This window comes from Triturus cristatus, chromosome 11 (genome assembly GCF_964204655.1).
Source record: "Triturus cristatus chromosome 11, aTriCri1.1, whole genome shotgun sequence".
Lineage (NCBI taxonomy): Eukaryota > Metazoa > Chordata > Amphibia > Caudata > Salamandridae > Triturus > Triturus cristatus.
In genome coordinates, this window is record NC_140594.1 from 55953830 (window position 1) to 56098008 (window position 144179).

Consider the following 144179-nt stretch of genomic DNA (forward strand, 5'->3'; position numbering starts at 1 on the left):
ACTCTAAAAAGAGTTACGGTGTTCAGTGCTTAGTGGAGCTACGTTGCTCAGCTACAAGCTGACTCGGCCTCCAGTGAGTGTGTTTACATTTAGGGAGCGCTGTGAGCTTCAGTATGATTTCTGAAGTCACTTAGAAAGATGCTGTACTTGTACATTTAATATAGATTCACAGATGCATTTTTCTAGGCGCTATAGAGGGAGTAAAGATACATCATTGAGTTCACCTGCGTAGCTCTTACAGTTATGATATTACGCGTTCAGCGCAGTTGCACAGTTTACCACAGCTGTTAAGCTATACATTCGTGATAGATCACTGTTGGGATATTGCATCGCACGGCTCATAATTATCACCCTAAAGTTGGAGTAATTATTAATAACAAGCAGAAGATTAAACCGTGAATATAGCGCGCAAAGAGTCGTTTCTCAGCGCGTATAAGACAGACACATTAGTCTCTTAAGTGAAGGCCAATCTCTTCCGCCTACAGTTTGCGCCCCCGCAGTGTGAGTCAAAGTGGGGCTCACGGTCACCTCAAGGAATTGGGAGCAGTAAGTGACTCCATTTCCCGGCGCAGACCCGAAATGTCCCCATCATCCGTTAACGATGAAAGGCGGAGTCAGCCCCTCGAAGGAGTCGGGCTCGTGAGCTGCACGTCCCCGTGGGGTCGAGGCTTCTGTCCGGTGTGGTGTTCTCTCCCCAGTCCCCCCACCCACACACACACAAGTCATTGTGCTCACCGTGTGTCCGACCGACACTAATAAAACCACGACATTTTTCTATACCAATTGTCTTTCCTATTTCTCTCACTCTTAAAAGATGGAAAATAAAATAAGGTGAAGACACCTGAGGAGACGAGAGATTAGAGACGCAGCGTCCTGCGCGTGCCCGCGCTACGCGTTATATCTCCAGAGCAAACCTCAATTTACACGACTCAAACATGTAGTTTCCATATTTACAAAAGGCGCCCCCCCCCACAAACACACACTCTCACAAGGCCCCCCCACACACACTCACTCACAAGGGTGCCAACCCCACGCACACACACTCTCACAAGGGCCCCCCCACACACACACACACAAGGAGGCAAAGTCCGTCCAGGTCATATCTCGGGAGCGGCACCGATGTGAGCTGCAGGGACCTCGGGGCCAGTTATTGACAGAGATGGGGGGGAGGGCGGGGGCGGGGAGCGGCGAATAATACAGTAATTATAATACTAATCGTACTAATAATAATAAACCTGTTAGGTATTCCTAGTACTGCGACTCTAGTTTGTTTACATTAGCTCTCTCTCTTCTTTTGCTGGGTTTATTGTGCGCCTCGCGCAGACGCCGAACTCTCGCAGCGCTCACAGGGAGGTGGAAACACTTCACCGGTCGGCGGGATGAATGTATCTGGTTTCTTCGCGCGGTATCCACGGTATATTTAACACCACTGCGTGTATCTTAATGAACACAAGCGCTTGTGCTGCACGGAGCGCGTGCGAGGAGTAAACAAGCACAAGTCATCAAGAATGTACCAGGTGCGCGCGCGGGCAGCACATAACGTGTCATTTCTACTTTTCAGCACAAACTGAAAACAAATACGTGTGTTAATCGTAACAGGATACTCACCGGAAGTGGCGTCCGCCAAATCGTCTTCTTCCAGACGCGGGACAATGTAAAGTTATTTGTATTCACTATACACATGTGAACTGAGAGCCGTTAGGACCATGGCTGTCCAAGATAGCTCGGTGGGTTGATATGCTGCTCTTTCCCCTCCCCCAACTCTTTTAGGTCTGATTGTCTTAGGGTAGAATCCTCTCGGGGGTCGGCTTGTGCTTTTTTCCTTCTCATGTCGATAACATAAGTACCAGGATAGATTACTACCTGTTATTCCAGCGCCTAGAAACACGTGTGTCAGAAGCCCTTTTTACACGGAGACGTCACAGTAACTCATTACGTTTGCGCCCTAAAGATGTCAGCCGGTAGCTGTGATTAGTGCATTTGCACAGCGCCTTGCCACCATTGTGTGCTCCCCAAAGCGCTTTGCAAGGCTTGAACCACAACCTTTTAGAAGCTCTCTTAAAAGAACATAGAAAATGTGTCGTTTCTCCCATACATGACACATGAAACGAGCTTTGAATAAAATGGCATTACGCATAACGACGTACAACAGGCAACTTAGCGCGCGCAAGAACTTTGAAAAGAATTAACAGGTTGGATTAATTCTAGAACTTTATATGCAGTTATTTTGAATTGCTTTGCACGATTTCTCAGTGCTTTGCTATTTTATATTTCATGCCATTTCCCACAAACTCTGTCCTGTTTTCTGAAAATTGACCCTCCTGTCTGGATTTATTACAATGTGTACATTGTAAACCCGGGCTTGTTTACAGGACTGTAAAAAATGGAGCCACATTTCACGGATTTCCTGCTCTGGTTCTGGGCTTTTTAGTCAAAAAATAAATAAAGTCACAGGAAAGAAAAACAAGGAAATAGAGGTAGGTGTTGAGTCGCGAAAAAGCCATAAATTAAGTGCGGTTTAGATGCACAGTGATTAGCCGACGATTAGTCTTTTTCCGGCACAGAGGTGTCTGAGATAAGAGGTGAAACTGCCCGCCAAGTGTGGAGCTGGGATTCCAGCTCTTTCGCCGACTCTGAATTCTGGGAATGGTTGAAAAACGGTGGAAGTCGGGGAGACAGAGCGAGAACCCGCGCAAAACACTCTTTCCTTTGATACAGAGACTGAAAGGGGCATTGAGAGGGCGCGATGCACGGGAGAAAGGGGTGATTCGAGAGGCATCGAATGAGACACTAGTGTGCTCGATGCTTTAAAAAAGGCCCCGGATCACCACACATCACATACATCTACTAAATCAATCACACACACACCTCACAAACGCACAGTCACGTCCACACAAAAACACAGTGCCAGAAACAAAAGATACACTCAGAGATAAGACACGTGCGCAAGCGTGCACAGGGACACACATGGCGACAGACACGTGTGCATAGAGACAGACATGTTGACAGATGCAAGTGAGTACACAGACAGACAGGGCGACAGACTCAAGAGTGCACACCGACAGACCCAAACGTGGCCAAAGACAGACGAAAACATGCACGGCGCAGACACCGCGACAGTCGCAAAAGTGCGCAAAATACAGACATCTCCACTGATTCAGAAGCGCAGATGAGCGTAAAGAGCAGCACACAGACAAGCTCACACTCAGGCAGATAGGCAGACATGGGAAGGATGACAAACAGCAGAACAGTCAGAGTCACAGAGACAAGCAAAGGGGCACACATCTGCACGTGCGGACACGCAGACACAGGTATGTATGAACAGAGGGCCCAGACGAAAGCCGATCTTTATGACTTTCAGTATTCACAAAGGGCATTTTACGAATAGTAAAGTTAGACCTTTGTCTCAGTTAAACTTAAGTTTTGGTCTTAAGTTTAATAGAGGCCAAAAAGTTAAAATTAAGACCAAAACGTAAGTTTAACTGAGACAAAACTCTAACTTTACTACTGGTCAATGCCCTTTGTGAATACCGAAAGTCGTAAAGCTAGACTTTCGTCTCCGTTTACCATTGTGAATCGGGCCCAGAGAGCGTTAGATACACACAGTGTTCGATACGCACCTACATGCACACGGACATAGGTGCGAACACACGTGCAGTGGCAAGCATGCACGCGGCTGCAGACCGCCACGAGGAATCAGGGACACGAAGAGGGAAACACAACGGTAATGCACAGAACGTGAGACACACAAACAAGCATACACAAATTGATTCCTATTTGTATACAACCTGGCAGACATTCAGGCGCGGCGGTGCACACGCACGGCCTTGGATGAACAGTGTGAAGGGGGTGCACAGGTCAACATGCAGACACAAACAGGAAACAGACAGGGGACTGCCCAAAACCACCACAAAAGAGCGGCAGGGATGTGCCTAGTAGGACACAAACGCACGTACCAATGAGCACACAAACACAGCACACAGGCATGCGTGTACTTCATGCACGGCCCTGTGGTTTTAGGCAGCGCCGATGCTACCTTACGAACACCGTGAAAAAAGTCCACCGACGAGCAGACATCTCAGGTACACACAACCAAAGACACACAGAGGAAGGGTACACTCAGACATGCACAGAGAAGAGGGGTATACACACAGACATACATAGAGAGGAAGGTTACACACAATCAGACACAGACAGGAAGGGTACACACAGACATACACAGTGAGGAGGGGTATACACACAGACATACATAGAGAGGAAGGGTGCACACAAAATCTGACAGAGAGGAAGGGTATACACACAGACATGCACAGAAAGAAAGGGTATAAATACACATACAGAGGTAGGGTATACATACAGAAAGAGGAAGGTGTATATACACACAATCAGACACAGAGAGGAAGGGTATACACACAGACATACACAGAAAGGGGGGGTATGCACACATACATACACAGAGAGGAAGGGTACACACAAAATCTGACACAGAGAGGAAGGGTATTCACACAGACATACACAGAGGAAGCGTATACAAACACAGAGGAATAATATACACAGAGACTCACACACAGAGGAAGGGTACCCTCACAGACACACACACAGAGGAATGGTATACACACATAAGTACACAGAGGAAGGGTATACACACACAATCAAGGAACAGAGAGGAAGGGTATACACAGACATACACAGAGAAGAAGGGTACACACACAACAGAGAGAGGAAGGGTATACACACACCATCAAGGAACAGAGAGGAAGGGTATACACAGACATACACAGAGAAGAAGGGTACACACACAACAGAGAGAGGAAGGGTATACACACAATCAGACACAGAGAGGGTATACACACAGACATCCACAGAGAGGAAAGATATACACCCAGACATACAAAAAGAGGAAGGTTATACACACACATACACAAAGCTGAAGGGTATACACACATACACATAGACAGAGCAGAAGGGTATAGATACACAAACACAAGGGTATGCACACAGAAATAAAGGGTATACACACACAATCAGACACAGACAGCAAGGGTACACACAGACACACACAGAGAGGACAGGTATACACACAGACATACACAGAGAGGAAGGGTATACAGACAGACATACACAGAGAGGAAGAGTACACAAACAGACATACACAGTAAGGACTGGTATACACACTTAGAGAGGAAGAGTACACACACTATCAGACACAGAGAGGAAGGGCATACAAACACCATCAGACACAGAGAAGAAGGGTACACACAGACACACACACAGAGAAAGGGTATACATACACCGAGAGGAAGGGTATACACACAGACATACACAGAGAGCAAGGGTACACACAGACACACACACAGAGGACAGGTATACACACAGACATACACAGAGAGGAAGGTTATACAGACAGACATACACAGACAGGAAGAGTACACAAACAGACATACACAGAAAGGACAGATATACACACATAGAGAGGAAGGGTAGACAAACACCATCAGACACAGAGAGGAAGGGTACACAAAGACACACACATAGAGAGGGAGGGTACATGCACACGCATACACAGAGAGGAAGGGTATACACACACAGTCAGACACAGAGAGGAAGGGTACACACACAATCAGACACAGAGAGGAAGGTTATACACACAGACATGCAGAGAAAGGAAAGGTATATACACAGGCATACACAAAGAGGAAGGGTATACACACAAGCATACACAGAGTGGAAGGATATACAAACACATACACAGAGCAGGTGGGTGTGCATGCACATTCACAGAGAGGAAGGGTATACAAACACAATCAGACACACAGAGGAAGGGTATACACAGACATATACAGAGAGGAAGGGTCTACACACAGAGAGGAAGGGTATACACACAGACATACACAGAGAGGAAGGATATACATACACAATCAGACACAGAAAGGAAGGGTACACACAGACATACACACAGAGAAAGGGTATACACACACAATCAGACACACAGAGGAAGGGTCTACACAGACATATACAGATAGGAAGGGTATACACACAGAGAGGAAGGGTATTCACACAGACATACACAGAGAGGAAGGATATACATACACAATCAGACACAGAAAGGAAGGGTACACACAGACATACACAGAGAGAAAGGGTATACACACACAATCAGACACAGAATGGAACGATATACTCACAGCCATACACAGAGAGGATGGGTATACACACATACAAAGAGCATAAGGGTATATAAACATACACAGAGAAGAAGGGTATACACACACAGATACACAGAGATGAAGGGTATACACACAGACAAACACAGAGAGAAAGGGTATACACACACACACACACTGAGGTACAGTATAAACACAGACATACTTAGAGAGGAAGGATATACACACAATCAGATGCAGAGGTGAAGGGTATACACACAGACATACACAGAGAGGAAGTGTATTCACAGGCATACAAAGAAAGGAAGGGTACACACACAGACATACTTTGAGAGGAAGGGTATGCACACAAACAGACACAGAGAGACAGGGTATGCACAGACATACACAGATGGGGGTTTTGAAAAAGACTTATCTCATAATCGCCGATCGTCAGCTGCCGCCTCTCTTCCTCTGACGCAAGCAGGAACAGGAAGTACCCAGAATCCCCTTACCAATCACAGTGCTGCTGAGGCAGCGTTGTGATTAGTCTTAGCGCTGTGGTTGGGAGCTCAGATGGGGACTGGGCATGTTCTCCACCGAGGCTGTAATTAAACCTGGGTGCGGGACATGCAGAGGGCGCATGACAGTTTGGCCGGCCCGAGACGGCTGGGCTAACCGTCATGTGCACTTAAGGTGTTGCCACCACTTCTGCTCCTTGTCCCAGGTATGCCCAGCCCCGCCCTTCACCAACCTGGCTGGTTCCAAGGAGAACATGAGGATAATGTAATGTTTTTAGCATTGTGTTATTATCATTTTCTTTTCTTTTCTTACTTAGCGGGCGGGGCTCGTCCACGGAGGAGCGCCCCTGGTACATGGAGAGGAAGGGTACACACACAATTAGACACAGAGAGGAAGGGTATACACACAGACACATACAGAGAGGGAGGTATACACAGAGACATACACAGACAGAAAGGGTTTACACACAGACACACACACAGAGGAAGGGTATACACACATACAGAGATGAATCATTTACACACACACACAGAGGAAGGTTATACACACACAATCAGTAAAAAGAGAAGAAGGGTATACACACAGACATACACAGAGAGGGAGGGTAGAACCACAGACATACACAGAGAGGAAGGGTATACATGCACACAGAGGAAGGGTATACACACAGACATACACAGAGAGTGAGGGTACACACACACACATAAACAGAGAGGAAGGTTATACATACACCAAGAGGAAGGGCATACACACAGACATACACAGAGATTAAGGGTAGAAACACAGACATACACAGAGAGGAAGGGTACACACACACACACACATACACAGAGAGGAAGGGTATACATACACACAGAGGAAGAGTATACACACAGACATACACAGAGAGTGAGGGCACACACACACATACACAGAGAGGAAGGGTATACATACACCGAGAGGAAGGGTATACACACAGACATACACTGAGTTAAAGCATTTACACAGACACACAGAGGTAGGGTATACACACAGACATGCACAGAGAGGAAGGGTACACACACAGTAATACACAGAGAAGAAGGGTACACACACAGTCATACACAGAGAGGAAGGGTACAAACAGACAAACACAGAGAGGAAGGGTACACACACAATCAGACACAGAGTGGAAGGGTATACATACCAACATACACAAAGTGGAAGGGTATACACGCAAACGTATGTGCAGTGGAGGGTATATATACACACATACAGAGAGTGGAAGGGTATACACACAAGCGTATGCACAGTGGGAGGGAATACACACCAACATGCTCACAGTGGAAGGGTATGCACGCAAACATACACACAGTGGAAGGGTATACATACAAACATGCACATGTTGGAAGGGTATACACACAAACATACACAGTGGAAGGGTATATACACAAACATGCACATGTTGGAATGGTATACACACAGGGGAAGCGTATACACAGAAACATACACACAGTGGAAGGGTATATGCACAAACATGCACACAATGGAAGGGTATACACGCAGACAAACGTCTTTGAAGTGGAGCAGCCCAGCCTTGCTTCCCCCTGTCATTGCTCCCTGCAGCTAGACTTTACCCCATAACTACAGACCTACATGTCTTGCAATAAAAAGCGAGCACCTTTTATTTTGAAGCGTTTGACCTGCTTTTTTTCACCCTGCCTGCCTGCCTGCACCAGAGGACTCTACAGCCCAGGTGGAACCGCGGCCGGAGCCACGTCATAATCGCGCCAGCCGGCGCATAAAAGCTGCCTCCAACTCCCGCTGTGTGGGACGTGCGTGGGCGTGCGTGGGCAAAGCCCGGGTCAAGGGTGGACCCGTCGGTGCCCGTCCACATCAGGACGCAGCAGGGCTGGGCCACCGTCATGACGGGGGTCTTTCGTGTTTAGCTATGTCGGGGGTAGTAATAACGCAGAAAGATCTACCTCTATCGTCCCGCCTCTGCTGTTATCTCCCCGGTCATCCCCATTGTTGCAAGAACACATTGAGACGCAGTCTGTTGATAGTGGCCTCGCAGAGAATGTTGTAAGAGATACTGTAGGGGATACTGATTCTGGTTTACTGTCAGGGCAGGGGTCCGGGGCCATTGCACTGATTACACCGACTGCAAGTATTGTAACTATCTCAAGTCCGGGGGGTAGGTTATCACGCGCTCAAAAAGGGCATCTAAACTTAATAGCTCCACAAAGCCACCAGATAGTGACCCGGCTCCAGTAAAGCGAGCCAGGGGTGGGGGGTCTTCCAACCCTAAACAAAAACAGAAACAAACGCCCAGACCAGCGTCCAAAGTAATTAGGGCCCCTGAAACAGCAGGCACTGTAGACAATCAAACGACCCAAAACGGTGAAGATAACAATGCAGCGCGCACAAAGGAATTCGTTTTATGTATTTAAATGTGTACTTACCTCCGTTCATCCATATTCCGGTGTTTACATTTCCCCACCCTGCCCCTCCCCCGCCCCGCCTCACCGCCCCACGGAACTCCCTCCACGGACCGTTACTGCTGGCTAGTTTATATTAGGAAATTCCAAGTCATCTGTTTACAGGAAACATGGGAAGTAGAGAGTAGCACTTTCCACCTTGAGGGTTACAAAACCTATTTTGTACCAGCGTGCAAGGCAGTGTCAGGGAGAGCAAGGGGAGGATTGATTATATATGTCGATCTCAGGTTACATGGCAGATGGTCTGATTTAGGTTGGAACTCAGACTTCATGTTGGGGCTTAAGTTTTATAACAAGGGCCACAAGTTAATTTTTATTAATTTTTATAATGCGATCTTACCGGGCCAGCGTACTGCAAGAGTGGATTAGCTGGAGAGTAGGCCCGCTCGCATACAGGAGCGAGGGGCGTCGAAGCCTCATTTGGTTTTAGTTGGCGATTTCAACTGCCTTCTGTGTCCAAATCTGAAAATTGATAGGGGGATTGGTCATCGTGTACTCTGGAAGAGGGCCTGCATATGGAACATACAAAGGAGGGAAGGGTGCTATGCAAGTTACTGAACACACATGCCCTTACACATACCATGGATCTGGCCGAAGTTGGGAAGGATAAAATGGTGCACCCCACATTCAAAGGCAGAGGAAGTATTTATTTTATTGATTTCATCTCTGTTTCCAAAACACTTAAAAAATGGGTCACAGGTTTTAAAATATGTCTGAGTATCTTCAGTGACCATAATCCCCTAGTCATGTCCCTCGTGGAGTTAAATCTCTGTAAGAACCCACCTAGAGAGGGGGGGTGGCATGTGCCACAAACCAAGGCAGGAGGTTGAGATGGTCACAGGGTAATGGCGAAGCTTTTTAAAGAGCTTTAGTGAAAGATGGTGAACAGCTCATCGTGGACTGTTTAGACCCGAATGTGGAGAGGGCTGAACTAGTCAGGGCATTCGAGGGTGTTGCCCAATTAATTGATGGCCTGCTAAGGACCACAGCACACAAAGCTAGATCGAATGACCCAAGGTGGTTTGATCAACAGTGCTCCCGTGCCCTGAGAGAGCTGAAAGTTTCTCTAAAATCCTCCCCAAGAGACAAGAGCAGGGTGACCCTTTGCAGGATAAATTATAAATTGGCAGTAAAAGGCCATAAATCCAAATTACAAACGCAGGCTTGGGAGGACCGAAGGGAATGAATAGAGCTAAAGGACACAACGGCCTTTTGGAAAGTTATAAACGATTCCTGCTTCCAAGAGGTAAACAAACCCGGGGTAGCCAATAACATCCTGCCGGAGTTATGGCATAAGCACTTTTCTGGGCTCTATAATCACTGCTTGGCTGAGGCCCAGTCGGAGGATGATGTGGGGTGAGCAGACCATGAACCCGATAATTTTCTCTCTGGGCGAGATCAAGGCAGGGATTGAAGGCCTGACTCGACACAAGGCCCCGGGCCCCGACGAGTTCCCACCTGATCTGTTTTTGAGCAAGGTAGATCTTTGGGCACCAATCCTGACCAGAGTCCTCAACGCAGCAGTAGACATAGGTATGCCCCCATCCTGGTCCACAGCCACGGTTGTTCCTATTTTTGAAAAAGGCATCAAGGATAGCCCACATTGTTACGTCCCATTTCCTTAATTGACGTGTCAGCAAAAGTTTTAGGGCGGGTCATCCTCAGCCGGTTAATGGACTGGGCTGAGAATCAGCCCATCGTAACTGACACCCAATATGGCTTTAGGCCAGTAAAGTCAACCACCGATCAATGTCTTAACTTATATTTATTGGTAGCCAAGTACAGTATTGCTAGCCAAGAAACCGTGTACCTGGCATTCATGCACCTGACGGCGGCTTTTGACTGAGTTAACCGCAGGAAATTATGGGCAATCATGGGTGGCCTTGGCGTGGACCCCGGACTTATTGACATTTTAAAAGCTTTGCATCAGAACACTACAGCCACAGTTAGATACAACCAGGAGGGAAGTACCACCGACCCTTTCCCATGCTTAAGGGGGGTCAGACAGGGTTGTATCCTGGCCCCTTTTTTGTTTACTTTGTACATAAATAGTTTGGATCAGGCACTTTAAAGGTTGACACACCGAGGATTGGTTTAAGAGGAATCCCTGTCCTGCTCTATGTGGATGACGCGGTTCTCTTTGCTCGTACTCTCAAAGGGCTTCAGGGTCTGATTGACAGCTTTGTTTCCTTCATGGAGAACTTAGATCTGTCCCCCAATCTATCTAAGTCGTACATCATGGAAGTGGGCAGAAAAACAAGCAAAAAGTATGATTACCTGATTGGTTCTCACCGCTTGGGAAAGGTGCACTCTTTCTCATACCTGGGGATTTTATTTGATGGACGTCTACATTTTAAAGATCTTTTAGAGGAGAAATGCCGTACGTTAGCTGTTTGCTCTGGGTCGATCATGAATTTTGCACAAAGGCTAGGCCGTTGGTCACCGGAGCAAATTTTTAGATTATACAGCTCTATTTGTTGTGCCAAAGTTCTTTATGGAAGCGAGGTATGGGGATTTATTGATGCGCAACATTTACAAATAGAGGAAAATAAGTATCTTCGGCGCTTACTTAAAGTGCCTCAGATCACACCTTCCCACATTATCCACGCGTCAGTTACATCAGGGATAGGCTGGAAGTCAAACCCATAGTCTGATGGGCCTAAATCTGGACAAATACGGAGGTCACATTTAGCAGACAGATCATAGTAGACTGCCCCGCCCGCGACCGGGGGTTGAACATTCCATGGCTCAAGTATGTGAAGGAGACTCTAGAAGGTATAGGATGCGCAGATCTTTTTATAAAATATCTATGCAGCATAAGGCCCTGGTGAAGGACCGGTTCCTCAAGCATGTCATAAGACTCAGGGAAGATAGGGAGCTGATTAAGTCGACAGTGAGAGAATATCTTCTGACCAAAACACGCGTGGGTATTGAGCCTTACTTATCTTATTCTTATAATGCCCATGACAGATTTTTAGTGGCACGATTAAGGCTTAATCTTTTGCACCACATATTAGCTGACCCGGCAGGATTGACCTCGTCTATAGAGTTGAAGGGTCCGTGTGGCTGCGACCTTCGGTCTCCACAAGACACCCTTCCCTTTGTTTTATTATGTCCTTTTTATTCACAACCTAGGAGTTTCTTTTTAAAAAGTATTTTAAAGAATGCTAGATTTAAACATGCAAGGGTGGCCCTGTTATTTTTAAAATTGTCCACAGACGCATTAACCCTGTTCTGCACTGTAAATTTTTTAAGGGCAGCCGTGAGGCTTAGAACAACAAGGGGCATTAGGTGAACATATGTGGCCCCTGATGTTAGTCCTTTAATGGCCCTAAGAATGAATTTGATGAGGGGAGGGGTTCTTAATCGCGGATTAACTGAATATGTACTATTTTAAGTTGTCGAACCGTCTTGTTTTTATATCATGATGTATTTTATCTGTACTTTTATGGTATTTTTTCAAACCGAATAAAGTATTATGATTTTTTTTGTTCTTTTTTTGTTTTGGAGGCATCCCTTGTATTTTCAATGCCCTATTAGCGCAATGCATGCATAACGCTGCAGAGGCCAGGGTAATGTTAGGATGTAGCAGCGGGTTGCACAACCCGAACTGACCACCACCACCACCTCCAGCCCCCCCCCCTCCTTCTCCTCAACCCTTCCCGTCCAAGCACCACCCCGAAGCCCAGCCTTAAGCCCTTGGTAAAAATGTCGCGAGGGTGAGCTGCCCACAGTGCCAGCCTCTGCTCAAAGGGAGGGGCAGCCAGCTCGTTATATGTCTGCCCTCAGGTGCCCCCGCCCTTCCCGGCTGGTCTCGGGACTCACTGGTCCCCTGGACAGAGCGCCCTGTGCCCGGCACATCCCGTGCCGGCTCCCACCCGAAGTGTCCCGGTGGGCGAGGGGTGGAGGTGGCCTCGAGGAGTCCGGGGACCGCAGAAGAGGCCATGTGAAACGCTGAGATGTGGGAGAGGCGGGGCTCCTCACCAGTCACAGAAACACACACATACACATTTGTGTTTTTGCACCCTTTATTCTCAGGCCCCTCTTGGAAGTTCGCTTTTCGTTGTAAATTTGTATGATTTCCTGTACATTCCTCACCCCTGTGTGCTGTGTTGGACTTTGCGTTTGTGTACCCTTCATTTTTAGTCTGTGTAATGTTATATTCTGTACCACTTTTCTCTTGTAAGGTAACTAGCTCTATTGTACAGCGCTCTGACACCTTTGGGTAATGTCCGCGCTTTATAAAAATGCACTAACCAAGGGGCCTATCAACAACAACCGGCGATAATTATCGCTCAGCGCTCTTAGCGTGAGGATAATTATCGCCGGCTAGCGTGAATTTTTATCGCTGAGATAGCGTGCTATTTGCAACGCTTATCTCAATAGCGATAAAAATCTACACGCTAACAGGCTAACGTGAGATTATCGGTGGAAACCCAGCGATAATCACACGTTACCTTGTTGATAGGGACAGGCAAACTTAGCCATGATATCCTCCTTCCATAGGATATCATGGCTAAGTCTGAAAATTAGCAGACGTAAAAAAGCAGCGTTAACCGCGGTTAGCGCTGCTTTTTTTATCTCTAACAGGGTTAGCGGCATTCTTGATAATAGGAGAAATGTCGCTTAGCGACATTTCTCCTATTATTTTACTCTGGAACGCCCCCTTTGCATCTCATTAGAGATGCAAGGGGAAGCGTAGAGTAAAAGGGTGCTAACATGCAAATTTGCGTGTTAGCACCCTGTTGTTGATAGGGCGCTAGTTTTATCTCTGCTTTTTTGGCTTTTAAAGCCAAAAAAGTAGAGATAAAGCCCTTGTTGATATGCCCCTAAATAAATAAATTTAAAAAAAAACATACACACGCTCTGGGACATGACTTTGAACAACCTGGGGCCAGCAGGGGGAGCCCCTCCCCCACTTCCAGGAGCTGCCCTCAACGCCTGCTCCGTGTCTTTTATCGCCGGGCTTTTAACCCGGCATCACCCTGGGTTAGAAACAGTGTCAGAGGGTACGTGACGCGCACACATGCATCATGGTATCATGGTGGCCTGGTAGCGGGACCTCTCATCCGCTCTGCCCACGAGCCCCCTCCCTTTCCCCCTTACATGTGCCCCGGGCTGCTGAGGCTTGGGGTGGTCTCGAGGAGATGGACGCCCCCGTCTCATCTCCAGTTCAGCCCGAGCAAGAAAGAACATGCCAGAATCATAGCGCCTAGACACCACGAAGGAAGTTATAGGGCTTTATTAGAAAAATGAGGCTTCAGGCACACATCTTAATAAATCCTTCCACACCCTGGCCTTCGCAGAAAGGCCAGCCATTTGTTGCGTCTGACAGAGATTGGCAACTTGTGTGTGGGGTGTGTTTACTTCCCTGCACATGTGTGAGAATATGTATAAATCCATGTAAGCTTCTGTGTATGTGTTTGTAAGCATGAAGCTGTGGCAATTCATGTATGCACAATGTGCTCATACATATGTGTACGTCTGAGGATTTATCCATGTCTATACTGTGTTTACACATATGTGTGTGTGCGTTTATGCACGTATAGATTTGGGTGCCTGACTGAACGTATTTTACCTGCAGATGTTGAGCTCTGACGACCAAAGGGCCTCACTCTGTGTTTTATAAAACTTCCAGATGAATAGATATATGAATTGGTGTAAGTATGTGTAAAGGTATGACGCATACGTATGTATGTATCTGTTGGGATGGGAATATCCCCTGCATGGCTCTGGCAAGCAGTGGCCCCTGTTGACCTCCTGGAAAGTCACCCTACAGTGCACTGCTTTCAGTTTTCGATTTTCCTTCTGTGGCACAGGTTTCTTATATAATTCAGGGTTCCAGGATTTCTCAGCACCCCAGGGTAATTAAAGAAGGCCCTGTGCACCTGTTTTTTTTGTTGCTGATTCTGACTTCCTACCAGGCTGTGAATGGGGGCCTGCAGCAAACTCTGGGGGTGGGTGATAAATTACGCTGCGCCGGCCGAGTTGGCGGAGTTTTGGTCACTCAATCGAAGAGTTCCGGGCAAATTCCACCAATCACCATTTGGCGCAGTTTCCTCCCACACGTGGCTCATCAATGGTAAGTTGGCGAGCGAGATTTGGCGTCCCCTAGCGTGATTTTCGGTCACTAGGAGGTCACCCAGCGAGATTTCCCCAACGCTTTCTGACCGTTCACGGTCAGAAGCTGCCGCCCCAGAAGAAAATCTACTCGAGTCGAGAGGCAGCAAAATCAACTCGAAAAGCAGAGCCCTCTGGGGGGCCATGGGGTGCCGTTCGCGCTGATTTTTCAGCACAGAACGAGCTCCCTGTGCTAAAAGTCAGCGGGAGCAGCACAGCGTGCCTAATTCCACCAGTTGCCGGAACTCCACGGAATCTCGTCAAGTTTGCTTGTAACGCCGCAGAATTCCGCGAAGTGAAACTTCTCGCGTTCCGCCCAATCCTAGCAAGAACCACTGTGGAAGTGCTGTCTTGAGGGAAAGAGAGCCCTGCCTGCCAGGTAGACTGACCTGCTGGACTGTACCATGCAGGAGCTAGCTCCCAGAAGAGGAGTCCAAGAGCCCAGGTGCTTTCAAGGCCCAGTGGGAGCATCTTGAGGTCTGCCTGTCTCGAGAGCAATCAGTCATCCACTGATGAACAGGGAGCAGATCCACCATTGGTTTATTATCTGCCATCTTCACGGCCTGGGGGCTCATGGGAAGGGTCGGCCCTACAGCCACCTTTGGTGAGCCCCTTGACCCTACGACCACCAGTGTTCCCCGATAACCTCAATGAGACCTTGGGGTGCGCCTACGCTTCATCACCTGCTGTAGAGATTGTCAAAGGAGTAGCTCGGGGAGTCTCTGCTGAGCTGGGTGCTTCAAACCCTTGGGGTCTAAAACCCGTAGGGCAACTACACAGTTATCTGCCTCTAATTCTCCGACCCATCACTACTTTTGCCCAATCCCCCCCCCAGTTGTGAGTCAGGGGCTGAGAGCACCCCCAAGCAGTAAAGTCTACCGCAGTCAGCCATTTCGATGATACGTGACTTTACGTATACACGCGCCGGCAGAAGAAAATGATATCCACGATCAGCGGCTGCTGAGATATCGTGTACATAACATAAAGTCTTTTTATTCTGGTGTATGGGCATCAGGTCCCCCAAACATTGCCCCTGATCATGGAGGGTATAGCAAAGACCCAAATGCCAGAGGGCAGAACCCAACAAAAAGGCGGTTTCACGCCTTAGAGTACATTTTTGTAACACCTTCAGAATTCTGGGGCTACATTAATGCTGGACTAAAAACTGAGCCCCAAGTGTAACCTTTTAGCACGCAACCCTCAGGGGCGCTAAGCGGAGCAGTGCCAGGCTCACTCAGGTGATGGGGGTAAGAGACCGAGACACTTTCATTCTACACAAAACTAGGGGTGGAAGGGACTCGCAGAGTTTCACTCCACGGGATTCTGCGTGGTTGCATAAAAATTCCTCGAGATTCCGCTGAGTTCCGCATGCGAGGGTAATTTGACACATTATGCTACGTGTGCTGAGCATCTCGCGTCGCGCCAGAAGACACTGCCTCTTTCTGCCACTCGAGTAGGTTTTTTACTCGACCGTCCGCGATCACCCACATTGAGAAATCTCACCGGGAGGCGTTCTACCACCAGAAAACCACGCTAAGGGATGCAAACTCCCACTTGCACTTACCAAATTCACATTGGTGAGCCGCGCACAAGAAAAAACTCTGCTACATGGTGGTTGGCAGGGTTTTGCAGGAACTTCATGTTCCAAGTGGAACATGGAGTAGGCAAAACTGAACCAATTCCGCCAGCGGAGTGGAATTTTTCACCCACCCCTACACAAAACAATGCAAAGGTTACAAGGAAGGAATAACCAAATCTATAAAAGTGGGTTCACAATGTTCTGTCCCCTTCTTACAGAATTTAACAAGTGTTTTTACTTTGTGCTATCCTTTGCCTGAGCTTTTTACATAATACACAGACCCGCTGGGCTATACAACACGCTGAAGCAAGAGTTGGGTACAAGCTACGCTCGTGGGCTAAAAAAGCTTCACAAATTCTGAAAACGTCTCTGCCGCCTTCCTTGCCCTTCCTGTGCACATAGTCCAGTCTTCAGAGCGGTCTTTGTAGTGGACCACCATAGATCCAGGCTGTGGCAGGGAGTCAGCCGTCATGGTGCCACCCTGGAAGTAGGTGACGGAGTGGCACCCCTCCAAACCGTTCCTACCTGGTCATATCCCACAGGGTCTGAGAAGATCTTCTGGCATCTTTGGACAGGAAATACAGTTCCCCACCCAAATGGACAACACGTCTCACCCTGGTCACACAAGCAAAGGTCCTCAGTGGAGGTGGGCTACAGGGGGACCAGGAGGTAGCCCAGACGGGGACTAGACTTGGTGATCTGTGCGCGTACACTGGAATCCCCAGAGCCACTGCAGTGATCTCCAGACTAGGCCATACTTTGGAAAATACCAAATGTATTCAGGGTCTTTTTATGTCACAACACTTGACCAACCCTTATCTAAGAAACTCCCAAATGCAGCTGGCTTTCTCCATGCCTGGGCTGCCCAGAGAGTTGAGATACAGAGTGGGGAACAAAAGTCCTCCAACAAAGCGAGGTTTACAAGTGCAATGTCGCGGAAGCCTTGCTTTTATTTATATTCAATTTCCAGGGTCTTGTTTAGAAAAGTCTTTCCTAAAATCCCACCGATCATGTCCAGGCAGCAGAGAGGACCGGATAATGCTTAGGTCCTGCTGGGGCAATAGGGGTTCACACGGAGGTTCATGGACAGGGTGGGCTCATCACATAGATCCTTGTAGATCTGATTCTACCCCTGAGCCACACACGGTATTGATTATAGATGGTTCCTTCCCCTTCCACCCAGTGGCATAGTCACAACACAGGGTAGCTGTCAGAAAGCACTAACTTTGTGGTCAGCATCCAACTGGAGCAAAAGATAGTTCCATCCCTCCCCAAACCCACTGCCCACCGTCCATTGGATGATACGTCGGTTAGAAGTAGACGCGGGGAAAGGAAATGAGATAAGAGATAATCAAAGACAAAGGACAGAGTCATTGTGCTTGGTCCTACAACTGAAACTGCCTTTCACTGGAGGAGCGTTGAAATCCAAAGATAAGAGGCCTTCAGTATTTGTGTCGATCCCGCTGTAGCGCTTCACGTCCACTCTTCCGTACGGTCCACCTTTAGTACTCTCCACAGATCTCTAAGGTTTGGTGAAACCCTGCGCCGGGACACTCTTTCGAGTAGCCGTGTGCTCTATAAATCTACTTTAACATAACATAACATATGCTCTTCGCACTCCATTCGGATATCATCGGTGTTATACGAACACACTCGGCCTCCTGAGTTGTGTTGAATGCGGCGGGCTCATGAACTGCAACATACATAATGCACAGTAGCATTATAGAGTTCATCTTCACTTTCTCAACCTATGTCCCTCCTGTCAGCCCATAGGAGCATTGAATCAAAAGATTAAAAGGCTATGAATATCTGTGACACAACGAGGAACCTTCCTGCCACTCACGTGGAGCTAACAAGCTGCAGAAGGTGAGAGTTCATTGCCCACAACAGAGGGAGGGGGAAACCCGGGGGGAGGATACTTTGGGGGTTATGGGAATCGGGGTCTTTGGGGGTGGGGACTCAACAATACCTGGCCATAAGTGCGCGTTCATGGTCCAGAACAGAGAACCCCTGAGCAGTACCTGTAAAGAAGGTCTCAGTTAGGCCTGGGCACAATTTAAATTCAGCAGGCATGATTGAACACATTTGGGGAATTTTGTGTTCTGCTTGTTACGCAGATATTCCAAAAATGACGCCACACTGCATATGTACATGCAGTCTCTTGCAAAAATGTATTGCGAGCTCTTGGGAATAACACAGTTGGACAGAATGAAAGTAGATGTTGCTCAGGCAACTTGGGTTTTTCGGACTATAATTTTACTATGAAATACATCCCTGAATCAAAAATTAGCACGAGAATGCATTTCACTAGGAGAGGAGTGGTGCAGCGGCCAGAGTGGCTGACTCCGGGCACGGGGCTTATGGTTCGATCCCTGGCATCGGCAGCAGCTCAGCTCAGCACCATGGGACTCTGGGCAATAGCTCACAAGGAGAGGAGTGGTGGAGCGGCCAGCGTGACTGACGCCGGGTGCGGGGCTTATGGTTCGATCCCCGGCATCGGCAGCAGCTCAGCTCAGCACCATGGGACTCTGGGCAATAGCTCACAAGCAGAGGAGTGGTGCAGCGGCCAGAGTGGCTGACTCCGGAGCACTTATGGTTCGATCCCCGGCATCGGCAGCAGCTCAGCTCAGCACCATGGGACTCTGGGCAATAGCTCACAAGGAGAGGAGTGGTGCAGCGGCCAGAGTGGCTGACTCCGGAGCACTTATGGTTCGATCCCCGGCATCGGCAGCAGCTCAGCTCAGCACCATGGGACTCTGGGCAATAGCTCACAAGCAGAGGAGTGGTGCAGCGGCCAGAGTGGCTGACTCCAGAAGCGGGGCTTATGGTTCGATCCCGGCATCGGCAGCAGCTCAGCTCAGCACCATGGGACTCTGGGCAATAGCTCACAAGCAGAGGAGTGGTGCAGCGGCCAGAGTGGCTGACTCCGGAGCACTTATGGTTCGATCCCCGGCATCGGCAGCAGCTCAGCTCAGCACCATGGGACTCTGGGCAATAGCTCACAAGGAGAGGAGTGGTGCAGCGGCTGAAGTGGCTGACTCCGGAGCGCTTATGGTTCGATCCCCGGCATCGGCAGCTGCTCAGCTCAGCACCATGGGACTCTGGGCAATAGCTCACAAGCAGAGGAGTGGTGCAGCGGCCAGAGTGGCTGACTCCAGAGCACTTATGGTTCGATCCCCGGCATCGGCAGCAGCTCAGCTCAGCACCATGGGACTCTGGGCAATAGCTCACAAGCAGAGGAGTGGTGCAGCGGCCAGAGTGGCTGACTCCGGAGCGCTTATGGTCCGATCCCCGGCATCTGCAGCAGCTCAGCACCATGGGACTCTGGGCAATAGCTCACAAGGAGAGGAGTGGTGCAGCGGCTGAAGTGGCTGACTCCGGAGCGCTTATGGTTCGATCCCCGGCATCGGCAGCTGCTCAGCTCAGCACCATGGGACTCTGGGCAATAGCTCACAAGGAGAGGAGTGGTGCAGCGGCCAGAGTGGCTGACTCCGGAGCACTTATGCTTCGATCCCCGGCATCAGCAGCAGCTCAGCTCAGCACCATGGGACTCTGGGCAATAGCTCACAAGGAGAGGAGTGGTGCAGCGGCTGAAGTGGCTGACTCCGGAGCGCTTATGGTTCGATCCCCGGCATCGGCAGCTGCTCAGCTCAGCACCATGGGACTCTGGGCAATAGCTCACAAGGAGAGGAGTGGTGCAGCGGCCAGAGTGGCTGACTCCGGAGCACTTATGTTTCGATCCCCGGCATCGGCAGCTGCTCAGCTCAGCACCATGGGACTCTGGGCAATAGCTCACTAGGAGAGGAGTGGTGCAGCGGCCAGAGTGGCTGAGTCCAGAGCGCTTATGGTTCGATCCCCGGCATCGGCAGCTGCTCAGCTCAGCACCATGGGACTCTGGGCAATAGCTCACAAGCAGAGGAGTGGTGCAGCGGCCAGAGTGGCTGACTCCAGAGCGCTTATGGTTCGATCCCCGGCATCGGCAGCAGCTCAGCTCAGCACCATGGGACTCTGGGCAATAGCTCACAAGCAGAGGAGTGGTGCAGCGGCCAGAGTGGCTGACTCCGGGCATGGGGCTTATGGTTTGATCCCCGGCATCGGCAGCAGCTCAGCTCAGCACCATGGGACTCTGGGAAATAGCTCACAAGGAGAGGAGTGGTGCAGCGGCCAGAGTGGCTGACTCCGAGCGGCAGCGGCCAGAGTGGCTGACTCCGGGCACGGGGCATATGGTTCGATCCCCGGCACCGGCGGTAACTCAGCTCAGCACCATGGGACTCTGGGCAATAGCTCACAAGGAGAGGAGTGGTGCAGCGGCCAGAGTGGCTGACTCCGGAGCACTTATGCTTCGATCCCCGGCATCAGCAGCAGCTCAGCTCAGCACCATGGGACTCTGGGCAATAGCTCACAAGGAGAGGAGTGGTGCAGCGGCCAGAGTGGCTGACTCCGGGCACGGGGCTTATGGTTCGATCCCCGGCATCTGCAGCAGCTCAGCTCAGCACCATGGGACTTTGGGCAATAGCTCACAAGGAGAGGAGTGGTGCAGCGGCCAGAGTGGCTGACTCCGAGCGGCAGCGGCCAGAGTGGCTGACTCCGGGCACGGGGCATATGGTTCGATCCCCGGCACCGGCGGTAACTCAGCTCAGCACCATGGGACTCTGGGCAATAGCTCACTAGGAGAGGAGTGGCGCAGCGGCCAGAGTGGCTGACTACGGGCACGGGGTTTATGGTTCGATCCCGGCATCGGCAGCAGCTCAGCTCAGCACCATGGGACTCTGGGCAATAGCTCACTAGGAGAGGAGTGGTGCAGCGGCCAGAGTGGCTGACGCCGGGTGCGGGCTTATGGTTCGATCCCGGCATCGGCAGCAGCTCAGCTCAGCACCATGGGACTCTGGGCAATAGCTCACAAGGAGAGGAGTGGTGCAGCGGCCAGAGTGGCTGACTCCGGAGCGCTTATGGTTCGATCCCCGGCACCGGCGGTAACTCAGCTCAGCACCATGGGACTCTGGGAAATAGCTCACAAGGAGAGGAGTGGTGCAGCGACCAGAGTGGCTGACTCTGAGCGCTTATGGTTCGATCCCCGGCATCTGCAGCAGCTCAGCTCAGCACCATGGGACTCTGGGCAATAGCTCACAAGGTGCAGCGGCCAGAGTGGCTCAACACCATGGGACTCTGGGCAATAGCTCACAAGGTGCAGCGGCCAGAGTGGCTGACTCTGGAGCGCTTATGGTACGATCCCCGGCATCGGCAGCAGCTCAGCACCATGGGACTCTGGGCAAAAGCTCACAAGGAGAGGAATGGTGCAGCGGCCAGAGTGGCTGACTCTGAGCGCTTATGGTTCGATCCCCGGCATCGGCAGCAGCTCAGCACCATGGGACTCTGGGCAAAAGCTCACAAGGAGAGGAGTGGTGCAGCGGCCAGAGTGGCTGACTCCGGAGCGCTTATGGTTCGATCCCAGGCATCGGCAGCTGCTCAGCTCAGCACCATGGGACTCTGGGCAATAGCTCACAAGGAGAGGAGTGGTGCAGCGGCCAGAGTGGCTGACTTCGGAGCGCTTATGGTTCGATCCCCGGCATCGGCAGCAGCTCAGCACCATGGGACTTTGGGCAATAGCTCACCTAATCTCGCCAATGGCCCCCAGCGCCTCGATACCCTTAGGGGTAATAAGTCGCGCTTTACAAAGCTGGAATTAATTTGTGCTAAAATGTAGCTCCAAGTGACATCTTTGCATTTCACACAATCTTCTAGAAATGTTGCGCAATTATGGGAAAGCAAAAGACATAGATTTCACGCATCCCTAGTCTAAATCTTTAATCAAGAAAAGATTCCAAGAAGACTGTTCTACATTCAGTTCAGTCTTTCATCGAACTCCAAAGATAACAGCAGTCTGCTCCTTTCTAAGAACTCCGCAGCGATGTTCTGGAATCCTGTATCTCGACTGCCTCGCAAAGACACCCAAGACCACAGGGAAGTTGTATTCTGTGTCTTCAAAATGGCGACCATTGCTTGCAAACCTCATGAGAGTCCGGCGGCTTCATGGGACATGTAGTATCTTTGACTGAACTCACCTCTCACAGGGCATCCAGCAAGGACATGAATTCTCTTTCTGAGTGGCACTCACATTCACTCGCACCTGCAGCTTTCCTGTTTACAAACACGGAGTACACAAAACCCTCGATCCATCTAAGTAAAGGGCAGCGACGGCCCGTGTAGGGAGTTTTACCGGGGCGGAGACGTGGCGCAGAGGAGGGGCAGGGTGGGGGGTTGCAAAATGCGACATACGGCCGATTTCAGGTAAGTTACGAAAAAAAAATTAAAAACGAAGCGCAACGAAATTCGTTTTCTTAATTACAAAAGGGCAAAGGTCAAATTCAATATTTTTACCTTGTCACGGGCTACATGGTGGAATTACTGTTTACTGCCACTCAGATTCCATTTTACGACCAGTTTACAGAGCGAAGGACTCGCTTATTCTCATAAGGCCTCGTTCATAAGAGTTTAACTTTCTGCGCATTATTTTGTTCATAACTTAATACCATTTATTGCATGAACCCGACAAGCAGATCCAAGGCGAGACATATGCTAGTCTATTACCACTGTTCGGGGGGCATCAAGCCCCAGCTCAGGATTTAGTTCTTGCAAGCCGCGTCCCGCTCTTTCTCCACGCTCATGCATACTAAAACGTAGTCATTTTATGGGTATGATTCCTAAATGGGTTTTTTTCTGCTAGTCATTGTGTATTACTCCTTATTGGTCAAACCTCATACACAGGTACTGACATAATAACAGACATTGGCAAAAGCCAACATGCATTGCCAGTGTGGCCTATTAACTTTTCCAATAACATAACATGTGTATTTGTAAAGCGCACGTTTACCCACAGGCATCTTGGCACTGGATAACAGATGTTTATTGTTACCCAACTAAATAGTACTGAATTTATCAACCTCAGATGGATGAAAGGCTGAGTGGACCCGCCGGGATTTGAACCTGTGACCATGCGGTCAAACAAAGGCCCCTGCAGGGGATGCATGAGTCCACTGAGCCACCAGAAACCAATGCCTGTTGGGGGCTGTGTGCAGCGTGGCCAATAGTAAAGAAAAAAAATGACACAACTCAGTGGCCTCAGTAGCTGCATCATTTCATAGGCCTGTGCGCGCCTGATGATGTTTGCACATATGTGCTATTACACATGCGGACCTACAAAATGACATGGGTGAAAGGGCTTTTTAAGGGCAGAGGGACTGGCAGGAATTGTTGCCTGGTCTTCCCCACTTAAATAAAAATAAATATAAAAAACAAGAGACAGTGGGCATTGGTAGCAATGGAGAAACGGGTGGTAAAAGCAACAGAGGGTGGGGCTGGGAGATGAAAGCAGGGTACGAGGAAGTGCAGATCTGGGCTGGGAGACGAGGTACACAAGAAAGAAAGCAGTATAGAGCGACAGGAACAGAGGGCGTTTAAAAACACACGAGAGGGCGCTTCCAACGTGAGGAAGATAATACATGGAGGATAGGAGCGGATATTTGGCAATGGGGACAAGCACATGGGGAAGAAGGCTGGGTAGAGGATGTGGCGTAATGGCCAGAGCTGCTGACTTTGGAGATAGGGGCCCAGGTTTGAGTCTCGGCATCACCTCAAGATCCTGTGATTCTGGGCAAATCCCGTAAACTCCCTGTGCCTACTAAAAACATGAATGTGTCCTTGTGCAATGTAACTGCTGCTCATGAAGGGTGCTCCAATTCCTGTGGATCGAGTTCGCGCTACATAAACCTGCACACAAAAAAATACATGCACTCTCACGGTGTGCATAAACAAGAAGAAAAAAGTAGTTCCCTAGACGTGAGCAGAGCAGCGGAAGGATAGAAGCCAGCAGAATCCGAGTAAAAGTAAAGAGGATAAGCTCCAGGGGCGGGACAAAATAGGGCAAGGAAATCCATCCATTAAGAAACAAGCAAATGACATTGACAATAAAGCCAACCAGTGGTAAACAATGGACATTCTGTAAGCTAGACGTGGGTGGAATGTTTCATTGTGACTGCGGAACTGGTGGAATTTTGGTCATTCCACATTACTGTTCAACGCAGAGCTCTATAGCGCCACTATGTGTTCCAAATGCTTCTCGCAGCTTTTTCCACACAGCTATGCGATGTGCAACAGGCCTGGAAACCCCAAAGCGAATAAAAGTCAGAGGTCAACCTGCTTTCTGCTCGTGGCCGCATCCACGCGGGGTGAAATGTGCATTTTACTCCAGGTCTTGGCATTAATGCGTGTGGGAGACATACAAACACCTCCCAAAAGTGACCAAGAGTTAACGACAGAATTATTACTTTATGGGAACATAAGGCAGGACTCGGGGCCCTGTTAATCCCCCAAGCGGCAAGTTTTGTTCTGAAAGTGAAGGCCTTCTGAGGGGGGCACGACGAGTCAGGGAGGGCGCTGGGACCGTGACCTGCCTCGACAGTACCTGCCCCGCCCACCCCCTTAAAGAGCCATTCCAGCCATTCAGAGAAGAGCCGATTATCTGCTGTGCTCTTGTATCCTCCTTCCACTTCCGCTTCTGTCGTAGCAAAGCGGAACTACTCGGAAAACCAATCAGAAATCCGTTTGTCCTTCGAGGGAATATTAATGCCTTCTCACTTTACTCAAAGCCTCTCAATGTGTTTTTTACATAGCGCCAAGAAACCTCTGGGAAATTATTAAGACCGCCTCCCACTTTTGTCGGACAAATGCTCACAACTGCCATTATTTACCCAAACCTCTCATGACTTCCGGGTGAAACGCTTCTCCGAAGACCCCACCCCCACCTCCCCCGCCTCAAATTATTTACATCCATCTTCTGTGGCAAAACTGGAGTAGGGAAAAATAAGATGCCCGTAACTTCGTCAAATGTCTGCATGTATGGTTGTGTACATGAGAGACAACACAGCTTTATCGAGCGCTATGTTTACTATGAATATAGCGCTTTACATGCCGACGTGCTCAGTGCAGGTTAAAGCGCTTCATGCGTGCTCTGGTGCGCCGCTACAGTGCGCGTGTTGGTGTGTACTATACACGGTTCACTTCGCACGGCCAGAGCAGACGCCTGTGCTCTGGTGTTGTGCAAAAAACCGTCGTGTTTTTGTGCAATACATGTTATTTGTATAAGTGCCGCAGTGCAGCAGATGCCATCGTTATGTACAGTGCTGTGCAGTGCTTCGTGCCACTGAGAACGTTAAGGTCACTTTTACTGGCGCTGCACCAGTGGCGCGCGCATCTCACGGAGCGCACGACCTGCGCTCGGCGCTGCGGTTCACTAGGACACGCCCCAGATTCAGTCTTTTACACGTCTATCCCTTATCACTAAATCTACGCACCTGTGGCTCGGAAGACGCTGCTAGTGAACGGCCAGCAGTACAGTGCTGCAGGAGCTCTAAAAGTGCAACATGGGTGTGCGCACGAGCTGCGCAACTACCCGGACCAAACTGCTTAGAGGGCAGGTAAAAAGCGCTTCGCGGAGGACGGCGCTGTGCAGAGAGCCCTCGCATCTTGTCCTGTGCACGCCCTCTGTGTCTGGATCTGCGGTGAGTGTGCACAAGTATGAAAGTCACCTGGTTTAACTATGCGTCTCGCACACTGTGTATAAGCATAAAAGGTCACTGTGGTTTAATGGTGCGACTCGCACAATGTGCACAAGTATAAAAAAAATCACCACGGTTTAATGGTGCGATTCGCACAATGTGCACAAATATAGAAAAGTTACCATTGTTTAATTCAGCTACTCGCACAATGAGCACAAGTATGAAAGTCATCTTGGTTTAGTTTTGCGACTCGCACAATCTGCACAAGAATGAAAGTCACCTGTGCACAAGTATGAAAGTCGCCTGGTTTAACTCTGCGACTCCGTGCTGTTTTCAAAACGCTCTCATGTACTTTTAATCATTGATAATGTTTTGTTGCAGGGATTTTAATGCCCTCTCTAACGTACGCCTTCGGATTTTAATGTGTTTATAGGTTTTGGTACCTCGGTTTTTTAACATTCAATCAATTTGCCTACATTTCTACTTTCTTGTAAAATTTGCACTGTTATTTTTAATGTCTGTACTTTTATGCATTCAGAAAAATGCGTATAAAAGTGATGTTGAGTGATTGAACACTGCGACTCGCACAATGTGCACAAGTGCACAAGTATGAAAGTCACCTGTGCACAAGTATGAAAGTCACCTGTGCACAAGTATGAAAGTCTCCTGGTCTAACTCTGTGACTCATGCAGAGCCTGTTTGCTTAAGAGAGTCGTGTGCTCTGTGACAGGCATAACATGTTTGCAAAAAAACACAATAAAAATAATCGAATAATCATAACATTTTCTATAGATCATTGATACGGCACCCTCACAAACTAAGTGACGACTTAACTTACCCATGAGTTATTATCATCCAGCTCAGTGTCGACCGTGCGCTCAGGTGTAGGCGCTTTATGCGCACTCGGCGCTGTGCAGTGCCCTCAGTGCATGAATGAGTTCCCTTGCCGCTGCTCTGCGGGCTGCGCTACCTGCCCCCAACCAACCCTCCCCGGTGGGAAACCGACCGCGGCGCAGCAGCGCTAATAAATCCGTCATCGGCGTTAATTTGATAAAGCCATCCCAGGGTGACTTCCCACAGCCCCCCAACCCTGTAATTAGAAACAGCTCGCGCCGCCCCGGGCTGCAAAAGTGCGTTTTATTCCCTGCATCTGACTGGGGGAAAAGGGCGACAAGTGAGGAAAAAGTCGCGTTTTATGGTCGGGATAAAAGGGATTTTATTTGCATGTTTTCCGCGTTCAACTACATCCCCGTAGACGTCTTATAAAAACAAGGGGTTTTGTTCCCTTCACAGCAGCTGTTTAGAAGGAAGGTTGGCTCGCGGGGGCGGGGTGCAAATGTGGCTATTTGATATAGTTATCAATTTACGGAAATGATAACGTATTTTAAGGTATTTACCTGGGCGTTAGAATGGTGTTTCTGCCGTAGGCAACACTTTGAAAAGGGAAATAAAAAATAACATGAAGTCCAACAGCATTATGGCTTCAGCCAGACAGTATCACGCGTTGTTTGCGTAAAAATGTACCCCAACTGTCTTGAGAGCCTTGGAAAAGTACATTTAAACTCATATTTTTCATAGAATAAATCTATCTCACAAATCCACTGTAAACGTTTCCTGTCTTTTAGCTTTCGAATTCGCTGGTTCGTTCTTTGCCCTCGCGATGTCCAGAAGAAAACCGCCTTTATTTGTTTTTGATAAGAATGCGGGTTACGTCGGTGAAGTCTCGGCGAAGGACGCTCCCACCCCACAGATCTGAATTGTGTGCCTCTGTGGGGCCGCCCCTGCGCACACACTAAAAGTCCAGCTCAGTAACTGCATAAAAAAAAAATAACACGCATGATATAAAACATGGTCATGGCATGATGTCTCTGAGGCGGAGGGGACAAGGTGACATTGTGCCTTTTTTTGCCTGACCGCCTTACTGACTTCGAAGAAACACAACCGCTCAGCTGCAAGTTAAGGGACGAAAACACGCGCAGACACACAGCTCTGGGGTTCAAAGTCAGGTAGATAAAAATCGGGTCAGCCTCCTGACAGGTGACACTATGCAACAACACCCGACAAATGAATTCAGAAACCCAAATTGTCCCTGTGTGCACGTGCGATAGAACACAGAAAACATCTAAGCCGAACATTTCTACCCCGAAATATGTAGAATCGCGCTGTAAAGCTGCAACAACGGTGGCTGGCTCACACAAGCATGCCAATGTACGTACGTGTGCTCCTGCACACTTACATACATGTACACACGCTTCCATATATACATAGGTACATACATGCATGCATACATGTGTGCATGGGTTTACGAGTGTATGTGTGTAGTTATTTACGTGTATATGACCAAATGTGTATAAAGTTATTTATATACGCGTATATGTGTGTGTTTGCATATGTATATATGTATATGTGTATATGTATGTGTGTGTGTGCGTGTGTATATATATTTTTACAAACAGACGCACATACCATAGATATATTCACTCACACAAACAAATAGATCGACAAAATCACACGCACTTACTACCCATAAACACGCACATAGTTTCAGACATATTCACTAACACACACAGAAATCAAAACACATATATAAACAAACAAACGCGCATACTCGCAAACACACGCACTTACATGCATACATACACCCACGTACACAGAGACACCCACAAATAAACATAAACGCATACACACATTCGCAAACACACATACACAACACACACATTTGAAGGGGCACTACAGCTATACAGCGGGGAGGGCCAAATTATGCGGCAGCAAGGAAAGGAAAATTATGCGGCGTGGTTCGGCACATTTTGTGATAGTATTGGATCATTATTTTATCAGTTATACGCGTCACCACTACCCGGACAGATGTTTGACTTCATTAGTACAAGTTTAACACACAAAAACCGTAACATGCAACAGAAAGATGCCCAGGTGATGCACTATGCCAAATCGATAACTAGGCGGGAAACGCCGTCTGCAGACCGCATAATGACAGTCGTCCTGCACCCATGTCTATATCTGAACACGCACTAGTAAACTCACACATACAAACACGCAGGCCCGTTAATGCAGCTACACACATGTATTAAGCAGTATACAAAAAATACAACCAGATTTGATTCGAATCGATAAAATTAGACTAGATTTTCTGTGACTAAGGTACGGAGATTACAAGATTCGCTTTTTGATTACAATTAAAATATCTTGTGCACAGATAGTAAAAGGTTTGAGCATAAATAAAAACAAATCTAAAATAAAACCATAAATTGAAATGAATAGGTATATCCAGGCACTAAAATATTTTAACTGTGAAGCCGGTACCAGGTTTTTTTACCCAAATAATACGATCAACATATATCTGCAAGCCTTGAACCTCTCTTCTTCCTCCAGTCTAAAACGTCTGCTCCTCGCTTGCCCTGTAGTTGCTTCATTGGCTGCACCGAAAGAAAAGAACAAACGAAAATAAAAAAATAGCGCCCAGCAGTTCGTGGATGCATATAGCGCCGCGGCCTCAATGAAAAAATAACCCAGGTCAACATTTCGATTCTACCCGCAGCCCGGCCCACGCCCGGAAAAGGAATCAATCTCAGGCCTCTGAAGATGACCTTAAAATGCTATTTTAAATGTTTGAGAGCTGACAAGAAACCACCAAGATAAAAGGCGCGCACCTTTTATTGTAACGTTTTTGCACAAGTCTATTGAAACTCAGTTCTGGTGAACAGACACCAGGAGCAGACACCAGGAGCAGACACGCAGAGCAGAACCGAGTAGCGAATACGTGGTTCCTGCAGTGCGGCCGGCTGACAATGGAGAAAAACCACAGAGGACAGCGGCTGCCTGCGTTCGAAAGAGTGAGAAACGCGGCACGGGTGGTGGTGTCTGGAATATTACGCGGAAGGCGCTATTCTTTCAGCTCATTACGTGCTCCCAGCATGCAATACGAAGGGAAAAACACAATATTCCGTGCAGCACAGGAGCAGAGTGTGTGAACCGGTGGGCGTGTTTGCACGCGTGTGAGTGACACATTGTGCACGGATCCATGTGTGCGCGTTTGGCTGTGTGCGCTTGAGAGCGTGTATGCCTCGTGTGTGCATGGATCCATGTGGCATATCTATATAAACTTTTACGTGCTTCTTTGTGGCATTGAGTGTGCGTTTTTGTGTGGTCGAATTTTAATTATGTGCAATTGTGTGGGCTGCGTGTGAGTGCCTACTTGTGTGTATGTATGTGTGGGCTTATATCTGTGTTTGCGTGTGTACTTCCATGTCAATATAGAACTGCGTTGTTGTGTGGGTGTGTGCATGTGTGCGTGCTTATATGTGCCCCGGTGTACTTGTGTGTCTGTGCTTTTATGTGCTTGTGTTTCTATGTGCGCATGTGTGTGCGTACATGTGCTCTGGTGTATTTGCGTGTCTGTGCTTATGTGCTTGTGTTTCTATGTGCACATGTGTGTGCGTGCGTACATGTGCCCTTGTCTGTGCTTTTATGTGCTTGTGTTTCTATGTGCGCATGTGTGTGCGTACATGTGCCCTGGTGTATTTGCGTGTCTGTGCTTTTATGTGCTTGTGTTTCTATGTGCGCATGTGTGTATGTACATGTGCCCCGGTGTACTTGTGTGTCTGTGCTTTTAAGTGCTTGTGTTTCTATGTGTGTGCGTGCGTAGATGTGCCCCGGTGTATTTGCGTGTCTGTGCTTTTATGTGCTTGTGTTTCTATGTGCGCATGTGTGTATGTACATGTGCCCTGGTGTACTTGCGTGTCTGTGCTTTTATGTGCTTGTGTTTCTATGTGTGTGCGTGCGTAGATGTGCCCCGGTGTACTTGTGTGTCTGTGCTTTTATGTGCTTGTGTTTCTATGTGCGCATGTGTGTATGTACATGTGCCCCGGTGTACTTGTGTGTCTGTGCTTTTAAGTGCTTGTGTTTCTATGTGTGTGCGTGCGTAGATGTGCCCCGGTGTATTTGCGTGTCTGTGCTTTTATGTGCTTGTGTTTCTATGTGCGCATGTGTGTATGTACATGTGCCCTGGTGTACTTGCGTGTCTGTGCTTTTATGTGCTTGTGTTTCTATGTGTGTGCGTGCGTAGATGTGCCCCGGTGTACTTGTGTGTCTGTGCTTTTATGTGCTTGTGTTTCGATGTGTGCATGTGTGTGTGGTATTTTGCACACGGCTGTACCGATGTGCGGGTGCCTTCAGAAACTGCGGGCAATGAAGCAAATCCTTATGTTTTTTTCGTGCGAAAATCAAACGAAACGCTGGTCCACTTACACGAGACTGGTGAGTTGTGTCAGGACGCCAGTGCGTTTGGCCTGGTTGTGTTGCCACTTCGCCTTGTAAGTGACACGGTAATGATGAATTCGGTTTTGGCCTTATGAGGGAGATGTTGCTGCTGAGCCAGACGATTGTGCATTTGGTCGTGTGCACGACAGGAGCTTAGTGAGTTCACAATTGAAATCACGAGGGACTTAGTCGGGTGACTACACTTCTGGCTTCATAGCAGCTGGGTCCCCGTGAGTTCGCCCTTCTCCTTTGCATATCGCGGCTTCCGTGAGTTTACATTTTTGAGTCGTTGGATTCTGTTTATTTGACCTGCTGTCTTGGAAGTGACACAGCTCTTGTGAATCCACACTTAGACTTCGCCTTGTGAATGGTAGACTCCTATTGAGTTCAGCTTTGGCATTCTAAAAGCTGCGCTCTGGTGATTTCACACTTGACGTCTACTTGAGGTCGATCTAGGCTTGGCAATAGTGGGCTTCTAGTCAGTTCACACTAAACATCTCTGACCAGATCACGCGTGCTAGTGGCAGGCGTCTAACGCGTTCGCTTCAGTAAAAGTGCCGGATCTTCGTGAGTTAACACTTTGACTTCTGAATAACAGGGCCTGTGAGCTCACAACAGGATTCGTGTGTAACAGTGTTAATGCTGGGTTCCTACATGAACCTGTGAACAAAACTTCAGATGTGGACTCACACTTAGTTATGTAACTTGTATGTTTTTAGTAAGTTCACACGTGAGTAGTAGGTATCTGGTGATGTCACACTTTATGAGGGACAGGTCTCTGGTGATTTTATACTTCTAATAGATGGGCACCTCGAGAGTTCAGGCTTGAGTTGTGTAAATGATACTTTTAGCGAGTTTGCACATGGCCCTGTGAGTGGCAGGCTGGGAAGTTCACAGTTGTCCGTGGGCGGCTGCTGGTAAATTTACACGAGATCTTGAGTTCACACGGTTGTGACGCATATCTTAGAAGTTTACACTTTGTCTTGTGAGTGGCACCGGTTTGGTGATTTTTCAGTTTTCCATAACTTATTTACAGTGAGGTCACGCTTCTGAGTGGCAGGCTTCTTGTGATTTCACACTTGTGGACAGCGCGTGACAAGCTTCTGATGATTTCACACTTGTGTACAGTGAGTTCCCACTTAGGAGTGACAGGCTTCTGGTGATTTCACACTTGTGTACAGTGAGTTCACGCTTGAAGTGGTAGGCTTCTTGTAATCACATGTGTGTACAGTAAGTGACAGGCTTCTGGTGGTTTCACACTTCTGTCTAGAGAGTAACAGGCTTCTGGTTATTTCACACTTGTGTACAGTGAGTGACAGGCTTCTGGGGATTTCACACTTGTGTGCAGTGAGTTCACACTTGGGAGTGACAGGCTTCTAGTGACTTCACATGTGTACACAGTGAGTTCACGCTTGAAGTGGCAGGCTTCTTGTAAATTCACGTTTGTGAACAGTGAGTGACAGGCTTCTGGTGATATCACGCTTGTGTACAGTGAGTGACAGGCTTCTGGTGATGTCACACTTGAGTACAGTGAGTACACGCTTGGAGTGGCAGGCTTCTTGTAAATTCACGTTTGTGTACAGTGAGTGACAGGCTTCTGGTGATGTCACACTTGAGTACAGTGAGTACACGCTTGGAGTGGCAGGCTTCTGGTGATTTCACGCTTGTGCACAGTGAGTGACAGGCTTCTGGTGATTTCACACTTGTGTACACTGAGCTCACACTTGAGAGTGACAGGCTGCTTGTGACTTCACACGTGCGCACAGTGAGTGACAGGCTTCTGGTGATTTCACACTTGTGTGCACTGAGCTCACACTTGAGAGTGACAGGCTGCCTGTGACTTCGCGCGTGCGCACAGTGAGTGACTGGCTTCTGGTGATGCCACACTTGTGTGCAGTGAGTTCGCACGAGGACGTGTAGAGGCTCGGCCTGGGTGCAGCAGCTCTTCCAGGCAGGCAGCGCACACTCTGCAAGAGGCGGCAGCTCCCGGGTTTTTACCCCCGCCCCCGGTAGCTGCTCCTCCCCGCAGCCTGACTGTCACATTCCTCCCTGACATCACCCTGGGCCAGCAGCGGCCAGGCAGGGAGAGAGTGCTTTACTGAAGGACTTGGCAGAGAGGAAAACACACAAATAAACAGATAAACAGGGACGGCGGCTGCGGATCACACCGGCCGCCCCCTGCTGAGCCGCTGCTGGGTGTTAGGAAACTTCAGCAGATCACGAGGGGGGTCTGGGGGGGGCACTTACTGCACTGATCTTCAAAGGCGTCTCTAGCCCGTGCTGCAGAACTGTGTGGCCCCTCTACCGGGTCCGCTAGGTGCTGGATGTCGGGGGTACCTAGATGGTGCTGGGGGAGGGGGGCATCTGTGTGAAAAGGGGGTGCTGGAGGAGGTACTCGCCCCTCTTCTATGGAAGAAAGAAGCCCCCGCCCCCCCAGAGTCACTGCTTTCAGCATTGCTTCTCTGATTACAGCCTCCGAGACCGCCGAGGACCCCGCCACTGGCCCCCAGGGGCCCTTCCGCCAGGGACCCGAGGATCCGAGAATGCACTTCAGCTGCTTCACCAGAGACATGGAGGGTAAGTGAAAGAGTGTATCGCCCCCCTCCCCCCCCCCCCGGCCATATTCTGGACATTCATTCCCATTTCCGAGCAGGGACTCTTCTGGTCTTAAGGCTGTTGGGTGGGGGAGGGGTGGGTGGGTGCAATGGGGGGCAAAAACACCCCGAATGTATGGACCTCCTTCGGGTCGCGAAACCCCGCAGATCCCCCCTTCCCCCACCCCGCAGTAAAATTGTACTTTACATTTCTGATGAAAAGGCCCTCTCCCCCCGCCCCACCCAACGTACAAGATAGTACAAATTACCCCGATTATTCTAAAATTCGGAATAACGTAACGTTTGTGTGAAACCGCATCTAATAAGACCGTGTGAAATAAATGTATTAAACAGAATAGTAACGCCTGAAATGTGTTTGAATGAACCCCCGATCCCGCTGTCCCTGCAAAAAAAAATTCACTTTTAAGAGCTCGGGGTGCATGTGGGGTGTGAGGGCTGCAAACCGGAAATTGTCATGTAAATGACCAATTGTGACTACTGCATCAGCGCCCCACACTTTAAATTCATTAAAAAAAATCAACACTTTTTGTAGAAAACCGAACCTTTTCACCCCACTCGTACGTACTTAACAAAATATCTTCTACGACGCATAACTCATTCTACTGTTTCAAATTAATGACTTTTAAACACACGAATTTAACAAAAACGCAAAGAAAGAAGCTCTGAAATAAGGTAGACATGTGTACAAGTGGAGCCAGTAAATGTGGAGTGAGGTCCGGCCAGAGAGGTGCCTGCGAGTGGCTTCAACCGTGACCTTATGTATGACCCACGCACAGGTTTTAAGGGCTTGGGAGCGGTTCAGGGGACGGGGTTCAGCTGTGAAAATAGCACGTCCCGGCCCAGCCTGCCGCGGCCTCCCTCTCCTCCATGGGAAGACTTCTATCTGAGTGTAGAAAACCGAGCCGCGAAAATAGCCCTTTAAATAAATAAATATATATATATATGTATATAAATACATATATATATATTGCAATTTTAACAAGAAACTAGCATTTTAATGGGAATAATCGTGCTGCGGGGCTTTTCAATCTATTCGGATGGCTGAGACATGAAGGGCCTTTAAACGGGAAAATAACGGTGTCAACAAAACCATCTAAAAATCCCTCTCTGGCCAACCAGCGAGGGCGAGAACAGGATAGCAACATTTCACCTCAATCGGCGTAAATACTTGCTGTAGTGAGAGGCAAGCGGCAGACGTTTACTAAGTGACAAAATATAACAGTAAATGCGGAATCACAAAAGTTATATTTATTTAGGCCATGCATTGAAAATAACTGTGGCCAAACAACACGTTGTGCAGAATTACTGCGCCCATAAACCGCATTCATACATTTATTGCTAAATGTCCTTTCAAGGTATTTCCAGAGAACAGTGAAAATTATTCGAGAAAAAAAGTTTACTGGCTGACAAATTGCAGGATAAAAATTACACCGGGGAAAAACGATTAAAAAAAATCACGAGGACTCTTCAAAAGTATTTTATTGTACTGCTCAAAATAAACCCTGTGCATCCTGGTTTTCGTTAATATACATGAAACAATGTTCATGGCATAAATCATATAATATATATATATATATATATATATATATATATATATATATATATATATATATAATAGATAGATAGATATAGATATATATATATATGGCACTGTAAATGCCAGGCTGTCACGCACGCCCTTCCATGGCATGGGGGACACAGGGCAGGCCCAGCCTTCGGTGAGCAGTCAAGGGTTTGCCCCCCATGTCCCTCCCATTGTTCACCAAAAATGCTCCTCCAGGGAAGGCTGCAAATGAGAGTTTTTTCGTTGAACCCCCTTAAGGAGTCAAGAAAGAGGTTCGTGGGTGTGCATGTGTGTGTTTGTGGGGAGAGAGATGGATACAAAGAAATATGGAATCTATCTATCTATCTATCTATCTATCTATCTATCTATCTATCTATCTATCTATCTATCTATCTATCTATCTACCTGCCTGTCTGCCTGTCTGCCTGTCTGCCTGCCTGTCTGTCTTTCTATCTTTTTGTTTGTCTGTCTGTCCGTCCAGGCAGATAGATGCAAATATGGAAGTAAATGTGTCTCTATAGACAGACAGGCGACGCAGGGACAGACGGACGGACCAGGGCCGGTTGAAGGGCTGCACATTGACAGATTTACAGCCTCACTTACAGAATGGAATTAAAGAGCCCCCAGAAGCCTGGGTATTGTTAAGGGCTGGTGTGACGCAGGCTGTACCTGGGGCCACTCCCGACCCCCGGGTACCCCAGACGTGTCCTCTGTGACACACACTTCTGACTGGAGCCGAGAGAGACGTGCACTTGTCCAGCAGAGACACCTGTCACACTTATTGAGTCGACAACAACGAAAGTCTCGTCAGAGACAGCGCGTCTTCCAGGCACACGGAGCAATAGGCGCCCCTGAAAAGGGTGGGGGGGGGGGTCTTATTGTATGGGTCCCACGGTTGTGCCAGTGCAGGGGCCCTCCGTGGTGAATACATGGACACTCTCCGTGCTGACAGTACGGTCCCTCAGCAGAGACAGCACGGGCCCCTCGTTGCTGACAGTACAGTCCCTCAATAGTGACAGTACGGGCCCCTCGGTGCTGACACTGCGGGTCCCTCAGTGTCCACAGTACGGGTCCCTCAGAAGTGGCAGTACGGTCCCTCAGTGGTGAATGTACGGACCCCCTCGGTGCTGACAGTATGGTCATTCATCAGTGACAGCACGGGCCCTTCGGTGCTGACAGCACGGGCCCCTTGGTGCTGGCACTGAGGTGCCTTCAGTGTTCACAGTACGGCCCCTCAGTAGTGACAGCACGGGCCCCTCGTTGCTGACAGTACGGTCCCTCAGCAGTGACAGCACGGGCCCCTCGGTGCTGACAGTACGGTCCCTCAGCAGTGACAGCACGTGGCCCTCGGTGGTGAATGTACGGGGCCCTCGGTGCTGACAGTACGGTCCCTCAGTGGTGAATGTGTGGACCCCATCGGTGCTGACAGTACGGTCCCTCAGCAGTGACAGTACGGTCCCTCAGTGGTGAATGTATGGACCCCATCGGTGCTGACAGTACGGTCCCTCAGCAGTGACAGCACGGGCCCCTCGGTGCTGATGCTGCGGGCCCTTCAGTGTTCACAGCCCGGGCCCCTCGGTGCTGACAGTACGGGCCCTTCAGTGTTCACAGCACGGGCCCCACGGTGCTGACAGTACGGGCCCTTCAGTGTTCACAGCACGGGCCCCACGGTGCTGACAGTACGGGCCCTTCAGTGTTCATAGCACGGGCCCTCGGTGGTGCCTTGTGTCTGCTTCGTGCCCGGGGTGGGGTGTCGCAGTCACAGGAAGCCGCGGGGGTGTCACCGACCTGTGGTTCCTTTTGGTGACAACGAGAGCCTGTCGCTTTAGTCGCAGGTGAGGGTCTTGGGGTGTCGGTCGGGACGGGAGAGGGGGTGCTGGGGCATTTCAATGCTGCAGCGAGAGCCCGCGACCCCACCACATCCTCCCTGTGTCTCTCAGGCCCGAGACCCGCCGGCAGCCGAGAGCGTCTTATCCAAATAGAAGAAACCGGTTCCCCAGGGAGGAAGGAAGGGCTGACAGCAGACGAGAGAGGAGAGGGTAGTGGAGGGCAGAGGGACTCTGCGGAGAGAGAGCATAGGAAGGGGCAGAACTGGAGGGCTGGGAAACTCTGCAGGGGGGTGGCAAGGGCAGAAATGGAGGGCTGAGAGACACTGCAGAGAGAGAGCAGAGGGGAGAGCAGAACTGGAGGGCTGAGGGACTCTGCAGAGAGAGAGAGCAGAGGGGAGAGCAGAACTGGAGGGCTGAGGGACCCTGCAGAGAGAGAGCAGAGGGGAGAGCAGAACTGGAGGGCTGAGGGACTCTGCAGAGAGAGAGCAGAGGGGAGAGCAGAACTGGAGGGCTGAGGGACTCTGCAGAGAGAGAGCAGAGGGGAGAGCAGAACTGGAGGGCTGAGGGACCCTGCAGAGAGTGAGCAGAGGGAAGGGGGCAGCACTGTAGGGCAGAGGGACCCTGCGGAGAGTGAGCAGAGGGAAGGGGGCAGCACTGGAGGGCAGAGGGACCCTGCGGAGAGTGAGCAGAGGGAAGGGGGCAGCACTGGAGGGCAGAGGGACCCTGCGGAGAGTGAGCAGAGGGAAGGGGGCAGCACTGGAGGGCAGAGGGACACTGCGGAGAGTGAGCAGAGAGAAGAGGGCAGCACTGGAGGGCAGAGGGACCCTGCGGAGAGTGAGCAGAGGGAAGGGGGCAGCACTGGAGGGCTGAGAGACACTGCAGAGAGAGAGCAGAGGGGAGAGCAGAACTGGAGGGCTGAGGGACTCTGCAGAGAGAGAGCAGAGGGGAGAGCAGAACTGGAGGGCTGAGGGACTCTGCAGAGAGAGAGCAGAGGGGAGAGCAGAACTGGAGGGCTGAGGGACTCTGCAGAGAGAGAGCAGAGGGGAGAGCAGAACTGGAGGGCTGAGGGACTCTGCAGAGAGAGAGCAGAGGGGAGAGCAGAACTGGAGGGCTGAGGGACTCTGCAGAGAGAGAGCAGAGGGGAGAGCAGAACTGGAGGGCTGAGGGACTCTGCAGAGAGAGAGCAGAGGGGAGAGCAGAACTGGAGGGCTGAGGGACTCTGCAGAGTGAGCAGAAGGAAGGGGGCAGCACTGGAGGGCAGAGAGACCCTGTAGAGAGTGAGCAGGGGGAAGGGGGCAGCACTGTAGGGCAGAGGGACCCTGTAGGGAGTGAGCAGAGGGAAGGGGGCAGCACTGTAGGGCAGAGGGACCCTGCAGAGAGTGAGCAGAGGGAAGGGGGCAGCACTGTAGGGCAGAAGGACCCTGCGGAGAGTGAGCAGAGGGAAGGGGGCAGCACTGGAGGGCAGAGGGACCCTGCGGAGAGTGAGCAGAGGGAAGAGGGCAGCACTGGAGGGCAGAGGGACCCTGCGGAGAGTGAGCAGAGGGAAGGGGGCAGCACTGTAGGGCAGAAGGACCCTGCGGAGAGTGAGCAGAGGGAAGGGGGCAGCACTGGAGGGCAGAGGGACCCTGCGGAGAGTGAGCAGAGGGAAGAGGGCAGCACTGGAGGGCAGAGGGACCCTGCGGAGAGTGAGCAGAGGGAAGGGGGCAGCACTGGAGGGCAGAGGGACACTGCGGAGAGTGAGCAGAGAGAAGAGGGCAGCACTGGAGGGCAGAGGGACCCTGCGGAGAGTGAGCAGAGGGAAGGGGGCAGCACTGGAGGGCAGAGGGACCCTGCGGAGAGTGAGCAGAGGGAAGGGGGCAGCACTGGAGGGCAGAGGGACCCTGTAGAGAGTGAGCAGAGGGAAGGGGCAGCACTGGAGGGCAGAGGGACCCTGCAGAGAGTGAGCAGAGGAAAGGGGGCTGCACTGGAGGGCAGAGGGACCCTGCAGAGGGAAGGGGGCAGCACTGTAGGGCAGAGGGACCCTGCAGAGAGTGAGCAGAGGGAAGGAGGCAGCACTGGAGGGCAGAGGGACCCTGCAGAGAGTGAGCAGAGGGAAGGGGGCAGTACTGGAGGGCAGAGGGACTCTACGCAGATAGCAGTGGATTGAGAGGGCCTGCAGAAAGCGCACAGGGGGGGCTGAAGGACTCTGCAGAGAGGGCATATGGGGGCTGAGTGGACATCAAAGATGGGCCGAGGGACTCTACACAGACAGTAGAGGATTGAGGGGGCTGCAGAGAGTTATTCGGAACTCCGAACACTCCGTGGAGTTGAGTTTTTGCTCTTGCCGCTCGCTAACGTTACTGGTCAGCGCGAGCAAGGAAAATAAATCACAGACTAGACCACCTCCCGGTGAGATTTCTTGATGCCTGCGGCTGATCTCTACCGCTGGCATTGAGAACCCTGCTGCTTACGCTGAGGAAGCTGACGCTCGAGTAAAATATCAACCCGTGGGGCAAAAAGAAGCAGCACCCTCTTATGCTACATGTGGGGGTGTTCGCGCTGATTTTACAGCGAGGGACAAACTACCGGCGCCTCTTGCGGAACACCGCGGCATGGTTTCTCCTGCACCTCGCGGAGTTCTGCGTAGCAGAACACTGCGCCCAGGCCTACTTTACACAGACAACAGTGGATTGAGGGGCCCCGCAGAGAGAGCACAGGAGGGATGAGGCCCCTGCATAGACAGCACGGGAGGGATGAGGCACCTGCATAGACAGCACAGGTGGGATGTGGAAACTTACAGAGACCACACAGTGGATGAGGGGCCTGCAAAGACAGCACAGGTGGGCTGTGGAAACTTGTAGACAGCACAGGAGCGATAACGCACCTGTATAGACAGCACAGGAGGGCTATGGAAACCTATAGAGACAGCACAGGAGGGATGAGGAACCTGCACAGACAGCAGAGGAGGGCTGTGGAAACACGTAGAGACAGCACAGGAGGGATGAGGCCCCTGCATAGACAGCACAGGTGGGCTGTGGAAACTTGCAGAGAGCACACAGTGGATGAGGGGCCTGCAAAGAGAGCACAGGTGGGCTGTGGAAACCTGTAGGCAGCAGAGGAGGGATAACGCACCTGTATAGACAGCACGGGAGGGCTATGGAAACCTATAGAGACAGCACAGGAGGGATGAGGAACCTGCACAGACAGCAGAGGGTGGCTGTGGAAACCTATAGACACAGCACAGGAGGGATGAGGAGCCTATATAGACCGCACAAGAGGGCTGTGGAAGCCTGTAGGGAGCATTGAAGGGTGAGGCGACCTGCAGAGGTCTGAGCAGACATAGAATGAGAGAGCAGAGATGGTCTGATGAGACAGACAGAAACAGAGGAGAGTTTGGGTCCTGCACAAACAGCAGACAAACTGCAGAAGAGGACTTGTGTCCTGCATAAACAGCAGACAGGCTGCGGGGGAGACACTGAGTCCTGCATAAACAGCATACAGGCTGCAGAAGAAAGTTTGGGTCCTGCATAAACAGCAGGCAGACTGTAGAAGAGAGTTTGGGTCCTGCATAAACAGCAGGCAGACTGTAGAAGAGAGTTTGGGTCCTGCATAAACAGCAGGCAGACTGCAGAAGAAAGTTTGGGTCCTGCATAAACAGCAGGCAGACTGTAGAAGAGAGTTTGGGTCCTGCATAAACAGCAGGCAGACTACAGAAGTGAGTTTGGGTCCTGCATAAGCAGCAGGCAGACTGTAGAAGAGAGTTTGGGTCCTGCATAAACAGCAGGCAGACTGTAGAAGAGAGTTTGGGTCCTGCATAAACAGCAGGCAGACTACAGAAGAGAGTTTGGGTCCTGAATAAACAGCAGGCAGACTGCAGAAGAGAGTGTGGGTCCTGCATAAACAGCAGGCAGACTACAGAAGTGAGTTTGGGTCCTGCATAAGCAGCAGGCAGACTGTAGAAGAGAGTTTGGGTCCTGCATAAACAGCAGGCAGACTGCAGAAGAGAGTTTGGGTCCTGAATAAACAGCAGGCACCTGCAGAAGAGAGTGTGGGTCCTGCATAAACAGCAGGCACACTGCAGAAGAGAGTTTGGGTCCTGCATAAACAGCAGGCAGACTGCAGAAGAAAGTTTGGGTCCTGCATAAACAGCAGGCAGACTGCAGAAGAGAGTTTGGGTCCTGCATAAACAGCAGGCAGACTGCAGAAGAAAGTTTGGGTCCTGCATAAACAGCAGGCAGACTGCAGAAGAGAGTTTGGGTCCTGAATAAACAGCAGGCAGACTGCAGAAGAGAGTTTGGGTCCTGCATAAACAGCAGGCAGACTGCAGAAGAGAGATTGGGTCCTGCATAAACAGCAGACGAGCTGCAGAGGAGAGACTGTGTCCTGCATAAACACCAAACAGGCTGCAGAAGAGAGATTGGGTCCTGCAGAAACAGCAGACGAGCCACACAGGACGCTGCACAGACAGCAGAGGAGGGTGCAGACACAGTGACAGGGGATCACAGCACACTCTGTAGAGAAGAACAGGAGACCCTCCACAGGTACCAGAGGGTGCCTGGAGATCCTCCACAGACACCAGGGGATGGCTGGAGACCCTCCACAGGCACCAGAGGGTGCCTGGAGACCCTCCACAGACACCAGGGGATGGCTGGAGACCCTCCACAGACACCAGGGGATGGCTGGAGACCCTCAACAGACACCAGGGTTGGCTGGGGACCCTCCACCGACACCAGTAGATGGCTGGGGACCCTCCACAGGCACCAGAGGGTGCCTGGAGACCCTCCACAGACACCAGGGGATGGCTGGAGACCCTCCACAGACACCAGGGGATGGCTGGAGACCCTCAACAGACATTAGGGTTGGATGGGGACCCTCCACAGACACCAGTAGATGGCTGGGGACCCACCCCAGACACCAGCGGATGGCTGGAGAACCTCCACAGACACCAGGGATGGCTGGCGACCCTCCACAGACACCAGGGAATGGCTGGAGACCCTCAACAGACATTAGGGTTGGATGGGGACCCTCCACAGACACCAGTAGATGGCTGGGGACCCACCCCAGACACCAGGGGATGGCTGGAGAACCTCCACAGACACCAGGGATGGCTGGGGACCCTCCACGGACAGCAGGGAATGGCTGGAGACCCTCCACAGACTCTCCATGGATGGCTGGAGACCCTCCACAGACACCAGGGGATGGCTGGGGACCCTCCTCAGACACCAGGGGATGGCTGGGGACCCTCCACAGACACCAGGGGATGGCTGGAGACCCTGCTCAGACAGGAAGTGGGGGTCTGGGCATGCCTAGACGGCAGAGGGAGCATGGTAACCCTGCCCAAACACCAGGAAGGGCTGTGGGATGCAGAACTGAAGAGGAAGCCTGGAGACCCTGCAGAGGCAGGGTGGGCCTGTGCAGATAACAAACACTGGGGGTGCCATGCAAAGTAAGCAGGGCGCTGGAACCATGCACTGGATGCACAGAGAACAGGGGGTGGCTGTGACCCTGCACGAACAGGAAGGGAGGGTCTGGGCATGTCCAGACGGCAGAGGGAGCAGGGTAACCCTGCCCAGGCACCAGGAAGGGCTGGGGGATGCAGAACTGAAGAGGAAGTCTGGGGACTCTGCAGAGGCAGGGTGGACCTGTGCAGATAAACACTGGGGGTGCCATGCAAAGTAAGCAGGGCGCTTGAACCATGCACTGGATGCACAGAGAAGTGTGGGGGCGGGGGGCGTGACCCTGCATGGACACTGGGAGAGCTTAAAAAACAAGGCAGAAACCAAAGAAAACAACTGAGGTGGGCTCTGGCTGGACACCCTGCACAGAGAGCATAGGAGGGCTGAGCAACCCCTATAGGAGAGCAGGCAGTAGAGAGGACACGTGGATGTTAAACAGCAGGAGAGTCAGGACAGACAGATAGCGCCTTTTCATGACTGTCTACTCTAGGCGCTACCTGCTGAAGCGCTGCAAGAGTGTGCGGAGGTGGATTCCTGTCGCGAGAGCGGGCCGGGCCAGGCAGCTTCGAAGGGCAGAGCTCGGCCAGCCCAGACAAGGAGGCAGGAAGGCAGCCAGGAGAGTGGGGGAGTCGGCACAGCCTGCACCGAGAGGAGGGTAAACAGGCAGGGGAGAGAAAGAGACCACGACGAGACCGCAGAAACAGGCAACCCAGGGCCAAGACAAGTAGCCACACGTGGCAAGGGCTTGCGCTGTGGAGGGAGCCAAGGCCCCGGAGGGACAGACATTCCCGGAGGGGAGAAGAACCAGGAACTGCGAGAGAGAAGAGACTGCCATAGAGACGGGAGGCCGGAGCTGCAAGAGAAAAGAGTAAAGAGACTGCCATAGAGACGGGAGGCCGGAGCTGCAAGAGAGAATAGGAAAGAGAGTGCCATAGAGAGAGGAGAAGAATGCCTGGAGGTGCAAGAGAGAAGAGGAAAGAGACTGCCATAGAGAGAGGAGACCGGAGCTACAGGAGAGAAGAGGAAAGAGACTGCCATAGAGACGGGTGGCTGGAGCTGCAAGAGAGAATAGGAAAGAGAGTGCCATAGAGAGAGGAGAAGAATGCCTGGAGGTGCAAGAGAGAAGAGGAAATAAACTGCCATAGAGAGAGGAGACCGGAGCTACAGGAGAGAAGAGGAAAGAGACTGCCATAGAGACGGGTGGCTGGAGCTGCAAGAGAAGAAACGAAAGAGAGTGCCATAGAGAGAGCAGAGGGGTGCCTGGAGCTCCAAGAGAGAAAAGGGAAGAGAGACTGCCACAGAGAAGATGATGAGTGAATCTGGATCTGCAAGGGAGAGGGTGAAGGAACAGTTAAAGCGAAGGAGAGAGAGAGAAGGCTAGAGACGAGGATCAGAGACTGCCATACAGAGGAGGGGGCAGAAAACTGGAGGTGCACAGGAGAAGAAGAAAGAGAGTCTGCCATAAAGGAGGGGCAAGCCTGTCACATGGAGGACAAGAACCAGGAACTGCACGATACATGAGGAGAGAGAGAGGGGCTGCCATAGAGAGGAGGAGCCGGGAGCTGCAAGAGAGGGGGGAGGGACAAAGAGTGACACAGAGAGGGGCTGCCACAGAGTGGAGGATCCGGGACCTGCAAGAGAGAGGGGAGGACAAAGAGTGACACAGAGAGGGACTGCCATAGAGTGGATGAGCCGGGAGCTGCAAGAGAGAGGGGGAGGGACAAAGAGTGACACAGAGAGGGACTGCCATAGAGAGGAGGAGCCTGGAGCTGCAAGAGAAAGGGAGAAGGGACAAAGAGTGACACAAAGAGGGACTGCCATAGAGAGGAGGAGCCTGGAGCTGCAAGAGAGAGGGGGGGGACAAAGAGTGACACAGAGAGGGACTGCCATAGAGAGGAGAAGCCGGGACCTGCAAGAGAGAGGGGAGGACAACGAGTGACACAGAGAGGGACTGCCATAGAGAGGAGGCGCCGGGAGCAGCAAGAAAGAGGGGGAGGGACAAAGAGTGACCCAGAGAGGGACTGCCATAGAGAGGAGAAGTCTGGAGCTGCAAGAGAAAGGGAGAAGGGACAAAGAGTGACACAAAGAGGGACTGGCATAGAGAGGAGGAGTCTGGAGCTGCAAGAGAGAGGGGGAGGGACAAAGAGTGACACAGAGAGGGACTGCCATAGAGAGGAGGAGCCGGGACCTGCAAGAGAAAGGGAGAAGGGACAAAGAGTGACACAGAGAGGGACTGCCATAGAGAGGAGGAGTCTGGAGCTGCAAAAGAGAGGGGGAGGAACAGAAAGATGGGGGAGAGGGGCTACCATAGAGAGGAGCAGTCTGGAGCTGCAAGAGAGGGGGGGGGACTGAAAGAGAGGAGAGAGGGGATGCCATAGAGAGGAGGAGTCTGGAGCTGCAAGAGAGAGGGGGAGGGACAAAGAGTGACACAAAGAGGGACTGCCATAGAGAGGAGAAGTTTGGAGCTGCAAGAGAAAGGGAAAAGGGACAAAGAGTGACACAGAGGGGGACTGCTATAGAGAGGAGGAGCCTGGAGCTGCAAGAGAGAGGGGGAGGGACAAAGAGTGACACAGAGAGGGACTGCCATAGAGAGGAGTCTGAAGCTGCAAGAGAGAGGGGGGGGCTGAAAGAGAGGAGAGAGGGGATGCCATAGAGAGGAGGAGTCTGGAGCTACAAGAGAGAGGGGGAGGGACAACGAGTGACACAGAGAGGGGCTGCTATAGAGAGGAGTCTGGAGCTGCAAGAGAGAGGGGGAGGGACAAAGAGTGACACAGAGAGGGGCTGCTATAGAGAGGAGGAGCCTGGAGCTGCAAGAGAGAGGGAGGGACAAAGAGTGACACAGAGAGGGACTGCCATAGAGAGGAGAAGTGACAGCGAGAGAGGGTGAACAGAGAGTGGCACAGAGGGGGAAGGGCCCTGGAGCTGCTAGAAATAAGGGGACAGAAACAGTGAGAGAGAAGACGGAAACTATCAGAGAGAAGGGGCCTAGAAACCCTGTGCGGGAGCTCAGGGCGAGCAGAGTGAGGGAAGGGCAGAAGCAGAGAGAGAAAGAGAACCGACCCCAACCCCATCCCTGGGGAGAGAAGGGAGGCTGCAGGGCACAGTCGCGGGCGAGGAAGGGAGCCGAGGCTGCCAGAGCGGAGGGAGAGGCTGCGAAGGAGAGAGGGGGAGGGGAGAAAGAGAAAGAAGCATTGAAAATGCAAGAGGAAAGGAAAGCAGGAGAGAGAAGGCATAGCAAAGGCCAGACCCTCAACCCTCAGCAGCGAAAGGACAGGAGCTGACAGAGGGACACGCGGAGACTGCGAAAAAAAGGGCAGGCGTGAAGAGAGCAGGGAGAGACGAGCACCGCAGAAGGGAGGGCGCCAAGAGAGAGGCGGAGGCAGCAGGGCAAAGGAGGAAGAGAGGCAGCCGCGGGAGCAGGAAGAAAGTGCAGAGGCCGGAGCCGCAGCACAGAGGAAAGAGCCCATCTGGGCAAGGACTGGGCACCGTACCCCCACCCACCCTCTTCCCTCCGCCCTCGGGCACCCAGGAATGCCTTCTCCTGACGCTGTCTCCTCCCCTCCCGCCCCTGGCCCCCTCCCCGACTCCAGCAGCAAATCAGAGAAGGCGGAGCCCCTCCGGCCAGTGATCTCACAGGACTGAGGAGAGGGGGAGACACTCTGCGTGCACCCAGCACCCCAAACACGGCTGCGAAGAGACCGGGGCACGGGCTGCTGAGTGAAGCGAAGGCGGGAGCTTACTGGCAACGCTAGGACCCGACCTGCTCCCCAGACAGGAGGGCACCTGGGAGACGGCCCCACAGCACCCCGACCTGCTCCACAGATTTGAGGGCACCTCGGAGGCGGACCCAGAGCACCCCGACCTGCCCCCCAAACAGCAGGGTCACCTGGAAAACAGCCCCACTGTACTCTGGCCTGCTCCCCCAAACAACAGGCCGAAGGAAGCGAAGGAAAGAGGCGTACTGGCAACGCTGCACCCCGCCCCGACCCCCAGACACCGGGTGCAAGGAGTGAAGAGAGGGCGCTTGGAGAGAGACCCTTTGCACCCGACTTGGTGCCTCAAACGCTAGACCTCGAGGAGTGAAATAGGAGAAAGGGACAGGCCATCGCGACCTGACACCCCCCTTCCCCCAAACCTCAGGCTGCAAGGAGTGGAGAGGGGGCCCTGGGAGAGCGCCCTACTGCACCCCGACCTGCTCCCCCAGACATCAGGCTGCAGAGAGCTGGGACTGGGCGGCTGCACACAGGGCTGCCCCCACAGCAGGCAGGTCAGGCAAGGGAGAGTTCCTGCCCCAACACCCAGGACTGTGGGGCGGGCAGTTCCTGCTGGGAGCGGCGCCCCGTGTGCCCCTCTGCCTCCCCTGACCCCCGAGCGTGCAAACCTGAAGCAGGACAGGCGGCCGAGTGGGCGCGCCTGCCTCCCCCATAAGCAGGGGGCGCAGTGCCTGGAGTTTTCAGGGTGTTCAGACTGGATAAAGAGGCGTGTTGGCTGATCTAAGACTTGAGGTTTCCTTTTGTGTTTTCTTCTGTGTTTTTGGAATGATTTCGGCCATTTCCAGCCCCTGGCTGACACAACTGTCCCATTTTTGCGATGTTGCAGCTTTCACGGCCAACAGCCTGAGCAGCCTGAACGCGTCGGGGGGCTACCACCTGTCCCCCTCTCCGGGGGACCCCTACAGCAGCCAGCATGAGGCCCACTACGAACCCTGCTCCGCCGCCCAGCACAGCTACCCCTCGTTCGGGCAGGGAAGCAGCGGCCCGACCGGGCCGGAGCCCGAGGCTGGGGGGCCCCCCTCCAGCGCGTCCACCCCCGGCGGAAGCAGCAAGCCCCCCGTCAAGAAGAACCCCAAAGTGTCTAACATCACCGTGCAGCTGGAGATGAAGGCGCTGTGGGACGAGTTCAACCAGCTGGGCACCGAGATGATAGTCACCAAGGCGGGCAGGTGAGGAGCTGGGGCAGGCTGGGGGCATGGGTGGGCGCCATACACGCTGCGGCTGGCAGGTGAGCTGGAATATGAAGGTGGGAGCTTGGCTATTCAGCATCCTGGCTACAGGGGGCAGGAGAGGATGTGGGGGTATTGAGGTGGGGACATGGGTGGTCACCATACTGGCTACAGGGGCATGTGAGTTGGGGTATGGGGAGCTGGACCCATGGAGGTAGGCGATGGGTGGGTACTATACTGGCTACAAGGTGTAGCAGAGGATGTGGGGGTATTGAGGTGGGGATATGGGTGGTCACCATACTGGCTACAGCGGCATGTGAGGTGGGGTATGGGGAGCTGGACCCATGGAGGTAGGCGATGGGTGGGTACTTTACTGGCTATAGGCGGCAGGCGAGATGCTGGAGAATAAGGGTACACCATGCTGGCTACAGGGGGCAGGCGAGTAACTGGGGCATACAGGTGGGCGCATGGGAAGCATTATACTGATTATCGGGCGCAGGCGAGGAGCAGGGGGCATGGAAGTGGGCGATGGTTCGGAACCATACTGGCTACATGGGGCAGTCGAGGAGCTGGGGACATAGAGGTGGGCACCAAACTACCTACAGGGGGCAGGCGAGGAGCTGGGGACAGGGAGGTTGGGGCATGAGTGGGCACCGAGATGATTGTCACCACGGTGGACAGGTGGGGAGCTTGGGGCACAAGGGTCTTCCGTCATTACACTCACCGACGCAGGCGAGGAGCTGAGGCAAAGGACCTGGTGGGGGGCGGGGGGGGGGGTCATGGGTGGGTTGACCGGGGGGAGGGGGGGCATGCTGGTGAAGTGCCTTGGGGATCATGGGAAAGGGTGCAGGTGAGGCGACCATGAGCCATTCTCGGGGGGCATCCAGGTGAGAAGCGAGTGCTGAGACGCCATGATTAATAATGTTGTTAATAACAGCAATAATAATAATTAATAGCGCTCACACTAGTCTCCAGGGCAAGAGGCAGGGGCCTGAGGTAGGTCTTTCTATTTAGGGGTCCCCACTGACGTTATCTTTCACAACCCTTGGTTGTGTCTGCCCTAAACCCTCCCCTATCACCCTGCTCCCCCTGCGGTCATCCATTTCTCACCCCCACGTTTAATCCTCCGCACCCATCTCCTCTATAAACGTTTTACTTTCTGTTTCACATTTGTCCCAACCCTCCGAGTCTCTGGCCCTCGTTTACCACCAAAAACCTCATCTCTCCGTCCCTGCCCCCATTTACCACCCAAACCCTACCCCTTCCTCTCTCACCCCCACACCCCCGCCAGTAGCACACACACCCTCCAACTCTCGGTGCTTTTCTGCAATTCTTAGCTCTGGTGACGTCATCTCTTAAGTATCTGCGCGTGCAGCCATTCACTCCTACACCCCTAAAACCACACTTTGACGCACGCCCTGCTCCATTGACCCCAAAACAGACGCACGCGAACCAGCTCCGATGGGGACTGCGCCCCAAAAGCTAAGTTTATAGAAATTGCACTTAATTTGTGGAAATATGCGACTTGTAAATATAAAACAGACGTTAAAACTTCCTATCAGATCCGTGGATCCGTGTTTACAGCTAGACAAAAAGGGGTTCTCTCAAAGACCCCTTAAACAGAGGTCTCTCAACTCCCTATCGGGGTACCAACGTTAAGGGGGGACCCGGCGTTCAGGGTGGGCCATTTTGGGGGCATCGAAATGAAACCCTCTCTGAGATTAAAGTCATTTTTAGCTCCCCATGCGGGGGTCGGTCCGTGAATCCCTGACGCTTGAATTACAAAAACTTCAATTACAGGGAGAGACTCCTCGCGAAGAACAAACCCTCAATTTAAACCCGGGCCAAGCACGGAGGGGCTACAATCACTCTTTTACAATAGTATATTTGAGGAGATTGAAGGGGCTCGAAAGAGGTTAGATGAAGTTTAAAATGCGAACTCTTTTTATCTCACTTTTTAAAGAAGCGTTTACGGGACGGACACTGTCTGCTCCTTGTTGGGGAAAGGGTGCAATATTTTAACTTGCTTTTTTGTCGAGAAAGTCCCTTTTCGATAATTGCACGAAAAATAATATTCCGTGCACGTTTAGAACCACGAAAATATATTTGGGAAACCGGAACAATCTTTATTGTTTTAACAAGGATGAAGGGGCTTTTTTTTTGTTCTTCAGGCTCAGTTGTTTGAAGATGACGCACAGCGCGTCGTAAAGCGCCTACACGTGTAAATAAATACATTATCGGCATTTATACTTCCCATTTGGTATTGCCCCTTCGTCTTGAAATTCATTGTTAATATTGGACACTTTAAAGAGATCCGACCGTAGAAATACAACACTGCCAAAAAATGTGACTTTGAGGCCGGGGATGGCCGGATGGACGTTAATCAGGATTGATGGTTCACGCCTGTCAAGCTCGGGGTGATTCTCGGTGGAAAAGGTGAATATAGCGCTCCGGGCTGACACGCTAATGGAACGACGCTAAAAAGGCCATTACGGACAATTTGGGACTGAGACAACAGCCAGCAGCAGTCTGATAACTCGCTCAGCTGCATCCCCGGCCTATTAATACTGTTTATTTTTCGTGCGCCCCATAACTCAATTTAAAAAGGTGATTTTAGCCACCGGCAGAAACACGCGGATCCGAGCCAGGAGTCCAGGCTCAGCGCCTCGTCTTCCACGACACGTGTCAAGGAACACTCAGAGTGGGGGAGATAAATTATACACAAAATATGTTTATTGATGAAAGTCCAGATTGCTGTGAGCTCGTTTACCCTCCCCCATTAATACATTTATTTTTATTCACACCTTTCAAAATTCACTCGGATAGAAACTGCACTCCATATGCTTAAAGTCGCAAAAGTGTCTTGAAAATGCCTGAATTTGTAGGGTGGGAAACTCTGTCATCTCTGTTCGCGGGGCGAGTAGACGTGCAGGGGGTGTGAGCCCCCTTTCTGCTCAATGGCGCTTTTTAATTCCCCTCTGCAATTAGCAAGTCCCGTCCGAAATTAAAGTTTCTATAAAAATGGAATTACACCGGCCCACTTTCAATAAACAAACAATTAACAATGTTTCATCAAGAGATCGAAATACATATCTATCTATCTATCTATCTATCTATCTATCTATCTATCTATCTATCTATCTATCTATCTATCTATCTATCTATCTATCTATCTATCTATCTATCTATCTATCTATCTATCTATCTATCTATCTATCTATCTATCTATCTATCTATCTATCTATCTATCTATCTATCTATCTATCTATCTATCTATCTATCTATCTATCTATCTATCTATCTATCTATCTATCTATCTACCTATCCTGATAACGCAGCCGGAGATAGTGTGATGCCAAATTACAGACTCCATAGTGAGGGTAAGGAACACTGCAATTTCCAGATAGGTGCCAACCACACCTTATATGCGGGGATCTCAAAGAATAGTTTAATTTTCCATTTCTGTGCCCCCTAGGATCCCATGTATCATAATTCTGTGTATGAATATGTATATACATACATATGCATATATATGTGTGTGTGCATATATATACACACACACATGGCCTACGGGTTTCTGGCGGACAAGACTAGAATCCCCTATAACTTGTATCACGCCTCTATGAACTGTTGCTGAATCCCGGGTGTCCATCTAGCGCCCAGGGCGACTCTCTCCGCCCCAGTTTACAGAAATAACATTTGACCAGCCGCGGGATCCAGCGAGGGTGAAAGGTTATCTGTAATTCACTTTTATCCCCGCCTTATCACAGCAGCCCCGTGAGGGGAAGATAAAGGGGGGCGGGGGGAGGAAACTGTTAAAAAGCTCTTTCGATGCGACCTCGAGGCGATGCTCCGGGGTGCACACTCTGCCCCAGAAGCACTCGTGTTGTGTATAACTCACAATATTTTAATGTCTTCACTGTGGCTGAACAAGCAGGACATGCCGAGGGCAGGTTCACGAGTTTTACACGCACAGCATTTTAAATTCGATTTGTTCGCAGTATCGTGGGGGGGGGGGGGGCATCTCGCATGTATCGTGACATGGATTTCAGGAAGTCCCTGCACCAGAGAGGCAGCGTTTTACTACAGATGCAGGCTGTGGGGCTGATATGAGGTTTGGCACAACTGTCTCAGAAATCCTGGCAAGGTCTTGGGGTGCTCGGCCTTTGGGCGCTGAACCCACCCGCGTTCACTTTGAGATAAACGGGTTGTCCTTCGACAGGTGTCTCGACAGGCCCACCCTACAATATAACACCCATATCGTTAAAAAGACATGAGACTGCAGATATTAAACTGGAGTCCTCGTGTGCTGTGAGCGTAGAGGGCTTCTAGGAGCTGTATTCCTCTTTTCTGAAGGAAGGGGCCTCGGCGTGTGTGCTCTGTACACGTCCCCGGCACGCACAGCGACCCGGTGCCCATGTTTCATGCGTCCTGGCCTCTCCAGTGCACCCCTACAGCCGTGGGCCACCTCTGTTTTGTTGTGAAAATGCTCTTGTATTTTCAAGGGTCGATTCCCCGCTTCTTGCCCCCTCCGCGCTCAATACTGAGAGCAAATATTGTCTCAGGGTGTGAAATCCACTCACAGCCCCGCAGGTGATTTATTTACAGGCGGAGGGATTGAGAGGGGGCGCGTCTCCCGGCGCGCATTGTTTGTGCGCGCAGAGAGTGGCCGTGCAGCAGGTCAGGCGCGCAATGTGCCACGCAACCCACTCACCACCCCCACCCCAATGACTGGGTCCACCGTACCCCTGGCGGCAGAGGTGTGTGAGCCCCCATACTTCCCGGGGGTGTGTGGGGTGCTTGTGAGGACACAGAGTGACCCTGCAGTGGGGCCGTGGTGAGAGAGGTGTGACGCCTCTCCCACCCTCCCCCACCCCCGGTGAGTGTACGGGGGCTGCCTGTGAGGCCTCCGAGTGGCCGTGCAGCAGGTCAGGCGCGCAATATGCCACGCAACCCACTCACCACCCCCACCCCAGTGACTGGTTCCACCGTGCCCCTGGCGGCAGAGGTGTGTGAGACCCCTAACCCCCGAGGGTGTGTGGGGGCTGTTTGTGAGGCCTCAGAGGGACCCTGCAGCGTGTCATGCGCGGAGTGTGCCACGCACCCCTTCCAAGTGACTGAGTTCACCAGTCCATGATGAGAGAACTGTGATCCCCTCCCCCCAGGAGGTTGTATGGGGCGGCTGCTTGTCGGGGCTCAGAGTGGGCCTGAAGTGATCCACGCAGGCTTAGGTGTGTGTGTGTGTGTGGGGGGGGGGGGTGCTCATAGCCTCTCCCCCAGTTCTTCTACCCCACCCCTCCACAAACAGGCACATCTGGGCCTGAAACGCTTCTAAAACCAGGGACGTTTGTACGAGCAATGTTAAACAGGTGAACTTATTCTGAAGTGGACACACCCCCCCCCCCTTAATTTTCAGAGTTAAATTTGCTATTTAATGTTTATTGCCTCGTTATTAGAGCGAACCGTGCCACGCGACGAGGTTCGCGCCAGTAATAGCTTAAAAACAAACCCATATATTCGTATAAATACATTTATGGTTGTTAATCGTATAGTACCCCCCCTCCCCCCCCCCCCCCCGCGCGCCGCCCACTCCAGGGCTGCGTTGCTGTATCTTGCCCACGCGCAGCGTCCGCATACATCTTTGTGTGGATTCCCCCGGTCGAGCACTTTAAACTCCCCCCCCCCCCCAAGACAGTCTCACAACGTCAAACCGTAGGCCATTGTCAAACGCAATCATCGTGTCTGCGACTCTCCCAAACGTGCTTAGAAGTAGCGCTGCTGGGCACGCGACGCAGCATTTAACACGTGACGAGTTTAATGTCCAGAAAATTCACTTTCGTTTTCGCAGATAATTGCAAGATATACCAAAAAACGCCAATAAACGCCGTTGTCAGGTTGGGACACAGCGCCTTGATGCTGGGTTCGGAAACCGGAATATCCGTGGGCTACTTTTTCAACTTTTCATACTTTGCCTGTCTGGGCTTTGTCAAACCTGTAGTTTTTATTTTAACACGCAGCTTATCAAAATTTAAAAAGTCCGGGCACTCGCGAGAGCTCTAGATTAAAACACAATCGCACAGAAATCAGTGTGCGGACTGGTGCGGCGCCTTTTATCACAACGGCGTGAACTAAATGACCGTTCGCTTGGTGTAAGGTGGGAACGGATATAAACGCCGTCATCTGGCAGAAAGTGCAACCAAACCCCCCCCCCCCACCCGGGGGTTCATCGCCCTAGGCCGAGGGGGCTCCAAAACCAAGATTTACAGGAGTCTGAGACCAAGGAAGTGTTGGGAAGGCCAGACTCCCGGCGACCCCTCTGACGCTGAGATCCAGATCTCTAAAACACCCTCCCAGCTGCATCTCTAGCACTTCAAGTGGCGCAGCTCAGACACAGACCTGAGTTTGTGGGAACAGAAGCAAACCGGAAGTGGAACAAAACCACTGCAAGAAGTGGGTCAGACCTGCCCGTTTCGGGGTGTGAAGAGTCCCTGAGCGCCTGCTAGGTTCATCGTTGTATGAGGCTCTGACACGCACATATGTACAAAAAAGTGTCCTACAAATGCACTGCTTTACCTACGTCACAAGGTCTCCGTTAATTTCAATTTTAAATGGCCTGGCCCAGGACACTCCATGGAGGAGCCGTGCGCTCTACACGTCCTTTTATATTATATTAATCATATCATAAATACGTCACAAAGTGTGTTTGTGCGTGTCTCTATCTATCTATCAACAGAGAGAGAGAGAGACGTTACAATATGGGTGACCATGTAATACGGTCCAATATTGCCATTAAGGGGCACTAGTGACATCATAGACGACAAAGCCGAAGGCGGAGTTGTTTTTGTAAATGTTACCAAAACCCACAGATGACAACATCGGACCATATTATACTGACCTGTTGTTTTTTATATTACGTTTATTTTAGGATAGTTAGCTTGAAAAAATGCTGTTTTCTTAAAAAGTGCAGCTAACAACATGCACGTATTTGGAATTTTAATGATTAGGTTTTGTTTAGTTTTCATAAATAAATTGTTGATATATATACGTGTGTTTGTGTATGTGTATATATACATATGATCAAGGCAGGCCATCGGCTGAAACGCGTCATGGCGGACTACATGTGAGATCAAATAAATGTATTTTGCACAAGATTGGTTGCACCCTCGTATTCATCCCCTCGGAGGGGACAGTTTACGAGGACTCTCGAGATATATATATATATATATATATATATATATATATATATATATATATATATATATATATATATATATTCACTGAAAAAACCATAGGTTTCACACATGTTATAGTTAGCTGGAAATTTTACTGATAAAAAACCAGTGAAATTGCCCCGTTATAGTTACTGTAGGCAACTATAACTCACGCGACCGCAATCCTCTGCTGATGCTAATACTGTATTTAGACACTTATTTGCCCATGTCTTCTTCCATTAAATTTTAGCTATACATATATTACAAATATTTTTTTTTCATAAAGACACATATGTCATCAGCAGAGGATTGCGGTCGCGTGAGTTATAGTTGCCTGCACTAACTATAACGGGGGAATTTCATTGGTTTTTTTATCAGTAAAATGTCCAGCTAACTATAACATGTGTGAAACCTATGGTTTTTTCACTGAATTTGCAAGGTTTTTTAAATGCTAATTCCTAACTATAACGTGTGTGAAACCTATGGTTTTTTCAGTGAATTTGTACGGTTTTTTAAATGCTAAGTTACTTTACGCCATTCGTGGCGTGCGCGCCCACTTAACGCAGTTCGTTATATATATATATAGCAACTACTCGGAGTGTAAGTTATTCTTCATTTTTGGGGTAGGGGAATTTGTTCGGGTTAACAGAGTTTATTTTGTGATAGCGCTACTGCATTGTTTTCTCAATTTTTTCAAGTCAACACTGTTTGTGCACAGTTCCTCCTCACTCGTGTCAACTTAACACCCCCCAATTACAGCACTGAGCAGCTCCGAGGTAACCAATCAGACTCTTTGACTGGCGGCAACAAGTGTGGGAGTATGTGTGGGGCACAGGCAGCCAAGGGCGCAGGACTGCATAATTTCAGTGGATATATATATATATACATATATATATATATATATATATATATATATATATATATATTGTGGCTGTATTTAGGGGTGTTAATTTGTTAGAAATGAGGTGATACCTTTGCCCCAGACAGAGTTAACGGGGACAAATAAAAAAATAACGCAGTGACGCCATCACAAAATGTGGTCTGTTATCCCGCAAAAACTGTCTTTTCTTGTCACCTAATTTAATCAACCCTGCCGCATAATGTGGTCGCCCCGGTTCCATCATTTCATTTGCATAGATAGATAGATTGACCCAAATAAGTATATTGAAAGGCGTGGTCTTCGTCACCAGGTCCTACTGCCCCATTGACGTCATCGAGCTCGATGCCCGTCTGCTCACTTCACTGTCACCCACCACTGTACTTTCTAATCCTTAGCGCCAAGTCCGTCGGACCTTTCTTTAATTGGATGAAGCGCTTTAAGCTCAAAGATCTCTCGTGCTTGAGCCATTTGGAGTTAAAGTAACTGTAGTTCTGTGTGTGTTCTTTATCAAGAAGGGACGCACACACCTATTTTACAAATTACAAGAAATACAGTACACACACCAGGAATAAAATCTCATTTCAGAGGTGTTAATTCATCCATCCATTCATTCCTTCACTCTCACTTTTGCTTGTTTCCAGGCACTGAGTCCACTGATCACATTCAGAGGAAGCACGAGCGGGGAAGGTATTGTAATAATGAGGATAGAACTAACGTCCGAAGCAAAAGAGCCGTCACTTTATGCAAAAACAACAAACGTTGGCAAAGGCACGAGGGCGGGGGAGCTTCCGCGTAACCTCCGAACAAAACTAATGCCGCGTGGGGTTCAGAGTTCATATTTCTTGAAATAGAGAGAAAAACATGCAAAAATGTCTGGATTCAAAAACAGCGGACACCCGCGCAGAGCAATTACACAAGACCGAGCGATTAACGTAAGCTTTAGGTACAATGTATATCCGTCCTGCTGAAGTTAAATTGTGTGCAAGACGTATAACTCCAGTTACACATCATGGCTTGCTGTTCCCACATATATACTTTACACACACACGTTACAAAGCAAAAAAGTTAAGTTGTTAAGTTGTAAAACATTACACACACACATATCTATCTATCTATCTATCTATATATATATATATATATATATATATATATATATATATACACGCACACAAAACATTGAGTCTTAATGTTTTGCAACTTCTTGTTTAACATGTGCCCACAATTCAACAATGTCGTTTGGTGTTTTCACGCATATACTTTATATACACACGTTCCAAAGCCAAACGTTGCTAAATATTAATAAATTAACTGTGTGTGTATATATGTGCATGTGTGTGTATATATATATATATATATATATATATATATATATATATATATATATATATATATATATATATATATATATATATATATATATATATATATATATACACATACCCTGTGTAGTTATAATCAGGGCCTACATACCCTTAGTTGTGCCAATAACTTTGGCGCCGTTTGCAGAATCTTCCGGAAACTTTCGAAAATAAATGTTCGCTCAACTCCTTCTTTGGAAGTTTTGGAGTCTTCTAAAAAGAGAGACCTGAAACAAACCTCATGTTCCCATGTATGTAGTATGTATATGCTGTGTTATAAAGCAGGCTGAGGCGGGAGAAACGCGTCAACGAAAGAAAATAAACTCGGGAGTATTTTACATTTCAACCCGAGTCCGTGTGTCGGTGTCCAGAAACGGATGGTGACTGGAGTTGGAGGGTGTGTGTGTGTGTGTGTGATCTCGAGAACATATATGGCCTGCACGCTGTGCAACGTTTTGATGAACATGTAGCCATCACTCAACAATATCGTTTTGCTTCATACATGCACTTCCTTTACACACGTACATATACATATGTATGCGTGTGTTATTGATGATTTTAAACCCGATACAGCCTTTGCATCCGCGTTCCTAAACCCCGACACGTGCCTATAGAAGGTACTAATGTCGATTCTGAACAGGAACACACGGTGCGCTCGCAGACACCCCCCATTCACTGCATTTGTGGGGTAGCTGTGGAAGAGGGGGGTCTGCAGGGGTCCGCCCTTCAGGGGATGTCAGCCACATACACCGCTCTGGGGGGTAAAACAAAGCCACACCGGGACCACGGGTAGAAAAGAGGCGCGCTTGTGACCTTGTGGCTTTGTTGTTGGCAAAGTGCGAAAGGAATGCTGAAAATGGCACCGTGGCCCCCCCTCGACCCCCCTCAGAAGGCTGCTGAAGAGCAAATTAGCTAAAAGCTCTTGGAAGCATGCAGGTGGGGGGGCAGTGTGTGTTTGCAGAGCGCCCCGGTGCTTTCACCTGTCTGTCACCCCATTGTGCGGGTGACAGACTGAGGGCCGGGGTGGGGTGGCCTGACACCCCCTGGTCACCGGGGAGGGCCGGGCGACCTGTATGGAGGGAGCCCTGGAGACACTGCAAGTGCAGCCCAGGCTGGGGGCGCTTGTCCGGGGTGCCCCCGGGGAGGTGGAGGGGTGGGCGAGGAGACCTGGGGCAGAGGGGGAGAAACGACAGGATGTGGAGAAGCGGAGCAGTGGAGAGAAGGGAAGTGGAAAATAGAGGGGGAGCCGTGTGTGGCAAGCGAGGGCTGAGGGGGTGACGGTGCAAGACTTCGAGCATAGGAAAGGGCGATGGGTAGAGGGGTGGGGGAGAGGAAAGTGCCTGAAGAGGGAAATGATGGGAAACAGCAGGAATGCTGGGATGTGGTTTCATGAGCGTGTTATAGCGCTAATATAAGGAGCTTCGGGGCGCTCTCCAGAGGACACGATATTGTAGCGTCATCCGCCGAGTCAGGGGAAAACCAGGCTGTAATGGGGAGGGGCTGAAGGGGCATGGAACAGTACCGGAGGCGCAGTACTAGAATCGTTACTGTAACGTAGGGGCAGTACAGTGTACTCTGGAAACGTCACTGTTCCGGAGGAGCAGTGCACGGGAACGGCCTAGTCCTGTAGGGCCAGTATAGTGCACTGGGAACATTACTGGAGGGGCAGAACAGTGCACTGGAATTGTACTGGAAGGGCAGAGCAGTGTACTGGAAGCATGACTGTTCTGGAGGGGAGAACAGTGTACCGGGAACAGTACAGTGCTGTGGAGGCAGTACATTGCACCGGAAACAGTGCATTACTTTAGGGCAGTACTAATCGGTACATTCCCCCTCTCCTGCCTCGTTAAAGAGGCATTATGTATGGTGCACATTTTTGACAAAACATCTTGGGGGGCGTGGGGGGTGCAGAGGGCTGGCGATGAGGTTAGAGCTACATTTCCCTTGGCTGCAGGTAGAGGAACCCAGCCAGCTCCTCGGTGGCGAGAGCCCCTGGAGGGCAGGTGGTCCTGGGGCGAATGAGGAAATACCGACACATGGGGCGGAAGAGGAGACGGGAGAGTACTCATGGGGAGTAGTGCGCAGGGAGAAGGGGCGAGAACACTGGTGTGTGAGAGAGGCACCCGCGGAGTTCCTCGGTTGTAATGTCTTAAAAGCTCACACCTCCCGGAGGGAGAGTAGCGCTTCGAACAAGTAAAAAACGCTGAATTTTGTGCTGCGTTTATAATAACAGAGACGCGTCGATTTCATTTTACATTTAAACCACCCCCTCTCCCCCACCCGAGATAGGCGAGGGGGAAAACGGGAGCTTATGGGGACACTGCAGAATCTTCGCTTGTTAAAACCATTCTAATGTCAATGATTAGTTTGTGTTTTGAAGGGACGTATTATCTCAAAAACTGTCAGCAGAATTCGTGCATTGTCGCGTCTACACTGGCGCCAGTTTACGATGCGGCGCTATACGTAGGACTTTGGAAATTACTTTTTTCTGTCTGTGTTCAGTTTTGTGCCGCAGTTAGGCGGGGAGGGGGCAGGTCCGGCGGGGAGGGGGAGGCCAGACTTAGGAAGGCATTAGAACTTCTACCGTGTGTACTGTTCCGAGTACAATGTATAATTCTGCAGAGACCAGACCCAATTGTTTTCACATGATACACAGTAGAGTTGATATCAGTGTCACCGATTTATACCAGTAATTAAGATGTTTCTCACATGCTCTGCCGTAACAATACTCGCTCTATTTTAAATTACAATATATGACCCGTTAACAGTCGGAGAATGACTTCCGAGATCGTTTGTAATAAGTAGAGGAAGCGAGAGCAAAGTAAACTCCAAACACGAGTAAAATCTATGCTTAAAATCGGTGCAAGCAGAAATCGCATTTTCCCTGATTTTATCAAGTTTATGGAATCCGAAGAATGACAGAATGGTTTTTTTTCTGCGTCCGTCAGTTAGTAGAAAAAACAGCAACAAATAGCAAGTGATTGTTCTGCCAGGTTAAAACCGCATGCAGTGGAATGGACCTTTCTAGTTCGGAAAAATACCGTATTCTTTAAAAATCCCCCTCCAAGTGAAGCGTCGGCCTCTGAAAGTCTAACATAGCGCCCAGGAGCGGCAAAGTGGAGCCGAAGCGCATTACAAAATAATTTTAAAAATACCAGATTAGTGGGAAGCGTGATGTTTATCACGAACATACTGCTGGTCGGGGTCTCCGTGTGTTCCACAGGATACAAAAACTGGAAAAAAACGGAATATACTTGGTAAACTTTGCAAGCAGAGGCGGCCGGCATCTTTATCATTCTGTTTCACTGGCGGGAAAGTCTTCATTTTGAACCTTGCCCACACGATGCATAACCGGAATTTTAGGTGTTTCTTTGTATATACCGTGCAGCGCCTAGATACTTGGAGTTGGTAAAGGCGCTATACACATTTTACCTATTAATGCCATAGTATGCTCTGTCCCCAATAGCGGTAACTTGTTACCAATAAATTGTGATCTGATGTTCCTTACACCCTCCAGGGATGTCCTATTAAAAATGCCCCCCCCCCCACCTCCCCACGGCCCCATCTCTATCTTTATGTTTCTCTTCTTTTTCACCAATTCTCCATCTTCTCACCCTCCTTTCTTTTCCTTCTTTTTCATATTCTTGTTCCTTATCATCATCTTCGTCTTCATCATGTCTTCCTCTTCTTCAGACACACCATCTTTTCTTTGTTTTTCTTTTGATCGTTCGTGTTCTTATCTCCCTGTTCTCCACTTCTATTGTATTATAATAACACATTTTATTATTATTAATAATAGTAGTATTGTTGTTCTCCTCCTTCCTCCTCACTTTCCTCTTGCTGTTAATCTTCTCTATTTTCTTGTCATCCATCCTTTTGTCCCTCATCAGCTTTTTGTTTTCCATCTTATTGTTCTCTGTCGTGTTCTTCCTTGTGCTCCCCCTTGTCTTCTGTTCATCTTATAGCACTTCTATAACAGATTCGCCATCTCTTTTACTTTTTAGTTCTTTATCTCCTTCTTCCCTTCAATTTTGCTTTTGGTGTTTGTTATATTTTTCTTATTCTCCTTCGTATCTTCCATCTAGTCTTCCATTGTCTATTTGTCTCTGTTCTTGCTCTTGTCTTCTGTGTTCTTCTCTTCTCATTCTTCAGCTATGTCTTTTCTTGTCTTCCACCTATTGCCATTCATCTGTTTCTTGTCCTACTTATAGTTCACCATCTTCTCATTCTTGTGTTTCTGGTCTGTCCTCTCTCTTCTTGGTCTCCATCCTCTCAATCAGCTCTTATCAGCCATTATCTTCTTACGATATGTCTTCATTTTACTGATCGTCTCATTCTCCATCCTGTTACATCATCGCTTCTTGTTGTCTACCTTATTTTTTATTGTCTTTTTCTTGCTTACCTCCTTCTTATGTTCTTCTTATCCCTCCTCTCCATCTTCTTCATCTCACCCCATTTGTGTCTGCCTCTCTTCTTCTTGTCTACTTTGTGCTCTCCACCTTCTTGTCTACCTCTTGGTTCTCTTCTTCTCCTCTATCCTCTCCTTCTTCCTGGCATCTACTGTCTTGCTCTTTGTGTTCATGTTCCTGATCTTCTCACCCCCTCATCTTGTGTTTGCCTCTCTTCTTGTTGCATACTTTGTCTTGTCTACCTTCTTATTCTTCTTGTCTACCTCTTGGTTCGCTTTTACTAATCCAACCTCTACTTCTTCCTTGCCTCCATCATCTTGCTCTTAGTGTTCCTGACCTTCTCACCCCCTCTTGTGTCTGCCTCTCTTCTTGTTGTCTGCTTTGTCTTCTCCACCTTTTTATTCTTCTTCTCTACCTCTTGGTTCTCTTCTCCTCCATCCTCTCCTTCTTCTTGGCCGCCATCATCTTGCTCTTAGTGTTCCTCATCTTCTCACTTCCTCATCTTGTGTCCGCCTTTCTTCTTGTTGCCTACTTTGTTGTCTACCTTCTTGTTCTTCTTCTCTACCTCTTGTTTCTCTTCTTCTCCTCCATCCTCTCCTTCTTGGACTCCATAATCTTGCTCTTAGTGTTCCTGATCTTCTCACCCCCTCTTGTGTCCACCTCTCTTCTTGTTGTCTACTTTGTTTTCTCCAGCTTCTTATTCTTCTTGTGTACCTCTTGGTTCTCTTCTTCTCCTCCATCCTCTTCTTCTTGGCCGCCATCATCTTGCTCTTAGTGTTCCTCATCTTCTCATCACCTCTTGTGTCCGCCTCTCTTCTTGTTGTCTACTTTGTGTTCCTTACCTTCTTATTCTTCTTGTCCACCTCTTGGTTCTCTTCTATATGGCATTTGAGCAGTCTCATGGCCAGGTTTGTTAAGTAAATGAGGATTGTGGCATTACACCCGGAGTATTTATGTTGTAAAACCGGTGCACATTATGACCCTGGAAATTAGCGTTCGATGCAGTAGCTCGTGGGTAGTTTTTCCACGGATTGTAAATGGATTTCAGATGAGAAGCAGCAGGAAGAGAAACCCAGAAAGCATTCCCATATTTTTCACATTCGGAGAAAACAAAAAAAAGGCACCAGAGAGTGCAAGCATGGCGGCCACGAAACAATCTCAGTAGACTTGAGCAAAGGAGAACCAAATACAGGTAGGAAAGTAAAGAATAATCTAACGGGGCACACAAGAAGGAGAATGGAAACAGAGTGAAGGTGGAGGCGAGGAGCGGGATAAGTGTAGACGAGATGTGAGCAGTCTACGGTCATTCATGGCGGAGCCCAATAGGATGTAGACTTGAAAACAACACTTACATTGGCCTGCTTTGCTCGAACCCGTGCATGGCAAACTGCAGTTAGTTTATCAAGACATTCTCAGTGCCCGCATGTGGCATGTTCCCCAACAAACAAATATGCAAATGAGAGAGCATGTAGCAGCTCCCGTTCTTCCAGGGGAGGGGCAAATGGGGTGGCGACCCTGGTTCCTACCTGGGAAGGGGTGCAAAGTTCACCGTGTTGCAGCATCCTGGTGCCAGGCATTACTGGTTGATTAACACCTCTTTGGTTTCTCTCCCTTGCCAGGCGCATGTTCCCCACCTTCCAGGTGAAGATCTTCGGGATGGACCCCATGGCCGACTACATGCTGCTCATGGACTTTGTGCCGGTGGACGACAAGCGATATCGGTGAGTGAAAGCAACGTGTGAAGCAGCGTAAACATGCTCTGAGGGAGACAACTCTGTCTGAGGGGTGGGCAGATATTCTGGGCTCAATTCTCGAAGGTACTTGCGTGTAGTAAAGTTATAAGTGCAAAATCTCCGCACTGAGTAACGCAATGCGGAGATTCTGCCCCGGGTGTGAAGATTCCACCTCGGGTGGAAATTCCTCCCCTAGTGCGGAGATTCCTCCTCGAGTGCAGGGATTCCTCCTCGAGTGCAGAGATTCCTCCCCGAGTGCGGAGATTCTGCCCAGAGTGTAGAGATTCTGCCCCGAGTGCGGTGATTCTGCCCCGGAGATTCCGCCCCGAGTGTAGAGATTCCGCCCCGAGTGTAGAGATTCTGCCCCGAGTGTAGAAATTCTGCCCCGAGTGCAGAGATTCTGCTCCGGGTGCGAAGATTCTGCCCCGAGTGAAGAGATTCTGCCCCGGGTGCGGAGATTCTGCCCCGGGTGCGGAGATTCTGCCCCGGGTGCGGAGATTCCGCCCCGAGTGTGGAGATTCCGTCCCGAGTGTGGAGATTCCGTCCCGAGTGTGGAGATTCCGTCCCGAGTGTGGAGATTCCGTCCCGAGTGTGGAGATTCCGTCCCGAGTGTGGAGATTCCGTCCCGAGTGTGGAGATTCCGCCCCGAGTGTGGAGATTGCGCCCCGGAGATTCTTCCCGGTGTGGAGCTTCTGCCCCGAGTGTGGAGCTTCCGCCCCGAGTGTGGAGCTTCCGCCCCGAGTGTGGAGCTTCCGCCCCGAGTGTGGAGCTTCCGCCCCGAGTGTGGATATTCCGCCCCAGGTGTGGATATTCCACTCCAAGTGTGGAGACTCTTTACTCGTATGTTTACTACACGTAAGTACCTTTGTGATTCGGGCCTCCGGTCTAAAGACAGGGAGTTCCCATGAGTTCCTACTCTGGGCTGACTGATGTATGTGGTGCCCTCATCTTGTGCACTTGCTTCATGTGCTCGTAAATTGTCACTGGCGGATTCTTCATAAACCACGGGGTCTTCTGAAGAGAGGGTTGTAAATGTCACCAGAGAGCCGAGGCCAGAGTTCATCTTCACCCCTTATTTATTTTATATTTCAGGATTATTTTGTCCCAGATTGTATGAAAAGGTGTTTTGTTTTGAAAGAGGGAAATATTTATTGAAAACTGTGTAAAATAATGAACAATATAGTTTGTCTGCACCGACAGACTGGAGCCAAAATCAGCCCAGACAAAAAACACCCAAGCCGCCTCACCCGCCGGCCACGGGCTGATGACAGAGGCGTAGCATTTGCCCCCGTGGTGCCCTGGGGACCCTGAGCTCCAGGGGGCTCCCTCGGGCCTGGTGCACGGGTGGCGGCCCCTGGAGGAGCCTCCATGTACTTTAAAAGGGGGGGGGGGGGCTCAAGTTCCGTTACGCCACTGGCTGGGGAGGCCATGTTCGGATCAGGGCAGACACACCCGGCTCTGAGAGCAGACCCTCTGGCCTGCAGGCTACTAGGGAGATGCCAGAAAGTCCGAGCGGCTCGTCCGACCACTGGTGTCTGCAGCAAAGAGAAGAGAAACACAAATATTTAAGTAGTTAAAAATGCAAGGTTTTGTGAAAAGAAAGATGTCTTGTTAAAAAGCCCCTTCAGAAAGATTTCAGAAGCGGATGCCAGTAGGGTCAGCTAACAATGGCCACTGATTGCAATCAGCATGTTGGGTTTTTCTTAGCTTCCTTGAAGAGTTTGCTAATTACACAAAGGGGGGTTGTTACACGCTGTGAAGTGGTTTGGGCTGCGTTATCTAAATGCCTTGTCCTACTTGGAGACGAATTATTATGCGGAAGGATGTTGGTCTGAGGCCAGGCCTCTCATTGGATGAAATCTGCACTTGTCATGAACCACACCCCATGCAAGACATAACATTGTATCTCTGTGACACACATGGTTTCGAAAACACAGATTTCTGCCACATAAGAGCACGTTAATAGGTAATGTATAATAATGTATAGACAAGTCTAAGGTTCTATGGAGCCACTAAATGAAAACCTCTAAATCGCCCATCACAAGAATGTCAAGTTCAAATACTTTATTTTGAAATATTTTGATGCTGGAAATGTTTTTTCTAAGCTGTTTTTCTACTAAAATGTTAAAAATGATGGCTAGCATTACCCTTCGGATCAGTGCAGCGTGTTCGCATCATGTCCAGATCACAAGGCTCGGGTTTAGGTCCGGTCTAGGGTCAGGTTGGCGCCTAGGGTAAACATGAGGTTCAGGGTTTGGAATGTAAGGTACGGGCGTCGTTTTCGGTCTTTCCCCAGGTGCATTGTGGAACTCGTAGTTCAACAAATCCTCAAATTCGAAAGCTTCCTTGATTCCACTTGTGGTGACCTGCTGTCCCCACAGACGTGCCAGGAAAGTGCTCGATTCGTTTCCATAGGAATAGTGCATTATGGTCAAAAACACATGGCTCAGTAGCACATGGAATATTTGGCCTCGGTGCACCGCACAGACTGAACTATATCACAGGGATGTTTAAAGTTGCATTGCTTTTAGCATTACCATAGCTTGAGTTTCCTGTTAGGTTCAATCGTAAATATACAAATAAGGAATTCAGACGAGGTCAATTTCAATTAAACCAGTTGGAATTTGTGTTACGGAGATGAAATCTCACGCAATTGTGTTAATTTCACATTACTCTCGTTACGACAAATTCCCAGAGCTGCGCGAGTTGCCACGTTGCTTTTTTCCACGCTGTTCATTGTTCTAAGTAAAACTATAGCGCCTGCACGCAGCGTAAATGACCGCTGTTTGCGGCGCTTGTTTGTTTGTGCTTTTTTTTTTTTTTTTAAGACGTTAATGTGTTCTTGGCTTACAATGGTCACGAGGACGCATTCCAGGCTCAGCTTTTGCTCCAACTGCCAGTTTTGCATTCCACGCAATTGCATGTCAATTTACATCATTTTCCTGGAATTTCAAAGCAAATTACGCACATTTAAACACCCCTAGTTACAGTAAAAAGCTTTGGATTGACAAATATTCAGCCGCAGACAAGCCGATAGCATTGATTAAGTAGTTTGCGTCCAAATCATTTTACAATATCAATCCAGTGACCAGAAGAAAATATGTTTTTTGCCCCTGGCTCTGGCGGGGAAATGCTCCGGGCAGCGTGGCTAGTTTCTTAAAGGCAAACCCGGTGCGTGAAACAGCGTGAATGTAACCATTCGCAAAAACGCATTAAAACATTGTAACCAGTAACTTAACCCAGCGAAGGGTTTCAAGTAAGAACCGGTAAAATCTTCAATGTGTTACTATTTTATGTGTCTCTTTGAATCGGGGTTTTTCCACGTTCAGGGGCATTTGAATCCGTTTTTATTCCCTTTGGAAATCAAAATGGAGACTCCCTTTTATAGAGCCCTTGCAATAAACGCCTCCATCCGAGCAAACTGCATCACCTTTTAAAAGAATCACTTAAAGTGAAATATAATAATACAAACTTGTCACAATGAGCCAATGTTCAAAGATAACAAAAGAGGCACTCTCATATACACACACACACACACACCGCACACACACACCTCATGGCACAAGCGCTACATATGAAACATGTTTGGGGGGTTTTATTACACAAAAATAAGTGGTTAGAGCAAACTGTGAATTAACGAAAACATTTCACAGGTCCCTGTGAAATATTGGTCTCGCCCTCATAATGACCGCACCAGCCCTACTCTGCAGAGAATTACCATTGTCTGCGCCACAAGGATTATGTGGAAATGAAGATGAAATAACATTTCAGGATTATCTACATTTTTTTGTCAAGATAAGGCAACATATATGTCGCTCTGTGATGATCTCTCGCAGAATTACTTGTATCCAGTTGAGGTAGAGACAATGTTTTGTTGGTATCTGCAAATTATGTGGCAAATTATGTGTGACGTGCAGTTCAACAATAAATATTACGTAAATTACTGCAGCCACAGAATCACAGAATTCCACTGACCTCCTTTTTATCAACAATTTAATTATGAAAGCTAATTAGAATGTAAGCACTTTAATTCCAATCCGCGTTTAAATGTAAGTGAACTACTGGGTTGTACGGTTTGCCACTAGTAAAAAGAAGAAAAAACACCCATGTAGTTAAGAATGGGACTGACACCAGCAGATAATGTCTCGTGCGGGACATTTTTTTCTCGAGACAGCCTCCTACTGGGAAAGTTGTGCACAATTTCACACCAGCAAAATTTGCACAATTTCGCAAATTTCGCGTAGCACAAAATCAAAACCTGTGACTTTCTGAGATATGTGCTCCTTCTGCTGGGACCGGTGCACGGCCTTGGGGTCAGCCAGCCCACTTCACCTCAGCACCCTCATCCTTTAAAAGAGGGGCGGGTGCTTAACTTGCACTATTACAATGCTGGGCGTTTAATTACATTGTAATCCCGTGGTTATAGCTCCTATATTACAAGACTCAACCATCCCAAACGGGTAGGATGGCTCGGTGGACTAGATAGAATAGATAGATAGATAGATAGATAGATAGATAGATAGATAGATATCGTACACTGTCATTTCTGCTGAATTAAACGTGGGGCATTATGAACACCTCCAAGGTTGCTATGTAGACGAAAGCCCACATAATATTATGCAGGACAAATTATCCTGAATTTTAGATTTCCTTTTATGCTGAAACCATGCAGTCGGAGGGAAGAAAGAGGGCCAGTCTAGTTAGAGTAAGAAGTGGGGGTGGGTGGGGTGGTGGACGGTGCTCATAGACTAAATTAGCAAGCAGGGGCCAGAGGGCAGACGACCCCCACATCAATCAGAGAAAAAAAATGAAGAGGTAGGCAAACAGAAGATGAGTGAGTGGAAACAGTGACAACACCGCAAAAACAGGAGGAAACGGTTTACCATTAATTTTGAAAAATAACATTTTGACTGTGGTTTTCTGGTGCTTTCCATAGCACAGAGGCCTCGTGTGCACGTGTGCAAATCGTCGTGAAGTCCGTGTGCACTTCAACGCCTGGGCATGCTCAGATCTGCCTCTGTGCCCCCCCCCCCCCCCCCCAGCCCCCCTCTCCTGGCTGCGGCAACTCTTGTGCAAATACCTTTGCAGGGTGTTTAGCGGATGGCACCGTGTGGTGTCTCCTCACACCACGAGTATATGTTCAGTAAAGGACATCTGGCGTCCTGCCTAGAATATGCAAATCAGAAAAAATCTAGCGCTCCTCCGCCCTCCGCCCAGAATAGGCCGGAATCCGCCTGGATTTCGAGAAGTTGCCCCCTCATGTAAACAGAATACGTGATTTAAAAACACTCACTAAAATAACCATGTTGCATTCGTATGATTTGCCTTCTGTGTAAACCGTGCTAAGGAGCACGTCATAAAAGGAAAACGGACTTCACAAATGTATACAATGGTGTTGTATTGTTCTTAAAACGTGTGCCTAGCAGTTTTGGGACTTTAATTATTAAAAAAAAAAATCCTCACAAAACTATTTGAAATGTAGTCAATTATCAAAATATGCCCTTTAATATTAGCCTAAAAAAATCATATTTTATATGATGTCGTCCTTTGCTGACTGGTGGTAGGTAATACTGAACGTATTAAAATGCTAACGTGTTCATTGTCTACTTACAAACTTAAGCCGTAGAAATATCACCCGTCAGCACGTTACCCAAGGGCGCGCGCGGCGCTGTGGACTTCTAGGCACATCCAGCAGGTCTTAACGCGACCTTGGACTCCCCCAGACTCTTTTCACCGGTCTCGAGGCTCGGAGGACCCGCAGGGCCGGGTCCAGCACTCGCTTCTGATGGCACCGCTTTTACAGCGCTTGCAACGGTCAGAAATACTACAAAGCGCTACATGAAAGGGACAATAATTATTATTGTATTATTACCATTATGATTACAATGAATAATACAGTTATATGATAATAATAAGAGCACCCCTCCTCCGCACTTCCTTGTTCCACCCTGGAAACGTCATGCTGTTTTATAGACATTTTGAGGTCACCTATACGTAGGGTGACCAGACGTCCCGGATTCGCCCGGACAGTCCCGGTGTTCCGCCTGCAGTCCCGGCAGATTTCAGCAATTTTAGCTCTTGTCCCGGTTTTGAGAGGGGGTCGACTGAAAACAGTAAGAGGCACATTTTGGGGTTTTCTCAGGCTGAGCTAGTTAGCAGCTGTTATAAGTCAGCAATTTGATTAATAGGTCTGATGTTGGTTGTAGAAATTACATTTTATTTATTTTCTTAATGCATCGTTTGTTATCCTATGTTGATGGGAGCTGTCATTCTGCGCCAATCCGTGGATGAAAAATTGTAGTCCTTCTTCTATGTTTCCGAAATGTCCCGGTTTTGTGTTCACAAGATCTAGTCATCCTACCTATACGTCAGTCAAGTGCGGTGCAGCCAAGCGTCGAGGTGCAGTGTGAGTTTTTTTCGCCCTAGCCGGCCTCTGTCATACCACTGACGTCACCAAGGCCGAATGGCTGGCCCACGACGCCCCCCGTGCGGTGGGCTCCTGGGTGGGTGCTGTCCCTACGCGCGGGTGCATTAGATAGAGGGATGTCCAGATCAGGTGTCCACTGCATTCACACCACCCATTCCTAGTGGCGGCGCCTTTCTCGGTAGGGTGCAGAAGGAAAATGAAGGTGCACGCGGCCTCAAGCGCCTTGAGGCCTCCTGCGCCTAACAGCTGTGTATAAAACTATATTTAACCCAAAATAGTGCTGCAGCCCTGGTTCCTGTGGTGCCAAAGCGCCACGCAGGACAGGGTGCAGACGGGCCTTTCATTCTTGTACATACAAGGCCACCCAAGCCCCCTACGCGCACAGCACAGCCTTATCAGCCGGGCCAGAACGAGGGAAACCCTTGGGCGAGATATGAAAAGCGCCCATTGTTCTTCGAGGCGCACTTAGGGTCCCTGCGCGCCCCACGTGCGCTCCGGGCCGGGGATTACTCGGCGCTCGCTGTGTTTTTCCAGCAAGTTTATGCAGAATACATGAGAGTTCCAGGGCAGGATATGTAAATATTTAGACGTTTTCCAAATCTGGGGGAGGGAGGGAGGGTCTTTGCAGCGGCGAGGCTGCCAAGGGCACTGGACGCCAGAGCAGAGCGCAGGGCATGAGCCAGGGAGGCGTGCGCTGCGCTGTGATGGAGCGCCCCCTGGGGGTGAGCTGGGGTTACGGAGAACATCCACTGACGGCCGGCACTGTTTCAAGCTGCGGCACAGACACTTCTGACTTCACTCTCAGCACATTTCTTCATTTTGTACCGATTTTAGACATTTTAGAAATAAACCATAAATTCTGTGTCTGCCTAAATTTCCGGGTCGAGGGAAGGCGTGTTGAAATATCAGAGGAGAACGAGGAAGTACAGGGGCTAATGACGTGCAGAGACGTCTATTACCACAGGCTAGCACCCCTACAAGCTAGCCAGGAACCCTACAAGCTAGCCTGAGGTACTACCTGAATTTAACAGCAGGCCAACACACAGCACTGCGCATGCGCAGGGCCGTCTTTGTCCAGGTCACTAAGGCACCACTGACTGTACTACCCACTATACCCAGGCCCACTGGAAATATGCGACAGGGGAGGACCAAATCATGCGGCATGGTTTACTAATTTGTGTGGCAAGAAATTAGTTAAATTATGCAGCATAATGCTGCAAATTTTGTGAAAGTATTACATCATTATTGTGTCATTCTTACACATGTTAACACTACCGTGGCAAAGTTTCACCTTATTAACACCAGTTTGCATCACAAATAAAGCAATAAGCAGCACAAAGGTGACCAGTGAAAGTTTGCGTAATCCCTTCCACTGCTCAGCAACACATAATGCCGCATTTTTAGTAACTTTTGATCTCTTTGGGCTGGAAACTATCTTTTGTTTGGTAAAATCTGAAGTTTATGCAGCAGATGATGGATTTTGTGGCAAATGCTGCACATCCAAGATTATTCTGAAAATGCTGCGGCCATAAAGTCACATAATTCCAGTGGCCCTGCGATGGCCGAATGCAGCAGCGCGCGCAGTTAGATAGATGTGCAAAGGGAGCAGAGTGCAGACACCCTGGGATTATGATGCAGAAGTCAGTGAGAGACGCGTGCGTGGGGAGATGTGTGAGGGGCGGATCCTCGACATTACTCCCTCCTGTCCCATATACCTGAAGTCAGCAAACACATGTGCCGTGTGAGATCTAGAAATATGCAAAGGCATCCTGAGGGTACAGGGGTGTAGCTTGGGGGAGGTGTTACACCCCCCCCTAAAAAAATATTCTGTAGTAAAGAGTTGAGTACAAGGGCTTTCAGTCGGGTATGATAAAGTGTCTGTAGGATTTCACCTGGGATTTTTACATGCCTCCGCTGACCCACAAACACACCCAGACACACACACATACATACTCTTTCTCTCATCTCTGTTTTGAAGGCAATAAAAACATTGATTAGTTTGAAAAATGTTGTGTTTCAAGTGGCCCTAACAATCCACCCTCCTCTCTCTTCATTATTTTTGGCTTGTTTAAGAAATTTTAATATCGTTTTCACTCTAGTGGCGAAGCGGCCCCTCACATGGGGTGCTTTATAGTTAGGAGCAGGGGACAGGTGAGAGGAGGGGCACACAGTGGGCGGGGTTAGTGGTAAAAAGTGACTGGTGATGGGAGGGCACCCATTGATCTGGTGGCTGGTAATTGGAGGGCACCCATTGGTCCGGTGGCTGGTGATGGGAGAGCACCCATTGGTCCGGTGACTGGTGATGGGAGGGCAACCATTGGTCTGTTGGCTGGTAATTGAGGGGCACCCATTGGTCCGGTGGCTGTTGATGGTAGGGTACCCATTGGTCCGGTGGCTGGAGATGGGAGGGGCATCCATTGTTTCCGTGTCTGGTGATAGGATGGGCATCCATTGGTTTGGGTGTTGTGGAAGGTTTACCTTGTGAGATCTCCATTTTCCCAGGCCTGAAGTATGGTGCGAGCTCAGGGGGCGCCTTCCAGCCTCCGCCACCTCGCCTCGTTGTCCGCTGCTTCCTGTAGCTGTCTACGAGGGCATCTGAATCATACCTTTCTTGTTTGTTTTCATTTTGTGCTGCTGATACAGTAATATTCTGGTGTGTATTTTATTGTGTCCTATTAGGGGTAGGCGCGTGGTTGACATTGATCAAGGTGTAAACCATTGCTCATGGTATGAGTCATATTGATACATTATTTTACTTCTGTTGGGGGCTCAGAAGGCTTCTTGGCGCTAGTGCTGGGGGGTGGTAACAAGGTTTGGGTTTGATTGCCTGTGCCAAAAGTCAGTGTTCTGCCCAAGTTGCTCAAAATCAACTCTCAGAAGGGTGTGTGGGGGGGGGGGGGTGACACTAGGGGGTAATCTTCCATCATGGTTTGGGCCAGCTGGAATTCTTGGACTGGACACCCCGGTGGGGAGTTCAAAATTAAAGGAATAATTTGAGATATAACTCCTGCCAAATTTGAAAAGGGTGTGCCGCTTGTCCGTGTGACCGGTGATGTAGCGCGTCTTGGGTGGCGATGGAGACGGTGTGGAACAGAAGTCTATTGTAAATTGTGTGAAGTTTAATAACTGCAATAACTTATGAAGTCTTGCTTGAAGGATGACGTGATTATAGTTCGATCCCACCCGAGAGTTGAATTTCTAAACCACAACAACTGTTTTTAGGCCTGTCTTCGTTCCGGCGCTGGCCCCTCGCGCCGAGCCTTGCGCCGCGCCTTGTGCCACTCTTCTGCTGAGATGTCAACACACTGTACATATTTCCACATATTTTTCAGCAGAATTGGACAGCATCGTCTAGAAGGGGCATCAGACAATCTCCCCCCAGGCTTGAAACTGGCTGATTTAAAACCACATTCTACCCCCCCCCTCTCCACCCTATGTAAACACTCTTTAAACGCCGACATTAAAAATGAGGTTATTGAACTAAGATACAAGCTGCTGGAGGCAAGAGACCAGCTGGCATTATCTTTTGGTGATGATCAATAAATATTTAATGGGTGAGAAAACTAGGTTTGTGTGCCCTGCTATCATACCACCAAACAGACTCGGTTTTGCAGGTCATTCACAAAAATGTGTTTGGAAATCTGGATGAACACGTATGTGAAACGTCATTCAGAGTTCCCTATATGAATAGATTTTTATTTCAACAAATACATGTGTTAAATTATTAAAAATCCTGCATGCCTTTTTTGACTACCTTGAGGATTCGATTGCACAAAATAACTTGGTCTTATCTGCCGTTTACAACCACATTGTGGCAAAATATGGTACCTCCTTTTCATAAACTGCAAGCAATGCATGGCTACATAAAAGGGCCATTTAGTGGAAATACAAAAGTACAGTTATCTTTACAATTCATCACCCACAACCAACAGCAACGCACATTCTAGAATGTGTCTTTGTTTGAAGATGTGCAGCTGGCATTTGGATTCCTGAATGCACCTTTTGTTGAGTGACCTCTGGTTGGTGTTTGATTTCAGAATATCATGTTGGTTGATGACGTCTGGCCGGGACTTCAGAATGTCCTTCATTTCGCGGTGGCTGTTTGTGTGTTGGCTTTCCAGAATTTCCATAGTTTGAGGTGTGGATGGGTTTTGAATGCCAGAATGACTCATTGTATTTTCAATGGTGTCTGCTTGGGACACGACATACATTTCTTTGCTGATGTCTGATTTAATTTTTTATTCTAGAATGCTCCTTTATTCGATTGCAACTGGTTGGGTTTTGCATTCTAGAATGCTCCTTTATTCAATGACAATTTGATGGGTTTAGCATTCCAGAATGCTCCTTTATTCAATTGCAACTGGTTTGGTTTTGTATTCTAGAATGCCCCTTTATTCGATGACATCTGGTTGGGTTTTGCATTCCACAATGCTCCTTTATTCGATTGCAACTGGTTTGGTTTTGCATTCCACAATGCTCCTTTATTCGATTGCAACTGGTTGGGTTTTGCATTCCACACTCCTTTATTCGATTGCAACTGGTTTGTTTTTGCATTCTAGACTGATTCTTTATTTGATGACAACTGTTTGGGTTTTGCATTCTAGACGGATTCTCTATTCAATGGCTTCTGTTTGGGTTTTGCATTCTAGACGGATTCTCTATTCAATGGCTTCTGGTTGGGTTTTGCATTCTAGACGGATTCTTTATTCAATGGCTTCTGGTTTGGTTTTGCATTCTAGACGGATTCTCTATTCAATGGCTTCTGGTTGGGTTTTGCATTCTAGACGGATTCTTCATTCAATGGCTTCTGGTTGTGTTTCGCATTCTAGACGGATTCTTTATTCAATGGCTTCTGGTTGGGTTTCGCATTCTAGACGGATTCTTTATTCAATGGCTTCTGGTTGGGTTTCGCATTCTAGACGGATTCTTTATTCAATGGCTTCTGGTTGGGTTTCGCATTCTAGACGGATTCTTTATTCAATGGCTTCTGGTTGGGTTTTGCATTCTAGACGGATTCTTTATTCAATGGCTTCTGGTTGGGTTTTGCATTCTAGACGGATTCTTTATTCAATGGCTTCTGGTTGGGTTTTAAATTCCAGAATGACCCTGGGTTTCTTCGATGGCATCTTCTCGGTCTTACATTCCACGATGTACATTTCTTTGCTTATGTCTGATTTGTTTTCAATCCAGGATGTCCCTTTATTCGAGGCTTGGGTTTTGAATTCCAGAATGTCTTTATTTGCCAACGCCTAATTAGATTTCAAATTCTAGAATGTTCGTGTGTTTAGTCTGGTTGCTGGTAATTCTAGAATGCACCTTTGAGCGATGACATCTGGTTGGCTGAATGTCCGCCACCGGAGAGGTACGTGCAGGCATTCAGAGCACCACCAGAATAGTTTTCAATTACATATTTTCAAATAATTGTGTACAGGGCATATTTAGGTCTTAATTTTGTTATCAATATAAGATTCGCCAAAGTTTAGATCCTACTGACTCTGCTCATGGGACACGCTAAATATATATATTTTATTTATTTTGCTGTGATATGAAGTACATGGAAAAAGGAGCGACGGAAGAACTGAATTATGTGTGTTGGCCTCTCCTGGGCAGAAGGTGTTTTTGGAGTGAATCGGCATAATTGTGATAAGTAGAGCATAAAAGGGCATTGGAGGCTCCTATGGGAAGATGTTTAGAACCTGCTGGTGCTGAGTTTGATTTCAGGGAATATTTTTGGAAAGACTTGGAGTTGTGATGGAGAGGTGCGAGTCTAGGAGGCAGGAACCTGGGTTTCGCTAAAAGTCCCGCCATGACGGGAGATGCCATATATAAAGGTGGGTTGGACATGCCTGATGGCGAGGGCGCTTTTGAGAATGTGAAGGGATAGCTTGTGTTACACAATGTGCTCTGGGAGACATGGGTCCATAAGGGGGAGCAAAGAAAGAGCGGTAACGCAATCTGGGGCCAGGGGGTCTCTTATGTATGGGAGACTCTGGGCCCTGTAAGAAGAGGGCAGTTAGGTGTTGACAGAGTTATCAATTCAAAACCTTTTCAAAGTAATGCCAGCTCCTCCCAGGGAAGCGTCACCATGTTATATGCAACATAGAAATATAAAATGGGGAAAATAACATTCAGGGAGAGAAGCGGTGCCAAGCGGTGTGAGTCTGACCATGCATCACATATGGCAGGAATATGAAAAGTATATTGTGGAATTCTGCCATATTGAGGTCTGGTATGAGACTGAATTCAAAGTTTCAAGCGGTATATGATGAAAGAGACATAATTGAAATCAGACCTGAATATACCCAAACGCTGCCTTAAAACCATATCGATCACAATCGCCCTGTATAACTAACGACAAGAAGGCACTATAGATCTGAACTCAAAACTAAAGGCCACATATAAATATAAGCACAATATCTGACCCACATCTTTATTAAAGGCAACAAAAACACAGCGGTAGTCAGTCTTTACTTTATTCTTACGTTATCTTATTATTATTATTTTTTTTAATTAAAACATTGAATCAGAATATTAAGTCATTATCAGCATACTACAATTTATTTTACATTTGTTAAGATAGTAAGTTTTCATTTAGGGTCAATGTTTATCTGAATCAGCTTTTGAGGAGCACGTCAATTGCTACTAATATGTATAATACTGTTCAGTCAAAAGTAAATATTTGAATTTTGCCACCATTGTCTAGTGCTGAATTTATATTATATGAAACACTTACGGGCATATTTACAAGCCCCCATCGCCACCAGACGTCACTCTTTTGACGCTGTGGTGGCAATACGGTCTTCGTCTCATTCACAAGGCAGCGTTGAGCCATTCAAGGTGGCTTAACACTGCCTTGTAAATAAGGCCCCCTTCCGCGCTATACTTGGAGTAAAAGGGGTACGCAATGGTTGTTGCAGTGGGCGTTCCGCTGCAACACCCATTGAGTTTGACGCAGCCCAATATTTACAAGGGTGGTGTACATATGGGTCAGCACCAAAATTAAGACCAGGGAAACTGGGTTTTAACAGAGCGCAATGAGGAGAAATGCTTTATTTCTCATTGTGCAGGACACATAAAAACAGCAAAATGCCGTGCATGATTGTTTACGTGCAGAAAGATGACTACTATCGCAACTAGTAACTATAGTCCTGGGGTCGCTAACGCTAGGTAATCCAGGAGAGAATGAGACATGAAATTGAATCGTACCTCGGCTTTTTCTTTCTTCTTTTCTTACCTTCCACTTTCTTGTACTTTTTTTTTTTTAAAGGATAGTCTTCAGTGGTCACTTATCCTAGGAAGTGATGCGGGAAAAGTGTGTTTCTTAATACAGATCTGAAGCTGGAATCTTAAGAACCAGAAGTGGCGGTCATGAATAAAGGAAGGAATGGCCGACTCGAGGAAGTTGATGTAGTGCCGATGGACAGTAATGGTCACGCCGAGGCGATGTCTTAATGGCGTTAAATAGATGAGGGGTGGCTAGGCAGAAATTATTGGTCGAGGTTCTTCTCTGTCTGTCTATCTGTCTGTCTATCTATACTCACCATCATCCCTGCCCTCTTCTGCCCAGGTATGCTTTCCACAGCTCTTCGTGGCTTGTGGCGGGAAAGGCCGACCCTGCCACGCCCGGTAGGGTGCATTACCACCCGGACTCTCCTGCTAAAGGCGCCCAGTGGATGAAGCAGATTGTGTCCTTTGACAAGTTGAAACTGACCAACAACCTACTGGACGACAACGGGCACGTGAGTAAAGGGGGGAAATGGGTGGGCATATGAGTGAGTGGTGTCCTGTGTGGGGGTCTGGACAAAGGGCAGAACATGTGAGGCGTGTTTTGAATTGCTGCGGTTGACCAGCACATACCATCATATTAACTTCACGCAGCTATGTACAAACTACCAGGGTGCTACACCGTAGGTGCACACAGACTCAGATAGGCACACAGATATGAGACACAAACTCACATAAATCTTCACAGACTGCCATGTTAACGCACAGAGACACATATGTAACACATACAATGTTGGTAACAGTGGGGTTTATAATTAAATAACATGTGATGTTTACTTCCACTGGCCCTTGGCACATACATTTGTTTACGGCAAGAGGTCCTTTTTTTAATAAAACATGTTTGTTATGATGTGTTATGTTTTGTATTATTGAAAAATTAACATAAGCATTGGGGAGATTGTATTCCTACGCTACTTTATATCTGTTTATACATTAATCTATATCACACACATGACTTAGGCAGCGGCTGCAACTTCCAACAGAAGGCGAGAGACAAAATTGTTTCTTGGAGAGCAATTTTTGAGGCCTTAAAAAATGTCTCTTCGAAACCAGGCTTCCCCAAACTTCCCTAAAGAACAAAGATTTGCCAACCCTGAATTATTTTGTAGATGTATGCAAAGTTTAGCAAAGGTGAGATCAAAGTTGAAAAGGGGTGTGGTGCCAAGAAGGGCTTCACCATTCAGTGAAAAAAAAGAAACTTCTTTGGATCAAGGCTAGTAAAAAACCACCCAAAAATTTCCAGTCAGCTTCAGGTAACGCAACAGATTTTGAAAGTAGAAAGGGTTATTTAACAAAATTCCTGGACGCTAAATATAAACGCCTTCAAATGACTGTTCGCAGATGAGCCAGTCGCCCTCCGAAGTTCTGCATGTGCCGATAAATTCATTTAGCGTATATCACTTTTCAACCCTTTAAATGTATTACTCAATAAGTGTTAGATTTATCAATGTTTTAGTTCTCCAAAGGCTTGTTTAGCTACCTCTTTCATCTCTCCTTCCTTTAAATTATTACCCTCTCGCAAACACTCCTTCCTTTAAATTATTACTCTCTCGCAAACACTGAGTACCGATGAAAGATTGTAAAATTTAATTGAATCTGAGTTTGGAGATGCAATTGATACTTCTAATTGATCTTAATTAGAGATAATTTTATCTAAGATGTTTGTATCTTGTAGCTCCATAGTTTTCATGAGAAGAATGATATTTACTCTCTCCTCCCGGATACCCTAATGGTTATCGGTTTCCATTCAGCCGTTGATAAGATCTCCGTAACATTGATGTCCAATTGATGCTTTTTGTGATGGAGTTTGAATTGGAGCTAGAGAGAAATAACCCCCCCGTGCTTTCCCCCCCAGATTATCCTGAACTCCATGCACCGGTACCAGCCCAGGTTCCACGTGGTGTATGTGGACCCCCGGAAGGACAGTGAGAAGTACGCTGAGGAGAACTTCAAGACGTTCGTCTTCGAAGAGACCCGATTCACTGCAGTGACCGCCTACCAGAACCACCGGGTGAGTGGAGACCGGCTGAGTGTGGGTTCCACCAGAACCAATGGGTGAACGGGGGTGGGCGGGATCAGATAGAACCACTTATGGGAGAGAGGTTGTTGTACTTACCCGGGTTCTCCAAAGTCAGTCTTGGAGGGCCGGATCCATGCCAGATTTTTAATCCAACTACATTTATCTAAATGAGGATATGCTAAAAATTTGCCATGATTCCGGCACCCCAGGACTCATTTTGGAGAACCCTGGACTATAGCAAATAACATCTCTGGCTGAGCTGTGAGCTGTATCAAGCAGAGCGGCTGATGTCTCGCTCTGAACAGCCAGGTGATCAAGGCTGGGTCACACGGGACCACAGGCCTAGGTGGGGGGCTTCCTGGGGCCCACAAAACCTCTGGGTGAGTGGGGTGCCATTGAGACTGGATCAGGGACAGCTAGTGGCCAAGCAGAACTGGAACTCATACTCACTGAGTCTTACGTGAGCGGCATTAGGGGCAGGTATGGGCCGGACACAACCGCCACTAACCTGCGCATGGGGTCTGTGCTCCGGCAAAGTGAACCACAGGTGAACAGGGATTTACCAAGCCAGGCAGAACCACTCTGGGAGCCGAGCTGGGCCTGTCCTGCTGATGTGGAACCGCAAGATCAGATGCGCTAGGAGGACTTTATCCGCGCCCAGAGACCGTGGAAGCATGAGGCTAGGACCAGCCCTGCATTCTAGAACACAATGGTGTATCTGATAGTTGTTTAGAAATGAAAAAGTATTTTTTTTTTTTTAAATAATTTTTTCTAAAATCAAAGAAAGATCCATGACTTTACAATATCACAAATTTTCTGTACTGGGCAACTGACCCCCGCGCCATGGGATATGGCCACCCTTTTTACCGTCTCCCACCCCTCTCCAAAGTAACCCTCCCACCCCCGAGAATGGGGTGACATTATGTCCTGTTGTGGTAACAGAAACCAGTCTGTGCTTCGTGTCTGCGCGGAGCTACTCCGACAAAGGCCCCAACAGGACCACAGACATGAAAAGGTCCTGGTGCAGCTGTGCTGTTTTTCAACACCCTAAAGCCAGCAGCCAGCCCTCCTTCCCCTGGCAGCCATTTTAATGCATGATGGTGGGTGATGTGTAAATGGTAAAACATACACTCCTTTCCATCTACGACAGTGCCCGCCGCCACCCCCCACTCTGCCCCCAGCGCCTTGGAGCTCTTACGGGTGAGTAGTCGCGCTTTACAAGACCCCTGATTGATTGAGTCACTGCTGTAAGGAACCACCAAGATGCAACACACACAAATAAAGGGGCAAAAACAGGAGGAATCCACAACTGACATTCACTTGTTCAGGGACTTGGGTGATTGAAGTGGAAAGTAAAAAAGGTGCCTTGTTCATGCCCAAGCTGCGGGTGTCTGGGCCAGGGTCCAATCACGCCCAGGGCGGAGCCACCGGTGCTTCTGGGCCTTTAATATGTGTGTTTAATGTCTCTGCTGGTCGTTAATGGATTTATAATTCTTGCCAAGCAGCAGAAGACAGTTTAGAGCGAAAGACTAAAACCCTCTCTGCAAACAGCAGGGCTGCAAACGTCTGTCCGACCGAGAGGGTGAGGAATGACACGATGTTTGTTTGACATGGGAAAGGAAGACAAAACGACTAATCTCCTACCGCTCAGTCTCAGGCAAAACCTAAAAGCCATCTTCAGATGCAATTAACAGCAAATTTGTTCTCTCTTAGCCAACCTTCACGCTTCCTGTTGGCCTGTCACGCTCGCTTCTATCGATATTGGTTTTTCAAACTCTGATTTTTTTTTTCCCCTTCTGTTTTTGGAGCCAGGGGGGAGTTACAGTTTCCAGCTGTTTTTCTTAGGAAACTTTGACTTATTGTCTTAGGGGAGCGCGTCTCCCCTTTCCAGCGAGCGATGTCACTCATGTGGAAACATAACATCAGGATGTCGAATAATTAAAGAGATTATAATGCTGTTGGGGGTCAAGCCATGGCGCCCGGGAGGAGCCATCTTAGATTTCAGACTTGAACGCGGGATCAGGAAGAGGGAAGCCAACGCTTCCTCTTCTGTGAGTCTTGGGTGCCTCATATAAGCCTTTCATAGACTCTAACATTAATTTAATACCCTCCATATTAAATATAATTGCACCCATGACCCTGAGACCCCATTTCCTTCAGCTGAAAAGAGACAGCCTGCAGAAGGCGGCCATTTTGTTTAACCCAAGAAGGAATCGGTGCAAGGGGGGTGCTGTCTAGGAGACCTTGACACAGGCACCCAAACTTAGGATGACATCTTTGCTGTGTCCCTCCCTGTCCGTTGCTATCCTGATCGTCAACTACTGCTTGTCTATTTTATTTTAAAAAGAAAGATAGTGGTGGAGAATTGTCAGCTATGAAACTTTGATAGTAACTAATGAAAGCTAGTAATATTTTTATGCATTTTCTTGTAGCAGAGTTCTGGTAATACAATTAAAATGTACCCACTAAAAAGGAAACTATATGTTGGTGTTTTTTTTTAATTACCTCTTGTCCATTTATTTTAAAAGGAAAACCTGACCTGGAAACTGTTAAATGTTGAAAGTAAGGGTGTCCAGGGATAATAGATCATTTGAAAATAGCTTTGTGTATTTTGCTGTAACAGTTTTTGGTAATATGATGAAACTGTCAACTGAAAAGAGAAACTACGGTGTAATTCAAGCATTCTTTAGCTGAATGCTTAGGACGACACATGTGGTATGTGAAAACAGATGCGAAAAATATAGCCTCAAAAACATTTCGTGAAGAAATATCTCTCATTCTTAAATTACTCAAACAAGTGAAAATGCCTTAAACCTGCCAGCATTTGACTCTCTATAGATAGGACTGCAGCTAGGAGACCACATTGAGTCAATGGCGGCCCTGTTTGTACAGATGTGAAGTGAATCTGGCTGGATTTACGATTTTAAAACAAGCCGAGAATCTTATATGGATATATTCATGTAAGGTACCGACTTATGGAGTTAATGTTTTCTCCTGAAACCTACCCGTGGGAACAGAATTGACTCTCACACTGTGGTCGGAAAAAGAATTCTATAATGAAAACAAATCTTACATTCTAAAATAAATGACATTGCAAGAAAAAGCAATACACGCCATTTCAGGAGAGTACCACGAACAGTAGATATTTACTTAAAAGCAGCTAATCCCTGTTTAAAAAAAAAACTGCGATGAGCGTCGAGTTAATATCAGATAAAAATGCAAGATTCTGAAATCTTCAATACTGGCAATATTAGCTCGACATTGAAAACAATGACAATTATATCTTGTCTCTATTTTAATCCCTTTTCTCAAATGTTATTTTCCGTCGTGTATAGTGCAGATGGAAGAAAGACGTGTGAGCATCCGCGGCCCCTGGAGGGATTGTGTTGTAAATAACGCGCGCTTTGAAATTCGTTTTATTTATTTAATTGTTTACTTACCTGTAATTATCCATATTCCGGTTTTTAGAACCCCCCACCCTGCCCCTCCCCCGCCCCGCCTTACCGCCCCACGGAAATCCCTCCAGGGGCCGCGGCTGCGTGTGAGCCAACCAACATGTGTGATCCTCTTACACATCTCTGTCACAGCACCAACACGTGTGAGCCTCTTACACATCCCTGTCACAGCACCAACACGTGTGAGCCTCTTACACATCCCTGTCACAGTACCAACACGTGTGAGCCTCTTACACATCTCTGTCACAGCACCAACACGTGTGATCCTCTTACACAACTCTGTCACAGTACCAACACGTGTGAGCCTCTTACACAACTCTGTCACAGCACCAACACGTGTGAGCCTCTTACACAACTCTGTCACAGCACCAACACGTGTGATCCTCTTACACATCTGTCACAGTACCAACACGTGTGATCCTCTTACACAACTCTGTCACAGCACCAACACGTGTGAGCCTCTTACACATCTGTCACAGCACCAACACGTGTGATCCTCTTACACATCTCTGTCACAGCACCATCACGATCCTCTTACACATCTCTGTCACAGCACCAACACGTGTGAGCCTCTTACACAACTCTGTCACAGCACCAACACGTGTGAGCCTCTTACACAACTCTGTCACAGCACCAACACGTGTGAGCCTCTTACACAACTCTGTCACAGCATCAACACATGTGATCCTCTTACACATCTCTGTCACAGCACCAACACGTGTGCTCCTCTCGTGCAACTTTTCAGGTGGCTACAAGGAAAACGCAACGAGAAAGATAACAATGATTTTTTCTACGACCTTTTTAATCCCCCTGTGACGCAGAATGGCGCTGATGATAACGGACGTTCCAATTCACAGGTTTATTATCCGTATAAGACTATAACATAATGGACCTTGTGCTTAACACGTCATAAGCAGTGGCCTACAGCAAGTACATTAACCCACCGAGTTTCCTGGCACGCATATAAAGGTTCTTAAAAAGTTTTATGGGATAAGACCATATAGGTTATTTCATTTTTATATGGGCTAGCGCTCCGAAGTTATAAAATTGCAATCGGCACTTTTTTGGACGTGTTAGCGCCCCGACGTTATAAAACAACAATCGAAGCACACATGGAACCTAAAAAAAATGTATAAAACACGGGAAAGTCATTGGCCCCTCCTGAGTAAAGCTGATGCCGAGTGAACACGCACAGACCGGTGTATCCCCGAGCTCCACCCAGCCAGGCGCTGCGAAGGGAGCTGCAGTGTTTTACCGCTATAATTGCCTGTTTTTCACCGGGTTAGGCGCTGTTTTCACGCGCTGCCTCTTTCAATTGAAAGATATATTGTTTATTCGCTTGGCAGGCTGAATATACTACATGTATTGACGGTGGACGAGATGTGCTCGCGGTTGTTAAAGAAAGCAAAATAAACTCAGAGATTGTGACTGTTTTATAGGGCGCGAGAACAACGATTTACTCTCCACTACGTCAATTGTTCCCTGGAATATTGTGGGGTAGCTTTACAAATCCTGGACCCTGGCGCCACTTTTGCGTCACTTTTCCCATGTTAAAAATGACGCAAAAGTGGCGCACGGGCCTTGTAAATCTGCCCCTGTGTCTTTAGTCGGCCAGAGCTGTGAACCAAAACCTTTTCACACCTTGAAAATGTCCATCGTGTTTCCGTCTCCTTCCGCGTGTATAGCAGGGACGCAGCGCCCTACTTTCTGCCAACTGTGAAGAGGGGGTTCTCCGAGGAGGGGGCGCGGGGAGGGGTTGGGGGCTGGTAAAGCACGAACGTTTTATAAACTCTAAACATTTAATATCAATTTACCGGGATAAACAAAACATTTAAATTATATTAATCTTTGCTCATTTAAAATAGTACGTGATGTACGTGTGTGTATATATATATATATATATATATATATATATATCAAAAATTATATAATACTCATCTACAGTTGCGACAATATTAAATGTTAAACATGTGCATATATACTATTTAATTTAATAATGTGATTATGTAGGACTAGAATTCTTCGTAAGTGTTCTCATTGTCTATAAAACCATTTACACTGTTAGCCCTTTACTTATGCATCTTTTCACCAGCAGCATACATTGTTATTGCAAGTTTTCTTCACCATTTTCACAAGGAAATGAACACATTTTTACATGCAACTTTAATTTATCCGACTTTTTTAAAAAAAAAGCTCTTAAAAGCACGAGTATAATATAAGCTTTATTTTGGAACGAAATATTTTTTGTTTTAAATTCAAATGATCAATTTATACGTTTCACAAAAGGATGGTTTTTATTCTGTAAATAAATGTGCCATTTTTTATTATTTCTCCTATCAGTTTCACTTGAGTCTGATTTTGTTATCCTTTTATTTGGCTTTTTTTTTTAAAGGCGGGAATGGCTGGATGTCTATCCATGTGTAATATCGCAAAACCGAACAGTTTTAGTCGCTTCACCTCCCTTTGTATCTGCTCAGTTCATCTCTCTTCAAGTCTCTCTGCACCCGACCCGTCTCTGTCCACCCTCTCTGCCCGTGTATACGTGTCCCTTTCTGCTTCCATGCATGCTCATAATACCACGTTTTCAAAGACATGTAACGCCACAGTCTTTAACAGACTCCACTTGTCTCCAGAGACTGCACATGTGACTGCATACAGTTTCAGACCCCCCCTTGTCTCCAGAGACTGCACATGTGACTGTATACAGTGTGAGACAAACCCCACTTGTCTGCAGAGACTGCACATGTGACTACGTACAGTCGCAGGCCACACTTGTCTGCAGAGACTGCACATGTGACTGCATACAATCCCAGAACCCGCATGTCTCCAGAGACTGCACATATGACTGCATACAGGCTCAGACCCCCCTTGTCTCCAGAGACTGCACATGTGACTGCACACAGTGTGAGGCAAACCCCACTTGTCTCCAGAGACTGCACAGGTGACTACGTACTTTCTCAGACCCCGCTTCTCTCCAGAGACCACACATGTGACTGTGTACAATCCCAGACCCCATTAATACAAATCCCTTAGCACACACAATTCATAGCATCGCAGTATTCATAGTGTAATTCTTCAATACACAATCTGCACACAAATGATGGTGCGAAGCTTTAGTCTTCAGTTTCTCTCTTGGTCCTTCATTTAATATCCCAAACTGTGATTCAGTCAGAAAGCCAATGTCAAATGCCAACACGTGTTTCGTCGCCTTCATATATTTTACATGCGACTTTTTCAAGGCTGAAATGGCTTCTATCAGTATATATTATCGTGCGGTGTTAATTCCGACCCACACGGTCCTCCGGCGTGGGTAATCTCTCTCTAGAGGAGTTTGCTGTACTGAATATTTCAAACATTCAAGTAGACAACGTGTATGTAATGCGATTATGTGTTGTCCTCCTCACGCCGGTTACCTCAAGTACGAGTCCCAGAACCCACATGTCTCCAGAGACTGCACATGTGACTGCATACAGAGTAAGACAAACCCCACTTGTCTCCAGAGACTGCATATGTGACTGCATACAGTCTCAGATGCCCCTTGTCTCCAGAGACTGCACATATGACTGCATACAGTCTCAGACCCCACTTGTCTGCAGAGACTGCACATGTGACTGCATACAGTCTCAGACCCCTCTTGTCTGCAGAGACCGCACATGTGACTGCATGCAGTCTCAGACCCCACTTGTCTCCAGAGACTGCACATGTGACTGCATCCAGTGTGAGACAAACCCCACTTGTCTCCAGAGACTGCACATGTGACTGCATACAGTCTCAGACGCCCCTTGTCTCCAGAGACTGCACATGTGACTGCATACAGTCTCAGACCCCACTTGTCTACAGAGACTGCACATGTGACTGCATACAGTCGCAGGCCACACTTGTCTCCAGAGACTGCACATGTGACTGCGTACTGTCTCAGACCACACTTGTCTCCAGAGACTGCACACGTGACTGCATACAGTGTGAGACAGACCCCACTTGTCTCCAGAGACTGCACATGTGACTGCATACAGTGTGAGACAGACCCCACTTGTGTCCAGAGACTGCACATGTGACTGCATACAGTCTCAGACCCCATTTGTCTCCAGAGACTGCACATGTGACTGCGTACAGTCTCAGACCCTGTTGTCTCCAGAGACTGCACTTGTGACTGCATGCAGTCTGACCCCCACTTGTCTGCAGCGACTGCACAAGTGACTGAATACAGTCTCAGACCCCGCTGGTCTCCAGAGGCTGCACATGTGACTGCATGCAGTCTCAGACCCCCACTTGTCTGCAGAGACTGCACATGCGACAGCATACAGTCTCAGACCCCACTTGTCTCCAGAAAGTGCACGTGACTGCATACAGTCTCAGACCCCACTTGTCTCCAGAGACTGCACATGTGACTGCATACAGTCTCAGACCCCACTTGTCTCCAGAGACTGCACATGTGAGTGCATTCAGTGTGAGACAGACCCCACTTGTCTCAGACTGCACGTGTGACTGCATAAAGTCTCAGACCCGCTGGTCTCCAGAGACTGCACATGTGACTGGGTACTGTCTCAGACCCCACTTGTCTCCAGAGACCACACATGTGACTGCATACAGTGTGAGACAGACCCCACTTGTTTCCAGTGACTGCACATGTGACTGCATAGAGTCTCAGACCCCACTTGTCTCCAGAGACTGCACACATGACTGCATACAGTCTCAGACCCCCCTTGTCTCCAGAGACTGCACATGTGACTGCATTCAGTGTGAGACAGACCCCACTTGTCTCAGACTGCACGTGTGACTGCATAAAGTCTCAGACCCCACTTGTCTCCAGAGACCACACATGTGACTCCATACGGTGTGAGACAGACCCCACTTGTTTCCAGGGACTGCACATGTGGCTGCATACAGTCTCAGACCCCCACTTGTCTGCAGAGACTGCACAAGTGACTGCATAAGACTCAGATCCCACTTGTCTCCATAGACTGGACACATGACTGCATACAGTCTCAGACCCCTCTTGTCTCCAGAGACTGCACATGTGACTGCATACAGTGGGAGACAGACCCCACTTGTCTCCAGAGACTGTACATGTGGCTGCGTACAGTCTCAGACCCCACTGTCTCAGACCCCACTTGTCTCCAGAGACTGCACATGTGATTGAGGACAGTCTCAGACCCCCACTTGTCTCCAGAGAATGCACATGTGACTGCGTACAGCCTCAGACCTCACTGTCTCAGACTCCACTTGTCTCCAGAGACTGTACATGTGACTGCATACAGTCTGAGGCACCGCTTCTCTCCAGAGACTGCACATGTGACTGCGCACAGTCTCAGACCCCACTTGTCTCCAGAGACCACACATGTGAATGCATACAGTGTGAGACAGACCCCACTTGTTTCCAGTGACTGCACATGTGACTGCATAGAGTCTCAGACCCCACTTGTCTCCAGAGACTGCACACATGACTGCATACAGTCTCAGACCCCCCTTGTCTCCAGAGACTGCACATGTGACTGCATTCAGTGTGAGACAGACCCCACTTGTCTCAGACTGCACGTGTGACTGCATAAAGTCTCAAACCCCACTTGTCTCCAGAGACCACACATGTGACTCCATACGGTGTGAGACAGACCCCACTTGTTTCCAGGGACTGCACATGTGGCTGCATACAGTCTCAGACCCCACTTGTCTCCAGAGACTGCACATGTGACTGCATACAGTCTCAGACCCCACTTGTCTCCAGAGACTGCACATGTGAGTGCATTCAGTGTGAGACAGACCCCACTTGTCTCAGACTGCACGTGTGACTGCATAAAGTCTCAGACCCGCTGGTCTCCAGAGACTGCACATGTGACTGTGTACTGTCTCAGACCCCACTTGTCTCCAGAGACCACACATGTGACTGCATACAGTGTGAGACAGACCCCACTTGTTTCCAGTGACTGCACATGTGACTGCATAGAGTCTCAGACCCCACTTGTCTCCAGAGACTGCACACATGACTGCATACAGTCTCAGACCCCCCTTGTCTCCAGAGACTGCACATGTGACTGCATTCAGTGTGAGACAGACCCCACTTGTCTCAGACTGCACGTGTGACTGCATAAAGTCTCAGACCCCACTTGTCTCTAGAGACCACACATGTGACTCCATACGGTGTGAGACAGACCCCACTTGTTTCCAGGGACTGCACATGTGGCTGCATACAGTCTCAGACCCCCACTTGTCTGCAGAGACTGCACAAGTGACTGCATAAGACTCAGATCCCACTTGTCTCCATAGACTGGACACATGACTGCATACAGTCTCAGACCCCTCTTGTCTCCAGAGACTGCACATGTGACTGCATACAGTGGGAGACAGACCCCACTTGTCTCCAGAGACTGTACATGTGGCTGCGTACAGTCTCAGACCCCACTGTCTCAGACCCCACTTGTCTCCAGAGACTGCACATGTGATTGAGGACAGTCTCAGACCCCCACTTGTCTCCAGAGAATGCACATGTGACTGCGTACAGCCTCAGACCTCACTGTCTCAGACTCCACTTGTCTCCAGAGACTGTACATGTGACTGCATACAGTCTGAGGCACCGCTTCTCTCCAGAGACTGCACATGTGACTGCGCACAGTCTCGGACCCCACTTGTCTCCAGAGACCGCACAAGTGACTACATACAGTGTGAGACAGACCCCACTTGTTTCCAGGGACTGCACATGTGACTGCATACAGTCTCAGACCCCACTTGTCTCCAGAGACTGCACACATGACTGCACACAGTGTCAGACCCCCCCTTGTCTCCAGAGACCGCACATGTGACTGCATGCAGTCTCAGACCCAGCTTGTCTGCACAGACTGCACATGTGACAGCATACATTGTGAGACAGATCCCACTTGTGTCCAGAGACCGCACATGTGACAGCATACTGTCTCTGACCCCACTTGTCTCCAGAGACGGCACATGTGACTGCATTCAGTGTGAGACAGACCCCACTTGTCTCAGACTGCACGTGTGACTGCATAAAGTCTCAGACCCGGCCTGTCTCCAGAGACTGCACATGTTACTGCGTAGTGTCTCAGACCTCACTTGTCTCCAGAGAATGAACGTGACTGCGTACTGTCTCAGACCCCACTTGTCTGCAGAGACCGCACATGTGACTGCATACAGTCTCAGACCCCACTTGTCACCACAGTCTGCACATGTGACTGCATACAGTGTGAGGCAGACCCCACTTGTCTCCAGAGTCTGCACATGTGACTGCATACAGTGTGAGGCAGACCCCACTTGACTTCAGAGACTACACATGTGACTGCATACAGTGTGAGACAGACCCCACTTGTCTCCAGAGAATGCACATGTGACTGCATACAGTGTGAGACAGACCCCACTTGTCTCCAAAGACTGCACATGTGACTGCATACAGTGTGTGACAGACCCCACATGTCTCCAGAGACTGCACATGTGACTGCGTACAGTCTCAGACCCCACTGTCTCAGACCCCACTTGTCTCCGGAGACTGCACATGTGATTGCGTACAGTCTCAGACCCCCACTTGTCTCCAGAGAATGCACATGTGATTGCATACAGTCTCAGACCCCACTTGTCTCCAGAGAATGCACATGTGACTGCGTACAGTCTCAGACCCCACTGTCTCAGACCCCACTTGTCTCCAGAGATTGCACATGTGACTGCATACAGTCTGAGGCCCCGCTTCTCTCCAGAGACTGCACACGTGACTGCATACAGTCTCAGACCCCACTTGTCTCCAGAGACCGCACAAGTAACTGCATACAGTGTGAGACAGACCCCACTTGTTTCCAGGGACTGCACATGTGACGGCATACAGTCTCAGATCCCACCTGTCTCCAGAGACTGCACACGTGACTGCATACAGTGTCAGACCCCCCTTGTCTCCAGAGACCGCATATGTGACTGCATGCATTCTCAGACCCCGCTTGTCTGCACAGACTGCACATGTGACTGCATATAGTGTGAGACAGACCCCACTTGTCTCAGACTGCACGTGTGACTATATAAAGTCTCAGACCCCGCTTGTCTCCAGGGACTGCACATGTGACTGCGTACTGTCTCAGACCCCCACTTGTCTGCAGAGACTGCACATGTGACTGCGTACAGTGTGGGTCAGACCCCCACTTGTCCCCAGAGACTGCAGATGTGACTGCATACAGACTCAGACCCTACTTGTCTCCAGAGACTGCACACGTAAATGCATACAGTCTCAGATCCCACTTGTCTCCAGACACTGCACATGTGACTGCATACAGTGTGAGACAGATCCCACTTGTCTCAGATTGCACGTGTGACTATATAAAGTCTCAGACCCCGCTTGTCTCCAGGGACTGCACATGTGACTGCGTACTGTCTCAGACCCCACTTGTCTCCAGAGAATGCACATGTGACTGTATACAGTCTCAGACCCCACTGTCTCAGACCCCACTTGTCTCCAGAGACTGCACATGTGATTGAGGACAGTCTCAGACCCCCACTTGTCTCCAGAGAATGCACATGTGACTGCGTACAGCCTCACACCCCACTTGTCTCAGACTGCACGTGTGACTGCATAAAGTCTCAGACCCCACTTGTCTCCAGAGACCACACATGTGACTCCATACGGTGTGAGACAGACCCCACTTGTTTCCAGGGACTGCACATGTGGCTGCATACAGTCTCAGACCCCCACTTGTCTGCAGAGACTGCACAAGTGACTGCATAAGACTCAGATCCCACTTGTCTCCATAGACTGGACACATGACTGCATACAGTCTCAGACCCCTCTTGTCTCCAGAGACTGCACATGTGACTGCATACATTGGGAGACAGACCCCACTTGTCTCCAGAGACTGTACATGTGGCTGCGTACAGTCTCAGACCCCACTGTCTCAGACCCCACTTGTCTCCAGAGACTGCACATGTGATTGAGGACAGTCTCAGACCCCCACTTGTCTCCAGAGAATGCACATGTGACTGCGTACAGCCTCAAACCTCACTGTCTCAGACTCCACTTGCCTCCAGAGACTGTACATGTGACTGCATACAGTCTGAGGCACCGCTTCTCTCCAGAGACTGCACATGTGACTGCGCACAGTCTCGGACCCCACTTGTCTCCAGAGACCGCACAAGTGACTGCATACAGTGTGAGACAGACCCCACTTGTTTCCAGGGACTGCACATGTGGCTGCATACAGTCTCAGACCCCACTTGTCTCCAGAGACTGCACACATGACTGCACACAGTGTCAGACCCCCCCTTGTCTCCAGAGACCGCACATGTGACTGCATGCAGTCTCAGACCCAGCTTGTCTGCACAGACTGCACATGTGACTGCATACATTGTGAGACAGATCCCACTTGTGTCCAGAGACCGCACATGTGACAGCATACTGTCTCTGACCCCACTTGTCTCCAGAGACTGCACATGTGACTGCATTCAGTGTGAGACAGACCCCACTTGTCTCAGACTGCACGTGTGACTGCATAAAGTCTCAGACCCGGCCTGTCTCCAGAGACTGCACATGTTACTGCGTAGTGTCTCAGACCTCACTTGTCTCCAGAGAATGAACCTGACTGCGTACTGTCTCAGACCCCACTTGTCTGCAGAGACCGCACATGTGACTGCATACAGTCTCAGACCCCACTTGTCACCAGAGTCTGCACATGTGACTGCATACAGTGTGAGGCAGACCCCACTTGTCTCCAGAGTCTGCACATGTGACTGCATACAGTGTGAGGCAGACCCCACATGACTTCAGAGACTACACATGTGACTGCATACAGTGTGAGACAGACCCCACTTGTCTCCAGAGACTGCACATGTGACTGCATACAGTGTGAGACAGACCCCACTTGTCTCCAAAGACTGCACATGTGACTGCGTACAGTCTCAGACCCCACTGTCTCAGACCCCACTTGTCTCCGGAGACTGCACATGTGATTGCATACAGTCTCAGACCCCACTTGTCTCCAGAGAATGCACATGTGACTGCGTACAGTCTCAGACCCCACTGTCTCAGACCCCACTTGTCTCCAGAGACTGCACACGTGACTGCATACAGTCTCAGACCCCACTTGTCTCCAGAGACCGCACAAGTAACTGCATACAGTGAGACAGACCCCACTTGTTTCCAGGGACTGCACATGTGACGGCATACAGTCTCAGACCCCACCTGTCTCCAGAGACTGCACACGTGACTGCATACAGTGTCAGACCCCCCTTGTCTCCAGAGACCGCATATGTGACTGCATGCAGTCTCAGACCCCGCTTGTCTGCACAGACTGCACATGTGACTGCATACAGTGTGAGACAGACCCCACTTGTCTCAGACTGCACGTGTGACTATATAAAGTGTCAGACCCCGCTTGTCTCCAGGGACTGCACATGTGACTGCGTACAGTGTGGGTCAGACCCCCACTTGTCCCCAGAGACTGCAGATGTGACTGCATACAGTCTCAGACCCTACTTGTCTCCAGAGACTGCACACGTAAATGCATACAGTCTCAGATCCCACTTGTCTCCAGACACTGCACATGTGACTGCATACAGTGTGAGACAGACCCTGCTTCTCTCCAGAGAGTGCACCTGTGACTGCGTACACTCTCTGACCCCCACTTTTTTGTAGACTGCACATGTGACTGCGCAGAGTCTGAGACAGACCCCCCACATGTCTACAGAGACTGCACATGTGACTGCCTACACTCTCAGACCCCCACATGTCTACAGAGACTGCACATGTGACTGCGTACAGTCTGAGACAGGCCCCCCCACATGTCTACAGACTGCACATGGGACTGCATACAGACTCAGACCCCCACTTGACTGCAGAGACCACACATGTGACTGCATACAGTCTCAGACCCCACTTGTCTCCAGAGACAGCACATGTGACTGCATACAGTCTCAGACCCCGCTTGTCTCCAGAGAATGCACATGTGACTGCATACTATCTCAAACCCAACTTGTCTCCAGAGACTGCACACGTGACTGCACACAGTGTCAGATCCCCCTTGTCTCCAGAGACTGCTGGTATGACTGCATACCGTCTCAGAGCCCCCACTTTTCTGCAGCGACTGCACATGTGATTGCGTACAGTCTCAGACCCCCCACTTGTCTGCAGAGACTGCACGTGTGACTGCACACAGTCTGAGACCCCACTTGTCTCCAGAGACTCCACATGTATTTCTTGAGTCGGCGCCTTGGCCACTGCAGGGCCAGGCCCTGAAGGCCTCCCCGTGCTCAGTTCCGCCTCCTGATGCTATGGGGGTTCACCCTCACCCAGGGCTTTAAGTGGGATGTAAAAACTAGGGGGTCTCTCAAAGGGGCGTGGCCAACACAATTAAGGGCGTGGCTTAAAACAAGTAAGCTAAAAATCTGTGCTTAGCGTAGTGTGCCGCTCTACTTGTATTCTGCTGTTTCTGTCTTTGCATCCAGATATATGATACAACAAGTAGCATCATACCTGCAGCAAGTCAGGACTATTGGCTTTGTCAATGGTTATTAGTTGCATAAGATAAATAAGCAGCTACTACGACTTGTATATAATATGCAAAAAGCTTCGACTTAAAGCCCTGGTGACACCACAACAATGTTGCTGCTCCTGAGTTTCAAAAAGAGAAGGGAAATCCAGAGAGAAAATAACACCCTCTAAAAGATTTCCCTTCCCTTACAACTCACCTGGCATGACGTCATTCCGTAACTTCTCCACTAGTAAGAAGTGATCAGTGTGAGCAGCGCACATCGACGAGCCTGCTGTCACTGCAGTCCGGGAAAAAACGGACCGTCTGTGCGAGGGCACAAAACAGAGCCCGATAGAGACCCGTCTCGAGGACCCCTTTAAAAAACTGCTGGTGTGCAGCACCGGTGAGTACCGGCCCACTTAAAGCCCTTACCAGGCTTACCCCCACATGGAAAGGGTGCAGCCTGCTCGTGACCGGGCTCAGGGCCCGAAGTGACAGCTCCGTGTGCTCTAATCAGCCTCCCTCTTCTCTGGGGGTTTGGGGAGCCCCCACCCGCCTTCACAGACTGCACATTTAAGAAGGTGCAGTCTGTACATGGCAGACCTAGGACCCGAAGTGAGGCCCGCCTGAGCTCACATCAGCCCCCAGCTGTGGCGGTATGAAGGGGTGACCCCCACCCACATGCCTGCAGAGTGTGCACGTGTACACCCCTGGGGGTGCAGCCTGCAGATGGCAGGACTCAGGACCAGAAGAGACCGCCCCCCATGCTCGCATCAGCCTGACCCTGGAATAAGGGGGTCTCCCGCTCATCTGCTAAAGCCATTGCCCCATCCTGCGAGAACCTGATATGTGAGCGGGAGGAGGGGCCCCTGGGCCCTGCCATGGGGATGCCTGCTGGGGCCCACGCTCATGGAAAGCTTCCCTTAGAACGGGCGGGGGGCTCCGCCTATGTACACCAGAGGCAGCCCCAGCCTGGAAGCCACAGCCCCCCTCCGAGACACGTCAATCACGCTCTGTTTGGACAAATCTCAAATCTGCATCTCTGCTTCTCTGAAATGACCACCCGGAAGCAGCTTGGAAACCCGCTCGCGCTGTATTACCGGCGTCCTGGGAGAGGCTGGGCCTGCAATGACGAGTTTACATATTCTAGCACTGCGGGTTTGGCGCCAGCGCCGCCTTTATTACTGATGTCAATGCAGGGAATGATGGCGTATTGTTCCTATTTTAGAGAGAGGCTGTTTTTCATCCATTCATCTATCTATCTATCCATCCACCCAGCCAGACAGCCACCCACCATCCTTGTATATTTGTGTGTCCAAAGGTATTTCTTTCAGCGCTTGTACACTGGACACACAAATAACATATTACAACTTTGCAGAATGTTAGTATTGCGACGAGTAACACCAAGTAAGGGCTTTGTACATGTGGTCGCTGTCTTTTCACGCTCTGTGCCTGAAATGCGTTTTCCCTCACAAGGAAGGAGACCGGGAAGAGTAAGGAACTATTATTATACTTTCTTGGGATATCAAAAACAAGCATTGGCAAAGCCAATGGCTCTCGGCTATAAGACCTATTGGCTGTACTAATACTTTTTAGCCATGCAGTGCAGCATCGTGGCTCCTGTGCAGCATGTCTTAAAAAAAACATGATGACCTATCCATCACGTCATTTTGTAGGTTGCTCGCTTGTGTTCAACACGCATGCGCACACTTACAAAAAGACACTTCTTTAAGATAAAAAAGTACTGTGAAAATGCTTTTAGAAATAAATTAAGAATGGATGAGCGGGTTGGGGAGGCAGGGGAAGAAGCAAAAAGAGTGAGAGAACCTGAGTAAAACAGAGTGACGTGGAGCATGGGGGAAGGGCAGCGTCAGACAGGCTAGAGAGAGGGACACGAGTAGGGTAGGAGACAGAAACACATGGGTAGATAGAGCGAGGGGGGGGGGGGGAGAAAAAGCTCTCAAAATCATACAATATATTCCTCATTTCATTTTTTACTCAAAAACAAAATACATTTTCCATTCAATACAACATTTTTTTTCACTGCGTACTTTCTATTACAATTTCATAAGTATGCTAACCAGTTGTGCTTTAACGTTGTGTGTATTCTAATGTCCTTATTTTCACAGATCCCCTGAAGAAGGGATCTTGTATCCCGAAATGCATTGGGACAGACAAGGACATTTACGTCATACATCTTGTTTACTTTCTGAGTTTACGTACAATGTTTTGTACACAGTTTTCACAACTGTTTAGCATCCTTATGAAATTGTAATAGAAAGTATGCAGTGAAAAAAATGTTGTATTGAATGGAAAATTAATTTTGTTTTTGAGTACAAAAATGAAATGAGGAATATATTGTATGATTTTGCGAGAATGAATTGAGCAAACTGAGTTTTGCATCTTGCAGTGCGGGCAGGGGCAAGTGACGAGTCGCACTTGCTTTACCTTATTCTAAATAGAAATACACACACACATCTCTTAAAAATGTTACATTTCTGGAATGAAATGGTGTGAAAAAGTCATGTGTGTATGCCAGGTCAGTGAAAGTAAATGTGGCTCATAAACCCAAGTAATTTGGTACAAGTGAGTTAATATGCTATTTAGTGCTATTGTTGAGTGTGGGGAGGGATAAGTGCAGAGTGTAATATGCTATGAATATTAGTACAGCTGAGTGTGGGGAGGGGCCTTCACTCACTGGAGGCAAAATCTCGAGTGGGTCAAGATGCCACCTCCCTGCCTCAGCAATGGTAATACACTGCATATTACATATGTAGTCTATGCCATGCTGTTTTTCATGTATAGTAGTTCTACACAAAGGATGCTGCTGAGGAAGGGTGACCGCCTGCCCCCCTGAGAAAGGCATCCCAGGCTGCTGAGGGAGGGAGGGCGGTCGCCTACCCCCTGAGAAGGACACCATGCTGCAGAGGGAGGCTTCCCCCCTGAGAAGGGCATCTCAGGTTTCTGAGGGAGGCCGCTTACCCCCTGAGAAAGGCATCTCGGCTGCTGATGGCCCCCGCCTGCCCCCTGAGAAGGGCATCCGAGTCTGCTGAGGGCGCCCACCTGCCCCCTGAGAAGGGCATCCGTGGCTGCTGAGGGCGCCCACCTGCCCCTGAGACGAAAGGGCGGCCCCCTGCCCCTCTGAGAAGCGCAGCCCAGGCTGCCTGCCCCCCTGACAGCAGCCACCTTGCCTGTCCCAGCCCTCGCGGGCCGCTGTTGATGCCCCGGGACAGCTGCTCGCTCCTTCCTTCCTCGCTGCTTTCTGTCAGTCTGACCTCCAAGCCTGCAAGTGTCACTGCGGGGGCTAGTGGGGGGCTTACAGTTTGTTTTTCGACCCATTACGCAAAGCCCAGTGGCACGCTCTGTCCACGTCTGTTCTTGCGCACTCTGGGCTTTAGCACAGGTATGATGTATCCTGAGCCTGTCGCCCCCCGTGACCCCCCCGCATCGCCCAGAGTGCGCCCCCCGCCCCGCAGGCCTGCCTGCTCCCCCCGAGCGGTGTTGGGTGGCACTGAGCCCTGCCCTTCAGCCCGTGCAGAAACAAACCACATGTTCTCTCCGCCCGGCACATTCTTCCCTAAGTCCGCTTTCAAACAGACGGACCCATAAAAATATCATCTATTCCCATATTATTGTTCGCGATTTGTGCCGGTTTGGGGGAGAGGGGCGAGGGATTCTTGCAAACAGGACAAAGTATGGTGAACACCCAAGAGGGGGATTAAGTAACACAACGAATGTGGACTTTTTAGCTAAATTAAGATATTTTGGGAAGGGGGGTTAAATAAAGGAAAAATGCGCCAACATGTTGGGTACGAAACGAGAAAGGCTGCCACCCTAAAAGTGAAGCGGTCCTATCCACGCTCGTTGATATTTTCATGTATTGCCACAGAAACACCAAGCTGCCCCACCTCTTGGCCGCGTCTGGGTTTTATCATTTAATGCCATGTTGTCTCTTCCTCTGTTTCCGTGTATTTATTTTAACCGCGTGCGATTTCTTACCTTCAGACGAGCCTTTAGAATAAAAGTCGCGCGTCTTTTACTCGAACACTTTTAACACATCCCATTGCATTCTCGAGAGACAGAAACCATTGGAGGAGGTGAGTCACCCCTCCCCCACCTCAACATGTACTTCTGTGCATTCAAGGAAGGTTGATACATGGTAGGAAAACTCGAGGTCTTGCTATCCAGAGAACACTTTACTGCCAATTAAAGAAAATGCAACAGCAGCAAACGCCCCAACGAGGTTGATTAGTACATTATTACCTTCTTAGAGTTTGCAGCTATTTTGTTTAAACAATCTTTATCAAAATAAATTAATAAATATTCACAGTCACAGTAAAAGTGACAGAATGAAACATTTTCAAAATCCTATTAGGCACACAGCTTTCAAGACCTCGCACCCATTGACAGATTGGCCGATGGGTGGATGGATGGATGGATGGATATATTTAACAGCATTTTTCCAATAACATTTTCATTTTTAAGGCTTCAGTGGCAGCCCTACAAATATAAAATATATTGCAAATATGCATGTACAAACTATGGCTTCCATGCAATTAGAACTTTGTAGGTTAACATGTCTCTTTGCTTACAACTGTTCTTAAAAAACTTCCTAATGCTTGTAAAACAACACAAATTGCCTGTGACTGAAAGAAAAGACAGATTAAATGTGCATAATAACAGTTTAATTTGTGCCGGAGCTTTCCGGTGCTGAGCACCGGCACTTAATTGGTTTCCGGTGCTAGGCATCGGCACCTAATTGTCAACACTACACTTAGGGCAGTCTGCCACAAGGTGGCGCTGCTCATGTAATTTAGAGAGTAGCAGTATTATAGCTGTTTAGTGGAACAATATACATAAAAAAATTACTAATACCTGCTTTCCCAGGCATTCCTGTAGCTTTGGGGACCTGGAATAATCTTTACTGTCGCATTTACATACAAGAGAGCAGGTTAGTAGTTGTTTTGGCAGCGATGACGGGCGATGGGTGGTGCAAGCTGCAGTGGCCTCCTGGTCAGAGCCCTGGCACTTAATATTTTACAAATTAAGCACTGGTTGGCAAACTTGCATGAGGTGTTAGGTTTGCTAGGAGCAGGCTTGCATCTGTGCGCTCAGATGTTTGTTTCCATATGTGTAACAACCCCACACTGCCTGTTCTTTCAAAGAACACATTTATAGCAACACTCTCTCCACCTATCCTCAGAAATATTTAATTATATGTAAAGCTCCCTGTTTTCCATTTTTACGGATTTTTACAGATAAATACAGACAGAAACCCATTTATTTTCCTGTCTGTATAGATTTTTTAATGTGGATGAAAACGGAAATTGGGTTGTTTTTTGAGTGATTCTAAATGCTGCCAGTCAGAGCTGCCACGCGTATAGCTGTGCGGATCGACAGGCCAGGGTGTTAAAACAAGAAAGGAATTTTAGTAAAGTCGCTTAAAGAGCAGTAGATATGCACAAGGCTGATACTGACATCCATATGTTTTCATATAAGTGCATTCATTTATCGTCTCTGGGTTTTCATTTAATTGAAATCTCTCAGGCATTTAAGCATGAGTGAACATTTATTGGTTAAATACATGTGGAAATATGCTAGTTTCAGCTACATTTTTTCACAACCCCACCCCCCCAAAAAATGGATAAATACAGATAAAAATAGCAAAAAATAAATATGGATAAATAGAAAGGGAAAAGTCAAAAAAATAAATACCATAAAACCAGGAGCCCTAATTATATGTTCAAGAAAGAGCACAGAGAGAACTGTGAAGCTTTGTACCATGAATAAGTAACACCAGCTTTTCACAGCGCTTAGAAATGGCTTAAGTGCATGATGACTCGAGGCGCTATAGAAAAACATGGTATCCATTATTATTAGTGAAGCCGACGCTGTTTATGGACACAAGGCGGGTGATAGTGACGCTGATGCGCCTCTCTTTCAGATAACGCAGTTAAAAATCGCCAGCAACCCTTTCGCGAAAGGATTCCGAGACTGCGACCCCGAGGACTGGTGAGTTTTGGTTCATATCTGAATTTTTGGTGTTTGCTGTTGAATGAATATGGCAGGAATTCATGCAAATATGAACAGCAGACACATGCACATTATCAGACCATACACTACGGGGCCGATAGCGATGCAAGTCGGAAGGCTCTGCAGTGTCAGGCGGAAGAGATTCCGCCCGACATCGTAATCAGCCCCTATATGTCCCACACGCAGCCTGCCCATCACCAGACTGCAGACAAAACATTAAAAGGAGGGAAAACAGAATGCAAATACTCTCTGATTGTGCTCTCACAATTTGAAGACCCTCTCTGTCGACATTAGATCATCACCGACTCTCCTACAGTTAAAAACACATCTGAAGACACGCCCCTTCAAGCAGCCCTGTCCCTGGCCCCACAGCCTACCTTTCACTGCCCCCCAGTCATTGCATCTTGCCAGGGGCTATGCCCCCTGGTCAGTGGTCCACGCTCTAACAATACCAACATAACCGTAAATGCAATACGTTTTTTGTTGAAGGTGCACCACATTCATTAACAAACTCTGAAAAGCAGCAATGCAAGGGTTAACCCCTACTTGAGTTGCAAGTCACGAGACCCTGAGAGACGCATCCTTGGCAAGCCTGAGTCCACACTTGGCTTCTTTGCTTCAGGGATGTTCATTTTAAAGAGACCCTGCCATAAAAACGACCTTTATCCTCCAGAAAAGCATGCCCCAAAAGGATTTATACAGGGCTATAAAATGATTTCAAATCTCTCAGAGAGATATGCATTTTATTGCAATTCTTGTAAAGTTGCACAATCATTTGCGTTATATCATGCCCCCAGGGGATGCGCCAGGCTGCTCTATTTATGCGATGCCCACCATGAGATGGCCCAGGCTGCTCTATGAATGCCATGCCCACCTTGAGGTGTGCCAGGCTGCTTTATTTATTCCATGCCCACCGTGATATGTGCCAAGCTACTTTATGTATGCTATGTGGGCCCTGAGATGTGCCAGGCCACTCTATTTATGTCATGCCCATCCCGAGATGGCCCAGGCTGATCTATCTATGCCATGCCCACTTTGAGATGAGCCAGGCAACTCTACTTATGTCATGCCCTCCTTGAGATGAGCCAGGCTGCTTTATTTATTCCACACCCACCCTGGGATGTGCCAGACTGCTCTATTTATGCCATGCCCAGATTGAGATGGCTCAGGCTGCTCAAAGTATGCCATGCCTTTTGTTTGATGTGCCAAGCTGCTCTACTTATGCCATGCCCACCCTTAGATGTGCCAGGCTGTTCTATTTATACCATGCCCACCCTTAGATGTGCCAGGCTGCTCTATTTATGCCATGCCCACCTTGAGATGACCCAGGCTGCTCTACGTATGCCATGTCCTCCGTTTGATGTGCCAAGCTGCTCTACTTATGCCATGCCCACCCTTAGATGTGCCAGGCTCCTCTATTTTTGCCATGCCCACCCTTAGATGTGCCAGGCTGCTCTATTTATGCCATGCCAACCTTAATGGCCCAGGCTGCTTTACCTGTGTCATGCCCACCCTAAGATGTGCCAGGCTACTCTATGTATGCTGTGTATGCCCTGAGATGTGCCAAGCTGCTCTACTTAAGCCATTCCCACACTGGGATGTGCCAGGCTGCTCTTCTAAGGGTTCAAGAGAAATGCCATCTAGTGGCTCTGTTGGTAGTTTTGGACTCTCGAGATCTGAGCTCTAACCAGTCTTTGGTGATTATTGAAAGAAAGAGCAGTTCTGGCAAATCCGTTCTCCCCCTTAACCCAAAATATAAATAAGTGGAATTAAATTTAGTTGTGTCCTTTGCAGTTGTGACAAATGTCTGCCTGGTATGTTTACTCTATGGTTGTTTACAATCTCCTTTGATAAACACTGTTGTCTGCTCCCCAGTGGGGCTTTGGCTACATATATACCAGCACATACATAGCACACATGATGGTCAAAGCGATGTGATGTGTAACGTGAGCTTGTCCCTGTGAGGTCTTCACTTAAATGGTTTTAGAGGGAATTGAGACAAACAGCCATTATTGTTCCTGCACCCCACTATAGGCAGAGAACACTAGTTTATTTAAAAAACCCTTGTTTTGTGTAGAATTTTGTAGCTAAACACTATATGAGAGACATTTACACTGGGCGGCAGTAAATGTATCGTATTAATGAATTAAATTGATTTGTAAAAGCCAACAATAAAACAGCTGTAAATATGACCCTCTGACCCCACACCTCACCATGTGAAACACAGCAGCAGCTTCAAAATGTCAAATTTGTGTTTTTCAGGCCCAGAAATCACCGGCCGGGCTCACTTCCTCTAATGAGTGCGTTTGCGAGATCCCGGAACCCAGTCACGTCGCCCTCGCAACAGAACGGTACAGAGAAAGGTAGGCACGACTTCCTCTGATGGACGGTGTTTAGTTTTTTGTAATACGAATGTGTCCCATGGATGTAAACTAGGTATATAACAAACCCTAAAATCATCATCGGTAAAGAGTACAAAAGGCATTTACAAACAAAAAAAACAAGCTACGTCAACTCACGGCTTCCACCCCGTTTTGTGGTATTGCTCAAAACCCTTTGTGAGGTGACTTTAAACACTTCTGAACGCATTTCTTATAACCCTCACTGTGCACTGAAACATTTTTAGAAGATTTATTCAGCACAGTTCAGTGTTTTGGTGAGATCCGTCAAAATCCTCATGGACATTTACGGATCAGCATCTCTCATTGGAAAGTCGCGTGAAGCTCCCTTTGAGACATCACTTGAAATTTCCATGGGTCTTCCATTTTGGTTTGTCACTGTTTGTTCGGACTTACATTGGTGCCCTCGCAGGAGCAGAGCGTAGATCCATGGTTGCCACCTTTACGGGGAATCGTCATTGTGCATCGGAGCTTCAATTGTGGGCCGACTGCGATTCCTCGGACAACTAGGGGTGTTCACCTTAGGACACCTCGTAGGATCCACCATTTGCAATACATTTTTCTGTGGCTCGGATATCACGTAGAAGCCCCTATTTTGTCATTGCCTAAAGGTCTCATCAGCACATCGTTAACTGTGATGTCTCCCGGAGACCTTACTAGGATTTTGCTCAACATTTGTTTCAGGACAATGCTTGGGACCTGTCCTAACACCTCTTTTGGTGACTTAATGACTATGACGGAGCCCTTAGTTGTAATCACTTTGTTTTTGACCTGGATCATAGCACAGTTCTACAACTGTGTTAGGAAGCCATCACGACCACTCAAAGCGTAGCACAAGCCCTGTGGTAATCACAAATACAAAAGACAGTAAAGGTGGAACAGGGTTCCACAGAGAGCTCCATCATAAAAGGTCCCGGGGAACATTCGCTGTTCTCGCGTTCATTCTAGTTTGCTTTTCTGGCAACTTTGGAAAGGATGTCAACTTTGTCAGAGTCCTAAACAAAGTCATCTTCCCTTTCTAAGTAAGATGCAAATTCACATGCTGCCGTCGGCCCGCCTTTACACCCTGGGTCAGGAACTTATCTTATAAGTGCTTGTGAGCCCTTCTCCTCTTCATGGTTTGTGGTGCAAAATCTGGGAACCTCAAAACTCTGCGGTTCTCAAGTAGCCAATTTCATTTCGCCTTGTACGCAAGTCAGAATCCACTTTATGTCCCTCAAAGGGATAATTCTGAAGAAGATGGTTACTCCAGATCTCTTCCATCCAGGACATGTTGAGTTATCTACCCTTATCCTTTGGCACTTACCCACATATATCAAGTCTAACCGTCATCCTCCGGGTAGCAACACAAAGGCCCGCCTTCCCCCTGCTCCCTACTAGCTTGATGACTGCAAACCTAGATATTACTTAAGGGTACAAATCGTTAGGTGTCGTTTGCTGACATTTTTGATGAACTACTTCAGTGATTATTATCGTATTGCTTCATATCAAATTATTAATTAGATCCTTCTTTGGGCACGGTATTGATGAATTGTTACAAAAGGTAATGATCAATTACTTGATAAGATTCCCTGCCGGGCTATGCTCGCTTTGAAGAAGGACATTATGATTCCTACTGGGACATTATTCTGGGAACACAATGGAAGCATCACTCGGATTCCATATTCTGACACCACTGAGGATCCTTATTGACACCTGATTTCAAGATTTAATCGTTAAATGCTCAGAATTCTTTCTCATTGCTGGTGATTCTATTACAGGCGTTTTAATTATCTATTCTGGAATAGTTCACATACGTTGCAGATGCATTTATTAGATTTATATGTGGATCGATTTATTCTGATTAATGTTGGCACCAATAGCCAGTTCTAATCGACACTATCAAGTTCAAGAAACCGCAATCTCTAAAAGCTAGGAAACCACGAAAATGAACAAACCGAAAACAAAACAATGATGAAAGGTTTTACGTCACAAAAAGCAAGTCAAAGGGGGATACGCAGTGCTCAATTAAGAAAGAATCATAAGCTTGGGGACCCCAACTTTTCTTGGGAGGCCGGTGGTGCCGAATTTCTGGGTTTTCAAATACCAAAGCTGTGAAGCCTTCATTCCACCTCAAGCCTCTATGTTCCAACACTTGCTGTCTCTTTATCTCATGAATACCGAGGCGGTCCAGCCTTCATTCACCTCAAGCATCTTTGTTCCACCACCAACACTTCCTGTCTCTTTATCTCATGAATGCCGAGCTTCATTCCACCTCAAGCCTCTATGTTCCAACACTTGCTGTCTCTTTATCTCATGAATGCTGAGGCTATCCAGCCTTCATTCTAACTTAAGCCTCTTTGTTCCACCACCAACTCTTCCTGTCTCTTTATATCATGAATACCAGCCTTCATTCCACCTCAAGCCTCTTTGTTCCAACACTTGCTGTCTCTTTATCTCATGAAAGCCGAGCTTCATTCCACCTCAAGCCTCTATGTTCCAACACTTGCTGTCTCTTTATCTCATGAATACCGAGGCGGTCCAGCCTTCATTCACCTCAAGCATCTTTGTTCCACCACCAACACTTCCTGTCTCTTTATCTCATGAATGCCGAGGCTGTCCAGCCTTCATTCTAACTTAAGCCTCTTTGTTCCACCACCAACTCTTCCTGTCTCTTTATCTCATGAATAACGAGCTTCATTCCACCTCAAGCCTCTTTGTACCAGCACTTCCTGTCTCTTTATCTCATGAATGCCGAGGCTGTCCAGCCTTCATTCCGCCTTAAGCCTCTTTGTTCCATCACCAACACTTCGTGTCTCTTTATCTCATGAATACCGAGCTTCATTCTACCTCAAGCCTCTTTGCTCCACCACCAACACTTCCTGTCTCTTTATCTCATGAATATAGAGGCTGCCTAGTCTTCATTCCAATTCAAGTCTCTTTGTTCCACCATTTTAAACTTTCTCTCTGCACGTCACTTTTATAGGTTATTATTCAATTCTGTGATTTACTCTTATATTTCTCCTTTTTATTGGTATGGGTGGAGTTCGCGTCTCCGCGAACTTACCAAAAAAAACTCTTCTACAATACGCGGAGTTCCGCAAGCAGCTGAGTGCTCTAGGTCACGCCATTCGCACTGATTACAAGTGCCAGCTGTTCGTGCTGTACTGGAAAATCAGCACGAACTGCACCATGTGCAGCACAAGAGGGCGCCGCTTCTTTCTGCTGCTCGAGTAAATGTTCTACTCAAGCCTCCACTTCTTCAACACGAACGGAAGGTTCCTCAACACGAGCAATCACGACCATCCACGACCGCATACATTGAGAAATCGCGCTGGGAGGTGGTCAGGGATTTTCCTTGCTCACACTCTCCAACTTAACGTCGGCGAGCGCAGAAAAAACTACGCTCCATGTTTCAGAATTCCGTGTGCTCCGCGGAGTCCGGGGAGCTCCACGAATGGAGCAGAGTTCACCGCCCAGGCCTACTTTTTTTTACTAACTTGCTTCTTCTTGCTCCGGTTCCAAAATGAGCCCGGGTACCCACCGCAATAACCATCAGCAATAACTAAGCACTGGTGCAGAGCACAAGCAGAAATGGCAGTTTACTTTTAGTGTTTTCTTTTAAGGGTCAATCCAGCAGCCCTTTTCTGTCCAGAAGCTGTTAAGTCACTAGTAGCGGTGAAGACTCCAGGGGGCAGATTTACAAGCCCCTTGCGTCACTTTTGCACTGTCGTTGTGTCACTTTTGTGACGCAGCAGCGGTGTAAAAGTTGTGGCCCATTTACAACGAGACGCATCTACGGAGATGCGTCACGTTGTAAAGCCCTGCGTGACATTATACCTGCATCAGGTATAATGTATGCAGGGTAGGCGTTGCCACTCAGGAAAGCCTCGTAAAAGTGACGCAGTGAAATCTACAAGATTTCAATGCGTGACTTTTAGGACGCCACTGCGTCAAAACCTTACGCCTGCTTGAAGCAGGCATAAGGAGTGACGCAGTGTATTGGGAATAGACCGGGACACGCATTGCTGGAGTTGCGTCGTGCTTGCGACACGACTCCAGCAATGCGTGACTTTTCCGTCAAATGGTGACGCAAGGGTTTTGCATGGTAGCGCAGGGAAAGTGACGCATCTCTACAGATGCGTCACTTTCTTGTAAATCTGCCCCCAGGTGTGTAAGGGCTGGTCCATTTATTTAACAATGCATGAGCGTCCCAGAGGGCACCGGTTCACTAGACGGCCCCTTTTCACAAGTTAGTGCTTCTACAAGTTACGGCTGAGCGCCAGGTGGGAACTTGTCCACTAGACAGCCCCTTTTCACAAGTTAGTCTTTGTACAAATCACTGTTTTCAAATTATGACTGGTTTGTGTGTTAGGTATGTATATGTATATATATATATATATATATATATATATATATATATATATATATATATATACATATATATATATATATATATATATATATGTGGCTTCCACGTTTTCCCACCATGTGCCACTGCCGAACTCCGTAACGGGTGACTCCTTTGCGCGAGGGTAGGACTCGCGTGTTTCTAAAACAACTCCGCCACAATTAAGGAGCACTCACGGGGTGTCCGAAAGTTCATTTTATTTCAAATAAAACCATGAACAGCAAATGCATTTCGGCGCTTCTCGCCTTCCTCAGTGCTCTCGTTCAGGCTCGTGAAATGCAACACAGTCACTCATTCGTTGAAAAATAGTCACCTTCATTCTGATTGGTGAATAGGTGGCCAATGGGAGGGCTGCAATTTCGATGTAATTGGCTCAGCAGTAATGGATGTTTTTTCAGGTGTCGGTTTGAATGTCGTTTTTTCCGCATCCATTTGGAGCTCTGTTAATACAACCCCAGCCGCATTCCATCGTTTCCCAGGTGGGCCTGCCACTTAGAAGATCCTGTGTTGTCGGGCACCCCTCGTTGCAGCCGTAATTCATATTCTCGTAGCCGCCGCATAAATAAACGGGAACCACAAACTTGTATAGTTTGCCACCTCCATAGGTGGACGAAAGAATTCTCAGCTGCGGTTCAGGCAGTATAGGCGACTTTTACAGCTTCCACGTTTTCCCACCATGTGCAACTGCCGAACTCCGTAACGGGTGACTCCTTTGCGCGAGGGTAGGACTCGCGTGTTTCTAAAACAACTCCGCCACAATTAAGGAGCACTCACGGGGTGTCCGAAAGTTCATTTTATTTCAAATAAAACCATGAACAGCAAATGCATTTCGGCGCTTCTCGCCTTCCTCAGTGCTCTCGTTCAGGCTCGTGAAATACAACACAGTCACTCATTCGTTGAAAAATAGTCACCTTCATTCTGATTGGTGAATAGGTGGCCAATGGGAGGGCTGCAATTTCGATGTAATTGGCTCAGCAGTAATGGATGTTTTTTCAGGTGTCGGTTTGAATGTCGTTTTTTCCGCATCCATTTGGAGCTCTGTTAATACAACCCCAGCCGCATTCCATCGTTTCCCAGGTGGGCCTGCCACTTAGAAGATCCTGTGTTGTCGGGCACCCCTCGTTGCAGCCGTAATTCATATTCTCGTAGGCGCCGCATAAATAAACGGGAACCACAAACTTGTATAGTTTGCCACCTCCATAGGTGGACGAAAGAATTCTCAGCTGCGGTTCAGGCAGTATAGGCGACTTTTACAGCTTCCACGTTTTCCCACCATGTGCCACTGCCGAACTCCGTAACGGGTGACTCCTTTGCGCGAGGGTAGGACTCGCGTGTTTCTAAAACAACTCCGCCACAATCAAGGAGCACTCACGGGGTGTCCGAAAGTGCTTGCGACACGACTCCAGCAATGCGTGACTTTTCCGTCAAATGGTGACGCAAGGGTTTTGCATGGTAGCGCAGGGAAAGTGACGCATCTCTACAGATGCGTCACTTTCTTGTAAATCTGCCCCCAGGTGTGTAAGGGCTGGTCCATTTATTTAACAATGCATGAGCGTCCCAGAGGGCACCGGTTCACTAGACGGCCCCTTTTCACAAGTTAGTGCTTCTACAAGTTACGGCTGAGCGCCAGGTGGGAACTTGTCCACTAGACAGCCCCTTTTCACAAGTTAGTCTTTGTACAAATCACTGTTTTCAAATTATGACTGGTTTGTGTGTTAGGTATGTATATGTATATATATATATATATACATATATATATATATATATATATATATATATATATATATATATATATATATATATATTCACTTAAAAAACCATAGGTTTCACACACGTTATAGTTAGGAATTAGCATTTAAAAAACCTTGCAAATTCACTTAAAAAACCATAGGTTTCACACAGGTTATAGTTAGGTGGACATTTCACTTGTAAAAAACCAATGAAATTCCCCCGTTATAGTTAGTTTAGATAACTATAACTCGCGCGCCCTCAATCCACTGCTCATGACGTCACATATTACATCACTCATGACATGGTCAGTGGCATCATTCATGACATCACTGATTACATCATCCTTGTGATAGAGTGGCGGTCGCGCGAGTTATAGTTATCTGAACTAACTATAACGGGGGAATTTCATTGGTTTTTTACGAGTGAAATGTCCACCTAACTATAACCTGTGTGAAACCTATGGTTTTTTAAGTGAATTTGCAAGGTTTTTTAAATGCTAATTCCTAACTATAATGTGTGTGAAACCTATGGTTTTTTAAGTGAATTTGTACGTTTTTTAAAATGCTAAGTTATGTATTTATTAATATATATATATTTTTTAAGGTTTTTCACCGTGCGCACACCGTGCGCACGCTTTGGGCGCACGGTGCGCTCCGTGCGCGCGCGTTGGGCACACGGTGCGCTGCGCGCTCCGTGCACCGTGCGCGCACCCCGCGATTTTTATAAAAAAAAAAGTTTTATTTCACCCATGGGGGTCCTTCTGTGGCACCCTGACAAAGGCTAGGGGGTCAGGAACTCTCTTCCCTGCCCCCTTTTCACGTTTTCCACCTTTTTTCCCCCTTTCCTTTTCAGTGCGAGAGACAAAATGGCGGCCGACACTTCCTGATTTCGACCGATTCGAATGTTGACTGACATCTAACAACCAATCAGAATTTCGCTCGCGCACGGCACCGTGCGCGCACCGTGCGCGCGTATAGATATTTATATGCTTTTAAATGCTATTTTCTCAGGAAATACTGAACAGATTGACACCAGACCTGCAAAAGGCACTTCCCTGACCTGAGGACTACCTCTCTGCCAAATTTCAAGTAATTCTGTTCAGCCGTTCGGGCTGTACCTTCGACTAAAGGTCCTATGGAAAAATGCATGGGGAAAATGCATTTTGGGACCCCCCTTTTTTCTCGGCCCCCGCTTGGCGAATCACCCCGAGACTTTAAGGGTAGGAGCTGAGCGGAGCGCCCCATTAGTTTTGAAAATTGCGCGAAGATTCGTCAACCGGCGCCAAAGTTATTCAAAATAGAATTTTGAGATTTCCTATGGAAACACGGTCCTAACTATAACTATCTACTGGCGACCGCCAGTAGATTATATATATATATATATGGATTCCTGGTAAAAAGGAATCCCTAAGTCTAATGCTGTGTTTGAATATCGTTTTTTTGTATTTATTAATTGTCATAAATACAAGAGAGCAATCGAACAGCCGAAACATGTTTCGCCTGTGTGGCCAGCAGGCCAAGGGCTTTCTCAAGGCAAATTGTCTTTAAGGCATAAAAATAGTCTTGGAATGCGAGGTGAAAATAGGAACGGTAATGTCTGTAAAGAGACACAACATCCGAGGTGTGGATAGGGAGAAAATGATCTCTGCGGTCGAAAGGAGTGCCTTGGCAGCACTCACCCACTCCATCAAACTTTTACAAGTCACAACTGAGCGTCCACAAGTCACTTGTTTACCAGATATAACTTTTTCACAAATTAGCACATCAAAAAGTCACGACTAAGCATCCAGAGGGCACTTATTTACTGTATTGCTTCTTTCACATGTGAGCGCTTCCACAAGTCACGATTGAGCTCCCAGAGGGCACTTGTCCACTAGACTGCTCCTTTTCACAAGTTAGCCCTTGTACGAGTCACGACGAGCGTCCAGAGGGCACTTGTTTACCAGATATAACTTTTTCACAAATTAGCACAAGAACAAGTCACGACTAAACATCCAGAGGGCACTTGTTTACTATATTGCTCCTTTTCAAAAGTGAGCTCCTCTACAAGTCACGATTGAGCTCCCAGAGGGCACTTGTTCACTAGACTGCTCCTTTTCACAAGTGAGCACTTCTACAAGTCACGATTGAGCTCCCAGAGGGCACTTGTTCACTAGACTGCTCCTTTTCACAAGTGAGCACTCCTACAAGTCACGATTGAGCACCCAGAGGGCACTTGTTCAATAGACTGCTCCTTTTCACAAGTTAGCGCTTCTGCAAGTCACGATTGAGCTCCCAGAGGGCACTTGTTCACTAGACTGCTCCTTTTCACAAGTGAGCGCTTCTACAAGTCACGATTGAGCTCCCAGAGGGCACTTGTTCACTAGACTGCTCCTTTTCACAAGTGAGCACTTCTACAAGTCACGATTAAGCACCCAGAGGGCACTTGTTCACTAGACTCCTCCTTTTCACAAGTTAGCGCTTCTACAGGTCACGATTGAGCTCCCAGAGGGCACTTGTTGCCTAGACTGCTCCTTTTCACAAGTGAGCGCTTCTACAAGTCACGATTGAGCTCCCAGAGGGCATTTGTTCCCTAGACTGCTCCTTTTCACAAGTGAGCACTTCTACAAGTCACGATTGAGCACCCAGAGGGCACTTGTTCAATAGACTGCTCCTTTTCACAAGTTAGCGCTTCTGCAAGTCACGATTGAGCTCCCAGAGGGCACTTGTTCACTAGACTGCTCCTTTTCACAAGTGAGCGCTTCTACAAGTCACGATTGAGCTCCCAGAGGGCACTTGTTCACTAGACTGCTCCTTTTCACAAGTGAGCACTTCTACAAGTCACGATTGAGCACCCAGAGGGCACTTGTTCACTAGACTGCTCCTTTTCACAAGTGAGCGCTTCTACAAGTCACGATTCAGTACCCAGAGGGCACTTGTTCACTAGACTGCTCCTTTTCACAAGTTAGCGCTTCTACAAGTCACAATTGAGCTCCCAGAGGGCACTTGTTCACTAGACTGCTCCTTTTCACAAGTTAGCGCTTCTACAAGTCACGATTCAGTTCCCAGAGGGCACTTGTTCACTAGACTGCTCCTTTTCACAAGTGAGCGCTTCTACAAGTCACGATTGAGCTCCCAGAGGGCACTTGTTCACTAGACTGCTCCTTTTCACAAGTGAGCGCTTCTACAAGTCACGATTGAGCACCCAGAGGGCACTTGTTCACTAGACTGCTCCTATTCACAAGTGAGCGCTTCTACAAGTCACGATTCAGTACCCAGAAGGCACTTGTTCAATAGACTGCTCCTTTTCACAAGTTAGCGCTTCTACAGGTCACGATTGAGCTCCCAGAGGGCACTTGTTCACTAGACTGCTCCTTTTCACAAGTTAGCACTTCTACAAGTCACAATTGAGTTCCCAGAGGGCACTTGTGCACTACAGGACTCTTTTTCACACGTTAGTGAATTGATAAGTCACGGCTGAGCGACCAGATGGCACTTGTCACTAGACATCACATTTGCACAAGTTAGCGCTTGGATAAGTCACGGCTGAGCGTTCCCTGCAAGAGCTTCCTCACCTCATGTCACTTCAAAGCAGTGCCCAGTGAGGGCACATGAACTCCGTGCTCACGCTGCCCTTGGGCCAAGAAGTACCTCTATTTCTGGAGAAGAGGTAACACAGCCCACGCGAGTGCCCCTCATGCCCCACTCTGGCAACCCCCCGTGTTTATTTTCCATGACACAAAGTAAACAGCTGCCGAGGCACCTTTGGGCTGCCTTCCTCCCAGGCACACGCCGGGCCTATAAAAATAAAGGCAGTCTGTGTTTGTATAGAGTTTCACAATTTCTGAATTCTTCAAGCATGTACATACGTGTCATTCAATTCAGTCCAACGTTATCCCGGTAAGAATGTCTCACCCCAGCCACTGGCTTCAGCTCTCTGCAGTGTGGGGCTGGGAGGCAGGATCTTGGGTTTATTCTGTTTTTAATCGCGCTGCGTCTTTCCTGTGCGTATCACGTGTGCACGTGCCTTCCGCAATGTTTGTTTGCAGAGTTCTAGAAACTGAACGTCCAGTTTTTAGACACAACTCCATACCAGTTTTACTAGAAACTCTCATCGCTAATAGATAATTCTGTTGAGGCACTGGGATATACATTAATTTACACAAGATCACACAACGTGTTCAACGTTGTGAAGCAGAGATTAAAAGCCGAATATACATTTCACCCAGATAGCTTCATAAAGCTATGAAGTATCACTGTCGAAAATGGTTGTAAACTTCGCAAAACGTTTCCGTCAAGTGAATTTTCTTTTGCAAAAGAATGTTTTTGCTAAATTATTTGCTTGCATAAACCTTTGAAAGTGACGTCTCCAACTAAAAGTGCAATTTTGCTGATACTTTATTATGCAAATCCAACATTGCCAAATGTCCTGCTTGCAATTTAAACTTTTCGGAGTTGGTACATTTCTGAAACATTAAACTCGGTCCCACTTGCCGCCTCGTTTCCCAGTCAATAACTTAGGCACGAGACCCAATCCCTCCATCATTTCAGTTTCTATAGAACTTGCAATTTCTGCCTCAGAGTGCCAAGAGATCACCTCTCCCAGCCACTCAGCTGCATGTCTCTCAGGCAGGAGCAGGTGCTTCTCTGGGGGGATGCTGGTGTGATTTCCCATCATCCACCTGGACAGGAAGTGACATTACTGGTTCTTCCACCAAAACGGTCTTCAAAAGAAGAAGCCAAGAAAGAGGACTTCATGTCTCCCCCACCCATCAGCACAGCAAGTGACATCCCTGGACCTTCTGTCCTCCACCTGCACAAGACGTGACATCACCGAATTTCCCATCATCAATCTGGATAGGAAATGACAGTCTTGGATTTCACACCACAGCTGTCTTTAAAAGTAGAAGCCATGCAACAGGGCTTCATTCCCGCAGAATCGCAAAACAATTTGGAGAAACTGGTCAAATCAATTTGCATCATTTTTGCTGCTGGTTCAGCAGGGACTGGACCAAGCAATATTTGAAAAAGCCACCACATTTACAGAGTTCACATTATTTTTGCTGTGCTGACGTTTTTGGAAATGGAGAGAAAAAAAATTCTCAATTTTTCCAATGTGAAATACTGGACTTTTTTGTGGATAATGAGTGTGTTTTTAAATGAAGAGTAGTTCTAGCACCCTGCTTTGTTTGGTAAAGTGTAAATGATACATATAAAATAATGTACCTTTATTCAGTAACTGTACTACTGCTATTAATACTAGTACCAATAATATTGTTAGCAATAATAATAGCTGGTAGGATGTAAAAAAAAAACCTCAAAAAATAAGCATTAACTTTAATTACTACTGTGCACCTTTGCAGCATGCTCATTGGCTGATGAACGTTCATGTGGCTCCTGGTTTCCGCTCATGTCACTGAGAAGTGATGTCATTTCCTTTGGAACGTTATGAAATGTGTTGATTGCTCAGAACCTGAGCTGATGAGTCATGGCGATGCAGTTGTGACCTCAGCTACATTAAGCCATGCATGCCAAGGCAGTAGCATGGCCCCAGGTGTTGGCGAGTTCTCTCAACGATTATTTGCTTCATAAAATGGTTACATTATTCATATTGTACTTTGCTAATCTGGTTTTCACTCTTTCTGTTCCAGAAGCAGACAGCAGGAGGGAGTATGAGCGAGACGGGAGTGGCACTCCGCTACACTGCGACCCCACGCACCAGCAGCTCATGTCCCGCGTGCTGAGTCCCGCGCTCCCTGTGCCCGGGGGACTTGTCTCCCTGAGTACGGGCCGGCCTAGCCCGCCCCATGAACTGCGCCTGGATCCACATGTCCAAGGGTCGGAGCCGCTTCACCATCACCCCTACAAGTACCCGTCCACCTACGATCACTACATAGGGGCAAAGAGCCGGCCTTCTCCCTACAGCATCCCCAACATCCGAGGACATGGTTACCACCACCACCATATGAACCCTGCCACGGCAAACATGTACTCTGCCACAGGGGCCCCGACTGGCTACGACTACGGACCAAGATAACATCCCACGTGGGACATCGGTGCCGTTGGACACTTCTCTGACTGAATTAGACTGTGGGTGTTCTCGTGCAGGGGTTTTGATGGTTCCACGTTGTGGGTTGAAGCACACTGCTGGCAATCTAAGAACAGGCCAGTTCCCAACCTCCAGCCACATCTCCATCATCTACACATGGCCTGGTTGACCTATCAAAATGCAAACTGACCTCAAAATAGTCCTCAGCACATGCCTGGGATGTTGAGTCCCAGATGGTTCTCCCACGCAATAGACAGAAGGACACTGGAAACCAGCCGCGGACAGGCAAAGAGGGAGTTCTGTGTGTCAGAGCCTTCAAAGAGGAGACATTTCTTCCACTGGTTCAAGACATATGCCATGCCATTGGATGGATGAATACATGGATGGATATGAAGATCTGAATGAGAGGTCCCAACCAAAGGCATCTCAAGGCCTTCCCCTGTGCCTTTAATGGACGGAACTATCAAGTTGTTCAAGTAGCGTGCATGTTATGCCGAATGGACAGGATTACAAGACAGAGAACAATATTTTGTCCAAATCCACATTTGTCCATTGGTGAGATCTTAGCAGGATCTCACCAGAGAGGAGATGGAAACTCGTATTAGATGGATGTTGAATTCAGACTTTACGGGAGAAACAGCAAGCAGAGGTGTGTGCTCTGCAACAACTCTTAGCACCAACAGTCCGATGTGCCTTCTTCAATCAACTAGTAATCCTCACCCGTCACCTCTTAGTGCCTTCCTTGCTCCAGTGGAGAGAGCAGATATCGTCCATCGCATGACCTGGGCGTGCTAGTGCCTCGACGCGAGATTTGGAATAGCGCTTACATTTCAAAAGTTAGAAAAGTGATTTTCAACAACTGGCAATTTTGTATTTTTCACATTATTGCTGACAAACCCAAGTCCATCAACAGGGACACTAGGTGTAGAACTCAGTGGAAGTAGTTTGACTTTTATTTCTGTTTTTGCAGTGCATTGTGGAATTGTATGTGTCTGACGAAAACGTAGGAACAGATGTGAAAAAAGTTGACGTGACTTTTCTTGCCGCCCTGTAGGTAGTATGTGCCCGCTGACAGGTGCAGAAGGTGCCGCCACACCTGTATTTTAGTTTTCAGTTTAGAGACGACCTGGATCTTAGTGCCAAAGCTTTTGGTCAAGCGTTTAATGAAGTTTGCTCTATTTATTTTTTCTTTTGGAAGTTATGCAAAACCAGTTTTATCTTTAAAGAGTTGCAGTCATAGGGAAAAAAGCAAAACCGTCCAACAAAAATATCTGCAGAAACTGTAGATAAGTGTAGATATGTATAGACAACCTGTAGATACCATTGTTACAGCTCCTTTGAAAAGACATTGATTAAACAGTGACTTTTATAAATGTTTTCCCTTTTTTCAAAATTACCTATGCGCCTGGTCTGTTTGTCTATGCCAAATGATGATGTCCTTCTTTGGGGGGGAGCAGGGGACGGGGTTCGATTTATCTCCTGAGAAACAGAACAGTGACGGGTTGCATGTTTCATATCGAAAGTATACTTATTGTCTCCAAAAGGGTGGACTTTCCACGCCAAAGCCGAGAGGCAAGAGTACGTCATACATGTTCCAGTCGATGATGCCCCGACAGTCCAGGAGCCCTTAGTTGTGTCGACAGCATTGGAGATTGGCAGACGCCCTATTTGGTTATGCCGACGGATGGTCCCAGCACGTGCATTATCCAGATTATCACTTTGGCACATCTGTGCAGGTGGCCAGTCTAGTTGGCAGAACTGTGCATCTTTCTCAATGTTCTCCAGTAAAGTCACTTCAATGGAAATCAAAGAAGGACTTAGTGGTGAATGGGGAACAGGGAAGACATGTCGTTGACATAACAGGGCTGAGGGACACAGCACTCAATTCTCTTAGAAGTTCTATAATGATAGAAACACAGAACCTCATGCTATTTACAGGGCCTCTTAGCAATGGTATGGGAGCACAGCAAGAGGACTAGGACACACTTGGCACAAGGAGTTATCAAAAAAGTGTTTAGCATTAAAGTTCAAAACAATACATTTTCCAGGATTGATCCTGGTGTCACTCCTCTAAGCAGTGGTACCAGAGCCTGGATATTTCCACAATCTAAGCATCTTTGAAACAATCTTGAAGGTCAGCGATCTGACGTAAAGAGATGTAATACGTCTGATACTCAGGTAGCACTGGAGGAGTAAGGGCAATCACAAGAGTAACTGACGTATGTTCAAGCAATTCGAACTCTGGGGGGTTCTTACTTTGATTGAGATCTGGGAGTTCTCATGGACACAGGTAAACAGTTCTATAACTTAGGCAAGCGGCCTGAGAAGGCCCGAGAAGTGCACGTCCTTAGAGTTGGCTCTAAACGCAATCCTTTGAGAGCTCCCGTAGACGGTCAGTGTACTTGAAAAGCATTGCGTCCTGCAAATTAAGCGCACCATTTCGAAGCTACGCCTTGCCTCAACTAGAAGCCGTTTTAAGGAGCAGACGACCGGCGCATTGCTTCTACCTACAGGAGGAGGGCACTAACAGCGGAACAGCTTTCAAACATGCCAAGTGTTTAGTTTAAGTCGTCCTTTGCGTAATGAGTTGCTATGAATCTGCGAGTACCACAGAGTACTCGGCTCTCTCAGGGCTTCCTATTGTAGAAAGAGTTCTCAGTTACATAGTAGTTTAAGTTGAAAAAATGAGCCCTTTGCTGGGTTTTGATATGGGCTTTAAGAGCCTGATTTAGAACATTACGTCCTATGGGATTTATATTTCGGCGGACGGGATATTCATCACCTTTGTGATGGAGTAACCCGTCTGCCAAGATCTTAATCAATCCCCAAGTCTCCTCTCCAGCATGAAGTCTGGGGTCTTGGTCAGAATCCAGTGGGACAGATTCCAATTTACCCATTTTTTATTCATGTAGAAGTTTGGTGAAAGAGGTACACATTCTGTTTTCAGTAATTGTGTTTGAGATCTCTACTTTTCAGTCACTCTTGTATTTTGTTATGTAAAAAGCCAAGACTGTGTGACCCGAATTAGAGGTGGTAACTTTGAAGTTTGTGTCATCCGCATAAAGAAGACGGTGTAGACTAGATCTGCCAGTAGTCGTCCAAGGGGCTTCATGTACATTTTGAATAGTAAACGAGTTAATATTGAGTTTCGAGTTATATCACAACTTACGTGGACAGGTTGGGAAAGAACTTCCTCGTCTTTCACACCGTAAAGCTAGTTTGAAAGGTAGGATTCAACCCACCCACCATTGCACAATGTCACACATTCCGAACCTTTTTTTATTGCCCGTAGTATGAATTTATGATGCGTCATGCCAAACGCTGAGGATACGTTTGATAGAATAATGAAGTAGTCCTCATTATCACCAAAATCTTTTCAGTGCCATCAACCTCACTCACCATAAAAGTTCTATCTGGATTGTAAGTCAAAAATGTTTTTTTTTCTTTAAAAAACTCTGAGTTAAGAGGCACCAAATTGTTCCTAAATGTTTCTGTTAAATGGTCAATGGTAGTCTTGGTATAGTGCGAAAGTTTCCTAGAAGATTAGAATCCTTTGACGGTTTCTACAGAAGCGGTTTCAAGTGTCTAATTTTCGAGGTTGAGAAACAAAACCGTGTTAAAAGGATGAGTTTATGATTACTCACCTGTTTGGTGTAAGTGTGTGTCTGATTTATTGAGGTGCTTTGGGAGGAACTAAATCTGATCCCAGTAGGAGGGGTTAGGATATTGGCAATCTCTACCATTGAAGTCTCTGATGTTTTCTTTAAATTGGTCCCTGCGGTGTATACCTTCTCTTAGTTACAGATATGTTAGGATTTTCATAGTTGGGTCCAATCTAACAGGGTAAAATATTCCCAAATTTCTGTCTTCATTTCTTCTTTAGACACAAGAGTGAAATCAATGTCTAGGGCTGTTTTTGCCCCATTTATCTGGCTCCTAAAATAATTTGCTTTGGCTATTAGGATATTTTTCATATAAGTATTTTTTTAATTTTAATAAATGGCTGTTAAAGGTGGTAGGGAGTTTTGCTGCTATTATGTCAATAGGCCTTCTTTCAGAATTCTTTTTTAGTATAGTTGCAGGTTGTGAACTCTGATTTTCTTACATTTCAGTTCCTAGGGGTACCTTGTCAAACAGGTTTGTTGCAATATTATTGTATTATGAAGGGAGGTGGGGGTGATGTCACAAAGACATCTGCTTTGTATTATTTTGAGGAAACAGATCTAAGTTGAGTTTCAATGATCTCCCTTAGCTTCAGAGCTTTTAATCTCTGTAAGTCCCTGGTCCAGGTAGGTCATTTTAGTGGCAGGGGGCAGGTTTGATATACATATATAGAAGGGTGAAAGGGATCACAAGGTGATCTGACCAGTCAACCTCTTTAAAGTCATCAACAATCAGCCTGGTTCAGCGATCAAGAGGTGCCCCTTTTAAGCTGAGTGGGGTTTAAAATGACTTTTTGAAGGCCATCATTCTTTAGGGGGGAGTTCAAGCTTTGCGTGACCGGCTCTCCCGCGAGCATTTGGCTTGTCATGCATTCATGATAACTGTCAACAAATGTTGCCTCGTCGCCAAGTGGGTGGTATTTAATGTGGAGCCTAATGAGCGTTTGTGCATGAACGTCATTCCTAGGGATTAAAAAGAATCAAACTCTAAGTTGTTTATTTTAGGACATTCCAGGGAGGTTTTATGAATTAAGCTGATGCCGCACCCAACTCGTCAAGCTCTGGCGAGTCTTGTGATCTCATATCCAAGGGAAATAGCTAGATCCATATAATGTGGAGAGTTGTCAGTGCACCAAGTTTATGTTCATACCATAAAATATACATTTCTTGGATAATTTAATCTGCCGTTTCAATGCGAAGGGCAACAGCAAATCTACAGTTATGAAGATACGTTTTAATTTCCCATTGGAAAATCCTTTGCCTTGGCTTCTTGGGAAGTTGTGATGTGCATTATGTTAAATTATTGGTCCCTCTCGTGGGCTTGTGACCATCGTTGTAAAAGCCTGTTAAAGTTCCGGATCTGGGAATGTCAGATACAGATTTTGCAGAAGGGTGAGAATCTTCAGTGGACTACTTTACATTAGGCATTGAGTCTGTTGGCTTGAGTTGTTTTTTATAAAGTTAGGAGTTCAATGCCGACAGTTGGGGTTTTGGGGTTGATATTGATACAAGCCTGGATTATATGTGTTGAGTTTGGGGTTCCAAAGAGTTATCCAAGTTCTCCAGAAAATGTATGGATTTTAATTATTTTTCTCGAGAGTCAGTGTGATCACATTTACTTTTTGATAGAGTTTCCTCTTGTTTGGAGCTGTGTACCAGGAATTGTTTGTTGATTCCTACATAGACTGATGTGATGGAATGACACATATGTGTTGTTTTTAGCTACACTGCAAGTTAGGACAGTGCTGAGTTCAAGCAGAATGTTGATGGCACTATGGAGAAGTGTGAGGGGCAAGTACCAGGATTCGGATTTTAGTGCAAATGGTGGATTGGAGAAAGGCTACATTTATTTATTTATTGATTTGAAAGAGTTTATATAGCGCTGGCTAGACCCGGAGGTATCAGAGCGCTTTCCAAGAGCAAGAGCAGTCAACAAAAACAAAACACTAATTCAGAGCAAACAGAACGACAGTCAGTAGAGATCACATCTCTCTATTTCTAAGAACAGCCGGGGTTCTTGATGATTCACGAGTTATGGTACATATAGAGATAAAAAGGATGTAACGACTCAAGGCAAATGAAAGGGTAACAACAGGGAGAACACATACGTGGTTCATGGTGCTGATATGACGCATGAGGAACTGCAACATGTTTTCTAGAGTTACATGCTTGGAATAAAACTGTTTCTGCTTTGCTCTGCTATCACCTGGGAACCAGTTCAATGCACTTTCTATAATTCACTTTTTACAATAACCCACCTCCGGCGTGGCCTTAAATGCAGGCATCAATCATAGCTCAAGGCCCGCCTCCTCCTGCCTGGATTGTACTGAAGATACTCCGGGTCTGAGTCAAAAACAATCTGCATGTGGAAGATCAGCTTGCACAAGGAAACTCTTGCACTCTGAAATCAATTTACTCATGCAAAATATTACCCATGTACGGTTTTAGATTATGCATAGGTAACTCTTGCACTCTGAAATCAATTTACTCATGCAAAATATTACCTACGTATGGTTTTATATTATGCATAGGTAACTCTTGCCCTTTGAAATCAATTTCCTCATGCATAATATTACCCATGTATGGTTTTATATTATGGATAGGTAACTCTTGCACTCTGAAATCAATTTACGGCTGCAAAATATTACTTACGTATGGTTTAATATTATGCATAGGTAATGCTTGTAATCTGAAATCAATTTACAGCTGCAAAATTTTACCCAGGTATTTATTTATTTATTTATTAGATTTTTTGTGCGCAAACTAATACCCTAAGGTGTCTAGGCGCAACGAGATACTCCAGATTACAGCACAGATCAGACCGCATTCTCATTGATTAAAAGCCAGGTCTTTAATACTTTGCGAAAGTTAATAAGAGTGGATGCAGTTTTAATGTGCAAAGGAAGTAAATTCCAGAGCACAGGCGTTGCTACCAGAAATCTCCTGTCACCCCAGGTGGCCGTTCTTGTGCGGGGGACAGTCAAAAGATGGCTAGCTGCTGATCTTAGATTTTTTTTAGGGATATACACCTGAAAAGCCTCTTTTAAAAACTTAGGTCCTATTTGATGAATGGCCTTATAGGCTATACAGAGAGCCTTAAATTTAATCCTGCTCTCAACCCTTAGCCAATGAAGATGGCGTATGGCTGCAGAAGTGGAATGTCGCCTAGGGATGTTGAGCAGGATACGTGCTGCCATGTTTTGGACGGACTGAAGCTTGTTTAAGATGTATTTGTGTGTGCCAAGGAAAAGAGCATTCCCATAATCTAATTTTGAAAAAGCTAGTGTGGTAACTAGCGTTTTTCCTGCACAGACTGGTAAGTACGGCAAGAGTTTTTTTTTATTTTCTTCAATACAAAGAAGGTAGCCGAAACAACCTTGTTAACATGACGTCCAAAAGATAACTTGTTATCAAAAATCACTCCCAGATTTCTGACCTTAGTTGCTGGTATTGGAGGCGGGCCCATCTGACTAGGCCACCATATGTGCGACCATTCTGGATGGATTGTGCCAAAGGTCATAACCTCAGTTTTCTCCGCATTAAGTTTCAGGCAGTTACTGTGCATCCATGACTGTACACCCAGTAAACCCTCCTGAAACCCAGCTGCTACCACAGGGCCATTCTTGTGTACCGCCAGCACGAGCTGGGTATCGTCAGCGTAGGTGGTTAAGCGCATCCCATATGATTTAATGACCCTCGCCAAGTCCGAAACATAAATGTTAAAAAGTGTGGGACTTAGCGAGGATCCTTGAGGGACCCCACAAGGTAATTCAGTAGTGGGTGAATAGTAATTGCCCAGCTTTACTGCCTGTCTACGGTTAGATAGAAAAGAGGCTATAAGGTCTTTGGCCAAATGATTGATCCCAAAGGTTGCAACACGGTCGACCAAGATGGTATGGTCGACCGTGTCAAAAGCCGCCGATAGGTCCAATAAAATAAGAACTGCAGCTCCTCCTAAGTCCATAATCTCTCTGATTTCGTCTGAGGCTTTTATTAGTGCTGTCTCAGTTCCGTGTTCCCTCCGGAACCCGAACTGAGTGTCATCTAAGAGTTTATGATGTTCAATAAACTCTGAGAGCTGTTTATTCATAATGGCCTCTATGATTTTAGACGTAAAAGGGAGGCAAGCAATAGGCCTGTAGTTGGACGAAATAGTGGGGTCCAAGGAGGGTTTTTTAATTAGAGGTTTGACAATGGCCTTCTTCCAACTCTCTGGGTAGGCACCGGACTTAAATATGGTGTTACATATTTCAGTTAGCGGTTGTGTGATAATATTCTGTAATTTATTCATTGTTGTAGGAGGGCAAGGGTCAAGTGGAGAACCTGATTTGATCTTACAGATAAGCGAATTGATCTGATCTTCAGTAGCTGGCTGAAATTGATCAAAAAAGGAGTTGCTGGGTATAGGTTGAATGATGGATGTAACATCAGTTTTTCCTAACTGTTCCTTGGAAAAAGTAGAATAAATATCCGTTATCTTGGCTTTAAAAAATGTGGCTAATGAGTCACATAATTCCTGCGAGTTGTCAATTATAGGTCCCTTTGGACTAGAGAGAGAGTTCACGACTTGAAAAAGCATCCTAGATGAATTATGTGCTTGTTCAATTTGGCCAGTATAAAAAAGATTTTTTTGCGTGTTAATGGCTTTTTTATAAATAGCTAGAGCGCTCTTATACTCTTGCTTAGCAGAGGGACTGTAATTTTTTCTCCAGCGTCTCTCAAGGTTTCTACAGTATTGGCGTTGGAGACGCAGTTCTTCTGTGTACCATTGGGCAGATGGCGTAGCTCTATTGGGGCGGTAATGTTTTTCAGGCGCCACTTGGTTGGCTGCCTTTAAGATCCAATCCTGAAAATTTGCAGACATGGTCTCAGTATCACCTGTGTTTTCTGGAATAGATGACATCAGGAGATTAGTAAAATACGGCATATCTGCCTTATTCCACCTCCGTGCCCCCACTAGCGGACGGACTTTATTCTGAGAAAATTTGAGTGGTAACTGTTTAATCCTAAAGGTTATAGCTTGATGATCAGTCCATATCAAAGGAAATAATACTGATGTCTCAATTTTGGGATCGTTAGTAAATACACCATCCAATGTGTGGCCAGCATTATGCGTGGGGCCCCTCACCAGCTGCTGCAGTCCTATTGCCTGCATATCCGCGATGAGTTGGACTGTGTCTTGATTATCCATGTTTTCAAGCGGGAAATTAAAATCCCCAAGAATCGTATAGCATGGTGAATCTATTACCGATTCCGTAATTTCTGTAAGGGCTGCCAAAAATTTAGTACGTGTTCCTGGAGGTCTGTACACAAGTATCCCTTTAAAAGCTTGTTTCTGGGTGAGATTAATAGTAAATGCAACAGCTTCGCAATTAGTGCTGTGAACAGGGTCACATTTGGTCCGATAGGTATCCCTATATATAATGGCTAAGCCTCCGCCTCGCCCTGAGGTCCTATCTTGCCTGGATACACAATAACCTTGTGGGGTAGCCATTACAAAATCCGGACCGGAAGCATCATCTCCCCAAGACTCGGTAATAAAGAGTATATCCAGTTCTTGATTAATAATGGTCTCCCTTATTACCAGACTGTGTTGGGGGAGTGAGCGTACATTAAGTAGTGCTGCCTTTACATATTGGTCGACAACTGGGGAGGCGCTGAGGGTTTCCTGGGCATAAGGTGTGATGTTTGTCGGCAGCCGTGGGGATGGCAAAGAAAAAGCACAACCTACACAAGATATGGGTGCAGTAGGCAAATGTTTACATGGCAATAGTAATTTACAAAACCTACCCACACCTGTTTTCCACTGTTTCAGCTGTGCGGAGGTATAGCATAGAGTAGAAGTGGCTTCATGAGTGGTAACCGGACCAGGGGGGATGGCCCTGGGCCCGGATCTGGCACGGACGGGCGCAGACGGGCTTGTCTTAGGCGCGTCTTCGGCGCGCGCCCGCTGCGCACGACCGCTGCGCATCCTGGGTGAGCGAGGACTAAATAGCTCTCTCCCGGAAGTGTAGAAGAGCTAGAACGCGTCCCGAGCCAGCCCTAAGATGGCGGCTGGTGCTCGTGGACGAGTTCGAGTGCCCAGTTCCCCCCGTTCTAACGGGTCGGGTAGGAGCCAAAAATCAATTTAAAACACACTGTGAGGGTGCACAATTATTACAGAGCGGCCAATGATTAAAACAATGACTAACGGTAATGGTATGGTTTTATATTATGCATAGGTAACTCATGCCCCCTGAAATCAATGTACTCATGCATAATATTACCCATGTACGGTTTTATATTATGCATAGGTAACTCTTGCCCTTTGAAGTCAATTTACTCATGCATAATATTACCCATGTATGGTTTTATATTATGGATAGGTAACTCTTGCACTCTGAAATCAATTTACGGCTGCAAAATATTACCTATGTATGGTTTCTATATTATGCATAGGTAACTCTTGCACTCTGAAATCAATTTACGGCTGCAAAATATTACCCATGTACGGTTTTATATTGTGCAGAGGTAACTTTTGCACTCTGAAATCAATTTACGACTGCAAAATATTACCCATGTACGGTTTCATATTATGCATAGGTAACTCTTGCACTCTGAATTCAATTTACGGCTGCAAAATATTACCCATGTATGGTTTTATATTATGCATAGGTAACTCTTGTACTCTGAAATCAATTTACGGCTGCAAAATATTTCCCATGTACGATTTTATATTATGCATAGGTATCTCATGCCGTCTGAAATCAATTTACTCATGCATAATATTACCCATGTACGGTTTTATAATCTGCACAGGTAACTCTTGCACTCTGAAATCAATTTACAGCTGCAAAATATTACCCATGTACGATTTTATATTATGCATAGGTATCTCAGGACCTCTGAAATCAATTTACAGCTGCAAAATGTTACCCATGTATGCTTTTATATTATGCATAGGTTACTCTTGCCCCTGATATCAATGTACTCATGCATAATGTTACCCATGTACGGTTTTATATTATGCATAGGTAACTCTTGCACTCTGAAATCAATTAAGGCTGCAAAATATTACCCATGTATGATTTTATATTATGCATAGGTAACTCTTGAACTCTGAAATCAATTTACGGCTGCATAATGTTACCCATGTACGGTTTTATATTATGCATAGGTAACTCTTGCACTCTGAAATCAATTAAGGCTGCAAAATATTACCCATGTATGGTTTTATATTATGCATAGGTAACTCTTGAACTCTGAAATCAATTTACGGCTGCAAAATATTACCCATGTATGGTTTTATATTATGCATAGGTAACTCTTGCACTCTGAAATCAATTTACAGCTGCAAAATGTTATCCATGTACAGTTTTTTATTATGCATAGGTAAGTCTTGCACTCTGATATCAATTTACGGCTGCAAAATATTACCCATGTCTGGTTTTATATTATGCATAGGTATCTCTTGCACTCGGGAATCAATTTACGGCGGCAAAATATTATCCATGTACGGTTTTATATTATGCATAGGTAACTCTTGCACTCTGAAATCAATTTACTCATGCATAATATTATTCAGGCATGGTTTTACATTATGCATAGGTAACTCTTGCACTCTGAAATCAATTTACTCATGCATAATATTACCCAGGCATAGTTTTAGATTATCCATAGGTAACTCTTCTGCCAGGGGTGGGGAGTGGGCATTCTAGCACCGGGAAGCGCAGGAAACAATGGGCACGCCCACAGACTGAACAGTTTGCCAGTTCATGGTTTGTGGGTCTTTACAAGCATCTCTACAACCTGTTTCCAATAATGCACCAGTCCCCTATTCATGCCTGTCTCAGGCAGGAACAAATCTAGTTGGAAGGGAACACAATTCCAAAATAGCTGGGGGTGTTTCTCTATGGGAAGGAATATATATCCCTCATGGAAAGAAAGACTAATATATGTTAAAAGTGCAATTGTAGAGCCATTTTCATGTGTGCAATTAAGCACTGTGTACACACGGTAATGGAAAGTGTTTTGCACAGTTTTTTTATATTCTTTTATGTTGGATTTTTTTCTCGTTATTATAGAGCAAAAACAAACAACAACGTGTTAATTGCTTTTTGTCGCCTCCATCAATGTGCCCAAAAGAGCAGTATCTTGTTCATACAACCTCTATCGCCCTCCTCTATAAAACAATGCAATATCTAATGATATATAAGCATTATTAGACCTCCTCGGAGAACCCTGCCATCCCCCCCCAAACCCTCTCGTGTTCTGAAACAACCCCGGCCCTTGCACAGGCGTCATCAGGACTTCATGAACCATTTCTATAAATGTTCCTTAAACGTTAGCGAGTCACAACCCCCCAGGAGTACTCGAGGAAACCCTCGTGAATGAGGAACTGTTAGGAGGAGGCCACTCATGTCACTGACTCTGCCCCCACCCTCTGTGCCACCAGAAGAAACACATCACACGTTCTGCTTCTGTTCGATTGACCGTTATCCCTTTCCAATCTGGCCACGAGCCAAGCAGGTGAGAATTTAAAAATATACCCTGTGCCCTGTGTTGCCATCGTTGGCTCGGCACCTGCAAGTAGCAGATTCTCGTTCAATGCCTGCAGATATATTTTGGGGCACAGTTGGCACTTGCTGCTGTACAACATCCAAGGATGTAACCTTCTGGGCATTTCTAAACACTGCCAATGTTTATTCCTCCTCTCACCACACTTCTAAACTTACAATTACTTTAAGAAGGCCTAAAGGGTTCTATTCACAGAACTAACTTAAGACAAAATCCTAAACTTACTACTTTTGGTATTCACAGAAGTTAGGATTCTGTCTTAAGTTTGTCTTAAGACAGACTTAAGACAGACTTAAGACAGACTTAAGACAGACTTAAGACAAACTTAAGACAGACTTAAGACAGATTTAAGGTTTAAGACAGACTTAAGACAAGATTTTGTCTTAAGTCTGTCTTAAGTCTGTCTTAAGTCTGTCTTAAGTCTGTCTTAAGTCTGTCTTAAGTCTGTCTTAAGTCTGTCTTAAGTCTGTCTTAAGTCTGTCTTAAGTCTGTCTTAAGTCTGTCTTAAGTCTGTCTTAAGTCTGTCTTAAGTCTGTCTTAAGTCTGTCTTAAGTCTGTCTTAAGTCTGTCTTAAGTCCGTCTTAAGTCAAACTTAAGACAAAATCCTAACTTCTGTGAATACCAAAAGTAGTAAATTTAGGATTTTGTCTTAAGTTAGTTCTGTGAATCAGCCCCTATGAGTGTGAGTAAGTGTCCCAGACAACCCCATTTCAACAAGTGGTGTATTGAAGGGGGTTTCTTAAAATGGAACCCTTCGTTATAAAGAAAGAGACAACACAACTCTAACTCCACCTTACATAACACTTCGCTTGCACATTTTTGATCCACGGATAAACATTCATTGTAGACTTTAGGGCTCACAGGAGTACATAAGGAAACGGGGAAAGCCACATTTTCGCAAAGTAAGCACTTCTCTTTTTTCAGAAAAATACAAAATTTGCAAATCTATACAGATCCTATATGTAGTCCTACATCGACGCAAATGTACGTTTTTTTGTGAATTGGCCTCTCAGCGTACGGAGTGTCATCTTAGGAACCAGTAGGCGGGAGTTCTAGTCCCAGTGTCCTAAACACCGCCCTTCACTGCCTTGAGTCACAGTTCGCCAGTCACAGGAGCGCTTAGAAGAGGGTTTATTCAGTACGAATAGAACAGGGGCCGTTTTACAGAAATTTGCATTGCTCCACGAAAACATATCAAATTCATTTGCTCAGTTTTTAGGTCGAGCCAGGGCAGCGCATGCCCTGCTCTGCGAGGCATGCTGTACTGAAGTTGGGACTTGACGCTCCGCCCACTCTCCGCCCACATTTTTCTTTGGCTTGTGTCATTGTCCACTGTAAACTGTGGCTGTTCATTGGTCAAAAGGCTTAGTAGTCCCTCCTCAGTACCGCCTTGACTCATTATGTAACCTCCCAGGGCAACGCCCCCCGTTACATGTGTTGTTGCTCGGTAGGCTTTAATTACAGCCTCCGAGCACTATTTTCTCACACAGCTTTGTCCTGCTGCTGTTGCAGACAGGACACGCTCTCTCCCAAAGCATTTTTAAAATTTTTATAGCACGCATTTTCAATGCAATAGGTCTCGCGAGTGATTAAGCTATTGGCATTGTAAATGACAGTGCCTTTTATTTATCTGTTTTAAAAACAACACATAAATAAAAGGCATTGTCATTACACTACCAATAGCTCAAACTCTCATATATGCGAGACTTATTGCATTGCAAATACTTGTTGCTGGCAGTGTCATAGAAAACGGGAAATAAGGTGTTTGCTCCTGGGCACCCATGCGACAAACTGATTTCATGTCAGATTTTTGGGCTGTTCTTATCTAATAAAACTCAGAAAAACAACATCTTCTACACTGTTCAAATGCAAAGGGTGCGGCTATCACTGAGGGAAAGCCCATGCATTTCATATTTTAACTAAATATTGAACAAAAACAATGTAAACACACTTTGCTTTTTTGTTAAAGAAAGGATTGTAAAATGTGGTTTGTTTACTCAACCCTCAATGACCGCAGGCAATGATTTATATCCCAAAAGAGGTGTCTTACATATGTTTCGCGTCGATTCCCCAATATATGTCTAGATTTTGCTCTGGTGCTCAACCTTTCTGTAACACTGGATACAAATCTGCACAATTAAGTATCACAAAAGCAACAAAACAATTTGTGCGAGTGCAAACTTTCTGTAGCGCAGTCCCTCATAGCTATGAGTCAGGACAGTTCTTACTGTAGACTGTATGGCAGGTGAGAGTCAGACGCATGCCCACAAACGAGGAAGAAACAAGTAGGCATAGGCAAAACCAAAGTGTCTAAGTATTATGTGCTACCGCATGCAGGACACTAGATGGAGAGGACAGGGAGGACTTTGGTTGTAAAGTAGTCCCTCGTGAAGTTCAATGCTAGCAATGGAGTGCAGGCGTAAGGATACATCCAAACAGACAATAGCATCAGGTGAGAGATGAATATTCAACGGGGCGGAGCCAAGTCATGATTGACAGCGTCTCATGCCAACGGCGGAAAGTCACTGGTTGGAGATGCCAATGGTAGAAAGGTTTAGACCCAAAGCCCACTTTATGCATATTGTTAGCAATAGGTCGATTTCACAGTTATGCTGTCAAAACGCAGACCTAAAAAGCAGAAAAGACAGCATAAGTCTGACTACAAGTTGTGATGGATACAGCACAGTAGACAGGAGTAAAACCAACCCTTTAAGTGAAGCACTAAAGAACACTGTCACCAGTCAAATATCAGAAGAGTTATTGGTAATGTGGAAAAAACATAATGAAAAAAATAAATGCACAAAATTAAAAGTTAAAAACACCCACCAAAATAGCGAACAAAAACAAGATTACCAAAATAAAGGGGTTTTTTTGAGGGGTATGGAAGTTACACAGGAATTCCCTTTATTGGAAAACTCTGGAAGATTGGTAGATATCGGTAAGTTAGAACAAATGAAATTTTATCTCTAAGTGATAATTAGTGACATGTATAACATGGTCATTATTTTTCCATATTTAAGTGTTTTTTTGGCCCTCTCGGCTTTAGAACTCCAGTTTGATGCATTCAGTACTTTTTACTCTGTTTTTGAAAGGTATTGTTTTTTAACTAGATTTTATAAAATTGATGCGGAAATCTTGGCTCGTGGATATGACTCGTAGGAGTAGACAGACTGTCCCAGTTCTTTAACTTTTGAGAGAAGATGCAATCATTTAAAAATTAAACTGTTTTTCGGCACTTTTCAATATTGTAAGTTCTTTTTGCTACCCTGGAAAAAATGTCTTACCCCAACGGAAGTCAAATGAAGGTTGATAACCTTTGCCAAGCCCCCTCAAATTAAAAAAAATACACTCTGACGCGTTCGTGTTCTTTTGTGGATGAGTAGACTGAGGTAAATTCATTTGTAAATTAATAAGTGGTTAGCAATTTGAAAGCTTTACTTCTGCTGCAGTAATCAACGTCTCAAATTTAGATTTGTTACTCCTTCGCCAAAAGTCAGAATCAGTATTTTCCAAAATTATGCATTTGTTTTTATTCTGTTGCAAGAGCAAAATCAGTGTAAAGATGGCTGGTGATGGAGCGCGCGCAGGGGTGGAAGGACCCTGTTTTCCTTCAGACTGTCCCTGGATGGCCTCTCGACCTGTGGGTTCATTCGCTATAAACAACAACTGGAAGAGGCCCCTGCCATTGACAAAAGCCAGCTGATCCCCGCTGATTGGCAGCGCCCCTCCATTCCTCGCTGTGATTGGCGTTTCCTTCCTCATCCATCACTTCCGCTCCCCTTGTCAGGTCTCGTTCTCAGCCAGATGAAAGGTGCGGGGGAGTCAGTCCAACTGGACCAGACACTCTGTACCTTGGAAGAGTCTGAAAGAGTTCTCAAAAACACCTTCAAAAGCAACAACTGCTCTTGGGGTGAGTGTGCGCCTTTAGTGCTCGGTTGATTGTTGTGCGCGTGCACAGCTGCTTGTTGTGAACCTGGTGTTTGCACCGACAGAGAAAGAATTCTTGCTTCAGTCAATGAAAGTCGCCACAGCCCCCACCACATGCATTTCATCCTGCTCTGACAACAGCACAAGCACTGATTCTACTTTTAACGAGCACTCCAGGCCGTTTTAGGAATTCCTATATTTTGGGGGGTGTCGTCTGGCATCCAAATGGTGTTTATGTTTTCAATTAACTGCAATTTTCGTGAAATCGGCAGCACCCAAAAATCACTTTTTCTGGTGTCTTTGCCAAAATGCCCCATCCCCGAAATGGCTACAGTGGGATTTCCTGAAATACATTTAATATTTCTGTGTTTTACACGTTCCCACTCTTCTGTGGATTCTTAAAACTTCCCAAAATTATGAGAAACGGTGAAATAGATGAAAAATATGTATTTAGAGACACACGAAGGTAGCGCAATAAAAACCTTCATTTTAAAACGCATTAGATCAGTTAATGTCAAATTCACAGAGATTAGAGTCTCTGAAAATACAATTACAGTTGTAAATGCTCACCCCCAAATCTTGGTGGTCTCCCTGTGACGCACATCCTGTCGGCAGGTGATTTGCTTCTACTGAGCCTGACACCGGTAGCCTTTTAAAGCGTCCCTGGATTTATACACAACAGAATGAATTCGAAGGGAACCTTACAAAAACGAAAGTGGTGAAACTTCAGCAGAAAATCCGAACACCGGGCGCCGGCCTATTGGGGATTCCCGCCTTGTGTACCTCGCAGCACAAGTATCTCGGAGTGGGGTTTAATTCCAGATGTTGCATATGGAGGGCATGAATTCAAGGCTGCCCCCCCCCCCCCCTAACATCAGGCCTTCGGCAGCTCGCAAGAACGTTGCACAGTCCCATTCTCGGACACCTACAGAAAGTGATGGCTGCTACGCTCTTGCCCACCTTAGCATCTGGTTTTGAAATTGTGGGAGAGAAGACGGCTAAACGCTAGACGTCCTAACCGCCAAGACCTACCGCTCAAACCGTGTCACGCAGGCCCAGCTGACTCGAATGTGGCCTTGCGAAACACAGCTGGGCTATTAAAAATGCTTTCCTGAAGATGTGCCAACCCTTTCACCAGGCTGAAAACAGCACCGTGCCAGCCCGGGTCTGGCAGGAAATAAACACCCGCAACTCAAAGGCGGGGTCAAGTGAGTGTGTCAAAGAATCAATTCACTCCCTCCTTGTAGGAAACCTATGGAATCCACAAACCCCATCTAAAGGATCTAAGAGACATATTAATCGAATCACCAGCTACTTTCCTTACAGGAGAATAAAGTTACCCTGGCAAAGAAATCATACCCTTGGCAAGACATTCATTCTTAAGTTTTCAAACCTCAGCCGTACCTCCGCCTGCGTCTTGGGGCCCTGCCAACCCAGGGCCACACTCGCCCTGGTCAAGATCTACTGAAGGCGATGAGTGCCGGATTTGTGGGAGGGGAAAGGAGACAGTGACTCACATCTCACCTACCTGCCCGACACTACTCTTTGAGAGAAGCCATCTACTGCAGACCCCTCATTCAAGCTGGAATGAGAACTTGTAGACAAGCACTTACGCAGGGACCCAACCCTCAACACACACGCCTGAATATAAGGGTTGTTCATTATGTCCAGTTATTTATGGCAAATGTAACGGCCCACACCAGTAAAAGCAAGACTAACAAGCATATGCAATGCAAACGGTCTCGCCTTTGGGACCTTATATGTATTTAGCTACGCAGCGCATTAGCCTGGGAGCTGAAACATCTACTGTACTTTATCATGGAGGGAACGTAAGCACCAAACTGCGTGACACGCCCGGTATGGGAACACATGGAGAGAAATATTGCCTTTCAGAGGGAAATGGTATAGTCCAAAGCTCCATTTTTAATATAAACGAGGGCCTTCGGTGGTCATATCACTGAAAATACAAGGTTTGAAAAAAATATTATTGTCTACGGGTGCTGATTCGAAGACAATTTCTATGGATTGCAATCTAGAGAATGCTAAAGTGATTCTGGTATTCTACTGACCTCTGCTGGTCGTTTTCTATCAGGAAAGTTAAATAGAGGCAGTTGTCAGAAAAATTCAAAAAAGAAAGTCCCTCAGCAGAAAGCAATTCTGGTCTTTTACTGACCTCTACTGGTCGTTTTCTATCAAGACAGTTAAATAGAGACAGTTGAACAGAAAAAAAAGTCCCTAAGCGGAAACAGACAAGTCCTAGGGCTGATCTCCAGAGCCCACAAAGTACATACACATATAAATATATACTAAAGTATATACAAGAGGTCTCGAATGCTCGACCTAAAAATCACATATGAAAATTACATTGGAATAAAGTAGTTAGCCCATTGGAACTGGCAGCACATTTAACATTTGTAGTACTGAGACATTGTTATCCTGTGGACTTGACGTGAAAAGCTCTTGACTCCAACACATTCATTGTTTCATTATGTTGCTTGTACTCGGATGATTTTAATATGTATTTATGTGTAATGGTTTTAATTGACTATGCACGTTACCAATAAATCAGAAACAGTTAGCAAGGACCACATGTATCGTGCATTTTACCAGTCGCAAACCACCCGATTTGCAGAATAAGGGCCGTTTGCAACCTGTAAAATGCTTTTTGGTATGTATGAATTCCAATTTGTGATTCGGTAACATGTTACCGAATCGCAAATTGGAATCACAAATACATACAGGCTCGGTATTAGGAAGGGGCGTGTTTCGTAATCACAGCAGTATGTAAATAAAGTGAAGAAAGATATGCATATGCTCAATAAAATTGAAACTTCCCTTCTCAATAGTTAGGACATCTTTCATTTTTAAAGAGAATTCTTGGCTGTTTTTGCAAAATTGAGAGAACTCGGTGCTTGTTGGCTTTACAAGCATTTGCAGGTTGGCTTGCCATTCTGGAAACACATGTAAATGTACTCATGAGTAAATGCCTCTCCAAAGAGGTAATTGTGGAGATCACCCCATTACTGCAATATTAGGTACAGGAAAAAAGGTACTCTAACAGGAAAAATAGTGCCCACAGTGGGAAAAAATAGTAAAGTTAGATGTGTAAATGGACCTTTCAACATGAATTACTCATTCATGTTTTCCAGTAGTACATTTTGTGCAGTAGACGCATGGCTTCAAGTGTAAGACTTTTGCAAATTTCCTGGAGTATCCTGAAAAACAGTAATACATCTACTCCAAATTCCAGAATGGATATCTGTATTTTGACAAACCTATGTGGTGAATCTTGTATTTCAGATCAGTGAAGGAGTCATCTATTTACTTCAGTGGTCTTCATAGGAACATGGGCCTGGCAACTGTGGCTGACCAATCAGGAAGCAGCCTTTGCTTGAAAAGATTCACAGAAGGATGTGATGCTATTAGGGCGTTGCTGCGTCCGAGACATCGAGTGGGCGATATTAGTCACCACAATAGGAAACAGTAATGGGGACCTAGGAAATCTTGGAAAAACATATTTTTTAACTTTACATTCCAATGGATGTTTTATTCAAAATGTTCTTTTTACCATGCCATGAAGGTTTCCAGAAAATTAAAGAAATGTTGACCTCTTTATACATTTATCACAATCACAGCACATTTTGATTCTTGTTGTCTGCACTGTGTTTCATTGTTAGATTCATGATAATTACAGCATTTATTTTAAATGTCAAATCCCTCAATTTAGAATTCTGTAAAAAGTTAAGAAACTAATATTGAGAATTTGTAATCCAGATTTGTTGGACTCAACAGGATGTTGTCAATCAGACACCCACATCTCTGATAGGTAGATGCATTTCATTTTATTTATGAAAGACACTTCTATAGAAACATTAGTTCCAACTATTACAGGACATTCAAATATAGAAATAAAAAGATCCGTTTCTGATAAGACCGTCTTCGCCCAGAACATCCCTGTGTCCGATGATGGTATTTGTGAGACTTCGAATGAGTGGGTCATACAAAGCAGAAGGATGCTGTAGAGAATTGGGTCAAAGCTGAGAAGGTAAGACAGGTGTGGCACGAAGAGACTGCCGAGGATACGCAAAGACACAAAGGGAAGGGAGGAGCGTGAGATGGTATAGTAGGTGAATTCCGGTAACTGGGAAGTTTGACCAGCTCTGCAGTTTCCTGAGAAGTGTCATCAGCTCCTTCGGGCAGTGGGGAAGGGAGCTGACCAGATCTGCCTGAAGAGGGAGATCCTGGTCCGTGGAACGTAGCAGGACATTCGTTTCATCTTGGCCTTCCTGAGGTTCTTGGCCTCCGGCCGGGTGATGCGGCTTCAGTGGGCGTTGCAAGGTCTTGAAGACCATGGCCCTACTGGTGAGCTTTTTCTTCATTTACTTGCAGTTTCTTATAGGGTGAACCAGACCCATGTAGGTTTCACAGCCCTTTACACCATTCAAGTGAAATAAGATATACATTGACACAATAGAGTGTGAAGTGTGAAATGTCACTAGTGAGAGGGCAGTGGAGAGGGAGGAACTCATCCAGAGTAAGGATGTCTCAGACCGGAAAGAAAAGACGGGAGAGGAGAAACATAGGTCGAAAGGTCATCTCGGATTGTAGCATAGTACATGGGCACAGTCTGCCGATACATAAAATTCACTTTGTTAATCTCCATAAATTCTTCCTCCGTTTATTTGGGTGACCGCTGCGGAGCCGCCAAATGGAGGCCAAACATGACTGGAAGTAGCCAAGCAAAGCAAATGATTAAAGCTCTTTTTCGAAGATGGTGCGAGAGGGGGCTTAGTTCTTAGAGCTGGAGGGATAGAGTTGTAGACCTTTGATCCGCCGCCCAAGAAGGATTGGGTAAGGGTATGGGGTTTCTTGAGGGGTTTGCAAACTTAGAGAGTCTGAGCAGGGCACAAGTCCTATAAAAAGAAGTGGAGGGACTGACAATATGCAAATGACCTCATGACGTCACATGCTGAACGTGTCCCGGTGTCTGAAAATTACACCGGGACACGTTCAACATATTTCTGTGGGGCCCAGCTTCTTGGCAGGGGGGACGGCGTTCACCCTGTGAAAAGAGTGGGGGGACGCCGTCTACCTGCGTGTACCCCCGACTCAAGCCCTGAGTCTGAGCTTTTGAGATCTTGGGCTTGAGGGCCATGTAGTTTGTTGTCCATCTGTGTAGAACCTTCTGGACAACACAAGCCAGTTGAGTTTACTTCTGGCTTCAATGTGGAGTCAATTAAGGGTGATTAGAGCACTGGAATGTTGGGGGCTCCTTTGGAGACAATGCAGTGGCTCCGGGCTTATAATAGCTGGTAAAAGCCCGGAGCGCCAACATTCCAATGTTTGTCTTGATGTTTCTCCCTTTTTAATTCAGAACATTCTACCCTTAGTGGGTGGAATGTTCTAATCGACTTCCAGCCCTTCAGCCTCGGGCTATATTGCTTGTTAAAGGCCCTCTCCCTCATTATAGGCTCTCACCTGTGGCTCGGGCCTATAACTTGGGTTCAGGGCCTTTGACAACCGGTATAGCCCTCGGCAGCGGGCTATAAGGCTGTAATAAGGTGGGCACCACACGGGCTGAGGACGTGAGTAATGCTCTCAGAGGTGCTAGGTGTATTTTGGGGGATATCAATCAAAAGGCCATTACCATAGTCAAGTATTGTGAGGACTGGGTATTATGATGTCACAGATTTGTTGTGGATACTGATGGTGATGTCATAGTGTGGTTCCAATCCCTTGTGGCTATGTCACAATCTACCTCTGACATCTACCTGTGACATCATACTAGGAAGAAAACCATCACACGCGCCTTTGTGCGGTACAGTAAAGAGAGTAAGACAGGCCCTGCGATCAGATCACAATTTAAAACCCCTCAAATCACAGCTGGCCACAGGGGAGGCGCACCGAGCCACGGGCTAGTCGGAGCGCAGATAACTGCCCGGTAGATACATATTTGTCCTGTGCGGGTGCAGCCCGTTCCAGTGACAGCCGAATAGTTCTGAAAGGACACCGGTATTTGTCTGGTTAATGTTGACAGGATGTGCCCCACCCCGGTTCGTTCCTTACAGGCCATCAGAGCAAACACGGAAGGCAAACTGCGGCGGGCATGCCAGGCTGCTGTCAGCCGCCCAGAGAAGCAGAGCTTAATAGCGCCGGGAGATAAGGGGGTCAGCCATGGGGGCACAGACTACTTCCTCTGAGTTCAAAGGTCACCAGGCACGCCGACAAGGCAGGCCAAGTTTAAACGTATATGTCAAGTCTCCTAGAAGTGAAGGCCCCTCCCTCCCCCCGTCCCAAAAGGGCCAGATTCCGGGTGCTGCTGCCGGACTAGGGGGGGGGGGGGGGAGGGAGGGGGGGGGGTTCAGAGGCTGCTCACTGGGACGTGGTGAAACCGAGGTCATAAAAAAGACCCCCGTGGCTTCGGCGCTTGGCAGTCACGAAAACTCCTATGTGTTCTTTGCAGTGCTACGAAGGCGCCTTGAAGCTAGTGTTTCTAAGCGCACCGCAGCAGGGCCCTGATGAGGTAAAGTCCCTCATGGGTACATTCAGCCGGCAGAGTTTCATAGATCTACGACATGCTGTCAGTTTCACACACACCTCTCCTTCATACAAGTCTGTCTGTCTGTCAGTCTCACACACGCGCATGCGGCAGGCAAGTAAACCCACCCAGTATTTCATACACGTGTGTCCGGCTGTCAATCAAAAACAAACATAATATATCTGTGAGATAGATCGGTTCAAGTTACAAATCACCCACTCTCAGGTTCAAGTGTACGCAATGGCTAACCCAATCTGCGATACAAGCATATAAATACATCCTGTAGCCATTGAAAACACTTAGGGGTGTATTCACAAGAGCGTGTGCTAAACATCACCATAAAATGTTAGCGCAACTTTACACATCGCAGCGTATCGCGGGAAAATAACCCTGTGTCAACGTGGAATTCACAACAAGGCAGTGCGATAGTCTGCCAAACCCGCGGAAAATGTCCGCAATACAACCACCTCGATGGAGATAAAAACACAAACCACAACACAAAAAACCTGCGGTGGGCCAAAGCGCGATAAAAAACAGTGACAACCAGCGCAAGGGCAGCAATACTCTCGCGTAATGCGGAAAAATGCACAAGAACAGCATACGGAAAATGCCACCGAAAAAAATACATCAACAGTGGAGTGCCACGGATGCACCCTGACCGACTGCAGAGGACATGTATACCACAACATCCAAGCACCGTGGAAGAACAGAACCGACAGGCACACTGCATGAAAGAGACCAGTGGCAGACAAATCAGAGCCGCAGGAGTGACTCACCCACCGTGCAGCATACCCGCATAAGTGCACCTCGACATTGACAACATCCCGGTACAAACAGCAAACCCTCCACAACTGAACACAGGACACAACTGGTTTCGCAAATGTGCACAACCTGGCAAATCACAGCTGAAACCGCAGGAAAATGTAGCATGACAATGTACAAGTACAACCTGTAACCTGCAAATATGTTTTATTCACACATGCAGTGCAATTGGACATCTTCCATTGTCCCATGATTGCCATGGACGGCCACAATGTGACGTGCTCATGAGAAGTAAGTGTCAATGATGGAGTTCCTACGGGCCATTCCTGCCGCAGCTGCAGTGGGATGTGGGCCACATGACCCATTGTTACCATCATCGTCCGGTACCTCTGGAACTGGGATTCATGGGGCATTGGTGCGAACACAGATGTTGTGCAACACAGAACAGGCAACGATCATCTTGCACACGATGTCCGGGCTGTACAGGAGCTTTCCAACTGTGCTGTCCAGGCACCTGAAACGTGACTTCAACATGCCAAATGTGTGTTCAACGATGCCCCTGGTGCGTATGTGGGCCACATTGTACTGCCTCTGGGCAGTGTGTCTGCGTCTCGGAGGGGTGTCATCATCCAAGGGCAGAGTGCATATCCTTGATCACCTGTGACAGTGCAGGGAGAAAAGAGCCAATACTTGGTTCGGCAGGATGTGATGGCAGACCCACTAATACAGTGACGCCTGTGCTGGCTGCGTGTGGGGTGAGTGTAAGCCAGCCCTCAGGTAGTAGCTGTGGCTGGCAACAACTCCAACAGTCATCAGGCACTCAGAAATACAATGTCAGTACAACAAGGGGGAATGACTCGAGTCGCACAGTGCCAGTGGCCCCAGATGCACAGCGGCCGACACAGGCCCACCCCCACGGGACGCTGACCTGCGGGACACTGGGGTAGGGTCATGAGGGCAGAGCAGGGCAGAGCATGTGTCATAGGTGCCTTCCGCGGAATGTCACAGGGGAGAATGGGAGGCCTACCCCCAGTGCAAGATGCAGAGGGCACATGCCAGCTGTGTCCGGCAACATGGCGGATATGAATGCTACAGACCCATGCCAGACACCAAGTCCATACCTGGCCGTTGCTGATGACAACCCCCAAGCCACAGGCTCAGACACCAACGAGGTTCCGCCGGAGGATGACGGTCACTCATGGCGCACAGGGTTAGTGGCACCACGTGTCGCAGGCCTGCGATATGGAATCATGCCTCACTGATCGAAGGGAGTCTGGTGCTGTGGCCGCTACCACGGACTTGGGGTCACTGCCATTTAGGACTCATGACACTGTTCCACATGTGGGACCTACTGGGCCGAGGAGGATGCCGGTGGAGCATACTCATGAGTAAGGAGTGATGTGGACCAGCGTCGGGGTGCCAGCGATGATCTGCGGAGGCTGCAGAGGTCGCGGGACTGGGGTTTGGAGCTTGCACCGGCACATGTTAGGTCCTCTTTGACACATGACGGTGTTGGCAGGTGAGCAGTGCGGCCCGGGTGCAGCAGGCGCACAGGGTCGCTGGCCACGTTGACCACGGCGTCGGCCTCATAGCAGGTCCCGCGGCGCCGCACTGTCAGTGACTTAGGCCTTCCTGGGACTGAACCACGCTCTGCGCAACAGGGTTTTTAACCACACCCCTGCGCAGCCCTGACATACTCAGGGCCAACCCACTACGCTCATGCACACAGGGGGAGACACAGAGTGCGACGCTTCCGCTATCTGACCCACGGCCTGGGGTGACATGGTTGTGTCCACTGCTCACTACTCTCCAGTCACCAGCAGTTGTGGTCTGCATGGACATGTCTGTGGTTTGCATAGCCATGTCTCTCCTGCACATCCACGCCTCACTTCTCGTTGTGTACATTCCCATTCACCGGTCACTTGCATCCTCGCACATGGCTGCATTCCGCATCTCCACACGTTCAGCTGTTGTGTGGCTGTGGTGCCATGAAATGTCTGTATTGGGTGCAGGGGTAGCCCAGGATGACCATGAAGTGGTGTTGTGCCTGGTAGGTGGTCGTGTAGTTTGATATGTTGTATGTGGTTTGGTCATGTGTGCATTCCCACAGTTGTGTGTTGTGTGTTGGTGGCTGTGGGGTGTGTGATGTATTGATTTGGCACTTACCAATGAGCAGTCCAGTTTCATATGTGCCATCCTGGAAGCGCTGATTGATGATGGACTGTCGGAAGATGAAGGAATCATGCACACTGCATGGGTAGTTGGCGACGACATTGGTGAAAAGTCCCCAGTGGCCGACTATTGCCTGCACATTGATGGAATGCTGATGCTTTCGGTTGCGGTAGTGGTGTGCAGTATCAGCAGGGGGCACAAGTGGGACATGTGTGCAGTTGATTGCCCCCAACACAGCCGGGAATCCGGCTATGGCATAGAAGCCTTGCTTGGTCTCCATCTCCATCACGGTCTCCGCGGCACAGGGCCGCAGTACTCCTCTCCCATTGACGTACTCCACTGCTGCCTCTGGCCTACACTGCGGTCTAGTAGGTCACACATTTGGAACTGAGTCTTGATTTATTTATGGCACAGTTTATATCATTGTACAGGCCTCATCACAGACTGCATCCCCTTTCAGCTCTGATGCCACTAACTCTGTGCCCCGAAATTCAAGAACACTCACTGGTTGAACTCTGGTGGCGACTGAGTATATGGCCTGGGGGTTGTCTTCATCATCATGTAGCTGATACTGACTTGGTGTTAAGAATGAGTCTGTAGCATTCATCTCACCATATTGCCTGTCGCTGCTTGGTTCTGCCCTCTGCATCATGCCCTGGAAGAACACCTTCAACTGTTCCCGAAAAACTCCGCGACATTCACATTGGACATCGATGAGGACCCGCTCAGCTCTCGTGGCCCTACCGCAGTGCACCGCAAGTCACCATCCCATGGCGGTGTGGCTGTGCCTGCCGCAGTGCATCCGGGGCCAGTATCTCTGTGCAGCTCAAGTCATGGACCCTTGCTGTTTGAACTTCGAACTTCTGATTGTCTGATCACTGTTGCAGTTGTTGCCTACAGCAACCATTCCTTGAGGGCTGGCTTACACTCACCCCACACCCATCCAACACAGGCGTCACTGGACGTGTGACCCGGGCAATAAAAGGGGCCGGGTGCACGTGCCCGTAGCCAGTTCCACAAACTATCTAAGTGTGTCCGTCTGGTCATTATGTATGCATGAGGGCCCCTGGCCCTCCCACATAACATTGTGCTGTGTACAGAGAACGCACCCATGTCACCTCAGGCAGTGGGGTAGACCTAGGATATGTAGGTGCGTCGTACCCCCCTGTAAGCATAAGCGGAGTGGACTGACGTACGACTGTCCAGAGTAGGGGTGTGGTTACTCAACCTGGGGCTCTGGGCGTGGGTATGTTTTTGCCTTGCCAAGGAAGTAACTAATGCATGTGTCTCTGTTGTAGTGTCGGCGCAACTCGTCCCGCAATGGACAATGTTGCAATGTAGCATGCTCCCGGAGTGCGGGCTCAGACAAAGGTGTAAATGAGGTAGCGCAAGCCCGCCCGGGGTCAGGGATTGTTGGACTTGGCCCTTCTGGCAGGTTCACCCCTGAACTTTTTGCGATTATCTTAGCTTTTTCCCTATGGAGTACTAGTGGTTTTAGGCCTCTAGGCGCTTTCACACTGTGTCCCAGTGGAAAGCGTGTGCGCTCTGTGTATGGTTTAGTGAGACTGACCTGCCCTCCCATAGGAATGCATGGGGAATGTGTGTGCCCATGGTAGTTCCTGATGCGTGGGGAGTGCATGGCCGAGTTTGGTATGTGCGAACTCGTGAGAGTGAATGCTGCGCGATGATGGGTGCGGCGTTACTGTAGCTAGTGTAGAAGTGCCACTTCTAGACGCTGGCATAAATGTGCAGTGACTGCCTGGTGTGTGATTGGCTGGTGAGCCTGGCTCCAGGAGTCAGGATGGGTCTGCCCTAGTGGTGGGTGGAGAGAGCTGCATGTTGATGAGTGGGAGGAGTACACCTAGGACCTGAATAGGGCTGGGCTTTCCCCACACAGTGCTGGCTCCGCCCCCTGTGGTGCGACTGATGACCCTGGCCTGTTCTGTGAATAGGGAGAGGGGCTGAGCAAAACAAAGTGCTCAGGAACCAGTTGCATCTGGTTCGCCTCTTCCCTGCACCCTGGAACAAAGGAAACCTGTGTATAAAAAGGGGCTGTGTCCCCATGTATGTTGTTCTCTTCTGATCCTAACTGAGGGGGCCTGCTGCTGCTGCTGGGCGCCAGGAGGACCACCACTGGGGACTGCCTCCCTGCCTGGAGGGCCCTGTGAGCTGGCCCCTGGGCCCAGCCCTTCCCCCCCTGCCTTCCTAAGAACTTTTTGCTCCTGGACCTTACCTTCAAGCGCCTGGGAAGCGCTATCTCTTTACCTGCTGGGGAGCGCTGTGGTTCCAAGGGCAAAAGGGCTGCATTCCTGGACTGAAGAGCGCCTGACTGTCCGGAGAAGCGCCTTCGTTGGGCCCGGCAGCGCTGAACTGCGTTGGATACCGAGGGACTCCTGACGTAGGGATTCCCCCGCTTTGTGTCTTTCGAGCGGGAGCCCACCCCGCTTGTGGTGCTGCAGACTACACGGGAGCCTACCCTGCTTAATTAATTATTTTTCTATGCGGGTGCCCACCCCGCTCTACACATAGCGGAACCGCAGGTGCCCACTCCGCATGTGTTGTTATCTGAATACGGGAGCCCACCCCGTATAGAAATCACTGCCGCTGCCCGCGGCAACCTGGAAATAGAAAGGACCCTGCCCGGACATGGGCGGGGCCAACTCCGGACGTGCTGGGGATCGCGGGGCTCCCATGCCCTTAGGAGAGCCCCGCAAGAGCACCAGCCTGTTGGCAGAGGCGGAGGGGGCCCGAGGCACATTGCCGGTGCCTGCCCCCACCGCCGAGAAAGACGCCGCCGCCGAGAGCCGGTAAGTGTAGGTGTCCCCGCAGGTCTCTCCTCGGCCCCGTGCAGCGCTGTTCTTTGTTCAGAGCGCCGAGTGAGGCTCCAACGTCGGACCTTCTTTGTTTTAGAGCCCGAGTGAGGCTCCAACGATGCAGCATATTTGTCCTAGAGCCCTGAGGCTCCAACGACGGGGGCAGATTTGTTATAGAGCCCTGAGGCACCAACATACGGGGACATTTCTTTTTGGTGACAAGAGCGGCCCCGGAAGGCAGCGGGCCGCTCCAACGTTGTCCCGGGGGCAAATTAGTGTTGTCGAGCCCACAAGGCTCCCACGTTGTTTTGGGCATTCCAGAGCCCAGAGAGGGCTCAAGAGGTACGCCGGTGCCAGGTTCCTTCACAGCTGCCCAGCACTTAGTGGGCAGCTGCAACGTTTAGGTGGTGCCCTGCACCCTGTGCGTTGCTGCATTCGCAGCTAGCCCTGACTCTGCTGGACAAAGGGCGTTTGAGCCCCTGAGAGGCCAGGTTGGCCTAGGGGACAGGTCTAAGTGATCTGTGCGCTATTTGTCATTATTGCCTAATGTGATTTATGCAATGCTTTGTGTATCCCTCTAGATGTATTTTTATACCTAGGAGGTTGTGTTACCTAGTATAGTGATACTAGTGAGTTCATGGTTCCCTGCGTAATATTTTCCTAAGGTGCTTAGGGTTGCGTAGGTGGTACTTACCTATTACCAGTGGTTACTGGTTGTGCGCTACATTTTCTAATTTGTGCTACAGTGATTATATGTGCTATGGTCTAAAGTGTTATTCCTACAAAGTGCTAATTCTACAACGTGCTAGTTCTAAAAGTGCTTATTCCTGACAGTGGTCCATGAGGCCCTGTCCCATGTAGATAATTCCCCTGTAAATTCTGCCCGTGCCAGTGGCACATTGTAAA

General features: G+C 47.9%; 1 protein-coding gene and 1 pseudogene across 4 annotated transcripts; both read left to right on the plus strand.

Moving 5' to 3' along the window:
* Positions 1–26251: 26251 nt before the first annotated feature.
* TBX1 (T-box transcription factor 1) lies at positions 26252–116239 on the plus strand. 4 transcript variants are annotated; one of them, XM_085633393.1, is made up of 9 exons: positions 26252–26380; positions 34127–34231; positions 47697–48039; positions 63517–63618; positions 77625–77796; positions 79197–79352; positions 100208–100275; positions 102559–102659; positions 114446–116239. In XM_085633393.1, the coding sequence occupies exons 2-9, from the start codon at positions 34198–34200 to the stop codon at positions 114829–114831; spliced, it is 1362 nt and encodes a 453-aa protein (XP_085489519.1). In that variant the 5' UTR covers positions 26252–26380; positions 34127–34197; the 3' UTR covers positions 114832–116239. The 4 variants fall into 4 exon arrangements, with proteins under 4 accessions (XP_085489519.1, XP_085489520.1, XP_085489521.1 ...); XM_085633395.1 differs by lacking the exon at positions 26252–26380 and having other exon boundaries at positions 33798–34229; positions 47644–48039; XM_085633392.1 differs by lacking the exon at positions 26252–26380 and having other exon boundaries at positions 33800–34231.
* Positions 63768–64560, plus strand: LOC146783220 (uncharacterized; annotated as a pseudogene).
* Positions 116240–144179: the final 27940 nt, after the last annotated feature.

What these genes read in the sequence shown, in the direction of transcription:
- TBX1 (XM_085633395.1), top strand. Translation starts at nt 34,063, where the DNA reads ATGGAAGAAAGAAGCCCCCGCCCCCCCAGAGTCACTGCTTTCAGCATT. An exon ending in TGCTTCACCAGAGACATGGA is followed by an intron (nt 34,230 to 47,643) that starts GGGTAAGTGAAA and finishes TGGAATGATTTC; the next exon opens with GGCCATTTCCAGCCCCTGGC. An exon ending in TACTGGACGACAACGGGCAC is followed by an intron (nt 77,797 to 79,196) that starts GTGAGTAAAGGG and finishes TTTCCCCCCCAG; the next exon opens with ATTATCCTGAACTCCATGCA.